General features: G+C 32.4%; 5 protein-coding genes and 2 long non-coding RNA genes across 13 annotated transcripts; 5 read left to right on the top strand and 2 right to left on the bottom strand.

Annotated features, from left to right (window-relative positions):
• Positions 1 to 4,535: 4,535 nt before the first annotated feature.
• On the top strand, positions 4,536 to 32,029 carry LOC105324798 (uncharacterized). 5 transcript variants are annotated; one of them, XM_066068099.1, is made up of 27 exons: positions 4,537 to 5,171; positions 10,222 to 10,435; positions 10,540 to 10,566; positions 10,874 to 10,977; positions 11,231 to 11,304; positions 12,451 to 14,018; positions 14,132 to 14,491; positions 14,945 to 15,283; positions 15,638 to 15,739; positions 19,892 to 20,251; positions 20,700 to 21,038; positions 21,404 to 21,553; positions 21,723 to 22,082; positions 22,284 to 22,610; positions 22,798 to 23,121; positions 23,565 to 23,984; positions 24,102 to 24,305; positions 24,509 to 24,550; positions 24,707 to 25,042; positions 25,430 to 25,753; positions 25,869 to 26,189; positions 26,302 to 26,733; positions 27,294 to 27,503; positions 27,662 to 27,709; positions 28,027 to 28,338; positions 30,642 to 30,986; positions 31,083 to 32,029. In XM_066068099.1, exons 1-27 carry the CDS (start codon positions 4,818 to 4,820, stop codon positions 31,244 to 31,246), a joined length of 8,160 nt encoding a protein of 2,719 aa, XP_065924171.1. In that variant the 5' UTR covers positions 4,537 to 4,817; the 3' UTR covers positions 31,247 to 32,029. The 5 variants fall into 5 exon arrangements, with proteins under 5 accessions (XP_065924174.1, XP_065924173.1, XP_065924175.1 ...); XM_066068100.1 differs by lacking the exon at positions 15,638 to 15,739; XM_066068102.1 differs by lacking the exons at positions 19,892 to 20,251; positions 20,700 to 21,038 and having other exon boundaries at positions 4,536 to 5,171; positions 15,638 to 15,668; positions 21,429 to 21,553.
• Positions 32,030 to 50,129: 18,100 nt separating this feature from the next.
• Positions 50,130 to 53,804, top strand: LOC136270666 (uncharacterized). The gene is made up of 6 exons (XM_066069011.1): positions 50,130 to 50,649; positions 50,939 to 51,298; positions 51,649 to 51,975; positions 52,123 to 52,446; positions 53,060 to 53,479; positions 53,590 to 53,804. Exons 1-6 carry the CDS (start codon positions 50,130 to 50,132, stop codon positions 53,802 to 53,804), a joined length of 2,166 nt encoding a protein of 721 aa, XP_065925083.1.
• A 1,283-nt stretch (positions 53,805 to 55,087) lies between these two features.
• Positions 55,088 to 129,780, top strand: LOC136270505 (uncharacterized). Of its 2 annotated transcripts, XM_066068109.1 has the most exons (11): positions 123,753 to 123,914; positions 124,102 to 124,143; positions 124,358 to 124,693; positions 125,089 to 125,412; positions 125,528 to 125,848; positions 125,973 to 126,404; positions 126,707 to 126,910; positions 127,031 to 127,078; positions 127,389 to 127,700; positions 128,290 to 128,634; positions 128,731 to 129,780. In XM_066068109.1, the coding sequence occupies exons 1-11, from the start codon at positions 123,806 to 123,808 to the stop codon at positions 128,892 to 128,894; spliced, it is 2,637 nt and encodes an 878-aa protein (XP_065924181.1). In that variant the 5' UTR covers positions 123,753 to 123,805; the 3' UTR covers positions 128,895 to 129,780. The 2 variants fall into 2 exon arrangements, with proteins under 2 accessions (XP_065924182.1, XP_065924181.1); XM_066068110.1 differs by lacking the exons at positions 123,753 to 123,914; positions 124,102 to 124,143; positions 124,358 to 124,693 and adding an exon at positions 55,088 to 55,217.
• LOC105324043 (uncharacterized) lies at positions 67,466 to 80,776 on the top strand. Of its 2 annotated transcripts, XM_066068104.1 has the most exons (15): positions 67,466 to 68,127; positions 71,179 to 71,392; positions 71,502 to 71,528; positions 72,806 to 72,909; positions 73,275 to 73,348; positions 73,515 to 74,338; positions 74,652 to 75,011; positions 75,230 to 75,556; positions 75,716 to 76,036; positions 76,154 to 76,585; positions 77,385 to 77,594; positions 77,767 to 77,814; positions 78,919 to 79,230; positions 79,565 to 79,906; positions 80,019 to 80,776. In XM_066068104.1, the coding sequence occupies exons 1-15, from the start codon at positions 67,621 to 67,623 to the stop codon at positions 80,180 to 80,182; spliced, it is 4,266 nt and encodes a 1,421-aa protein (XP_065924176.1). In that variant the 5' UTR covers positions 67,466 to 67,620; the 3' UTR covers positions 80,183 to 80,776. The 2 variants fall into 2 exon arrangements, with proteins under 2 accessions (XP_065924176.1, XP_065924177.1); XM_066068105.1 differs by lacking the exon at positions 77,767 to 77,814.
• On the bottom strand, positions 82,577 to 84,562 carry LOC136270811 (uncharacterized). The gene is made up of 2 exons (XR_010708669.1): positions 83,877 to 84,562; positions 82,577 to 83,486 (listed from the first exon to the last, which is right to left on the bottom strand). It is a non-coding gene; the product is annotated as an uncharacterized lncRNA (long non-coding RNA).
• LOC117689536 (uncharacterized) lies at positions 110,984 to 112,202 on the top strand. The gene is made up of 2 exons (XR_010708255.1): positions 110,984 to 111,410; positions 111,848 to 112,202. It is a non-coding gene; the product is annotated as an uncharacterized lncRNA (long non-coding RNA).
• LOC136270617 (uncharacterized) lies at positions 112,838 to 119,060 on the bottom strand. Its single transcript, XM_066068858.1, has 8 exons — positions 118,499 to 119,060; positions 117,816 to 117,998; positions 117,280 to 117,366; positions 115,821 to 116,602; positions 115,591 to 115,701; positions 115,251 to 115,341; positions 114,806 to 114,904; positions 112,838 to 113,229 (listed from the first exon to the last, which is right to left on the bottom strand). Exons 1-8 carry the CDS (start codon positions 118,989 to 118,991, stop codon positions 112,838 to 112,840), a joined length of 2,238 nt encoding a protein of 745 aa, XP_065924930.1. The 5' UTR covers positions 118,992 to 119,060.
• Positions 129,781 to 142,776: the final 12,996 nt, after the last annotated feature.

Below are 142,776 nucleotides of genomic sequence, written 5' to 3'. Positions count from 1 at the left end.
ATCAAACTGTAATAAGCCAGACCATAAATCTCTATTCATTAAATATTTTTGTGGTTTGTTTAAAAGAAATATTCTAATAGTATAATTATACATTTGGTTAAAATCTTTTGAATCTTTTAAAGGTCCAGGCGGGAGCGTTCACATTTTACTTCCTCTTTAGATCTGGCCATTACAAGTATTGCTTGGCGCTATATATGAAACTGTGACACGCAGCGTTGATAAACTTTTACGACCATTTCTCTACCGGGCCTTATAAATAAAACAAAACCTTAAAAAAGCCCCCAAATTATCACTGCATGGGATCTGAAAAGTCGAGCTTTTATTTTCAAGTAGCCATGAAATATGCCAAACACTAGGAAGAAAAAGAAATTGCAAATTCAAATTCAAAAGCAACTTGGATATTTGTCAACATTATGAAAGGGTGTCATTTTTTTTTTTTTTTAAGAGAACATACAGTCTAGACCACCGCCTTCAAACCCCCTTGGGATTTATTGTCGTTATCGCTTCCAATTTAGTTAGAGGGACTAGCATCACAAATTTCACAAAATTCACATTGTGTGTCTCTTCGAAAGTAGATGAATACCTTTGCGAAGAAGTTTGAGTTTTACACTGCATATGAATCTTGGTTTGGTTTAAAATATTCTATTTTGCATGTATACTTGTATTTCTAACAACTTACAAGTTCTTTTCCTTATTAGTCCCCTACCGGTTTCACCGGAGGGGACTATAGCTTTCCTCTGCGTCCGTCAGTCCGATATGAATTATAACGATGATTAAATAAAATAAAGATTCTACGTTTGTTCGTAAATTTGGAATGGAATATTAACTAAACATATTCTAAAAATAGAACCACCACTATCGATTTTTGAGGATGATCTGCCTGGAAGAACATTTAATATCATAAGGCAGAAACGGTATTAAAACTTAACTAACAAAAGAAACTGATGTCATAGCCAACGAAATGAAATGGGAACTGAACATCTATTCACACAATTTGTTTGGCACAAATGTCTTAAAGACATAACGAAGTAATTTATTCTCATATTACCTGACAGCGCTTCATTTGACAGACATTTATCTTTCATTGAACATTTATAATTATTTGTCAACTCTTTTAAGTTGGAAATTAAAAAAAAAATATAAATGTTATTGAAATAAGATGGTAGGATTAGGCGTGTAAAATGCCCATACACGGTCGGACAAGCTACTGAAAATTAAAATATCAATAAAATCTTATATTTAAAAAAAATCCTTTAAAGCAATATATATATAACATATCATTGATTTTAAACATATAAATATGTTCAATACTTGGAATATGTTGACTCAAACAGGCGTATACGTATCAAAACCTGCAAATAATGTCATTTTTTAGAACTTTAAGGCATTTTCTTTTATAGAGTTGGTCTGGGCTCCATATTTTTCTCATGGTCTAATTAAGGTCTAATGGAAAACAAACCGATTTCAATCAACAAAAACGTGGAGAGATGACCCACTATACATTAAAAATGTTATTTTGTATCCCAACAATTGAACGTTTTGAAAAAATAATGCAAGTCCGTAAATTCGTAGCCAAAGTGACACATAATCTTTAAAGATCCTACTTTGTTGTGTCTGAAATGGCTCAGTGGTTAGATTTCCTGACTTAAACTAACCTTATCTACCAAGGGTTTTTACGGTATGGGTTCGATACTACCAAAATTCCAGGCAATATTTTTTTTTCTTATTTTTTGTTAAATATATTAAAAACTGAATATAGTTAGAAATTGTGCTTTGGCAAACTCGTATTATAATATATTTGATTGGGAAATTATAAATTCAAAATTGTATTTCACGACTAAACCGAATGGGCATTTGTTAACCTAGATAGGATTCCACGTCCTTTTTTAGGTTGCCTAGAATACATATACTATAACAACAACCGTACAACTTTTTTATTCGTTTATACTCAAATGGTTTTATATAAAAAAAGCAATTTATAAGGAGCCTCAGTGCAAGCCAATGTGATATGAAAAAAACTCCAAGATTCCACATAAGCAGCTGTTTAATACACGTATTACTCTCTGGGTGTTAAAAAAGTATTCCCTTGGTTCACTTGATCGTCCTTAAGCTAATCATCTTTCAGAGTGCATATTATGATTATAATACCATTCCGTTTGACTGAACTTCAAGAGCGTTACACAAAAGATGTCTCCATACAGGGGAAAGAAATTAAGGTTGAGCTGTGTCTTTTCGGTTTTTAAAAGATTTTTTTTTTTTTTTACAGATGAACTGTTTATTTTTAATTGTCAAGGCTATGTTTTAAAAGACTTTAATTTTTGCTTTGTTTGATCTGCGTTCTAAGTGCGTGCATCCTAACTTTAAGGCGTGTGTCTTTGCAGATGTCAAAGAGGACTTGCATACACTACCATTAACGAAGGAGACATGCTGAACTAAATGCATGGATTTAAAATTCTAAGAACTGATTTAATTCAAAATGACACACAAATATATACTGCAATATAAAAAAGTAGATTTAATATAAATTTAAAAACTGCAACTTTGTGTCGTTTTCTATATTTAATAAATTATACAAATTTCTGCATACAGAATTTTGCCAATGCTTTACGATGTGTTAAAAATAATCAAGGTCACAATTTATTCATATACTCATAAACGTGCTCTAAGGTTCATGGCAGATATCATTGATTTGAAACGTTTAAACATTCTTGCTTACATCGTAATTCCAAGTATTAGTTAAGGTCAGAACAAATTAACTATACATAACTATACATACTTTCATACCTCGTTCCAATTAAATTTAGAGAAATATTGTGCTATGATGTGGGTAGTATTTTTTTATTTGCATGAAATGTAGAGGTCATGGTGACCTTAATAATTTATTTTTAAAAAAAACTTCACAGACCTTGAATGTTGCATTGTGAACAAATTGCAATGATTCAAGAAATATGAAAAGAACCCCATAATATATTGACTATGATGACATGTTTTTACTACTTCATATTGCATATTTAATCAAAAGATTAAATGGCCTTAAATGTTCGCTGCAGCGCTTTCGCTCGAACGCACACAAAACCATTACATCAATTTTAATCTTTCTACACAGATATAATTAAACAATATTTTGCGTAAATGTCTTAACAGTAAACTGCATGAAACGAACAGCGGAACGGACAATCTGGGGTAGAAAAGAGCGAATTAAATATGAATGAATAGGTTAAAATCGATTGATTGCCAACTATCTATCAACATTTCTACTTCCTTGATTTCCAACTGTATGAACTTCTAAAAATGACTTTCAAACTAAGCACAGAACTGGAATCTGGTGAAAAAATCCCCACAAAATCCAAAATCCTGTTTTATTTTCTTTCAATTTTATCGTAAAAATACGAAACTTAATGAGACCCGCCTTTTGTCATCCTATCTTCAACAGTGGGAAGAAATCACATTGTTGCAAGTATAATATAGATTGAAAAGCAGCTTTCATCGGATTACATATCATTTATTTAAAACACAAATAATTGCATGCATGTACAGCGGTGCAGTATGGACTCATGCGTGCATTCCAACCAGGTAACAAAAGCATCCCATTTTTTACATTTCTATGGGATGAATGCTAAAGAAAGTCCAGATTCCTCACGCTCTGTTTACTATGATCTGAAAAGATACACTATATAGTTTGTGAGGGATAACCAGTTTGTTAACAATTGACTGAATTATAAAAGATAGTCGTTCTTACATGAACCGTAGCTAGGAAACACTGCAATTTGATATAGATTGTTCCTGTTGTAATTGTTTACTGCTTGTGTGTGCACAATTTGAAATACGAGATGACTATCAAAATGTTAAAATGTAAGAATCTTCGACTCTGTTTGTCTCTGAGAGAGAGAGAGAGAGAGAGAGAGAGAGAGAGAGAGAGAGAGAGAGAGAGAGAGAGATGGGGTGGCTTTACAAAAATATTGTATGCATGTGTAAATTTTGAAATAATTCTCGTTCCTCTACATGATCCCACAAATACAAGGCTTTAATTGCATCTTTTTAATGTCGGTTTTATGAGTATTATAAATATTTAGCAAATACAGATATAGAAGGAAAAAATATTTTTTTCAAACAGTACGTATTGCCCCTAATATTTTACCGGGCCAAAAACTGTTGTCTAGTGTATATTAAAACTGAACAGATAAAAAAAAAACGCTGGCAAGATTAAAAATTAAAAACCAGTAAAAGTCAAATATTCATGAGAGTATGGATATTTCTTGAACATTCAATGGCTCTTCTTTTGTTAGTGAATCAAATTCTACTTTTAAAGACTCTGAAGAAATCGAAGTTCAAATAATTGTTCATGTATGTGGTTCACAAAACATCATGTTAAAGCTATTAACGATTTCAAAACAATGAAAGATGTGCATTTAAAGTTGATTTCTATTTTATGAACGCAGTGAAGTAGACCTGAATGACCATTTAAAGATTCTGCATGTGTACTGACCTTTGAACCAGGAAGAATGACGATATGAATTTAAATAGTACATGTAATACACCAACGCTGCGCTTGAGTTTTTTTTTTCTGTTTCGGATGAATGACTCCATGTTAAAACTCAATGATCTCATCGCAAAGATCCCCAAAACGTGGGTTATCGTTAAAGAGCAGACCAACATGTATTCGCAAGGCATGTCCACTCGAGACAGTTTCGGTGAATCAGAAGGGGCCTACATTTAGTGTAGTCTAAATATAGACCAACGGTTCTCAGACTTCAGTTTAAATAAATTTCGTTTGGAGTCGGGGGAAGACTGATAAAAGAACATTGCAAGAATCTCCTATGGCATCAAGAAGGAACGGATCCAACAGCTCCCGAAATTCTGAAGCGACCGTCCAAAATGGAACAAGAAATGGATATGGTCATAGTTATCTCCAAAGAACAACGGGACCAAACGGTAAAACGGTGAATGGACGTGGTCCATCCAACCAAAGCCAAAGAGAATTATATGACGGGTCTACCAATGTGTACTATGGATACGGAGGTCCGTTTCGTCCTGATAATGACACTGACAGAAGTTCGGAGATTTCGGAGAGATCTGACGATTTCCTGGGTAATTACAAGCATCAGCAATGGATGGACAAGATCACCGGTGACACTTTCAAAAGAAATTATTTAGATAAAATCTCATTTAGGGTAAGATTGTACAAGCATGTATCTAAATTACGTTCAAAAAACGAAAGCTAGTCATTTTCCCCCAACAAATTTCATAAATGATGCGAGAATGATAATTTTAAAAACGTTGATGAATTTAATTCTAATTTTTTTTAACGCAATTTTGATTATTCCAGAAAATCAAAGATAACCCAATTAAAATGAATTTGAATGTACCCAAAATACACTTATTTTGAGAAATAATTTTTTATTTATATACAGGAATTAAAATATCAAAACTTTCTCCATACAGAGCAAAATTTGATAACAAGAATATCACCGAATTACCAAGTATTTGGTCTCCGATTACAGTTTTTCTTGTATTTTACAAGATTACGTAATAAACCCCATTGTCAATGAATACTGATTCTCGGAAGAACAAGACGAGCTCATTGAGGTGTTTTATGACAAATGTACACAATGGCGACCAAAAGATATTCATCAATAGAATGACAACGCCTTCACATTTTGATCATTCATATGTTAAATAAAACCCGGTTCTCAGAAAAAAACACCCCAAAAATGTTATCTTCCGAATAACAAGGCATCGCTAGTCCTATAAGATTTATAACTATGAATTGAAGTTTTTGTGTTGCGGTTTCGCGATATAATCGTGCCTACTTTTTCTGTGCAAGTTCTTTTGCATGTTTTTATTACATTGCCATATGTAATTGCATTCATTTTCAGTTGTTCGAAAATATATCTGCAAGCAATGATTCTTTTAATTTTAGTAACTGTTTTAAAAATATGACTAATTATCGCAGTATCCTAGACTTATTTTTCTTGAAAAAAAATATTTTAATATAATGCACTGATATAGATTGACGATTTATATTGTAATATAATGATTACCTAATAGTATTAATTTTCTAGTCGAAATAATAATGAACAGGTTCACTTAGTGACAGTACAAATGTGACGCATTTTTTAACGCTATATAGTTTTCTTATAATCAAATAAAAGCCAAAACAAAACATTGCAATAAAAAAATAAAGTAAATGAAATTCACGTCACTGAGTATAAACATGTAGGTCATGCACTATGTTTAATTAATAATTACTATAATTAAACCCTACCCGGAAGTTTAAATCAACTTGATCTATTGATACGTGTATTTAAAACGGATCAATGGGATACCCACATTCAAGGAATTCTATACGCGATGGTAATGTTAAATCAAAGTGAACTTTAAATAGAAAGCTTTGGCAATGTTTTGCATGTAAAAGGATTGTTCAAGTTCAGTTTATTCGCTCAAACCAAATAATTTGGTACAAGAGGAACATATATATAATACATACAAATACAAATCGTCAGAGGTACAGACAAACAGGTACATTTTCATACAGGGAAAAATATAAATAAAAAAGAACAGACTATAGAATCACTACTTATGTTAGATTTTAGTATAAAGGATCATAATAGGAAAACAACTAAGAGGAGCAGACAGCATCAAACATTTTTGAAATAAATACACATAATTTTCTTAGCGATTTACAATTGCTATTAGTCATGAGTTCAGAAAACTTCAAAAAAAATTTGGTCTTTTCCAATATTTTGTGTTTGTGTATTTTTTCCTTACTTCTTCTAGTGCCGAACATTCTAAAATATAATGAAATTCATCACCAATGAGACCTTTATTACACAAAAGACATAACCTCTCATTCAAAGGAATGTTATACCATCTGCCTGTCTCTACAGGAAAACGATGGTTTGATGTACGAAATTTAATGAATTTTTTTCTTAGTTTTACAGGTAAAATATTAAGATACTTCTCAAAGCCAAAATATGGTTTTAAAATTTTATATACTTGACCTCTGGAAGAACAATTTATATCATTTGACCATATTTGCATAAATTGGTCTTTTAATCTTTGGTTTACAGTAGCAGATAACCATTCTATATTGACAAAATTATGGTTCTGCCAGACATATTGTAGCCCGCACATGTTCAAAATTCTTTGAATACAATCAATCCATGGGCTTTTACAATCGCTATTAAAATGTTGTGAAAATAAATATATGTACACTGTATATACAATTTTGTTCTCAGGCTTATTAGCATTTCCCCCCAATATGTAATTATTCTTGTATAAACATTACTATACAACGGGTAGCGCCCTGTTTCTCCATATATCATAAAATTCGGTGTTGTGCTTCTTAAATTAAGTACTGTTTTCAAAAATTTCAGATGTACACGTTCAATAATATCTAGTTTTTCAAAGCCCCAAATTTCGCAGCCGTACAATAAAACTGGTAAAACAACCTTATCAAACAAATCAAATTGACAATTTTCTGGTATATTAAAATTTCTAATTTTTCTTATAACACCATACATAGCCTTTTGAGCCTGTTCACACAAATGCTTTTTTGCTTTAATAAATGAACCAGTTCTTGACAGAACGATACCCAGGTATTTGAATTCTTTAACATTTTCAATAACTTCTCAGGTGTTACAGGATGAAATAGGCCAATTACGTCTAGTTTGATAATTTTAATTGCATTGCGTGATCAATTTCGATTCAAAATCTAGTGTGAAAATGAAAATGAAAATCCATTATATTTTGTTTAATATAATTGAAAATAAAACTTTTTTGAATTGAATGAGATAAAGTTTTTTTTTCAATTATATCTTTGGCTTAAAAAAGACCCAGTTATCTGGTATTTTATATTTAAAAAAACCAATCACATTTCACGCTTGGATATGATAATTGTTTTAAAAAAATGTGATATGACGCGAAGGAACTGAATGTATATTTGCATGTTAGGCAAATAAAAAGAACTATCTCAGTTGTTTTGAAAGGCTCTAATAATTAAATAAGATAACCATTTTAGTTGTGCAATTGTCGAAATAAGAGAATGAAATGAGTTTCCCATGACCAAGATACTAGAATTCGTTTTTAACAAAATAAATGGTAGTTGCAGCTCCTAAGAAACTTGCTTGTACATGTAATACTTCATGTACACACAATTAAAGGGGCATGGTCACGATTTGAGCAGAAAATCAAACATTTTTAATGTTTACGTTGCCTTACTAGATATCAAATGTCTAACCAAAATTTAAAATTCAGTTTTCGAATTTTATAAGCGATATAAAGAGCACACAATTCTTTGTCTTTGTAACGAGGCTCTTGCTATATTTTTGTTTACATTGGTAAGCTGTTCATGTTCAAGTAAAGTTTTTGTTTCAAGCATATATTAATTTGTTCTCGCTAGTTCGCTATGAATATAAATAAACAGTTTCATTTACTTTATTTTTTTTATTGCAATGTTTTGTTTTGTCACATTTAGATTTGTTTTAAACATGGTATCTGATGTTACTCGGTAAATAGCTTTGTTTGCATAACAAAGAATTATGAGCTTTAAGGTGGCTCGCTTCACCTTGAAATTGTTCCTAAAACCAGCAGGAATTTACTTGATTATGATAATAAGAATGACGGATGAAAAAAAGTATTTCAAATAGGTGAAAACTATGCAATTTTGGAAAAAAATTATGATTTTAAAAATTTAATTCAGTGTAAATGTTACATTAAAAGTTTAGACTTTATCACGTTAAACTTATCTATAACATAAGTTTAACTTGATAAAGACTAAACTTTTAATGTAACATAAATATTAACAAAAACTTCAGGCGGATCCGAACTCTCGATCGGATCTTGATCTGCGGTTCACAATCCCGATAGTTTAACCACTGAACTGTGGTGATACTCAACTAAATCGATCGGTATATACAGCAAACAAAACACGCCATCTTGTGATATAGTGTCTAAACAGTATAGGCCTTGAGCTAGTGAGGTACTTAAATATTGCTTTTAACTCGACGATGGCACTCGCGTTCTTGTTTAATACCACTGGAGGTGATAAGATAGATCATTATAAATATAAAAACGGGGAGAATGTACATTTTTAGTTCATATGTACCTGCCCTTTAACCTTTTTGTGCCAGTAACAAACAAGGTAGAACACACACGTCTGTCATAGTTAAATTTACAATCATTTCATTCAAAGTGCAGTTTAAGCAAATTAACTTGAATTTTCTTAAGCTTTTTGACAAGGGTGTTGAAAAACAGCTTCTTATTACAAATATTGATGAAAATATTAATTCTTAAAAAATCAATCTATGCGAAATTTGTCTAATAAATGATATTCATAAAAGAATAATTATTTTTCTGTATATCATTGTCATGTTATAAGTTTCGAATTTACCGAGTGGCAATAAATACAAATTTCACAACATGACAATGCATATATTTTCACCTACACTGGATGAATTTTTTCCCCTCAATATTTATTGATTTATTCACACACTGCTTTCTACAAAATTCAAAAAATAAATAAAAAAAATAAGAAAGGAAAGAGGCCAATAAAAAATGTTAAGTTTTGTTTTTAATAAATAAAGTTTTGTATATGTCCTCTTCCCTTTTCGTGTTTAGACGATATTCAATACCACTGAAGATTTCTCACGATGGAAATTAATATTTTATATTTACTTCCACTAAGTATTATTCTTCTATTTCTTATGGAAATGGATTGTAATTCATAGCTCTGTAAAAATGACATGACTGAAATCTACCCGCCCCATTTACCTAATTGTCTAAACCGTAATCAATCAACCTATAAAAAAAAATGACGGACTGCACAGAATAGTCATGATGACGTCAGACTCAAATTTTCATAGAAGACGATTCTGCTGTTTCTTTTAGTTCATTGTACTTACTTTTCACGACTTACGTTTTAAAGGAAAAATATATGTAAATATAAACAATAAAATGTTTTCCTTGATGATTAGTGCGAGTTATGATGGTAGCATCATCGCAAAAATAAATTCGCATGTATTTTTCTGCAATGTCGCTACCTTAATATCCCGCATGAATCATCAAAATCTGAATGAAAACAACACAGAATAGGTCCAAAGATGAATAATTTTACAATAAATCTGTGAATTTATATATTCTTATTTTATTGACGCATTATCGGTATTTTCTGTAAAGCTACAGTGTAATGTACCGTAACCTATTACATATTGTATATTGCAGCCCACACTTGCGCACGACCCCAGCATACCATTGCAGGATACACGTGACTTTAGGCATGATGACAACCATAACATTAGCCAACATGCGCAAGATCCTTCAGGTTACAAGAAAGAAAAAAACAGGAATACTTTAAAGAAAGTACTAATCGCTATTTTAGTTTTACTTTTACTTGGAGGAATATCAGGAGTCCTAGCTTGGTATTTTACGATAAAAGGTAATCAGGCCATTTTTTGAGCGTCTTTGTTTTCAGATGTAGATGAATGACGATTTTCACTATTTTTTTGGTTTATTTAATATTATTTTGAATTTCATTTCCAGGAGATGAGGATACATCTATCAATTACTGTAAGTTAATTGAAATCCCATTCAGGTAGTATATAAGTATATGTCTAGATAAAATATACTATAATGTATACAATTTTAAAAAGGCAAGAAATATTTTAAAAACAGTACTTAATTAATAGAATAGTGTATTTGAACAAACTGCTCATAATTCCTTTGAAATATCAAGTTTGCAAATTACAACGTTTAGATTTCTTTACGAATATCAAAATTACTAATACAATTAATAAATATGTTAAGCAAGAGTTATCATAAAGTTAAAACTGATGGAAGAAACGATAATTTGGTTGGATTTTTGTACGTTTTTCAGATGTTGTAACAAGTGAAATGGCACTTAGCAACGATTACAATCCCGAACTGTCAGATTCATCGTCACAGGAATTCAAGAATTTGAGCACGCAGTTTTGTGATGCAGTATGTATAATGTATTTTGGCGCTTCTTTTGTTTAGTATACTATTATTCCAAATAGAGTGAAGAAAATAAAAGAAATATACTCTTTCACATAAAAAAAAATAACTTTAAATATGCAAGTAATTTTTATCACTAAATGTAATTTTGATGTGAAATTATTATCAAATGCTGTTGTTTTGGTTACTAATATTTCTGTAAGATTCTAAAATAATTATAGTCACTAGTGTATGAATAGGTATCTCTTTTTTGTTTTAGATAACAGAGGCACTTCGAAAGAATAACACCGAATATGGAGATCGATACAAACACTGTGAAGTCACAGCATTCAAGTAATACTGAGACACCATCACTAATGTTATTACATCATTCAAGTAATACTGAGATAACATCATTTGTGTTGTTACATGTACATCATTCAAGTAATACTGAGATACCAACACTAGTGTTGTTACATCATTCAAATAATACTGAGATAACATCATTTGTGTTGTTACATGTACATCATTCAAGTAATACTGAGATACCATCACTAGTGTTGTTACATCATTCAAATAATACTGAGATACCATCACTAGTGTTGTTACATCATTCAAGTAATACTGAGATACCATCATTAGTGTTGTTACATCATTCAATTAATACTGAAATACCATCATTAGTGTTGTTACATCATTCAAGTAATACTGAGATACTATCATTAGTGTTGTAACATCATTCAAGTAATACTGAGATACCATCACTAGTGTTGTTACATCATTCAAGTAATACTGAGATACCATCATTAGTGTTGTTACATCATTCAAGTAATATTGAGATACCATCATTAGTGTTGTTACATCATTCAAGTAATACTGAGATACCATTATTAGTGTTGTTACATCATTCAAGTAATACTGAGATACCATCATTAGTGTTGTTACATCATTCAAGTAATACTGAGATACCATCATTAGTGTTGTTACATCATTCAAGTTATATTGAGATACCATCATTAGTGTTGTTACATCATTCAAGTAATACTGAGATACCATCATTAGTGTTGTTACATCATGCAAGTAATATTGAGATACCATCATTAGTGTTATTACATTATTCATGTAATACTTAGATAACATCATTAGTGTTGGCTTATGTTTGTGGGTTTGACTGATACCAAGAGATTATATTATTACAAACTAATTTAAGACCAAGCAATTTAATGCAGAATATGCATATTTATTAAGCCCTGGGAGCTACATATGTATATTAATTTTGATTATATAACAGCACGAGAACTCTGGTCCCCATAAAAGAAATATTCTTTTAAAGTACATTATTAAAAAGATGAAAACAAATCCTACCATATTTCATGTATATTTATCATAATTATGTCAGTAAATGTAAGATTCTATTATTAAATTATTACACATCATACTGATAAAAAGAAAAAATTGTCAAATCCAAATATTTTGTAATGTTTGTGCTTTATTTTACAGAAATGGAAGCATAATAGTTTTTTACAAGCTGTTTTACGTATTTCTTGAAGTGCAAATTACAAAAGAGAAGGTCCAAAAGGATCTTAATAAATCTTTGACAAACGTAGATCCCGAGCGTGCCAAATTATCGGACTTTGTCATAATCAGAGCAAGTGTAAAATTCACAGTAGAAGTTCAGACATTCCAAACAGATCCAATAGTACCGAGTGCACAGTTAATCACTTCAACAACAGAAATATTGCCAACAACAGAAGAAACAACAACGTCAGAAGCAGTAACAACAACAGCAGCTAAATCAACAGAAGCAATGATAACAACAGAAGTAAAAACAACAGGGGAATCAACAACAGCAACAACGGAAACAACATCATCAACAACGAAAGAAGCAACATCAACAATGGCAGTAGCTACAACCACAGTGGAAGCAACAACAACACCACCACCATCACCAACAACATCGGAAGCGACATCGACAACAGCAGAAGCAACAACAACAACAGCAGAATCAACAACTACAACAGCTCCACCACCACTAACAACAACAACAACAGCAGAAGTAACAACAACAACAGAATCAACAACTCTGACAACAACAACAACACTTACACCAACAACAACAACAGCGGAAGGGACATCGACAACAGCAGGAGCAACAACAACAATAGAATCAACAACTACGACAGCTCCACCACCACTAACAACAACAACAACATCAATAACAGCAGAATCAACAACTCCGACAACAACACCACCACTAACAACAACAACAACAACAGCGGAAGCAACAACAACAGAAGCACCATCAACAACAACATTGGCAGCAACATCAATATTAGAATCGATATCAACAACAGCAGATGCAACAACAACAACAGCAGAATCAACAACTCTGACAACAACACCACTACTAACAACAACAACAACAACAGCGGAATCTACAACTCTGACAATACCACCACCACTAACAACAACAACAACAGCGAAAGCAACAACAACAGAAGCATCATCAACAACAACATTGGCAGCAACATCAACATTAGAAGCAATATCAACAATAGCAGATGCAACAACAACAACAGCAAGAGAATCAACAACTCTGACAACAACACCACCACTTACAACAATACCATCGGAAACAACAACAACAGAAGCAACAACAACATTGTCAGCAACTTCAACATTAGAAACGATATCAACAACATCATATGCAACATCAACAACAGCTGAATCTACAACTCCTCCAACAACAACATCAACAACAGAAGCACCATCAACATTGTTTACAACAGAAAGGTCAACAAGGATAACATCAGTAGCCTCATCAGAAAGTTTGAAAACATCAACAACAATTGGCACATCAGAAAGTTCCCCAAAACAAACAACAGTAGACACAACAGAAAGTTCAACTTCAACAACCATGGGATCGTCAATATTGACAACTAAAGGCACAACAGAAACGTCCACATCATTAACAACACAGAGTTCTACAATTTCAACAATTGGTACAACAGAAGTTTCAGGATCAACAACAATGGTTACAACAACAACATCTGAACAATATACAGCAGGTGTGCCTTCACCTAATCTTTATCATATTTTCAAGTTAATGTTTGTTTCGTTTAACATTCAACTATGAACCTTTGTTCTTAGATGATTATATCGTTCTGTCGTTACTTTTTAGATGTTGTTGTTTCACCTATGATTGCCATCTATGGAGAAACCACTACGACAAAGACCTGTGTTGTCTCTCCTCGTGGAAATTGGGTTCATATAACTGTGACTGTAGAGAATCAGGGCATATCATACACCATTAGAAAATACCACAGTAACAAGACTTTTGAAGAACCAGCTTCTTTGGAGAGATTTAATGCCAGTATATCCAGTACAGACACTGAAATCGTAGTTTATCTGTCATTGGATCTACAGGCACCAACTACTGACATGTGCTCTTGGGATGGAAAATACACTTTTTCGTGTTCCATAACAATGAATGACACGATTCATACGCGTGTGTACAATGGCAGCCAGATTTTCCTAACTGGTACGTATACGCAATGCATGTTATGAACTCTTTTTTGTTTGATTTTGCAAATCTTTAGGATAACAAAGTTGAAAGAAAATAGTGTTTTTGTTTAAATGATCTTGAGTAATGCGTCAATCGTTAAAAAAACCCGACAAGAACGATTAACATTTTCAGATTCTGTCAGTTTAATTCAGTTTTATTTAGTTACAGGTATTTTGAAAATCATGTTGCCTGTCTTATAAGTCAAAAAGCCGCATACAAGTGTCATGTTATCTCTTCATTTTGAGGAAAATGAATGAAGGAAGATAACAGTGACCAAAAAGCTTAGTTGTATAAATGTTGTTGCTTTTGTTAATAATATACGTCATAGTGGTTAAATCATAAACAACTATCTGCTTGGCTATAACATGTTTATGACCAAAATAAGAAATGAATTTGATATGCATATTGATTAAAGAGATTACTTTCTAGCTCCTATATCTGATGTCACGATTGATTCCAACGTACACTACAATGAGGGTGATAAAATGACGTTCAACTGCTCAAGCAAAGGGGATCCAAATCACAGTATGGTGTACACAGAGTTGGTCAAAGGCTCCACAGTTCTTCAAACAATACCAGGACCAGATTTTTCATCGGGCTATAATTATACTTCGGACAACAACTGCCTTGCTGACCTTCAGTGGTCAGGTGATTCCCCAAATCCGCTAACAACATATCAGAATGACGTCATTGTCCGATGCACAGTGAAAAATACTTTGCTGAATGAGAGTAGAACTTCCGAAAAACGGCTGAACGTTTCCGTTGTTGGTAGGTATTTTAATAACCTTATTTCATTTTTCAATTGCGATAACTTGTATAGTCGATCAGTTGAATGGATTAGCAAATATCTGAGCGTACGCATCTTGACAGATTTACATGTATATCTTTCTTTACAAGACCAACACTTAAGATGTGATGTACTGTAGTAAATCAATCCAAATGAGGGGGGGGGGGGGGTGACAGTAACTAACTTAGTTTTTATCATTATATTTTGGAGAAAGGTAACCTGGAAAAGTTTTCAAGATGTCTACCTAAAAGCGTTCATTTTGTATTTTCTCTCTCAATAAATCATTTTCATGAAGCTTGATAACATTGCATCCTAATTTATTTCATGATCTCAAGAATATGAAAGTTCTACAATGTCAACAACAATTGGTACAACAGAAAGTTCTACAATGTCAACAACAATGGTTACAACAACGGCATCTGAACAATATACAGCAGGTGTGCCTTAAGAGCATGTCTACGAGAAAACCATGCAAATACTGAAAAAAACTGTGGTAGCAAGTCTCAAGAATGAACAAAGTTTTATCATAAATTTAAATGATACCCATCTAGAGTCAGATATATAATGTTAGTTTCTGTACTGGATGTTTCTATTTATAGTAACGACCAATATTGCATTCTAGTTAGTTAGCCTCTAAAATCCAGAAAAGTTCAGAGAAAATTGTCAAATTCAGTAATTAATTACAAAATGTATAAACAATGTTTGAAACAATAAGACTATAATCTTACAGAGGAAGATCAAACCTTTAACCGTTGCATATTTTTTTTTTCATTTTTCTATATACACCATTCTATATACACCATTCCCAAGGGTGTAAATGTTGGCATGATGCCAAGAAATGATAATTATACATTTTTGTTAATTTTTGAGAAAGACTTTCTCAGAAAGTGGCGCGTTATTTTTTTGAAATTTTGTGATAATAAGAAACTGTCGGATGTTTTGTTACAAATATATAAAATCCATCTTTGGACTCTCAAGGACTAAAAAGTAATAAATCAACAAAAACATCCCATTTTCAAATAAAATAAAAATTTGTTGGTTTTTAAAATTATATTTTACAAGCAATTTTAATCCACTGAAGTCACTATTTGTAATTGAATAAGAAAAAACCCCTTATTTTGCTTTTAATTAAAAAAAATAGTTGTTATCATTGTTTCTCAGAGACTTCTTATTCATTACATATGCATTTTATTACTACTGTTAGAATTGTCTCCCCTGTTGCTCTCTTCTGTAGATAAGGTAAACTAGTCAGAATGTTGACAAAGCTATACAAGTTCAAGTTCAGGCAAACTATTGAGAAATTCTGTGAGTGTTGTTAATATATATTATGCTATTGAATGATTTTAATTGCATAAAAATTATTCCGTCTTGTTAGGGTTATTCAGTGTATCACATATTGAAGTTTGAAGGACCTTGTATCTAGTCTAAACTGTTATTTTCTATACATTTGGACGATTTTTAATCAAAATATACAAACCTGTGATAGAAGTGCAATTGAAATAGATGAAGGGGACATTTTCCAAGATAATCTCATTCACAGATTATCATATTTTACTCGAAAAATCCACAGAAACGAGAACTGATTTCTTACAAAGATTTATAATGGGGTATGTTGATATCATTCGGAATTCCCTAGGAATGCCTCGTGCAATATCATCGTTATCATAGGAGTCTGTTGCAATAGACATCACATTGCTGTACGTGTATATTTCACTGACCATCTACAAACCACCCTGCAGGTGTTAAGGTTATAGACTCCTATAAGCATGAATTTTGACTGTTTGAATTTATTACGCAAACAAATGATTGTAAAGGTAAGTAATTGCACACCTTTTCAATACGATTCGCATTTAAATTTTAAAATCATTATTAAATCACTTTTATCAATTATAAGTTTATAACTATACCTGTACGCAGTATCATTGCAAGTTTTGATCCGCCTGATGGAAGAATTTAATGATAGCTATAGCTATAGTTCTTTTCTTTGATCCTTCTTTTTACATATTTTTTTTATGAATCAAACTTTTTTCTAAGTTATAATATTCATTGAATCTTGAAATGACGGGGAGGGGGCTGAGTTTTTTAGTTCTTGAGAATGTAACACAGTAAGTACATCTGAAATAAATGAAGAGCTCTACTCCCTACCTTTCTATTAGCAGTTTATCTCCTCTTGGAAAAAATTAAAGTTTGTACCTTTACTTAAAATTAAAATATAGTTGTAAAGTTAGGTTACCCTTTCCCCCGGGGATCTCAACTTGCGAAAACCGCATATACACAGCATAACTCGAATATAACGAACACGGATATAGCGAATTTACGGCTATAACGAATTATTATTCATGTCCCGGCAAATTTCTTATATAAACCTTAAGAAAATTAATGTATATAACGAATTTACGGCTATAACGAATTTACGGCTATAACGAAGTAATTTTAAGACCCCCGCTGGCAAAATCTTAATGTATTTTATCATTTTTATAACGAATTTTTTCCATTTCAAATTTCATTGAAGATACATGCAATGTTAAGATGCATATATAAAATTCTCAAATTCAAATAGTATACGTTTTTTTTAAAGAATTAAAATGAAATGGTTATATTGACATTTTTTGTAAATGACGGTAATACTAATTTCATAACTTACGATAGTGTGGAAAACTGTAAGCCGATTATTTTATAACGAATTCGCTATAATATTTTAGACGAATTCGTTATAAACGTATAGCGAATTACGGCTATAACGAAGTTTTTTCTACGGTTCCTTGAAATTCGTTATAAACGAGTTTTGTAAATATAAACATATACTTTAAAAAAGTTATTCCAAATATTAATATAGACATCATTACTTGTTTTTGTGGGATTGTTATTTGGGATGTTATTTAATCATATTAAACCCATCAGAAGAAGACCTGGTCCCAGAATTATGAAGCAGTCTTATAAAAAAGTCAAATTTTTTACACACTCTTAATGTCTTGTAATTAAAAAAATTTAAAAAATGAAATTCTAATAAAATATGTCTCTATACTATATCACGCTGATATTATGCTGATATTTACAAATTTTAAGCGTAATTTATGATATATTATATTTTTATTAACGATTTTTCAGGCTTGATATTGGGTCCCTCCACCCCTCAAACAATAAAAGTTCAATCCTTTATACTGTCGGACAAAAATAATTACCAAAATCTACATTATTCTATGATTATTTAAAGTGATGGACATTCATTGGCACATCACTTCCGCATTTAAAAAATCGTCTGTTAAATTCAAAAAATACATGTTTAATTATTTTTTTTCCATGGAGGTGATCTTTTTGGCTTTTTTTTTTATTTTGTTTGTTTTTATTGTGTTTGTTTTGATTTTTTTTGTTTATTTTTTTTTTTTTGGGGGGGGGGGGGGGTATGAAATTTGGTCCTACTTCATGAATCAAAAGATCACTAGTTCATGTAATAAAAAAAATGAAAAGATCAATACATGTATCACTATATCGAATTAGCAGAGAGAGAGAAAGAGAGAGAGAGAGAGATTGTAAATCTTTAGTAAATAATATGTGTAATTACACACCAAAAGAGCCCGGCTTTAAGTACTTCAGTACTTTGAATTTAAATTTGTAGTTTTGCCCCTGTAATTATTCGTGTATCTAATGGGTACTCTGCCTGTCTTTATGTATAGCATTGGCAAATAATGGGGTGTGGGTGGTATGTAAGCTTGCTTACTTTTTCTTTCATTAATAGTGAGATATATAAGATTTTTCCACTTCAGCTTATATTCAAATTCCCATTTTCCCATGATTTCTCGTGTTTTAATGGCATTGATTTAAAATAAAAACCTGAAATGTGTTGAAGCAACCCTTCAGTTCAGTAAAACATTGTCTAGCTCGCGAATATGTCGGGTTTTCCCCCATAATATACATGTGCCACTGTAAAGCTAACGCTAAACTACAGATTCTGGAGAGTTTTAAAAGTATAAAAATGTCCAACTTTAAGACAAAATATTTGCAATATTATTGAGAGTCCAAAGACAGATTTTTGATATATTGTAAAGATAAATGTCCTTTAGTGAATTTAAAGTGCCACTGTCTGACTTTTAAGCATTTTAAAAATGTATATTTTTACAATTTTACAAAAAGTTGGAAACATGCCAGATTCGTGACCTATCTGCACTTAACAGAAAGAATATTTGGAAATTATCACAAAATGATTTACACTAGTGTATCTTGTTAGTGCTAACTCTAAATGACTTTTTGAATTTATATTTAATCTTAACTCAGAATTCTCAACATTAATTTGGTGAATAATGCATAATGTTATTTTTAAAAGGGTCAAAATGCTTTTTTTAGTAACAGAGCTGCAGAACCTAGTTTAGACTGACAACATCAACATTTTTTTGTGGCAAATTAATTCATATAGATGCACACTATTACACACAAAATATGAAGTTGATCAGAGAACCTTGCTCCCACCACCTTTTGCATGGTTTTCTTAACCTAATCTTTATCTTATTTTCAAGTTAATGTTTGTTTCGTTTAACATTCAACCATGAACCTCTGTTCTTAGAAGATTATAGTTTTCTGTCGTTACTTTTTAGATGTTGTGGTTTCACCTATGATTGCCATCTATGGAGAAACCACTACGACAAAGACCTGTGTTATCTCTCCTCGTGGAAATTGGGTTCATGTAACCGTGACTGTAGAGAACCAGGGCACACCATACGCCATTAGAAAATACCATAGTAACAAGACTTTTGAAGAACCAACTTCCTTGGAGAGATTTAATGCCAGCATATCCAGTACAGACACTGAAATCGTAGTTTATCTGTCATTGGATCTACAGGCACCAACTACTGACATGTGCTCTTGGGATGGAATATTCACTTTTTCGTGTTCCATAACAATGAATGACACAATTTCAACACGTTTGTACAATGGCAGCCAGATTTTCATAACTGGTACGTATACGCATTGCGTGTTATGAACTCTTTTTGTTTGATTTAGAAAATCTTTAGGATAACAATGTTGAAAGAAAATAGTGTTTTTGTTTAAATGATCTTTGGTAATACGTCAATCGTTGAAAAAAAACCCGACAAGAACTATTACCATTTTCAGATTCTGGCAGTTAAATTCAGTTTTATTTAGTTACATGTATTTTGAAAATCACATTGCCTGTCTTATAAGTCAAAGAGCCGCATTCAAGTGTCATGTTATCACTTCATTTTGGGGAAAATAAAAGAAGGAAGATAACAGTGACCAAAAACGCTTAATTGTATAAACGTTGTTGCGTTTGTTAATGGTATACGCCATAGTGGTTAAATAATAAACAACTTGGTTGCAACATGTTTTTGACCATATTAAGACATAAATTTAATATGTTTATTGATTCAAGAGTTAATTTTCTAGCTCCTATATCTGATGTCACGATTGATTCCAACGTACACTACATTGAGGGTGATAAAATGACATTCAACTGCTCAAGCAAAGGGGACCCAAATCACAGTATGGTGTACACAGAGTTGGTCAAAGCCTCCACAGTTCTTGAAACAATACCAGGACCAGATTTTTCATCGGGCTATAATTATACCTCTGACAACAACTGCCTTGCTGACCTTCAGTGGTCAGGTGATTCCCCAAATCCGCTAACAACATATCAGAATGACGTCATTGTCCGATGCACAGTGAAAAATACTTTGCTGAATGAGAGTAGAACTTCCGAAAAACGGCTGAACGTTTCCGTTGTTGGTAGGTATTTTATTAACATTATTTCATATTTTCAATTGCAATACTACCAGTAACCTGTGTACTTGTTTTGTTTAATGGATTAGCAAATATCTGAGTGCATGCATCTTGACAGATTTACATGTATATCTTTCCTTTCAAGACCAACACTTAAGATGTGATGTGTTGTAGTAAATTTTCAGTCGAAATGAGGGGGGGGGGGGTGACAGTAACTTACTAAGTTTCTATAATCATGTTTTTGAGAAAGGTAACCTGGAAATTTTCTTCCAGATGTCTACCTAAAAGCGTTCATTTTGTATTTCCTTCTCAATAAATAATTTTCATGAATCTTGATAATATTGCATCTTAATTTATTTCATGATCTCAAGAATATGAAAGTTCCACAATTTCAATGAGTACAACAGAAAGTTCGACAACATCAACAACTATGGAGACAACAGAAAGTTCTACAACATCAACAACTATGGACACAACAGAAAGTTCTACAACAACTACACCAGTGCTAAAATATTCAGCAGGTATGCTTTGATTGAAATATTTTCAGACTTTTTAAAACAGTATTTCAACCGATTTTAAACATTAAAAAAAATAAGTTAACGTACTACAATCTATTTGACAATATTGTTTTATTACTCTTAGCATTTGAAGTCTTAGAACCCAAATTGTTAATAATGTTTAACCTTTCAGACGTTGCGGTTTATCCTGTTATTGCCATTTTTGGAGAAACAGCAACAACCGAGGTCTGTGCTTTTACTCCTCATGGAGACTGGCTCTACGCGACTTTGACTGTGGAGTATCAGAATACGCAATACGTCGTCGGAAAATTTCTTAGCAATAGCAGTTTGGAAGAGCCAGATTCTTTAGAGAGATTTAATATTAGTATGTTTAATAAAAACATGGATATTGTTGTTCATCTGACATTGAACCTACAGACACCAACCACAGACACGTGTTCGATGGATGGGAAATACACTTTTACGTGTTCCATAACAATGAACGACACAATGCAAACACTTCAGTCCAACGGCAGTCAGATTTTCATGACTGGTACGTAAATATACAATGCATGTAATGAATTCAATGTTACAAAAGAGTATATAATTCCCTTTTAGAAACATTCCCATTTCCCATTCCCATTTATTTATAGAAACTTACAAACAAGAAAAAAACCAACATAAGTTGAGTTCAACAAAAAATGTTATTTTTGCTAGATAAGCACATTGAATAATACTAGTTGTTATTTTACAGCTCCTATGTCCGAGATCAGTATTGATTCTGAAGTGAACTACAATGAAGGTGAAAAAATGACATTCAACTGTTCAATGAAAGGGGATCCAAATTACAGCACAGCTTATGTAGAGATGATCAAGAACTCCCAGATTCTCCATAAAATTCAAGGACCGTTGTTTGGATCGGATTACATTTCCAATTGCTCTGCTGTCCTTAACTGGTCAGGTGGTCCCCCAACTCCATTGACTTCACAAGAGCATGACCTAATTGTTCGATGTGTTGTAAAAAACAACTTGCTAAATGAAACTAGAAAATCCGAAAAGAAGTTGAATGTATCTGCTGCTGGTATGTAATTCATTTTCTTTCAAATTTTTAAGGTCTGTTTAGATATATCATGATATTAACTTCACGCTTGTACTTTTTGAATAATTTAAGTATATTTTTCTCTTTTTACAAAATAGAATGGATGCATAAAAATAAACATCATCAACTTATTCTAATGAGATCTGAGTCACATCTTTTATTTTTGTAGATGTTGCTTTCCAAAAATATTCATATCAGGCTTTGACGAGTTCCCGTGAAGAGATAGAATGTATAGCTCGAAGTCCTATGTCCATCCTGCAAGAACTTATAATATCAAAAGACGATGTCCAAATTGCTACCTTAAACAGTTCTGGCGTAGCTTCTTCAACCAATGGGAGGTACTCTACCAATATACAAGAATATGATGGAGAAGTGAGACTTAAATTGAGTATACTCAGTGTCGATTGTCAGGATCAAGGACGGTACAACTGCAAGTTAATCACAACGAATAATGCAACTAGAGTTTCTCCGAATATGTCATTTATAGTGGAAGGTACATATGCTTCACTTCCAATACCATTTACCAGGATATTCTATAGCATTTAATAGTAAAGATGCATACCATCGACACAATTTCTTCATCATTTTCGTAATGAAATCTTTATATATTTGTTAAATAATATACAGAAAATGGAGTAAATTAATTTAACGATTTTGTATTTAAATCTTGTTTATTATTATCAGCCTACGAACTGTTTCATTGCCTTTATTTTGGGTAACATAACAACAATACGCTTTCCTAAGTTTACTTAAAATAACCTTGGATAAGAAAGATAATTCTCACTTTAAATTGATGCTTTATATTTCATAATTTCATAAATTGATGAATTTTAAAATGGGTGAAGTTGAATGTGTCTTCTTTAAGAATTTGCATTATGTACCAATCATTAATTATGATTAACAAATAATAATTCATTTGGTAATTTTTTATTCTAGGATCTAAACCAACAATGACATTGCATCCAGATATTTATGAACCATTTGCAAGACGAACTTTAAACCATGTTTGTTCAACCGATCACATTGGAGATGAAAACAATGACAACTTTTTAGAAATTCAAATATTTCAACCAGGATCCCAAAGAGCTTTCACATACTCGAAAAAAATAGCAGAGGTCGAAAAAATGTTTGACTCAACCAACAACATTACTTATATAAACATCACAGGAACAACTGCACAGTTTCTACTTGTGTCACATACCAGCAGTTCTTCAAATCAATCTTGTAACATCAAAGAAACAATTACTTTCTTACTTGATTTGATAATGGATTTTGATAATGGTACCATTAAATGCGTTTTAAAAGATGAAATGGAAGAGTTTTCTGCTGTCGAGTCCACAATAACCGTTATTCCAGGTAGGATGTCTACATTCTTTCAGATTATGAAATGTTTTACTTACATATGATTTGTAGTCAGTTTTTTTTAATGGAAAGGTATTGTTTAATTTGAAAACTTCACTTTAAATTTTCTAGGGAATTATTGTGATGGATATGAAAACAGGGCATTCAGAAAACATCCCAACAATGACTGTAACGATTATATAGAATGTACAGAATATCAAGGAAAAATGTATGCGGCAGGAAATCAATGTGCCTTAGGGCAATGTATTCAGTTCACTACTAGGTCTTGCGTGCCTTGCGATTCAACCTTTGCATGTGATGAATTAACCACGCCAGGTACACTTTATACCACCGAATTCTAAATAACATATATTATTAATACTCTAAACATTGATTGGAAAATAGATGAAATGAAAATTGTGATTACATAGGATACAGATAACATGATGAAAATCAAACTAATATATAACTAATAAATTTCCAGAAAACATGTCTAATGTTGATTTTTAAAACAATTTTTAATTCTTTTTTATCAATAGGACCTACTACAACGACCACAACGTTGCCCCCGGGAAGAAGATGTAAGCAAAGAAACCTATTGATGTATTAAATTAAACAATAAAATAATACAATGATCAATAGTTAAATCAAAATTTTTGTAGAAGTGATTTCACCCGAATATTACAGATATAGTATATCATACATTATTACATTATTATACATTATTGATTTTACAGATGTGTCCTGCAATGACTCTGATCATTTCTTGGGTACAACAGCTGTGATCAAATGCGTTATTTTGGATACTTCTTTTAACAGCTTAAATGTAACCTTTCTTCCGGAACAAAGCCAAAATGAGGAGTATGTAGGAGAAATATTCCCAGATGGCCAAACACAATCTCCACCTCAATCTCCTGTAGTCCTTTCGACGAATTTTAATTTGTCCCCAAAGATCGCAATGTTTACTTTTCAGCTGCTGGAATGTAGGTCGAGAGGGCGATATCGAATAATCGCAGGGGGAACAAATACTTCTGTTGCGCCTTCTGTGGAGACATTCGAACTCAATGTTCTTGGTATGTTAAATTCAACGAATGCAAACAAAAAATAAATGTTAAATTGTTATTTTGAAATAACAATTTATAGGGTTTATACAACAGTTAAACCCTCCAGTAAGTGAAATTGTAACTTTTACAATGTACACTGGTGTTCTTCCTTACATAGAGCGTGATTAAAATACAAACAATAAATGCCTATCATCATCTTTCTATCTCTCTTTTTCTGCTTGTTCCGTTTCTCTTCTTATATTCTTATGGTTTGTCGCTAGGAAACTGTGTGTCGGAAATAACTTTTGTTACATGTAATACTTCAGCTTATTTCTAGGATAATACATTTTAACAAGAATATTGAGTTAGAATTTACCAATTTTAAAACTTGTTACTCTGATTTTTACTTATCCGTAGGTAATCTGACTGAATTTGAAATGCACATCGAACCTGCATATCCAGAGGGAACTTTAGTCGAATTTAACTGCACGGCTTCTCTTGATGAGTCTCATGCCAACATCAAAGGGTATTACAAAAAGGAATCAGAAAGCAGCTTTTCTGAAATAGAGGGATCCACAAGTGTAATTGAGAGAAACTTGTCACACTGTTTTATTAAAGTTTTATGGAAACCATCAACTCCGTTCACTGCAGATACAAGTTTCAATAATGCAGATTTAAAGTGTACACTAGTTGATTGGCCATTAGTTCAACGGACAAAAAAGATTTCTGTTCAAAATGCAGGTACGATATTTGACAAAGATTGTACAATTAGTAATACTTTGAAAACTATATATGTAAATAACTGTTTCCTTAACAGTTACAAACCATTTGTTGATTAAACGTGTTTCTGTAACAGATGTAGCCTTTGAAACCTACAAACTAGAGTCTTCCATCGGGAGCCAGGTTTCTGTGAAATGCTTCGCACGAAACACGAATTCCATCAAATCAGTTCTAATACAAAAAATAGAAAATCCCCTAAGTACCACTGTGGCAAATGTTACCCTACCAGATATGACATCTCATGTTGATGGAACCACAGTCAGCTACTCAAACAACTCCTTGACGTTAACGTTTACTTCACTAACCTGCTCTGATAATGGACAGTACACATGTATTGTCATTAAAGAAGATGAATCGCAGATAGAATCCCCTGCATATCTTCGTGTTCAAATTAAGAGTAAGTGCTACTTAAATTTATTTACAATCATTATGGACAAGCTTTATTTTAGCATATTTGTTATCATCATGAAGAACAATGTTTGTTATATATAAAAACCAACTCTTTCCAGACCCTCCGAAACACGAGGAAGTGGCATTCATCTTAAATCCCGACATCAAAGAGAATAAATACGACACTAACAACGTTCACACATGCAGTGGAGACGTAGGATATCCTAGCGGTCTGGGTTACTTATCATTAAAGTTTACAGACCCAACAACAAACGCTAGCTTTACATACGACAAAATGACAGTGACAGAAGACATGAAAATATCTGTAGATTCACCGCTTAAGTTTAAAGTAAGCCTTTCAAGTGGACTAAGCATCATAATTGTTGAAGACGATGAGCCAGACATTGTCAATTGCACTAGAAAGAAAGAAATTAAGTTTTTGCTACAAGCAACAAGAGACTGGAATAGAGCAAAAATTCGTTGTAGAGTCATTAGTGAAACTAATGAAGTTAATTCTACTTCTGCCGAAAAAGAATTATATGTTATTCCAGGTAAGTAATCTTTTTAGTTAAACATGGTAAAGTGTTAAAACGAAAGCAATTATTGATTAATATTCATGAAAGATTAATTATTTAATAAAACACTCATCACAAGGAAATACATTTTATTTAACTTCCAAGCATCAAGTCGATATCTTAACATGATCATATATATCATAAAAAATTGAACTGCAGTTTAACAGTTTAACTTAGAACAAATTTCTAAAGATAAGAATGAAACCAAAAAGCAATCTGAGTCTTTTCAAGATATAGTTTCAAGCGTTTTAGCTACTCATCATGTAGGCGTTTTGCATGTAGAAAATCAAGATTCTGAGGCAAAAATATAATAATCAGTGCATTGCATTTAAACTTTTTATTAATCTAATTGACTAGAAACACAAAATCTTCTATTCAAATGATGAGGACATGACACGAAGTCAGTTAATCCGGTCAGAAAGTGCAACAATATCGGAAGTGATAAAAAAAACCCAATGGTTTAACGGCATGCTTTCGTTTATTTAAAGATAAAACAATAATACACGGTACTACGTTTTTTTTCTTCTTTCTTACAGATGCTGTTTGCGACGGTTCAAATGGATCTGACATCTATGTACCACACGAGAAAATAGATCATTGTAGAACATACATACGATGCTTCAACAATATACCAACGGGTCAATTTTGTGGTGGAATAGCAGATACGTGTTTTGATTACCAGATAAATAGATGTAACTGGTGTTCAGACGTTGCCTGTGAATCTGAAATGAGTCCAACAACAGAAGGTAAATGATATTTACTATCTTATATACATGTATCTTTATATAATATTATATCTTTTTGTATAATGAATTGTAGCCAATATCATACATTGTACATATGCTCAAAATTTCATTTATTCTCCAAACTTAATTTTTTTTTTCATTTCTCTTCAATAAATTAGGACAAATAATGACTACTACTTCTCTGCCTGCGGTTCCAGAAATACAATGTAAGAAATTAATTTACTACACTGTGGATTGTAAATGGATCAATATTTTAATCATTCACAGTTAACTTTATTTAGCTTATCTGCTTGTTTGGTTTTATTCAAATAACAAGTACATATGAAAGACATACTCCTGGTCCCAGTGTTTTTAATCACTTTTATGGACTTACAATATCTTTGACAGCTATGACAATATCAAGCAAAATAGGATACTTTAGAATTTTGTTATCATGGTCAATTTTGATATAATTGATGACATGTTACTTGAGTTTAGACAGATAAACATAAACTAAAATTCATTGAAACACTTGTAAATACAGGTCCCCTTTTATCGTGCAAACCATCCTCAGTATTTGAAATGGAAACCGGCAATATTGTCTGTGAGCTGAACACATCAATGACGTATGACAATATCACTGTGGTGAAGACTGGTCAAGCAATCATGACTGTTTATCCAAATGGGACCAATCACTATTTCTCGGATGAAATTGAGAAGTACGACAGCACAGTTGGAACATCTTTCACATTTGTTATAAAAAACGTATCTTGTTCGGACGAAAATGAGTACACATTTACTGTTGAGGTTGGTGAAGGAGGAAGCTGCTATAAAACAGCCTCTTTGGAAATGAAAGGTAATTAGATCTATATTACAATATCTATATTAAAATAATAGACTCGAACTTTGGGGCTTTAATACCGATAAATCGGAAGAGTACTGTCTTTTGTTTTATATATTTTAAACATCATTGGTACTTCAGGTTACCAATTTGTTTTTATTTTTTCTCAATCAAGCTTCGTTAATTAGTAATCAACGAAAATTCCTAAAACAATTCCGGAAATCATCTGAATTTTTTTGGATTTTACAATCTTGTGCATGCGCATTACCTTCACGGGAGGCTCTTTATTTTATGTTTCCACAATATCATATTTGCATGGATAAACTTGGAAACGATAAAACAAATGAGTGTTGATTTTCATTGAATTTTTTTTTCTGTTCATCAAAGAAAATACGGGGGATAGCTCTAACACAGTGAGTTTAGTACACTGTATGAAAAATCCTGAGAGTTTCGAATGTCAACATGGTGTGTAAAAAACGTCGTTGAAATATGTTGCAATTATAGAATTAAACTTTTCGAATAAAGGTATTTACAGCTTCAAAATGGTTTGTTATGAACAATTTGACTGTTATTTTCAATGCAACTTTATTAATTTTCTCCAAAATCGTTTTGGCGCGATTATGCAATTTTCTGCAACATTACGGGTATATGGGAAGCATTTTGACTGTGGTGAAGGCCTTTCCAGAGTCACAGTTAGATTATTTCAACTGAGCAGAGTGTAGTGAAATTAATAGCATTATTGTAGGCTTGAAGTTTGGTTATGCAAATGTCAACAATATACGGTGTTTCGATATATCTATTTTGTAAATGCCAGATATCATATGCAATGTCAACCCGTGCACGCACGGGTCAAAGTCTAGTTATCTTATTTAAAAAAAGACAAAGGAAAAAGCTCATATCCTAAACTTTGAAATTGATGACATCTAGTATTTTCATCTGCCATCCTTATTCATGTCTGCTGCGTTTTCCATATACATTATAGTCAAACGAAGCAGTGAATAAGTTTACACATTTATTCTATTTCTAAAATTGAAAATATTAGGACTTGCAGAATGAATGAAGTCTGTGTCCGTCCACTTTTCAAGAAAATAGTACAACTGCATTGTCTGTTTAATTTATATGACAAGATATTATAAATATACATGCATGTATGTTGGTCAAATGGTCAATATGTATATACGCCATCATATGAACAACTCAAAAAAGTAATTATAAGATGAATCTTTTGCAAAAATGATGCAATATTCTTTTAAGGTATCCCACTCCTCAATGTTGTTGTATCAAGAATTTCTTGAGAAGCATATCATTGGAATCTGTTGACAAAACATACTTTAAAAATACAAAGACAAAGGGAGGTCATTTTTTTCCCTCTGAGTTATGACCCATTTAATTTGACCTTTTTGTACCTAAAATGCAATTTCAGCCTGATTAGGATTTTGTTGCCAGTATTTTTAATGAAGCAAACTTATTTCAGCAAGTATTGTTTTTAATTATGCACAATGGTCAGACTGAATAGAGAAATTATGAAAAAAGAAATTGTATGAAGATGTATAAATTTTTCCGTGACCCTTTTGCACTAAAAATGGACAATTTCTATAATAGTTACAATTTGATTTGAAATTAAAACTTTTTTAAATAGCAAGATTTTTAAAAGTTTAATCCAGTTTTCCTAGATAGGTATTCAGTATCATTTTGACATTATAAAACATGGGGGTCAGTGATGTCAAATTTTAGATATTGGCCTTCAAAGGTAAAAGTCTCGCAACATTTGGCAAAAAAAGTTTGACATTTCTATTTATTTGAATGATTTATATGCTAAACGTCTATCACACTCTCAAGATTTATTTTTGTACATGTCACACAGAACTTATAGAATATGTTAAAAATGGATGTAATGAATGAAGTATAAAATAGAAGAGAATATTGAAAATTCATTAAATTGCTTGTTACTGTCATTTTCGTCTAAAAATCCTTCTGCACAAAAATAGTTCCCCAAAAAAGTTGTTTGTTTATTGAATTCAAATAGATTTTCTTTATGAATGAATCTTTCTGTAACGATTAAATGAATAAAATCAAATTAATTTTAAACATATTGATCATGTCCGCAATGAAATCAAAACGAGAGGAGTGAGATACCTTAACTTGGCATCATCTATAGACTAACCTTAATATGATTACCTCACTATTTTAAAAGCTTTAGTGGTTACTGAATCAAAAGTAAATTACAATCGGAAACAAACGCAATATCTAGAAATTCATTATTTTCATTGAATGAATCGCATTGGAAATTTTCATGAATGATTTCTCTTGGTTCAAAGCAAAACCAGCAATACCAACACTTGCTATAGACTACAGGTGGACAGAGGGAACCAATTTAGGAACTCATTCATGTACTGGGAGTATTGGAAACCCTCCTGGAACAATGACATTAGAAATACGAGATGGAGAAACTGGGAATTTTACAAGTTTTTCACCATCTACCAAATCACTGAATACCATAAAGGAAAATTGTCATTATGATGCAAAATTAACCTTTTCAATTAATTTCAACACCGAAAATATTCGAAGTCACTTCATTCGTTGCGTTGCCAACAATCAACACACTCTATCAATTTCGGAGTTTCCATTCTATTCGAGAGAAGTTTTTGTCAATCCGCTCCCAGGTAAACCAATTTTGCTATTTATTTTGACATAGACAACGAAAATCATGAATTGATTTGCATGCTTAAAATCATATATGATCATATTATACTTTTCAGCAAACGCTTGCTTCGAAAATGGACTCCATCCTTACCCAGGAGATTGTACACGATTTTTAAACTGTTATGGTAATGTCACAAGTGTTACGCAGTGTCCATCAAGGTTGTGCTATGAATCAGTAAATAAAGCCTGTGACAATGATTGCACAAGGTGTAGCACATAGTTTCTTTCCTTTTCCTAATATATCAGGGGTTTTTAAAAAAAAAAAAGCAATTATGAAAATTGACCCGGCTGTCTTTCTAGAAAATACCAAATGAGTTATTTTTGTATATGAAGCACGTTTTGGATTTTGTTAAAAGAATGCTTCACATAGCAAGGCATAGAGGGCTTATGTGACAGTCCAAATTCGATATTCAAAATTTAGCATACTGAGACACAAAATGCAGCATCCAATCATCATCATGATTTTGTAAAATGGTTTTAAGCCTCATTTATGTTCAAAATGAAGACCATAAGCACAAGTTTTGACAAACGTACACATTGTGTTTAAATTGTTATTCGTTGTGTAAATAATTCAGCTAGTTAGAATATCATCTTTTCTGCAATCTGATTTGAACAAAAACAATAGGCAACAAAAAAACCTAACACACACACACACACACACACACACACACACACACACACACACACACACATATATATGCGTTGTTGTTTTTGTCATGCATTTTCTCGAAATTTAAAGAACATTTATCAGTCATCCTTTATTAGTTAAAACAACTTTTAAAACTATTTTGAGTTGCACTGAGATAACACCCATTTTCATGAAAAAATAGAGCAATAATAAACACGACACATTTATGCGCTGCGTTCATTTGTTCGGTTAAGTAAGCTGTTCACACTATTCGAATAGAAGTTGATTGAAATAGTAAGTCAATAGATCTATTTATTTGTGATGTTGTGAAAAATGTACACATAACTGAAAAGATAATATATCAATATTCACATTTTTTGTTGTTGGTTTTTTGTGTATGAAACATGAAAATAACAAACTGCCAACCATCTTGAAAACCCGTAAAGCAAAATACAAATTAGAAGCAGAGCAACACGGACATCTAAAAAGAGAGAGATGGGATTAGGTGCCTAGGAGGAGTAAGCATCCCCTGTTGACTGGTTGCACTCGAACCCCCTATCGCAATTGAACATGTCATTTTCGAGGAAAATGTCAAATTCGGGAAAATGTTATAATACGGAAAATGAAACGTTGATGATTTGGTTTTTGTGTGATTACCAAAATACAAACCTTGAGCAAACACGAACCTCCAATACATTTGGATGTGGAATCAGGTGCCTAAGAGGAGTAAGCGTCCTCCTGCCGACCGGTTCCACCCGCTGTGGTGCTCATTGTCAAGGTCATGAAAAACGGAAGAAACCATAGTCAGTCTGGTGCATAAATAATGGTCTAACAAGTATGAAAAACGTCAGTCAGCATGTCTGTTAATGAAAATATTGTATTTGCTGACAAGGTCGTTGTATCGAACTTAAACTTCTCGATATTTGTGTTCCATCAACTTGTTTAAAAATTCGTTCGTATGTAGAGCATGATCTTGCATAACGAATAAGATTAGAGATATAAATCTCATAAACAGTTGATGAGTGTATATTGCTGTATTAGTAAGGGAAGTTGACGATAGAAAAATTAAAATTATCACGTTTATCTAATAATTTTGTTGTTAGGTTACCATTAACGTCTTTTCCTAGTAAAATATCCAAATATGAAACAGATATATCGGAATCTGTGTTATCTTTTATTTCAAGCTCGCTGGGGTATATTTAGTTAACACAAGGGTGAAATTACCTGTTGTTAATAGATGAAGCATCATCAATATATATTAATGTCGAATTAAAAGCCACAGCAACTTTTTTTTTCTTGCTCAAGCTTTTTAATAAATTCTGCTTCATGTAAAAATAAAAATGTCAACCAATTTGTGCCCATCGGAATTCCTACTGTTTTTTGGAAGACATGGTATCCAAAAACTACGAAGATGTATGCTTATTTTTTAAACAATGTAACTGCATATGTCTATCACATGACGATCTCCATAATATTGAAAGCATGTTTTGCAGTCAGGACATGTATATCGCACAGTAGCGATGCTACATCCCCTTTGAGAGGGGATAACTAAAAGAACTGTTTGCACTCACATTGTAGTACTGTATGGCCGTTTGCAGGTAACACATTATATTTTTTTTAATGTTTCTTGGGAGATAACTCTACTTTCCAGAATTATAAAATCCAGAGCATTCTGAATAATATGTGTGTCTGCTGTAAGCCTTCCGTCTTACGGATCCAATTGAGGGTCAGCTCAAACTTAGTGATGACAAGTCCAGTATTTCTTTCTCAAGCGGTTTTATTAAGCGTGATCGTATAGTTACAATTACATCAGCTAATAGCAGCCCAAATCAAGAGTCTCAGTATCTATCTATAAGCGGAATCTCTCTAAATCTCTTCAACATCATTTTACATGGGTATATGTAACATTTTACTTATGATGGACAGTTCTGACTAGTTCGGCCCATTTACGACGATCATGAGTGAGCATTTAGTGTTTAAAATTAAGATTAATATTTTATTTCTAAATAAAGTAACAAAACTGTCAAAACTGCCAATCAAAGAGTCTGGATGCAGGATGTGAGTCTCCGAGTCCTGGGTCTCGGAGTCCCCCACCTAATATGAGGCATCACTTACTCACAATACGTTCATTCATACACGGCATAAAAGGTTACAAAGGTTAATATATAGAATACACAATACATGACTCAATATAGAGTACTAGAGCTATCGTTGCAGACACAGAATCGCCAAATATTTCACATGTTGTTAAACTCTCAATTTGGATATTATTATGCCCGTATTATGCACCTGGTTTCATAACATCATTTAGGAATACTACGCATTGCTACAAGAGTCACAGAGTTCATTCTGTCAATTATCATTAACACCATTCAATGCGCAGCATCTAGGTACACATAAATATCATAGTGACCATTATGTAATACTAGCAATTCAAGGTCATAGCATGGCTATCTGTTTACATACGTCCCCCAAACAAAAGAAATATCCCGAAGGGAGATTTCTCATGCCTGGCGCCCGGAATAGGAAGGCGCCCTTGATCTACCCTTGATCAGACGAACTTCCTAGTGACATACCAGTCAGAACATCTATGTTAAGAGATAGTAACAAGTGACATGTTTCCACCTCCGGCTTGGAACATCATTCATCTACAAAAACAAATCTATAACCAGGATGTATACATGTTCATAAAATCATATAGCTTGATTATATCGCATTACAATCATGAAAACAATAATGAATAAAGTATGATAATAATGACCAAGATGAAATAACCAAAGTTGAATATAATCGTAATTCATCATCAAAGTAATACTAAGTATGGTTAAGCTTGATGTCACATATATATACAAAGTCAGTGCATGCTTATAAGTTCACAAAAATATCTCTTCCTTCCTAGGGGCGAGGTTAACGTCATAAGTTCGGAGTCCATCGGTTTCTTCCTGAATTTCTCCAGAGTGAATCAACAAATACAAGATTTACATTAGCACAAGATAACGCACATTTCTACTTTAACACATTTCACATTTTTTAATTTTCGCTAAATTTCACAATCCTTTCATAAGGAATACACAACTTCTTCGCGACTGTAGCTTAATTATTCATCCATCATCGGCACCCGTGGATAGAGGGTCGGCGCGGGTGGCGAGGCGACTTCTCGCGGAGCGTCTCCTGCGTTCCTCTGTTGCGTAGACATCGCGGCCTTCTCTTCCAGGTATTTACGTGCCAGCTCTGGGTCCGGTCGATAGTATTTGGTCCATGGATAGTCTTCATTTTCCTCCTCTCCAAGAAATTGTTGTGCTAGTTTAGTCGAAATTGTCCCCGTGTTACTGGCCTATTTGCGAGTTGCGATTCTTCCGCTTCGTCGGGGTTTCTCTTGGATCCTAGTGACTTTCGGGATTGGTTCAAGTTCAATAATGTCGCTAGAGGTCCTTTTCTCTGGATTCTCACAACAAAATACAGTGTCTTTGGAAGAACCTTTCTTATCTCCGTCACTACCCCTTTTTCGACAACCTGTCCAGCAACCACTACAGCATATACCACCCCACTTTTTAATAGTTTTACGTTTCTTAATACAAAGTCCTATCGTTATTGTTACTGCCAAAGTTAAAGTTAAACACACATAAAACCAGGGGCTTCCCACCCAAGACGAGGATTTTCATGGGATGCAAATTAGTTACTGGCAATTCCGCCATAAGTGAATTCATAAGGAAAACTTTAATATCTTTGGTTTTATGATTGAACCATGAAAACCTGAGCAACATTGTCCCATACTCAAGATGTCGATCGCAAAATTTGATTGTTTTTACCAAAAATCTTAAATCATGTAGTCTTACAGTTTCTTTACTTAGTCGATGTATTTTGAGTATATGTTAAATCTCTTTAACTCCGCATATGCATACAAATAACAGAGGTGCTGAGTCCGCGTTTGCTAGTCGGTGTATCTCAATACATGTTTTTATGTCACAGGGGGTCATCCTGTCATATCTTTTTAAAAGCGTGCTATATATACAAAGCTAAGCTTATTCAAGATTATTTACATCTACAGTCTACAATAATATAACTTATTTAGTTTATTATTTTGGCTAGTTCCTTCATAATAGCCAACACATACTCTTGTTTGTTATTTTCTCTACAGGGCTTAGGGATTGATTTACGCGGTTTAGGGATTGGTTTGAAGCCTAGACCTACTTTAGAAACTATTTCATCTATTTCCATATTTTCATCTAAGGGTACATTTGGGTTATCTAAGGGTATTTCATAGTCTTGACCACTATTTTCATCACATTGTTTTGACTCATGGGTCTCATCCGATTCTGATTCTACGGTCTGATAATTCTCGTGTTTATACTGCTGATCATCCATGATCTTCTTTGAAGTTCTGCTAGGGGAATATCCTCTTCGTCTGAAGATCCTTCTCTTTCCCATTGTTTGGACTGTATAGCTCTTTCCAATGGTTCTGGTTGCATGTCTTCATTTTCTGACGACGATTCATCGTCTGATGGCACCACATAGTTAGTTTTTCTTAGAGTTCTTCCACCATCTTCAGTAGTTGATGACAGGGGCCAGTGCGAAATGTCTGCCAGTCTTAATTGTCGTGCATGACATTTGGTGGTTAATCCAGTCAATTGATCTCTCACCACGAAACTAACTGGTCCTTTCTGCTCAATGATTCGATAATATGGTAGCCACTTTTTGTCTAACTTATTTTGTCTTCTGTTGTTCTTACGGTAGACAGGGTCACCTACCTGAAAATTTTCGTCTTTGCTTTTCTTATCGGCCTGAGCTTTCTGTTTCTTCTTGGCTTCCTTCATATTACGATGTACTAGCAGGAAAGTTTTATGTTGTTCTTGAAGGGCGATCTTGTGTTGATCTTCTCCTGCATATCTCCTTCGAGGTTTCATTAACGTATCAAGAGGTAATACGACATCTCTGTTGTACATAAGGTAATATGGAGAAAACTTTGACGAATCGTTAGGATGGAAACGAATGGCTGCCAACGTCTGATTAAGATGAATATCCCATGTTTGAGCGTTGTCTGTTGTTTTCTTAGCCATCACGTCATGAAGAGTTCTATGAAATCTTTCTACTTTACCATTACCTTGAGGGCTGTAATAAGATGTTTTGATATGGTTGATATTAAATTCTTTCAAGGTTTCTTCCACTTTCTTGTTCACATTTTCTGTTCCGTTGTCTGTGAGGATTTGAAGAGGACAGCCATATCTTGGATATATTTCTTCCAATATAATATGTACGATGTTGTCAGCTGACTTATCAGGAACGGGAAAAGCTTCTGGCCAACCAGAGTAAATGTCAATAAAAGAGACTATGTACTTGTTTCCCGACAAGGATGTTGGATATGGTCCTGATAGATCAAGTCCTACTTTAGCCATTGGAAAAGGTGGTATATCTGTCTCTTGAAGTGGAGGTTGATTTTTCTTATTGCTTCTCGTTTGGCATACTACACATCCTTCTATATAAGAGTATAACCTTTTGTTCAAATTTGGTATGTAGTACTTTTGTCTGATTACGTCATATGTTTTGTCTACTCCCATATGTCCGAGTCCGTCATGATACTGCTGCACTACTAAATGTTCTAACTCACGTGGTACATACAGGCGAAGTCTTGGGCCTTCTGAGTCTCCATCTGAAAGATAGTACATTAAACAATCAATTTCCAAAAACTTCTTTTCTTCGGTTGCTGTTGTTGTTCCTTTACTTAACCGATTCTTCAGTTTCTTGATCTGCTCGTCGTGTTGTTGACTTTCTTTGATGTTGATATCTTGTGGTAGATCAATAAAGGGTTTGACCAATTCGTCGTGTTGATTAACTTCACATCTGGCCAATCTCTTAGGCGAAAAGGCATTGGAGTTAAGTACGTTCACTTCAAAGAAATTGTCCTTAACATCTGGTTCATCATGCTCTGATTGTTCTTCCTCTTCACACTCAAGGTTGACTGTCGGTAATCTGGATAAGAGATCTGCACAGCAGTTAAATCTTCCTTCTATGTACTCTACCTTACAGTTATATCCTGCAATACTTAATGCCCATAGTTGAATTTTCTTATTTTGCATTGGAGATTCTAAGATATACTTGAGCGGCTTATGGTCTGTTCTTATAGTAAACTGAGCACCGTGTAAATAATGGTCTAACTTCTGAAGGGCGTAATGGATTGCAAATGCCTCCTTTTCTATGGTTGACCACTTTTCTTGAGTTTTACTCAGCTTGTGGGATAAGTAATATATTGGCTTATCTTCTCCCTCATCTGTCTTTTGAGTAAGGCACACTCCAATACAATTGTCGCTGGCATCAGTGTACAGGATGTACGGCTTATTAGTATCTGGATATGCTAGTAAAGGCACTACCGTTAAACTTTCTTTAATAAAGTTAAACGCTTTTTGGCAACATGGTGTCCATTTGAACCTTGCATATTTTCTGGTTAAGTCAATCAATGGTTCTGCAATCTTAGAGAAGTTCGGTATAAATCTCCTGTAATAACTACACATACCTATAAAGCCACGAACTTCTCGGACTGTAGTGGGCGCTGGTAACTTTCTTATAGCTTCGACTTTCTTTGGATCAGGTGTAACGCCATGTTCATCAATGATGAAACCAAGATATTCTGTCTGTTCCTTGAAGAAACTACATTTCTTTAGCTTCATTTTAAGTCCATGCTTCCTTAGGCGGTTGAAAACGTCTTGAATATGACGAAGATGATCTTCCGGTGTCTCTGAGAATATAAGAATGTCATCCAGGTATGCGATTGCAAACTCCTCTTGTCCTTGAAGAACTATGTTCATCAGCTCCTGAAAAACTGCTGGTGCATTACTCAACCCAAATGGCATACGGTTGAATTGAAATAGTCCTTTGTGACATGCAAAGGCCGTTTTTTCTTTACTTGAATCTTCTAATTTCACTTGCCAATATCCACTCTTTAAGTCTAGTGCAGTGAAATATTTTGCCTTACCTAGTAAACAGAGGATGTCATCAATCAACGGTAGCGGGAATGATACGGGTTTCATTATCTTATTCAAGCTTCTGAAGTCAACGCACATCCGGTCTGATCCGTCCTTTTTCTTCACCACTACTAAGGGAAATGACCAATGCGATTGTGATCTCTCAATAATCTTTGCGTCCATCATTTCCAGTATGGCCTTGTCAATTATCTGTCTTTTATTTAAGGGTACACGGTGGGGTCTGTTCTTTATTGGGTGGTGATCTCCAGTTTCTATCTTCATTTTAACAGTATCAGTCACTCCAAGGTCACTGTCTTTCTTTGCAAATAAATCATTGTTTTTGCTCACAAGTCTTTTGATTGAGTGTTCAAATCTTTTAGGTACATCAATTTCTTCTTTTGTGTCTTGAGTAGTTTGTATTTCTGAGATTTCCTTCTGTTATAATGCGGTAATTCGTCCTACTATGTAGCCTCTTGGAATTTTATAATTTTTGTTAGTTTGGTTAACGAAGATCATTGGAACTTTCTTATCTTTCCGAACTATACAAACGGCGTCTTTTAAATATAGTCCTGGGTCTTCCATAATGCAGTTATTGTCTATGCTGTTCACTTCAACCAAGTCATTTTTTTCCAGAGGAAAATTGTTATTTATTTTTCCATAGAATAAAGTCACCGTGTTTGGTCTCATAATAAGTTTCTTAGGAGTTCTTACAATAGTTGAGATGTGTAAATCTTCTTTAAGTTCCGCGTATACTTTGCCATCATTACGCATGAGTCCAAGATCAAAGTATAAACGAACATTGTTTTTCTTGAGCCAATCACGACCGAGAATCATGTTTCGGTTGAGTCCCTTTGTCACATAAAGTTTGTGGTCTAAAGTTAACCCTGAAATCTTAAAGGAAATATTTACATACCCTATCGCAATTAAAGAATTGCCATTTGCTGCTTGTAAAGAGGGGATGTCATTATTAAACAACTTGGGGCGGGGAAATAGATTATCATACATTTTCTTACTAATTAGAGATACGGCTGCACCTGTATCTACCAAAGCTCTAAATTTATTTTTACCTACTTTTAATAAACAGCTACTGGGGTTGTTAGTAAAATTAATTTCATATGTAGGTCTTTGTTTAAAGTTCTTTCTTCGGGCTTCAACGAAGGAAGAACGTTTTAGTTTTCCTGTTTTTGTTTGTCAAAATAAGAGCGCGATTTGAAATTTTGAGACGATCCCCTATTTACTCGGTCGCTAGATTTATATGTTCGGCCTTGACGATTTGATGGTCTGCCCCGATTTTGCTACGCTCTTTGATACATATGCGAGCCCCAACAATCTGCACGCACATGACCTACTTTACCACAATTCCAACATTCCACAGGCGAACGGGGTTTCTGCTCTATATTATGGACGGGTTTGTTTTGACTGGGTCGTTTATTTATTTGAGGACTGGACCTGACTTGGGGTTTATTTTGAGTACAAAATCGAGCCCTATGACCCGTCTGTTTGCATTTAAAACACCTACTATTACGCGCATGGTCAATTTCCATTGGTTCTACATGCCTTGTTTCTACTGAGGTAAGATTATCTGCTCTATCCTTTAATAAGGGAAGAGTAGTATCAACATTTGAAAGAGTTCGTCTGTTGTCATTACTTTGTACAATTTCTGTCATATTTGACCCTCTGATCGCTAGCCTCTGTCTCAGATTTTGTTCTCGCATTGCTATTTGAATTGCGAATTCTAAGTCTTTAGGGTTTTCTCGCAAAATTTTCATTCTGAGGTAGTCGAATGTCAACCCGTCACAAAAGATATCTACTAACTGTTGTTGTATCAAAGGATCTTTTAGTCTGTCATTACTGTAGGCGTCTTCCGCGATTTGCAATAGTCTCTCGGCGAACAACTGAACACTTTCATTTGAATTTTGTCGAGTCTTACGCATTACTGCTAACGCGTGTTGGGGGTCTGTTATTTCTGCAAATCTATTTTTAAGGGATTCCTTAAGATCGTTCCAAGATGGGATTTCTTCAGACGCATCTGTTTCATCTAAATACCTTTTAATATAATCCCCAACTGAACCCTTACTCGTTATGTATGCAAGCATGGGGATCTCATGACCTTGTTTCCCAGACATAACACTGTACTTTTCAACTTCCTTTATCCACTGTTTAAATTTTTGAGCATCTCCCTCAAAAGGAGTTATCACAGAAGATAGGGGCACTGAGAGTGCGGCTGTTATAGCTTTAACTTGACCAATGAAAAAATCTTTATCATCATCCTGATCTGGGACTCGGTGTCGAGGTTCACGAGTTTCATACGGCCTAGCATCATGATATGTTTCAAAAGTATTTTGTTTAATCTGTTCTTTTTCTGAGGACTTTTGACCTGTTTCTTGCCCTTTATTTTCTTTGTTCTGACCCAACCCCGCGAATTGTTTTTCTAATTGCTCCATTTGATTTCTAAGTTCTTTTTTATAAAACCCATCACTGTCGCCATATTGGTTGCATAGACAAAGTTGTTTACTTCGAGATAGCTATAAGAGACATATAGAAATGGTTCTTACCTTACTCTGTATTGAACTTCGCTCAGTCCTGGTCACTGGCACCAAGAAAGTTCATGTAAGCCTTCCGTCTTACGGATCCAATTGAGGGTCAGCTCAAACTTAGTGATGACAAGTCCAGTATTTCTTTCTCAAGCGGTTTTATTAAGCGTGATCGTATAGTTACAATTACATCAGCTAATAGCAGCCCAAATCAAGAGTCTCAGTATCTATCTATAAGCGGAATCTCTCTAAATCTCTTCAACATCATTTTACATGGGTATATATAACATTTTACTTATGATGGACAGTTCTGACTAGTTCGGCCCATTTACGACGATCATGAGTGAGCATTTAGTGTTCAAAATTAAGATTAATATTTTATTTCTAAATAAAGTAACAAAACTGTCAAAACTGCCAATCAAAGAGTCTGGATGCAGGATGTGAGTCTCCGAGTCCTGGGTCTCGGAGTCCCCCACCTAGTATGAGGCATCACTTACTCACAATACGTTCATTCATACACGGCATAAAAGGTTACAAAGGTTAATATATAGAATACACAATACATGACTCAATATAGAGTACTAGAGCTATCGTTGCAGACACAGAATCGCCAAATATTTCACATGTTGTTAAACTCTCAATTTGGATATTATTATGCCCGTATTATGCACCTGGTTTCATAACATCATTTAGGAATACTACGCATTGCTACAAGAGTCACAGAGTTCATTCTGTCAATTATCATTAACACCATTCAATGCGCAGCATCTAGGTACACATAAATATCATAGTGACCATTATGTAATACTAGCAATTCAAGGTCATAGCATGGCTATCTGTTTACACTGCTAATAAATAAACGTGCCGAGCCTGACACAATCCTCTGTTCTTTTTAGGGATAACAAAATATTACCACATCCAAACCGTATCAGATGCGTATCCAAACCGTTCCTATTTTGAAAAACAAGGTCATCCAAACCTGTTCCGTTGTTCAAAATTAATCGACATAAACTGCTTATTTACATAATTTTTACATAAACTTTGTAGAACTTTGAAGATTTAATATGCTTTTAAATAGATTTGACGATTTTTTTAATGTAAAAGTAAACAATGTAAGCCTTAAATAACACAAACACTTATCAAGAAACAAACGGAGCCGCCATTTTCACTTTATCCAAACGCGTCACTACCGGCGCGGATACACGACAGTGTCTATCATAAATTCAAGCATCTTTTTAATGTCAATTCCAGAGTACTTGTGTTTGCAATTAGAATGGTTTTTAGCGAAATAATTTTGTAGATCTCCAATGACAAGGTAAGAAAGTGTACGTGTTCCATTTTTCTCGAAGAAAAATTTGTCGATGGTATCAAAAAGCCGAGATTTTAAAAAAAAATTTCATGTGGAATTGTTGTATATAGTGGTGAGAAATCCTACGTACGTTTTGATGTTATGATTTTGGTAAGATTTTGTGACCTCAAAGTTTCCAATCATTCTTTATAGTTTTAAAGTATCCACTTCCTATTCACGCCTCTTCTAGAGTATATTGTTGTTCAATAACTTGAAGTTTCTCCTTCACTACTGTAAGAATTGAACTTCAACAATTGAGAAGCAAGTTCTTAAATTAATGCCTCTTGTTGGTATAAATGTTTTACCCAATGTGGTCTTTAATAGGGTAGGATAACACAAAATTTTCGATTTTTTTCAAAACGTGCATGATATTTTCGGAAGTAAATGTAAACATGGCGGTAAAGAAGTTGATAATTTCGTTAGTGTATATACGTTTTTTTCATTTAATTGGAGATGATACATTTAATTTCAAAAATGTCAATGATGGAAGGAATGCAGTTTTTGCTCGGCATGATTTTTTTACGTGGCACCTGTCTCGAGTAGTACAGAGTGAATGACTCTTGGCGTCAAATAAAGCGTGTTAAACTAAGTTTAGTTACCGTTGATTGCTTTCAGCCCAGTACAGCTTATTTAATGAATGTCTTTGATTGGAAGAACAAACGTGCATCAGAGGATGAAAATGTTTTTCTTTTAACAAAACCTATCAAAATATATAGTTTTTTTAAGGACAGGCATTTCCTGACTGATCTTTATGCCAAAATTCGTAAATAGTCCGTTTTGCTGCATAAATAATGTTTTAACCAACTTTGAAGGCTAATAAAAGAATTACAAGCGCAATATGCTACATAATGGTTTTAAAGAAAATTCGAAAAACTTAAAAAATATGTACAGTAGTAAATATCAAATGAACTTTGGTTTTTAAAAGTAATTTTATCCGGAAATCGATCTATTTCCCCTAAAGGTCAATTCATTTGTAATATACAAAGGATCCATAATGATGAAGACTATTGGATAGTTTTGGTGTTTTTCGATGTGTGCAGCTATAATTGTAACGAAAAATTAAATCACCTTTAAAATTTGTAAAAACAGTAAATGCTCTACATGTTAATACCTGTGTAATCTGATCATTACGTTGGTAATATAAACGATGAAATTGTTTATGCTCTTACGAATTTAAATGCTTAATTGACTTGTTTTAACCAGATGCTGGTTGGAGAAATAAGCGAAAAAAATAGCACCCCCCCAAAAAAAAAACAACCCCAAAAACAAAAAAACAAATCAAACAAACAAATAAAAAACAAAACATTGAATGATTTATGATTTTAAGATAGAGCAGCCATAGAAATGCTTGAACTACACAATACACTCTATCCCCTGTGCGTCATCTAATGTATATATATAAAGAAACTCCCATGTTTTATTTGCTACACACTGTATGCAAATAAATACAGGTAATCAAATTTATATCTATTAATTACATTTTTGTTTTTGCCATAACTGATGCTGATGATGAGTTACAAAGCAGAACTAAATTAATTTATCCAAATCAAAGGTGTTAGTTCAATTCAACTATAAGCGAAAACAAATGACTTAAGCGTCAAAAGAACTGCCGCAAACAGTTTGTTTTCTTTGCAAAAAATGATTTAAATTATCGGTTTTTAGTTCATGAAAATCAACTCACAGACACATGTGTACATATGCCTATTATCAAAGATACCTGATAAATAAACGAAAGGTACCTGTTCATCTTAGATGTGACTTTAGGTTACTAATTGACTGCACCATTATCAATAGTCATATAGTGCAATGGGTAAACACGAATACACAAGCATCACAAACATAAAAAATGATGTGCAGTAGGTAAGCGCGAATGAAATGCACAGACATGCAAAACAACATATCAAACATATGAATACTCTTGTGCAAAGGGTATGCATGTAGGAACAAGGTGACATATAAACATTAAATTTTATAAAATGGATAGGCTAGCAGCCGGTCTGTAGCTTATGGTCTGAAAAGAAAATTAGATGAATGACCTGAAAGCCACAGTTCCACTCATTGAAACCAACTTTTTATTGATTGCGAACAAAAGTTTTGGACTGATTAACTTAATTTATACGCAAATTTTGTGGAAAAGATTAATACATGTACCATTAATTTTTCATGAAACTTACTACCCATTCTGTCTCTTTACTTGCCTCAGATAGTCTTTTAAACAACATTACTAGCCCTGTAAAGTGAAGTAGCGCAATTTGTTTACATGTAAAAATGGCGACTCTCAATTGTGAATGTAACATACCTCATTTGCCGAGGTCGGTATTGTGTTCCGGAGAAAGCATGAGACAAGTAAAGAAACGATACCAGTTGTAAATTGAATGGAGAATTTAATGCCTTATTGCACTATTTTTTACCACAAAATTTGCGTATAAATATATAAGTATAAATATAAGGCTAGGGCAGATCATGGTTAGGTCAGTCGATCGCGAGAAATAGACAACATAGAAAGCAGTACTTGGTCTAAAAGGGAAAAAATAAGAGGGAAAGGGGTAGAGGGGGAGGGTTTAATATTTCTTAGAGTATTATTGTTTTAATTCTAAACGTGTCTTGCATGTACAAGTCATAATAAAAATCGAGAAAGGGAGCATGAAACGCATACTAATTTAGAAATGAAATGTTTGACCGAAAACATCCAGAAAAACATAAATACCGTGAATGGGTCCTTGGATAAATTCACAAATCCTAGATACACAGGGATATGCGGTTTTCTTTATGAAAATAACGCAGATGAAAAGTTTAAAAACCATTGAATTCACTAAGGAGAATTTTGCTTTTATGATTATTTTTTCATAATTAATAATCATAATAGAAACTCTACGTTTATAATAGATCCGTAGAATTGCACAGCTTCCTTGTACTTTTATATTACATAACCGAGTTTTAAATGGACGAAAAGAATAATTAGACAATACGATACGATATAGTATATTGAGGATTTATTCATCATGTAACCGTCTTTAAAATCCTGTGCATCTGAAATAACAACCATCAATTGTACTACTTTTAAATATCGCATTCATTCCCTTCACGCTTTTATTTATTTAAAAAACAATTTGGCAGAGAAAGAAATTTATTGTTAAAATCTTACCCAATCGGCGACTTTGCTTCCTCAAATTCCTTCTTTAGAGATTTCCTGTCGAGCTCAATATTTATTAAGTCACTAAACATCTCACTTTATATATAAAGAAAATCCTATGCAATACCAAACTAATACTTAAATGATAATATCTAGATTGAAAATCTTAATGTGTTCACCTTCCAGTCTTCCTAACTCAAATTTAACAACAACCTGTGTTAATACCAGTCTTAGTTTCTATTTGATGAGAGAAAAATGTAAATAAATGAACTTTACTGAACCATGAAGAATTGTTAAATAAATTTAAGTGGTACATACAACAGCGACACACTGCGCATGCTTTTGCGTAGTAGAGACGTATAATAACTGAGTCGCAAAAGAAACCAAACAAGGATATTCTTTAAAAAAGAGCCAACATGTATTCGCAAAGTAGGTTCATTGGTATCAATCTTGGAGAATCTGAAGATGCACAGTTAAAACAGGAATGGAGGCAACAGAAAACAAAAATGTGTGTTGAAGAGCACATGCTCGTTAGTAGGACAGAAAAACATCAAAACGATGTCAAAGCTTCGCCAAAATTACAGTCATTCAATTATCCCTATAGTCCTACATCTTTAGATCGAGGAATCGAAAAAGGTACTATAACAAATGGATACGAAAATGATTGTCATTCAGGAGATAATGGGTCTACAGATTCATCAGGCGGTAACAATGGCCCGGTCAGCGATAACAATCATTATGTTTCATTAGAGTTTTCCGGTGATATTTACGAAAATGATGGTGACACGTTTCGAACACACAGTGAGTTTGACAAAAGTCCGGTGGTTTTAGAGAGATCTGACGATGTTCTAAATGATAACATACATCAACTATGGACGGATAATATCACTGGTGGTACATCTAGAAAAGAGTACTATATAGACATGAACTTGTACCGGGTAAGTTTGGTGATTTAATAAAATTATTAGAAATCGAAAGTTGATTATTGCTTCTTTTTTTTTTTAAAAATTCGTTGTTAAATGTGCAAGCGGTCAATTTGACTTGAATCTGCTTTTCTTATTTGAAATTTATCAATTCGTCTTTTTTGTCTTCTCTTATGTATCAGTGAGAATAAATTTGGATGCTTTAATTCGGAATGTACTTTCGTTTTTAAAGCGCTAAGCATAGCTCAGCGCTTTATTGTCGTTAGACTTCTATTTCCGGTGCAAGAAATAACTGCCCTCTATGAGCAGAAATATACATCATTTAAACTGGTAAGAGGTATAGGGAACCAGTTATCTGGGTGACGGAAATGGCCGAGTAGATACGATTGGTTTGCGGGGCTTACGTACATCAGCACGGGATGCTACGCAGTGATGAAAAAATATAGTGCGTATTCAGAAGCTAAAATATAGAAAAATAAAATCGATTCTTTGCAAGAAAATGTCAAAAACTGTGGTAAATTACTGTTCAAAAGGTATAATTCGTGATTTTAACATATCTTTTTTCAGGCAAGTATCCATATACAAGTCGTGTTCAGCTTTAATTCACATCATCTTAAGAAAGTAACATATATTTAAAGATATCTGGCCTTCGATACTTTAAATTGATATTCATTAAACATAAACCAAAATTTCAATAAGGCTCATTTCCGTCTACGCTTGCACACAGTAAATTTTCTTAGAACTAAGCTAGGTTAGCGCTTTTCAGTACTTTCAGTACTTTGATTGTTGAAAATAACTTTATAGCGCATGAAATGGAGTACATACATTGCATTTCATAGCCTACAAAGTATTTAATATGACAATGATTTTTAACTATTATTAAGACAATACAAATAGATAAGTATATGTGAAAACAGAAAATGCATAATCGTATTAAAAAAAGGAAATATACATCTCCCAAATGATTGGAGGTATGAAGGAAATTATGCATATTATGTATATTTTCTTTAATTGTCAGCATCAGAGTATCCTTAACCACAATCTAGACTTAATCATAAAAAGGCTGATGCAATTTAACAAATAATGAAATCGGTATCAGGTTCTATTTGTAATTGATATGTTGTTCAAAATTAAAAATAGATCTGTTCTGGTTTTCTCAATAATTGGTATCATCGGCCAGTTTCATTTAGTAAAGTTCTGTATTACTTGTTTTTTCTAAAACGACAGAAAAATAAGGTAGTAGATAAACAAACAAATGTTGGCAAAGTTACAAAAGGTTTTTATGACCTATGCGTGTTTAGGACAATTCATTGCACTGTAAACATGTCGTTGAAACAAAAAAATAACAAATTCTCAATTTAGCTGCGAGGCATCGACTTATTTCCGAAATAAAATTTGCAGTTAAAACCTCCAGTTAAAATTTTCATTGAAGTGCACAACTATAAGACATAACAATTTTCATTTTATCACTTCCCTGTTGACGTTGTTGGCAAAGTAATATCAACTACTTTCAATTACAGCCCACTTTTCAGCAGGACAGCAGCAATTCCTTACAGAGCGCACGAAAAATCGGGTTTATTGAAAATTGCAGTGTAGACACAGAGACACAGAATCTTTATCAGAATGAAAAAAGAAATGACAAAAAGACAAACAAGACTTGTCTTGTTGTTATATTGGGTATACTTTTAATTGCGTGCATAGCGGGAGTCCTAGCTTGGTTTCTGGCTAAGAAAAGTGAAGATTACTTAAAATTTGTGTTTTATAAGATGCCTTTTTAAGAATTTCAGATTTTTTTCTCCATAGCTTTTACACAATTTAATATTTCAATTACAGGAGATAAGGAAAATGAACCACGTAAATATATTTACATCAAACTTACAGTAATTGACAGAAAATTCATCATCTAGATGATGAATTTTCTGTCAATTACTGTAAGTTTGATGTAAATATATTTACGTGGTTCATTTTCCTTATATCAGAGCATTTTAAAAACATACATAAAATAACTATCATATTTAATTATGGTAATATGTTGTCTGGAATTCGCGTTTCTGTAAAATTCCATATTATTTACCTAACCCCAAGAACAACTTATTTCAAGCAAATACACACAAATCATCAATTCTGGAATGAGAACGTAAAAAAGTACAAATTGTCCTTTCCTTTTCAATAGAGAATTTTTAAAAAAGTTGTGAAGATATGACTAGTCTTGTATATTCTTATCCCTATTTTAAAAAACCCTGCTCATTCAACGATAGAATTTACAAAGAAGCTTCTATCATATAGACTATATTGAAAAAACCTTGCATCCCTGACTGTCACTGGAGAACCAAATTGGAATTCTTTAATTACACAGGAATATACAAACGCAAACATCTACAATGCCCCCATGTTAATTGTTCACCGACCAATTAACATTGAGCAACAATAGTTAAAAACATGTCTTACAAATAATCTGACTCATTAGTAAATTCATTCCACACTATTTAATATTGTAATTTCACACGGTTTTATCAAAGTCAAGTATTGAATGAATTAAAAACAAAACTTTAAAGCAATTTGGACACATTGTTTGTGTATTGGCTTTGTTTTTGAAAATGGTGTATACTGCTTAGTCTATCTACATGTTCATAATATGCATTGTAATATTTTTTGTTCTAGTATTCCATACTTACATGTAATATTGATAAAAGTTCAAGTATGTAATTATAGATCACCCTAAGAGGAAGTAAATTATTGACAAAAGTAAATCATTATACTCCTTAAAACTTGTTCAATTAAACGATCAAAGTATCACTAAGTTATTTCTTAAAAGTTGTCCTATTTAGATTGAGATTTTAACTTCAAACTGTTATAGATTAAGTAATGAAAATGATTTGATTTTTCAGATGTTGTAAATGGTGAAATGGCTCTTAAAAGCGAGTTCTATCCTGCGCTGTCAAATTCATCTTCAAAGGAATTCAAAGATCTTGCTTTACAGTTTTGTGGTGCAGTAAGTATCTTATTGTTACATTAATAATCAACGAGATAATGGTTGTTTTATCAAAATAAAAACATTTTATATAAGTATGAAATAACCAACTCAATGTTTAACTTAAAAAAATGAGATGAACACAAAATCAACCCCCCCCCCCCAAATAAAGCCCTAAAAATCACATCCACTACATGTACTATGTGTTTATGCACGTGTTTGAGATAGTCAAATCCAAAATCAGCTTACAGTTGTTTTCGGACTTCTGTAATGGATTATAATCGATTCATTTCATATAAGCTAGAGGGAATAGTTCTATGTTACTATGGAATGAAAATATTCCTGTTTTTTTTAGATAACAGACGCCCTTAGAAAAAATGACACACATTTTGGAGACCTCTACAGACATTGTGATGTAACAAAATTCAGGTACTAACAAATGTTTAGCAATTTAAAGAAACATTTCATGGAAACACAAGTGGATTTGGGGTTATTTTTTGCTTAGTAAAATAAGTATATTAATGATAGTAAAATCAATGCATATTAAATTAACAGATTTAAAAGTCTAATCATTTCAAACAAATAACGCATTTTTGTGATTGTTCCCAACATGAATGGAAGCATCATAGTTCAAAACAGGTTATATTATCAGTATTATGAAATTCAAATCACCAAAGAAAAAGTCTTTAAGGATCTCAAAAACTCTCTGACAGACATAGATTCCGGCCTCGCAAATTTTTCAGTCTTTGTAATCATGAAGGCAAGTGTGAGTTTTCTTGTAGAAGTTCAGACATTCAAAACAGATCCGTTTGCTATTGATGCACATTTAATCACTTCAACGACAATAACAGCAGCTACAGAACAAAAAACAACAGTGTCAAACCATTTTACCACGAAGAACACAACAGAATACCCAAAAGTGTCGACGACATTGACAACATCAGACTATCCCATCACATCAACAAACACGGTTGAAAGATTTGCAGAATCAACAACAATGAACGAAAGAGAAAGATCAACAACTATTTATACTTCAGAGAGTTCCCCAACACCAACAAACTTTGAGACAAGTGAAAGGATAAGATCAACAACATTTTCGGCGACGGCGACTATCATAGAATATTCAGCAGGTGAACTTCGATTTGAAATAATCCATCTTCTAAATCCAGCATATAAATGTTAAAAAACATACGTTACAAATTTTGCATCATGTTATAGCTGATAATCATATTTACATATCATTAAATTGAAATGTCGATACCCAAGCATACTATTTTTAATGTTAATGAATATGGTTGGTAATGTGTTAGTCGATACAATTTCTGCTTTAACTGATTATAAGGAGAAATCACCATGGCAGAAACGATTTGAAAAGCTGATTTTCGTTGAGGGTAATAGGATTTGATTGTGCCCTTTCAGATATTGTGGTTTCACCTATGATTGGCATCTATGGAGAAACCACTACGGCAAAGACCTGTGTTGTCTTTACTCGTAGAGATTGGGTTCATGTAACTGTGACTGTAGAGAATCAAGGTACATCATACGTCATTGGAAAATACCACAGAAACAAGACTTTCGAAGAGCCAGCTTCCTTGAAGAGATTTAATGCCAGCATATCCAGTACAGACACTGAAATTGTAGTTTATCTGTCGCTGGATCTACAGGCACCAACTACTGACATGTGCTCTTGGAATCAAAAATACAAATTTCTGTGTTCCATAACAATGGATGACTCAATTTCAACACAAGTCTACAATGGCAGTTGGATTTCTATAACTGGTACGTATACGCAATGCGTGTTGTAAACTTTTGTTTGTTTCATTTGGAAAAAATTAGATATAACAAAGCTGAAAGAAAATAGTTTTTTTGTTTAAAATATCATGGGTAATGCGACAATCATTTAGAAACAACGTCAAGAACTATTAACATTTTCTGGAGATAATGGAGTTTCTTTAATAATTCAGTTTAATTTTGTTATTTTGAAAATCATGGTAGCTTTCATATCATTCATTATACAAAAAAGCCATACATAGGTGTCATTTTATCTCGTCATTTTTTGCTCGAACATGTTATTACCATTTAAACGCATAAATTCATTATGCATATTGATTGAAGAGTTAATTTTCAAGCTCCTATATCTGATGTCACGATTGATTCCAACGTACACTACGATGAGGGTGATAAAATGACAATCAACTGCTCAGTGAAAGGGGATCCAAATTATAGTTTAGCTTACGTAGAGCTGATTAAAAACTCTCAAATTCTCTATACACTGTTAGGACCGATGTTTGGGTCCGATTACAGTTCCAATTGCTCTGTTGTCCTTAACTGGTCAGGCGGTCCCCCAAATCCATTGACTTCACAAGAGCATGACCTTATTGTTCGCTGTGTTGTAAAAAACAAATTGCTCAAAGAAACTATTTATGTCGAAAAGAAGTTGAATGTTTCTGCTGCTGGTATGTAATTTATTTGCTTTCAAGTTTTCAAGGATGTAAGGATAAATAATATTAACTTTGCGCATCTTACAAATAAAAAAATATATTCTTCTTTCTATTAAGATAAAATAACCATAACCTGCTGAGTTACGCTGTTTGTTATTGTAGATGTTGCTTTCACGAAATATTCATATAAAGCTTTGACGAGTTCCAATCAAGAGATAGAATGTATAGCTCGAAGTCCTATGTCCATATTGCAAGAACTTATAATATCAAAAGATAACATCCTAATTGCTACCTTAAACAGTTCTGGCGTAGCTTCTTCAACCGATGGGAGGTACTCTATCAATATACAAGAATATGATGGAGAAGTGAGACTTACATTGAGTATATCCAGTGTCGAATGTCAGGATCAAGGACGGTACAACTGCAAGTTAATGACAACGAATAATGCAACTAGAGTTTCTCCTGAAATGTCATTTATAGTGGAAGGTAACCCATAAAACACTTCTAATACAGAACCAGTGATATTTTATACAACTGTCAAGCACAATAAAAGGTCACAGTAAAGATGCATGCCCAGGAAATTATTCCTTTATGTTTTTCGCAAAAAAAAAAAAATATATAAATATTTCTATATTTGTTAGATACTATACAGATATTGAGTACATTATTGAACACAATTTTATTTTAAACCTGACGTATATCTGCTGATGAACTGGTTTTATTACTAATTTTGTTTGTACCAACATTGTGTTTTCTTTAGTTTACTTGAAATAAACCGTAGATAAGAAAGATAACTCTTACTAAAAAATGACGTGTTCCTCCTTTATCAAATATCAAGAAAAAAAAGGATATTTCTGTCTAGGAAAGGTTATCTGAAATTGAGTGCATTTTCTGTTAAAACATTATCACTGAGGCAAAATTTTATGTATGTGTATTTATAGAAACGACTTAGTTTTCAATGGATGAATAATTATTGTCGTCTTTATGACTTGGCATAATGTACGACATATGTAACTATTCGCCATTAACAATTAATCATTAAAGACTGACTGATGAAGGTCAAGACTGATTTAAATTTTTTGACAATTTATGATTCCAGGATCTAAACCTACAATGACATTGCATTCAGATATACATGAACCATTTGCAATACTAGGTTTTAACCATGTATGTTCTACAGAACACGTTGGAGAAAAAAGCAATGCCAACTTTTTAGAAATTCAGATATCTATACCAGGATCCCGAAGCGCATTCACATACTCGAAAAAAATTGCAGAGGTCGAAAAAATGTTCGACTCAACCTACAACATAACTTATATAAACATCACTGGAACAGCTGCACAATTTCTACTTGTGTCACATACCAGCAGTTCGTCAAATCTATCTTGTAACATCAAAGAAACAATTACTTTCTTACTGAAACTTAAAATGGAGTTTGATAATGGTACCATTAAATGCGTTTTAAAAGATGAAATGGAAGAGTTTTCTGCCGTCGAGTCAAGGATTACAGTTATTCTCGGTAAGATATATACATTCTTGAAGATTATAAAATGTTTCGCTCATATTTGATTTGTAAGATCTTTCAGATGGAAAAAAATTGTTTGAATTGAAATTTTCTTTATTTTTCAGGGAATTTTTGTGATGGATATGAGCACAGTGCATTTAGAAAACATCCCAACAATGACTGTAATGATTACATAGATTGTGAAGAAATACAAGGAAAAATGTATGCAATAGGAAATCAGTGTCCCTCAGGACAATGCATTCAGTTTGCTACCGAGTATTGCGTGCCTTGCGATTCAACCTTTACGTGTGATGAATTAACAACGCCAGGTACACTTTAAACCACCGAACTCTTATTAACATTTATTTGAAAATTGATGAAGATATATATTTTATTACATAAGTCATATGTTACATGTACATGATAAAAATCAAACGTAATTGATAAATTTCTATGAAACTACTTTAAGGTATACGTTTACTCAGAATTAAAAAAAATCCCACTGATGATAATGAAAAACCAACTATTGTGTGTTTCATGGTAGTGTTATTTTTCACTTTCAAAAAAGTAGATCAATGACCTACTTTTTGAGTTAGTAGCCATTGAATATTTTTGGAAAATTTAAGAAAAATCCCTAAAAATTTAACACTGAATAACGATAATGCCAAAACATTAACAGTTTAAGACCAAGTATATTGACCTCACGCTGATGGCATTTAATTTATATGAGGTCAATGATCAAAATTTTGAGATATGGTGTCTTTTATCGTTTTTCAGCATTTTTCAATATTTTTGTAGTATGTGCCATACGATTATCTAAATGAAAAAGTGAGATAAAACCAACAGAAAGTATGCAAAATCATGCAGATAACAGATAAAATCTCAATTTTAAATATTACAGTAGTACCAAAAATATTTCAGTGAAAAACAAAATCTGAAAAATTTAGTCCGAATTCCCTCTGTCTTGCCAAATGTCCAGCTTTGTTTAAGCCTAATTCCATAATATAGTGAGAATATCGAATGTTTTGTCAATAAGAGTTCATTTCATAAATGCTTTAGAAACTGTAGAACAAATTTTACTCTTGACATTGAACTTTATAACAATCCGAATTTGAAAACTCAAACCCTGAGTAAACAATGTCCTTAATGTCGATTTTTAATATTTTTTTTAATTTTTTTAATCAATAGGACCCACTATAACGACCACAACATTGCCACCGGGGAGAAGATGTAGGCATTTAAAGTTACTAATACATTTAAGAAAATAATAAACAATTAAATGATAAATGGTTTAAATTACATTAATTGTGGAGGTGCTTTTCATAAATGTTTCATTTAAACATATATTTGAAAATGGCAACAAAAAAAATCCCAGAAAATGTTACAGCTATATTTTGAATCATTATTGATTTTACAGATTTGTCTTGCAATGACTCGGCTCATTTCTTGGGAACAACAGCTGTGGTCAGATGCATTATTTTGGATACTTTTTTTACCAGCTTAAATATAACCTTTCTTTCGGAACATAGCCAAAATGAGGAGTATGTAGGGGAAATATTCCCAGATGGCCAAACACAATCTATACCCCAGTCTCCTATTATCCTTTCAACGAACTTTGATTTGTACCCAAAGATCTTAATGTTTACCTTTCAGCAACTGAAATGTAGTTCTAAATGGCGATATAGAATTATCGCAGGGGGAACAAATTCTTCTGTTGCGGCTTCTGTGGAGACATTCGAACTTAATGTCCTTGGTATGTTAAACCCAATGAATGCAAAAAATGAATGTATTGTTGGAGTGTAATTTTAAAATGACAGTTTGTAAATTTAAACGTTATAAGTGAAATGGTATCCATTACAATGTTAGCTGGTCATATTCCTCACATAGAGCGAACATGCTGGCTAAGATACAGTTAAATAATACATATCATTATCTTTATATCTCTTCTTCTGATTGTCTCGTTTTCTCTATTTATTTGGAATTGTTTGTCGCTGGTAATTGTATGTTGGAAATAACCTTTGTCACATGCATTACTTCAGCTTATTTCTTACTAAGATAATAACATGTCCCTATGAATATTGAGTTTAAATTTACCTATTTTTAAGGTAAATTTTCATTTTCACTTTTTGAAAGGTAATCTGACTGGATTTCAAATACACATTGAACCTGAATATCCAGAGGGTACTTTAGTTGATTTTAACTGTACGGCTTCCCTTGATGAGTCTCAGGCAAATATCAAAGGGTATTATAAAAAGGAAACAGAAAGCGGCTTTAACCACGACTGTGATTGAGAGAAATATGTCACATTGTTTTGTAAAAGTTTTATGGAAACCATCAACCCCTTTCGCTGCATATACAAGTTTCAATAATGCAGATTTAATGTGTGAACTAGTTGATTGGCCATTAGTTCAACCGACCAAACAGATTTTTGTTCAAAATGCAGGTACGATATTTGACAAAGATAGTTTTAAATCTTCTAATCAGTAATAAACCATTCCTTCATTTAACTTGTTTCTATTACAGATGTAGCCGTTGAATCCTACAAACTAGAGTCCTCCATCGGGAGCCAGGTGTCGGTGAAATGCTTAGCACGAAACACAAATTTTATCAAATCAATTCTAATACGAAAAATAGAAAATCCCTTCAATACCACCGTGGCAAATGTTACTTTCCCAAATATGACATCTCATATAGATGGAATCACAGTCAGTTACACAAACAACTCCTTGAAGTTGACGTTTTCTTCTATAAAATGCTCTGATGATGGACAATATCTTTGTATTGTCATTAAAGAGGGTGAATCGCAGCTAGAATCGCCTGCATATCTTCTTGTTCATCTGAGGAGTACGTGCTACTTTGATTTATAAACAATCTTTAGGGTCAAGTTTTATATAAGCATATTCATTTTAATCATGACGTGCAATATGTGTTTATATTTAAAAACAAACTCTTTCCAGACCCTCCGAAACACGAGGCAGTGACATTCACCTTACATCCTGACATCAAAGATGACAAATACGACACTATCAAGTTTCACACATGCAGTGGAGACGTAGGATATCCTAGCGGTCTGGGTTACTTATCATTAAAATTCACAGACCCAACAACAAACGCTAGCTTCACCTACGACAAATTGACGGTGACAGAGGAAATGAAGACGTCTTTAGAACTACCACTAAAATTTAAAGTAAGCCTTGCAAGTGGGCTAAGCATCATAATTGTCAATGACGATGAGCCAGACAGTGTTAATTGTACTAGGACGAAAGAAATTAAGTTCTTGCTTCAAGCAACAAGAGATTGGAATAAAGCCAAAATTCGCTGTAGAGTGATAAGAAGCAAAAAACCAATCAGAATCTTTTCAATATGGATTATTTTAGTTTCTAACACCGTTTAGGCTTAATAATTCCATCATGTAAGCGTTTTGTTTGTGGGAAATGAAGATTCTGAGGCAAAAATACAAGAATATGTGTATTGTATTTAAACTTTTAGTAATATAATTGAATAGAAACACTTAATTGATTATGATATGATATGAAGTCATTTAATCCGATTATAAAATGTAAAAATATCGGAAATGATATTACAGAAAAACTATGTTTTATCGTCATGCATTCGTTTACTTAAAGATAAAACAAGAATACACAGTAAATAATATGTTCTTTATTTACAGATGCTGTTTGTGACGGTTCAAATGGATCTGACATCTATGTACCACACGAGAAAATAGATGAATGTAGAACATACATAAGATGCTTCAACAACAAACCAACCAGTCGAATATGTGGAAACGCGTTGTGTTTCGATCATAAGAAAAATTATTGTAATTGGTGTAAAGACGTTGCCTGTGAATCTGAAATGGGTTCAACGACAGAAAGTAAATAACGGAAAATTTTATCCTTTTCCATAATAAATTGAGAGTCAGTATTATACATATCATCCAAATTAGAAACATGTTTCAACCCTAATTTTCATTTCTCTTTAATAAATTAGGTCAAATAACGACTACATCTTCTCTGCCTACGGTTCCAGAAATACAGTGTAAGAATTTTATTTACTACACGGTGGATTGTAAATTGATTAATATCTTAATTATTCACAGTTAATGTAACATAACTTATCTGCTACTTGGGTTTTATTCATATTACAAGTACTTACGTCTGGGCCCATTTTTATTCAATTTTTATGGTCATATTTTCTTTGACAGCTATGATAATAAAAAGCAAAGGATACTTTAGAATTTTGTTATCGTGATCAATGTTAATATAATCAATGAAATGCCACTTGATTTTAGGCTAATAAACATGACGCAAAAATTATTGAAATACATGTAACTACAGGTCCCCTGTTATCATGCAAACCATCCTCAGTATTTGAAATGGAATCCGGCAATATTGTCTGTGAGCTGAACACATCAATGAAATATGACAATATAACGGTGATGAAAAATGGTCAAGCAATCATGACGGTATATGCAAATGGGACTAATTACTGCTTCTCGGATGACTTTGATAAGTATTACAGCACAGTAGGAACGTCTTTCACATTTGAAATAAAAAATGTTTCATGTTTGGACGAAAATGAGTACACATTTACTGTTGAAGTAAGTGTAAAAGGAAGCTGTTATAAAACTGCCTCTTTGGAAATGAAAGGTAATTATACTATCTTAAACGTCGAACAAAGCAGTGACCGTAATTAGTTTAGACATTTATCTGATTTCTAGAATTGAAAATATTAGGACTGGTAAAAGTAAAAAAAAGTAAAAGGTCCAAATGCCCTGTCTGTCTTATTTATATGATAAGATGTTATAAATTTATATGCATGTATGTTAGTCAAATGGTCAATAAGCATGTACACAATTTTAAAGACAACTCACAAAAGTTTGCCCTTAAGATGAATCTTTTGCAAACATTTTGCAATATTCGTCTAACTTGGCATCATCTATAGGCTTACCTTAATATGATTACCTCACTATTTTAAAAGCACTAGTAGTTACTGAATCAACAGTAAATCACAATCAGAGATAAACACGATATCTAGAATTTCCTTCTTTTTATTGAATCGCATTGAAATATTTCATCAATAAAAACCAGGAACACCAACACTTGTTATAGACTACACGTGGACAGAGGGAACCAATTTAGGAACCCATTCATGTACTGGGAGTATTGGAAACCCTCCTGAAACAATAACATTAGAAATACGAGATGGAGAAACTGGGAATTTTACAAGTTTTTCACCATCTACCAAATCACTGACTACCATGAAAGAGAATTGTCATTATGATGCAACATTAACATTTTCAATTGATTTCAACACCGAAAATATTCAAAGTCACTACATTCGGTGCGTTGCCAACAACCAACACACTCTATTGATTTCTGAGTTTCCATTTTATTCGAGAGAAGTTTTTGTTAATCCCCTCCCAGGTGAGCCAATTTTGTTAATTATTTTAACATAGACCAAAACATATGAATTGATTTGAATGCTTAGAATTAAATATCATCATATTTTACTTTTCAGCAAACGCTTGCTTTGAAAATGGACTTCATCCTTACCCAGGAGATTGTACACGATTTTTAAACTGTTATAATAATATCACATTTGCTATACAGCGCCCGTCAGGGCTTTGCTTTGAGAATTATCACTGTGGTAACAGTTGCACAGGTTGTAACACGTAGTGTTTCAAACCCTAAACGTATCTTAAAAACAAACACTTATCAATGGCGTCTATCAAGAAATTAATATTATTAAAAGGGGATACTTTTGTAGAAAACACCACTTATGTAGAATTTACGTAAACAAAACGTTACATTAGAAGGCATTCAGGCCGTGCTTGGCATTTAAGATTGGATATTTGAAAAACGGAATTTGATTTGTAAAATTCAGCTTCTTAATTAATCGATCAAATCAATAATACATAAAGACTTTTAAAGCTACACCAAATTGTTCTAGATCAAGATTATACGTTTATGTTTCCCAAACTTAATCATAATGTGTGTGTTGTGTGTGTTTCGCAAATGTTAGTGTTTGATTGGTTGTAATTATCTATAATATACAATGAGCGTCAGCTTTATAATGTTCTGTGATAAATTCTACAAGAAAGCACGGTTTGAATTCAACAATGTTTATCTGAAATATCATGAAATTACAATTTTGCAATATAAAGTCTGTCGATACATACATGTATGCATTAAAAGACGTTCATTCGATTTAAATCAAAATAAGTATATGTAAGCCATCATTCAAATATACATATGTAGATCATATATGTAAGCTCATTGTATTGTCATATCATGATTTATTTACATGAAGTATTCGAAAAATATTACACAATGTTTACTGCGCTCATTTTTTCGCGGTTTGATTATTGTAAACACTAGATACGAAATACTTCAAATATAAAGGATGATGAAATGTGATTTAAATATTTAAGATAAAAACATAAACAGATCATAAAAATGCATACTTATAAATGTGAAAAGATATTTAATTTTTTTCCGTTCAGTATTTTGTAATCATTTCAGCTAATCTTTTCTCATTGACAGTAATAACTAACAGTTGTTCATTTTAAAATTATTTTGTATGCAAAGTTATAATAAATGACTTTACCATAAAATACGCTTGTACAGATTATAAATTGTATCACATGACAAACTTCTGCCATTCAGTAAACTTAATGTTAACTGAAAGGTATAGAAATATGACTTAATGACAGGGCTATTAACTTCCATTGATTGTAAGGCAGAGATTCATACTGTGTATAATCAAATCAACTTTGAACAATCCGATGTTGCAAACACAAAAATTAAAAGTATATTCTTGCATTTTGTTTTCCTACCTAGTTAACGTTGTACGTTTGCCTGTTTCTCTATTTGTCTGTACGTTAAAACCTAGAACCCACTCTATCTCATGTGGTTTTTTTATACCTATATCAGAAATTGTAATTACTTTGGAATCATCATAAATAGTGGACTACCAATGTTCTTTGCTTTCGTGGGTACTAGTAACCCTTCCCCACGAATTTACATCTCCACGAACGTACATACAAGTAATTGTTACATATCTATTATATCACATCCCGATTACATTAGTGATGTGTGTTGTAAAATGACCGACACATTCGGTTCCATATGTTCACGTATGGAAAAGACAGTCGATGTGTTTATTCAAACAAAAATAATAATGTTATTAAGAATGAAAGGACAATTATAACCATATGAAGAATAAAGTGATGAAAATTTGACTATAAGCCGATATGGCTAGAGGGTCATTAGCATCTGCAGTGATGTGTTGGTCCTCTATTTATACCGAAATTGTGACCTGATAATCAATTATATTTATATCAATATAACTGTTACTGGAAGTAATTCCAATGCTTTTGGATTTTAGTGGTGCTATTATTGATATTTATATCAATATAACTGTTACTGGAAGTAATTCCAATGCTTTTGGATTTTATTCCAGATAATGTGGTTTTTATACAGTTATTAGTGATTATTGTAAATAATAACTTTTATGTGACGTGCTGCGTTTATTTGTTTGTTTATCTCACTTTACACTGTTCCATACTTTGTTTATGTAATCTCCTGAGGTCTATGTTTACCCTAACCCTTAATTTGTGCTTCTAGTCCAATCAGATGTGTTCAATTTGTCACGTGACTCTTATTGATCTGTTTATTTTGAACAAGAAGCCACGCTATTGCTGTCAGTGAAATTTGTACCCACCATCCACCCCTTCTACCTCCATAGATAGTTATTTATATTTGTAATTTGCCTAGTTTTTTAGTTTCTGCCTAGTTTTTTGGTTTCTACCCACCTTTTTTGTGGGCAGGCAGTTTTTTGGATGCTTGTTTTTACTTATGTGTCTACAGTAGGGGGTCTGTCATGTATTCTTTGTACATGTGTTACATATTATTTCTAGTCCTTCTGCCCCTATCTTGTGTTTTGTGTAGATATTTATTTTACATATGTGTGTATAATAGGGGGTCATGGTTGCATTCAGCACCACATGTTTTATTACTATGTAACATGTTTTTGAATGCCCCCTATTTTGTATATATCTTTTCGTCATTTACTAAATAAATGACAATTTTCATTCTTACACATGTGTTCTGTCTTATGCCTGCTTAAGCAAAAAACAAGCTCAGTCTCCATGGCTAGAAAATAAAAGCTAAGGAACATACATGTCTGTAAATATAAACCAAGGATGTCTATAAAGCATTTTAGTTGAGAAAGAAACTTTATAATATAGGAACAAAACCCAGGAAAAACGTTCATTAATGTAGCAGTATATGTTCCTCGTGTTATCTTTATGATCAGCTGAGTGGTATAGCAATAAAACAAATCAAAGTACTGAAGTACTGACGGGAGTTGATTTTATCGATTATCATTTATTTTAAAATCAATTTATCTTGCATGGCAATTTTGCAAATTTTCTAGTTTGTATTTGAATTACGCACTTTTTAAATATGAATTTTTAGACTTTACATGTTGTGTAATATTTAAAGAAAGATTTCAACTACTAGTATGTATTTATTTAGTTATCGAAACCATTCTAAAACTTGTATGGATCTAAGCACTATTGACATCAAACTCTTGTCTCGTTTAACTAGACGCTCGGCTGTCTCCGTTAATATCTGACAAGCACGAGAGCCCCCTCTCTGCTTGTCGCAGATTTACGGAGACAGCCGAGCGTATGGTTGAACAAAACTATATTAACTCTGGCGTACGAATACCTGAGACTACAAAAATATCTAAATTGTTCGTAGTATATAAAATTTGACCATTTTGAAAGTGTTTATAGATAGGTTTCCTTGAAAAATAATGCTTCAACATAAATTACATTGATTCTTTTCTATTATTTTCAAGAACTTAGTCTTGTCAGCGGTGATGAATTGTGCTAAGGTCCAAACACTGTTTCACTTTCAGTTTTCAGAGTAACTGCATAAGAGAGTTGATTTAAATAAACCCCCCAAAACGGTTTTTTTGTATTACATTTTGTACTTTTGTAGCAAATTGTTTTCATTTTTGTTTGTTGATTACGTTTAAATTCAGAAATGGGAAATTTTCTCCATTTTTGTGATTTGCTGCTATTTATACCACAAGTCCAGTCTTTAAGCAAAAATTGTTTTCGATTGTTCTGCAAAATCTGCATACCACGGTCGAACACGATGAAATAATCCTTTTATTATGTCTTTTTCTGGGCGATTTTTGTGTGTGTTAATTAGCCAATTAATAATAATCATAAGTACCCCGTTTTCTTTATCTTCGTTTTAAACACCGAGAAATATAAGGATTATATTTTTACAAAAGTATCCAATGCAGTATTTGTACATTCTAAAAGAATGGTTTCTTTGTTAGTTTTGCATTTTGCAGGATCCGATCATACTATTGTTGATGGCCAGGAAGTTTTTAAATTTACAGTTTTTAGCCACTTTGTGATAGACATGTTTAACACGATACGAGTGAAAAAAAGTCCAATTAAACATAAACCAACCGATAGCAACTAGTCACTAATCTGTGTCAATTATATTTCAAAAATGGCTCTTTTTCGTTGTAAGGAAATTTATTGGAGTTATCCTTCTTTGTTATAACTTATAAAAACTGAAATAGAATTATTTGTGTGGACCCTGGATGATAAAGCGGACGTTGGTAATAAAAACAATTAAAGTGCATTGTGTATCATAACTTTGAGTGCCAGTACTTGCGAAGGGTTGTTTTCAAGTGATATATTAATTGGCTTAATAACGAATAAGACAAGTAATATTAGAACATTGAATTTTACCTTTGAGTTTCAAAAAGTTACTGGTAACACAAAAGGGTTACGCATGAGGTACTGACAGAGCAGTTACATGTATTATGTTCACACTGAGAAATTGTCCAAATGACAATTAACATACATATGTAGCAGACCGGTCATCATCAGGACGAGAAGGCACTTTCTATGAAAGCGACTACAGACATCAAAATTATTTTCTCGGTGCTTCATTTCCGCTGTTTCTATTTTTAGATTTAAAAACATGACACTTAAATCAATGTTCAAAATAATTTTGCGTCAACATATGTGATTTCTGATAAGTTTAATGACGTGTTAAATTGATGGGTGATAACTTGCGTGAAACCTTCCGTATGATCAGATTTCTTATACTATAATTTTTTCTTATATCCTTTATCTGAACTGTTCTAAATATATTTTGAGTCACAATGTTTCTTTACGACCGTACGTCGGATAGAGCATATCTTATCTAAAGGATGTTCCTTTTTACTCAATGATAAAAATACAGCATGCACACGGATTTTGAATTTTGACGTCCGTTGAATATTCGCTATCTTTATCTTTTGACCCTTGGTTTATGTTTTATTTAAATTCTATATAAATTTTGTCATAAATCTAGAGCTTAACAAATTTAAATACCGGTAATAAAACACAATGCTGATTACAATCCAAGAGATGTTAAATCTAAAAGATCTCATCCTTCATAAATTCAATATTAGTAATGAATATATCTAGTCAAGCGGTTGTACGGGACTTTAAAAAAAATCAAATGCATGTTTATTGATTCAATATGACTGTGACTATGCAAACACATTAACAGAAGTTATTTGTAGATATACCAGGAAGTGTTTGTTCAGTGTTGGTTTTTTAAGAGACCTTTCTTTATACACTATTAAGTCCAATGATTTCGAAAGACACCTTTTAAAAAACAGTGATGTACTGAAGATATCATTAGGTATCGATCCCTTATAAATTTTTGCTCTTGTATGAAATATAAAATAATATAGAACTTTGTTCGTAAACTGAAACAGATCATCGAATAATGTTAAGTGAATCTCCTGATATAACTAATATTTAATTTGTGTTTTTGGCTCCTGTTGATAAACATTTCATATTAAAGTTTTATTCGGATTTAAAATACCATTATCTTTACTTTAAATATCTTGTCTTGATTACATATTAATGTACTTGTACTTGACATTTAATGAAAGTGGAAAAATTATCTGTGTGGTGTTTAAAAATTATCTTTGTCTCTTGTTGGCCCTTTAATCGACTTGGTGAAATGATGAAAAATTGTCATATTGTATTTTTTTAAACATTTCATGCATCTGAACTAAAATTGATAGAGTTCATTTCTTTTCATTTATGTTCTCTTTTATTCTTATGACGCTTTTATTTATTAAAGAAAGATCTGCTAAAGAAAGAAATCTATAGTAAAAAGCTTATCCAATTGGCATCAATTAAAATAGCTTCCTTTTAAACGTTCCTTTAAAGTTTTCCTGTCGACATCAATATTTATTTTATATTTTTACTACTCATGTTAGCAATAAAGGAAAAGCCGAACACATTATCAAACCAATATTAAACCAAAAATATCAAAATTGAAAATTTAAGGTAGCTCCATACTCGTAAAATTCTCTGAGGAAAGTTGCAAAACCGAACTGATTTCGACTTAATATACTTAAATGTTATCAATTGTTAGAAAAAATATACATGTCATCACACTTTTTGAGATGCCAGATAAACATAAACTAAAGCATATTTTAGCATTAGAAAAATGTATTTTTTTCTGTTAAAAGTAAAATCTTGAAGGCAGAAATGTGTTTTTCTTGTTTAATTTTAATGTCAACTTAATCAGAAAACTAAAATTACAAAAATATTTAAAAATTAATCGTTGGAATAAGAAAAACTATAGCATTTAGACATACAACTGAGAGAAAAGTCAGAAATAGAGTTATTTCCCCTTTGCATAGATAAAATATATAAAAATTTGGAAATTTAGTATAAAATTAAGTGCGAAAATATCTTTAACATACCAATAATTCTAATTACATCCATGTGATTATATTCACATAAAATAAATAAAACTATCTTGCACAATTTTTAAAGAATTCAAAGTTTTACAAAAAAGTGTGACGTCACAGAACACTGGATCTACTTTAAATGTAGATCTGATGAATAATTTATTGACCATCCGGTCTTTTTCACTTCAATTTTAAAATAGGTATGTTAATCACAGTATTATTCTTCATTTCATGAAATAGAAATGTAAATGAACGGTCTTATTTTTATCGGCATTTATCGAAACCATCACTTGGGTTGTAACTTCATAATAAAGACCACTTATTTCTGAATAGACTTATTTTTTTTCTGAATAAAAAGCTGATACAAATATTGAATAAATATAGGATCTCTCATGATTTGCAATGGTATAAGATATTCATTCAACGAGTTGTATGTTCCCTATTCCCTAGCCTTGGCAAGGAAACAGAAAGTACATGAGTTGATTACAAATCATACACCATCAAAAATCATGAGAGAGTCATTTCATCCTATGTTTTACTACGTCTTTTGTTAAATATCAATCTTTACTATTAAAAAAACATAATTGGTAGCAGCACAACACATTTACTGCAAAACGTCAACAATTTTACGCATGAAAAAAAGTTCTTTGAAGATTAAGAAACCATTCTTTTTTCAGACATATATTTACGAAGTCATGAACAAAATAAAAAGCAGAAAAACAAAAAATGCTTTACTTTTTATGACTCCAAACTTCAACTCAGTATTTATTTTTACTTTTCATTCTACGTCAATCAACAGCATAAACCTACATAATGTAAGAATACACAGAGTAATATCAATTCATTACATGAGTGATATCCACAGTATTTCGAGCTAAATATGTGTATAAAATAGAGAATTAATAATACATAGCAAATTCTGTATCATATCCCTTATTAACCCGAGGGCCGATATTATATATTTGAATTTAGAAAGCTTGTTTTCATTTTTCAAATCGAAATGAACTTACAAGCATATTATCACTATCTTTAAACCTCGTATTTTCGACATTCAAATGTATTGTGACGTCATCCACACTAAAATGTTTAGATCATAATCTTATAGTTTCGACTTCAGATATGCACAATAAAAAGGAATAAGATCCGACCTAATTCGAATAAAAAGTACAAAGGTGTTCCGGAAAGGTGTAATAAAGGGTGTGATAAAGGGTGATAATACGGAGTGTGTGAATAAGGCGCGTGCCTCTGTTCATACCAGGGGTGCAAAAACCCTGTATTTTATACCAACTATATTAAAAACAAATAAGTGTTTTTACCAATGTACCCCCCCCCCCAAAAAAAAAAATCAATTGATACTAATTGTTTCTATAGCTTGTATAAGAAGTGACCTTGAGTAAACATTTATGTACATTTATAGATATATGAAGGTAGAAGTATTTCAAAAAGCACAATATCAAATGCTCTAAAAGTCCCAACAATACGCACACACCGCGGTGGATTGAACAGAATAATTATTATTATACTGGCTACTTCTCCTTATTATAAAAAAATAAAGTTTAACTCCCAAAATAATAAAAATAAACAAGCAATGTTTTCATAATGAAAATATCCCATGTGCAAGAGTTATTTTATTGTGTATAAATGACTAATATCATATTGCCGAATAATGATGGATAAAAACATTAAAACATAAATCAGAATTCCTTTCAATATCTTAGAAATCAAATTATGCGACGTTCAACAATAAGACCATTTGTTCGTCGTTGTTCGTCATGTTTTTCTAAATATGAAACTCTAGTTAATCTTAAAAGAAGGACGTTCGTCCTGGACAATATTACGTTACAAATAAAAAAGTTTGAAACGACCGGGACGCTGATTTTTTTTTTTTTTTTTATAATAAAATACGTTATATATAAATATGTTACATTTTTAAAATATATACACTTACTATTAAACATTACTAAACATACCATATGCAGAATTTCTTTTATCGAAACATTTTTAAAGATCAACACATATCATTGCAAATGTTTGTGTACCATACAAAGCCTTACCTAATGACAATGGAAGATATCGGCAGACTTAACAATTAAGAATTTTAATCGATTAAAAATCAATCATCAAATATTTAAAAGACTGAACTTTAAACCAGGAAGAACCGTTGCATGCATTTAAATACAACATATAACAGCGACACACTGCTCGTGCTACGCAATTCTGACAAAGAACCATATACTGAGTCGCAGAATGGTTTTTCTTTAAGAGTAGAGTATTCGCAAAATAGGTCCTATCGTAATACTCTTGGAGAATCAGAACATACACAGTTTAACAAGAGCTAGAGGCAACTTAAACCAAAAATGTTTGATGAAGAACCAATGTTCGATAATACGACAGAAAAACATCAGAAGGATGTCAAAGCTCCGTCTAGATTACAGTCATCCGTTTATCCTGGAAAGTCTAGAGAAAGGGATTATAGGACATCACAACGACCCCCTTTTAAGGCACCATTGCAAAAATCAGGTAGAAACGGGCACCATGGTACCACGTCTTTAAATGAAACCATCGACAAATGTACAAGGAATGGATACGGAAATATTTATAAATCAGAAGAAAATTGGTCAACAGGATCATCAAGCAATGGAAATGGCCTGGTCAATGATAACAATCATTATATTTTTGGCGCGTTTTCCAGTGTTATTTATGGAAATGGTGACAGGTTTCAAACACACAGTGAGTTTGACAGAGGTTCGGTGATTTCACAGACTTCGGACGGTTTTCTGAATGATTTCAAGCTCCAGCCGTGGATGGATAAAATTACTGGTGGTACATTTAGAAAGGAGTATTTAGACAAAAATTTGTTTCGGGTAAGATGAATAATTTAATGAAATTGTCAGAAATCAAAAGTTGATTATTAGAATTTACTTACCGGTTATTAGATGTGCAAACGGTAGATATGACCTATATATCTGTCCTTTTTTTGCATTTATATATCTCCATCTATTATGTATCTTTTATGTATTGGGATAATTTATGGATGCCTTAACTAAGTTCGGCATTCACTTTCGTCTTCATTAAAAATAATTTCACAGTAGATGAAATTAAGTATATACATGTACATTGTATTTCATTGTCTTCAAAATACTTAAATGGAAAATAGTTTCTTTAACTAACACCTAGTACAAAATCAAGATAATACAAATAGATCAAGATTAATGAAAACAGAAATACTAAGTTTAATTCACCAAGAGATGTACCTTTTAAAAATAAATTAAAGGATGAATAAAATATATAGAATATGTATCTACTTGAATTGTTAAAGCTGCTTGGTCCGATTTTTTGTAATTACAGTATCAACATTTTTTCCATACAAATTATTTATCTTAGAAAGTTATGGACTTTCTCCTATTTACACCAGCAGAATCAGTCTCCTTTCAAGGTTAGAAATATTCAAAGTAAATAAAAATAATTTCTCTTTGGGCAAACGAAAAAACAAACCAAAATGCATCACGGGAATGTTTAGAAAAGGAAACCACTTGGTTTCGTCCCCCAAATAATAGGGGTTATTCAACTCGCATGCTATGCATCAATTGTAAAGAAAGCAGACTTTGGAAATATTAGCGAACAAAACGTTCACATGTTTATTTTTAATTTGTCTGATCATTTCAACCTTTTTTAAAGCGATGTCAAAGTCGTAATACAACCATACCCGTCTCGTCGTCAGGGGTGAAATTTAACATGAGGCGAAATAACGCAGTACCTTTTAATGTCGTTTGTTTTGTTAGCAAATTTTGTACGTATTTTGCTTCATTGAAATTTGGCATAATTGACGGGTAAAACTACTGCAATGTCTATTATTATACATATATTAAGGTATCTCACTCCTCATGTTTTGATTTCATTTCGCAGATGATCATTATATTTAAAATGAATATGATTTTATTTATTTAATCATCACAGATAGATTATTATTTCATAATTACACAACATTCATAAAGAAAATCCATTTGAATTCAAGAAACAAACAAGTTTTTTGGGGAACTATTTTTTCGTGCGGAAGGTTTTTTAGACGAAAATGACAGAAACAAGCAATTTTATGAATTTTCAATATACTTTTCTTTTTATTATACATTAATCATTATTCACATTTTTAACATTTGATAGGTTTGTAACATATTTTATAGGTTCTGTGTGACATGTACAAAATCAAATCTTGAGAATGTGATAGCCGTTTAGCATAAAATCATGTATATATATAGAACATGTCTGAATTTTTTTAAGCCAAATTTTGCGAGAATTTTACCTTTGAAGCCCTATATCTAAAATTTGACATCACTGACCCCCATGTTATATTATGTCAAAATGATACTGAATACATATTTAGGCAAACTGGATTAATCTTATAAAATTCTTGATATTCAAAAAGTTTTTATTTCAAATCCAATTGTAACTATTACAGAAATTGTCTATTTTCAGTGCAAAAAGGTCACACAAAAATTTATGCAGCTTTGTACAATTTTTTTCGTAATCCCTCTATTCAGTGTGACCATTGTGCATAATTAAAAACAATATTTGAAGAAATAAGTTTGCTTAATCAAAAATACTGACAACAAATCCTAATCAGGATAAAATTGCATTTTAGGTGCAAAAAGGTCAAATTAAATGGGTCATAACTCAGAGGGATGGATACTGATCCCCCATTATCTTTGTATTTTTTAAGTTTGATTTGTCTACAGATTTCAATGATATACTTCTCAAGAAAATCTTGATACAACAACATTGAGGAGTGGGATACCTGAAGCATAGCCATCGTTTAAAAGCGTGCATAAAATTTGATATAAAATCGGACCAAGCAGCTTTAACATCAGAGTATCATAAACATCAATCTAGAATATATCATGACTTATACCATTAAACAAATATCAAAATTGTATCACGTTCTATTAATACTTAATATGTTGGTAAAAATTGAAGAAGAAAAAACAAACCCGTTCTGAATCTCTAGATTTATGCTACAATTTGTTAACTTTATTTGGTATAGTTCTGTTTACTTGTTTTCGTCTGAAACGAAGTAAAAGATAAACTAGCAAGTGTGCTGTTAAGTTCTAAAAAAGTCACTAAAATGAACGTCGCATAGCCATACATCACCTGACACCCACATAGTAATTTCATGAAATCTGTCAACTACGCCTCTTCCATTCATTTATTAGTTTCTTTACTACCTTTTATTTGTAAATCATTTTTTTCTTAATTTTATTTATTTATTTTCATTTAATTTTATCTCTTTTTAATCAAAATTCGAGTCTATATCATAAGTGCCGTACGAGTTAACAACGGGGGTTCAAATTTCATTAATTAACTCGGACGCCAATTTTAATTAGCTAATTAACTTAATCAGGCGTGAAATTGGCAGTCGATTGATTACTTTAGAGCGATCGGCGACAGTAGCAACATCTTTAAGAATGTGAACAAATGTTTAAAATGTAGCTGTTCTTTTTTATAGTTTCTTAAGTAGTTTAGTAGTAGCTTTAGATTTTGTTTTCTTTGTTTTGTACTCATGTAATTTATTTTTTGGTCCTGAAGAAGGGACTGGTTGTCCCGAAAATTTGACAATTTCTATTGATCGTGTCGTTAGCCATTTTTAGTGTTTTATATATATATATATATATATATATATATATATATATATATATATATATATATATATATATATATATATATATATATATATATATATATATATATATATATATATATATATAAAACACTTATTTGCAATACTAAAATTTGCCGATGTCCATTTATACCACTTTGAAGTGTACAAACTAAAAGCCAATGCTACTTGTAATTGCTTCGATTTATTCAACTTCCCTTTTGACCGTTCTTTGTAAGGGTATTTAAACTCCTTTCATTTGCAGCCCACTCTTCAGCATGATAGCAGCATTCCCTTACAGAATGTACGCAGAATCGGGTTTATTGAAAATCGCAGTGTAGAAACACAGACACAGGATCCTTATATTAACGAAGAAAGAAATGACAAAAGGACAATCAAGACAGGCCTTGTTGTTATATTTGGTATTCTGTTAATTGCATGCATAGCGGGAGTCTTAACTTGGTTTCTGACCAAAAAAGGTGATTATTTTTTTGTGTTTTTAAAATATTTATTTATATTTTTGTGACTAATTTAGAAGATGTTTTTCCCCTTCCTTTTCTTTTAACAAATTGTATGTTTTATTTACAGGAGATGATGAATTTTCTGTCAAATATTGTAAGTTTTATTTTTTATATATTTATATAGTTCATCTTTCTAGATAAAGTATATACCGGTATACTTTCTTTATAAAAACATCTACTCAGTTTATATTAAATCAAAATTATACAATGTCAAGCAAACACGATAGGAAAAATAATTTGATAACTAGATAAATGAAGTATAAATGAAGTCAAAATCTTTTCAAAAGAGAATAAACTAAAACGAAAAAAAAACCCCGTTGAAATCGGTTTAATCTCATATCTTTCTTTGATATCTTTCTATCTTTGTCTATTTTTAATAAAAAAAAAACAAAACACTGCTCCAATAATGTCAGTATGTACAAAGAAGTTTTTATAAATAGGCTATATTCTGTATTTTTAAAACCTTAAATAGCTTAACCAGAAGGCGGATCTTTAAAAACACAGGGATATACTCACGCAAAAACAACATTCCTCCTTTATTTTTTTCACCGACCAATTACTGATAAAAATTTGATCTACAAAATAAATTTGCCTGTCTAACAAATAGTGTAAACTTGTATGCAAGTTCAATAGACGCCATGAGATATTGTAATTTTATGCAAATGTTACAGATGTTACAATCAGGTATTGTGTTAATTGAAAAAAACCTTAAATGCATCCGCACGCTTGGCGCCCCATTTTATGTGTATTGACATTGTAGGCTGTATATGACCTGTTCAGTCTATTTACATGTATATTTATTATGTTTTTCATATTAGTATTTCATATTTTTTATAGATGAAAGATTTTGTACATTGAATGTAGTAAAACAACCGCTAAAAAGCTGTACATTATTATTAAGGGTGACTCATTAGACCTTCAATTACTTTCTCATATTAGCAGAAATTTACTTGGTAAGGAGAGATAGCATGATGGATAAGAAGAACATAAGTGTTAGAGGCGAAGATATGGGCAATTTTGGATTAAAAATTATCTTTTCAAAAATTTATTTAGCAAAATAAACAAGAACAAAAGCCTCAAGTGTATTCGCTCATTATCTGCGATTTGTAAGCTCGATACTTTATCCACTGAGCTATGGTGATATACAAACAAATTGATTGATACAAACATTTTAACAAAACATTTAAATCGCCATCTTGTGACGTAGCATTAAAAGGTATAAGCGTAGGTGTAGTTGGATACTTTAAATAAATCATAATGCTCAAATTTTGATTTTATTGAATTGTCGAAGTAGCACTTGATAAATACTAAAGGTTATTCTGTGTTAATTAAGATGTTTAACTTAAGTTCTTTCATGATGCAATTTTCAAGATATTATATCTGGTGAAATGGCTCTGGTAAACGAGTTCTATCCTGAACTATCTAATTCATCGTCAAAGGAATTCAAAGATCTGGTCATACAGTTTTGTGGCGCCGTGAGTATGATAATATTAATAAATAACGAGATACGGTAGAATTTAACCAAAAACAATTTCTCAAATATCACTAATATATAGGAAACTCGTTGTTTTTTTACTTACAAAAATATATTTTAAGATCAAAACAAAACATATATAAACACGTTCAAAAACCCATCCTCAACATGTACATGTATATGTTAATTTATTTAATGATTATAAATGGCAACCTTAGTTTTTCCTTTTTATTGGAAATTGTTTTGTTATCTTTTGTTGTAAACTATTCTTATCTGGCTATTTGATACTTTTACAATAAACTATAAGTAATATTTCTACATGTATGTTACATGAATATAAATGAATTTCCGATATTTTTGTTTCAGTTAACAGACGCCCTTGGGAAAAATAACACAGAGTATGGTCATCTCTACAGACATTGTGATGTTACAAAGTTCATGTAATAAACAATATTTAGCAATATATTTTGAAACATGAGTTGTTTTATGTTTGTTGCTGGATTAGATAAATGTATACATTGCACTATTCTATCATCAAATCAACATGTTAGGTAGTTTAAAACATCTAAATATATTCAAATAAATTACGATGATTGTTTTCAACAGGAATGGAAGCATCGTAGCTCAGTACAAGTTATATTACCAGTATGATGAAATTCCAATTACCAATGAGAAAGTCTATCAGGATCTTAAAGACTCTCTGACGGACATTGATTTCAGCCTCGCAAATTTGTCAGACTTTGTAATCATAAAGGCAAGTGTGAATTTTCTTGTAGAAGTTCAGACATTCCAAACAGATCCGTTCGTAACCGGTGTGCCATTATTTTCACAAGCAACAGCAACAACAGTTACAGAACGAAAAACAACAGCAATGTCTAGCAACTTTACAACATTGCTTACAGAGAGTACCACAGCAGCAATAACAACAGAATACACAACTGAAAGTATCCCAACAACACTAGCATCAGAAATTACAACTGAGAGTGACATTTCAACCTTTACAACAGAGGACACGACTAAAAATACCAAATCATCACTGATAACAGGAGTTCAGACAGAGATTAATCCGGCAACATTTACAGCAGAGGACATAACTTATACCCATTCAACAGAGGCCAGGATCGAAACATCTCAAAGTTTCACTGAAACAGTTACGGATCAGACTTCCACAGCACTGAACACACATGAAGATTCCACCCCGATAGACACAACAGAATACCAAACAGAGTCAAAAACAATGGTTACATCAGAATATCCCACGACATCAGCACCAACATACACCACAGAAAGATTTGCACAAACAACAACTATGAACAAAACAGAAATATCAATACCAATAACAACATTAACAAACTTTGAGACAAGTGAAAGTTTAGAAACGACATCGACAACTTTCTTAGTAACGAGTACTTCTGCAGAATATTCAGCAGGTGAAATTTGATTTGAACTGATCAAACTTTAACGTTTTATAAATAAATATTATGTAACTTATATTTAAAAAAACACACGCACATTACATTTTTGCATTATAAAATAGTTAAAATTTTTATTATCCATCTATAAGTTTTAATTTTGAGACCCAAAGCTACTTTTCTTTTTGAATATTAATGAATTCGGTTGTTAATATTTCATTTGTTGTAATTTCTCCTTTGAATAATATACTCTGTATACACTGAAAAAACCCACCATGGCGCATTAAGTGGTAAACTATGTTGTTCTTAGAATTTAGTTGTGATTTTTCAGATGTTGTGGTTTCACCTATTATTGCCATATATGGAGAAATCACTACGACAAAGACGTGTGTCGTGTCTCCTCATGGAGATTGGGTCCATGTCACCGTATCGGTGGAGAATCGGGACACATCATATGTCATTGGGAAGTACCACAGTAACAGGACCTTTGAAGAACCAGCTTTCTTGGAGAGATTTAATGCCAGTATATCCAGTACAGACTCTGAAATCGTAGTGTATCTGTCATTGGATCTACAGGCACCAACTACTGACATGTGCTCTTGGGACGGAACATTCACCTTTTCCTGTTCCATAACAATGAATGACACAATTTCAACACGTGTGTACAACGGCAGTCAGGTTTTCATAACTGGCAAGTATACTACGAATTGTTTAGGTCTTATGTAGTCAAATAAATGTTTAGTTAGGTGTATAAAAATTATCTTTTGATTGATTCTGATTTCAGTGGAAATAATTGTCTTAATAAAGATTACTTAAATGAAGCAACGAAAAAGTCCAACACTGAATTATTAAAAGTTTTTATAGTATTATCTTATGTGAAAATTCAGACGATGCCATTTTTTTTAATAGCTCCCATGTCGGAGACAAGAATAGATTCTGAAGTTCACTTCAACGAAGGTGATATACTGACGTTCAACTGTTCAAGTAACGGAGACCCAAACTACAGCTCGGCCTCCGTAGAGTTAATCAAAGATTTTCAAACTCTTTTAAATATTCCGGGGCCATATTTTGGATTAGAATATAAATCAAATTGCTCTGTTGATTTTAATTGGATTGCTTATGTCCCAAATCCATTGACAATTAATCAACATGACGTCATTGTCCGATGTGTTGTGAAAAATTCTTTGCTCAATGAAATTAGAACTTCTGAAAAAAAGCTGAACGTTTCCGCTGTTGGTAAGTTTTAATGCAAGGCGATGACAAATAATTACACAATGTACTTTTTTCTAATTTAGATGGCCTTCACTTAAATGTAATTTCATTTCACATACACTTACATTCGTAGTTTTCAAAACATTTATTCATTATAGTATTCATTATGTTTTGTCGTTTCAGATGTAGCTTTTGAAACTTACAAACTAGAGTCTTCCATCGGGAGCCAGGTTTCAGTTAAATGTATAGCTCGGAACACGAATTCTATTAAAGCAATCCTTATACGAAAAATAGAAAATTCTTTGAATCACACCGTAGCAAATATTACTCTACCAAACATGACTTCTCATGTTGACGGAACCACAGTCAGCTACACAAACAACTCCTTGATGTTGACATTTTCTTCACTAACCTGTCATGATGATGGACAATACACGTGTATTGTCATTAAAGAGGATGACTCGCAGATAGAATCCCATGTATATCTTCAGGTTAAAATCAAAAGTGCGTACTTTAAAAAAAAATTGATAATGGTAAATTTCACTTAAGCAGAAAATATTGTAATGATGTACCGCATGATATTGTTTTATGATGATTATATAATTTAAATACTCTTTTCAGACCCTCCGAAACACGATTCCGTGATATTCACCTTACATCCAAACATCAGGGAGAATACATACGTCATTGGCAACGTCCACACATGCAACGGCGACGTAGGATATCCTAGCGGTTTAAGTTACCTTTCATTAAAGTTCACACACCCGATTACAAACGCTAGCTTTACATACGATGAAATGTCAATCTCAGAGGACATGAAGACATCTTTAGGTTCACCGCTGAAGTTTCAAGTAAGCCTTGCAAGTGGGTTAAATATCATAGTTGTTGAAGATGATGAGCCAGACAGTGTTAATTGCACTAGAAAGAAAGAAATTAAGTTTTTACTTGAAGCAACAAGAGATTGGAACAAAGCCAAAATTCGATGTAGTGTCGTTAGCGAAGGCGGCGAAGTTAACGCCACTGCTGTAGAAGAGGAAATATATGTCATTCCAGGCAAGTAACTCTTTTGCAGTCAAAACATGGTAAAGTGCCGATGCAATAAACATAAATTAATTATGATGAAATACTCCTTCCTAACATTTTGAATTTAGTCGTTCAAAAGTTACATTTTGTAACAGTATATATCGTTTTTCTTTAATTTTAAACCCCTCAAAGAATAGATTTGCATAGATATCAGTAGATATGTACGTGTCTCCTAAATTAAATTTTATGCAACTACCACATTAACTTAAAAGGTTTAGAGTTAGCTCGGTATGATAATTCTTGTGTTATAGGATCGACTACATCCAAAATTAAGGATTTAATGCTTATATTTATAGTCGTATTGATATTTGATTGTATGAAAAGTGTATCGTCGTTTTAAAGACAGTCTATATACAGTTTTATAGTTTTATATACAGTCTACACCCATACTTACAGGTTTTTAGTTCGCTTCCGCGACAAAAAAGGAACCAAAATTTTGTCGAGAAAAAACTTTTTCTTAACGATTTGATATGATTTAAAGATTAATTTCATAACTACATATCGAATTCGTTATGTAAACATGGAATGATTTATTTTATATTACAATACTAGATATAGTCAAACGTCGTGACGCCGTTTGTACTTGTCTTCATGTGCTTTGACAAGGCTAAGTGCATTTACAGTGAATAGAACGTCACTGATTTCCAATAAAAACATTAGGGGGAATATACACTGAATGTAAATATATAAATCTTAACACACCAAATATTAGTTTATACGGATGTAAAACAAGAATACAAGGTATGTGTGCTTTTAAATGTACTTACAGATGCTATTTGCAACGGTTCCAATGGATCTGATGTGTATGTACCACATGAAAAAATAGATGGGTGTAAATCATACGTGAGATGTTATAACAACATACCTACGGGTCATTTATGTGGACCACAATTGTGTTTTGATCATCAACAAACTGTAACAAGATGTAATTGGTGCATAGATGTTTCTTGTGAATCTGAAATGGGTCCAACAACAGAAGGTATATTTTGTTTAATGAATGCAGAGTTAGTATCATATTTGTGCTCCAACTTCAAAGAAATTAAATGGTTCACAACCACGCTACCCGTATATGATCACATATATAGTATCAAACCTATTCCTTGCATTCGAATGATGTAATTTTTATGTCTCTTTATTTCATAATGATCTAGCACAAATACCAACTTTATCTTCTACGCAAGGGACTCCAGAAATACAATGTAAGAATGATTTAAACTTAATTACAAACACAACACCCCTGCGAATGTTATTGTCATTTAAATTTTTGACCACGTGGTTTAATTTGACCCTTTCGGTTTTGCAGTAAAAATCGTGCCTCGTGTTTATAGAGAATCTAGGTACTTGTAGTCAAATATAAATTCTAGAGGTTTATTGATTTTAAACTTTATCTTCATTCATTGGGTGATAAAAAGTGTTCTAGAAATAAATGTGACAATACAAAAAATAGTTTTTTTTCTGCTGTTGCGACAATTAACATGCGTAGTAGAGATCCCCCCCTAAGAATTAATTTTCGATCTGCGCCAGACCTAGTAATAACATAAACAGTGAAACAGACTGTACTATTTTATGCAGAATGTTCCTTGAAAATGGCTCGATACACTAAGTTTTTCTGAAAAAATTCACCCATTATTTTTTTTAAAAAACATTGTATTGCACACCACAAGCATCAAACATGGCTATGATTTTATTAAGCAACCCAATTTTTATATTATCAACTACTCTACACGTGCTTGAACGATAACTCTGCTCTGAATATCATCGTTTAATTTCGAAAAACCGCTAGATGGTGAAATAAGACATACATCTTAAAAGATGTTGATGTTTTAACATAATTCAAAGTAGAATATGATATGAAAATCGACCAGTACTTACGTATTTTGAGAATATTATCCGAACACTTATACTTCCGCTCGAAATTTCACAGGAACTGAATAAATCTCGGTGAAGTCTCGTGAACTTTCATTCGAGCACCTCTGGATTAATTACATACTTAGGAACGATAAAGAAAAGATTCCGAACACATTTGCAGGGGTGCACAAGGTATAAATATACGCAACTAAATAAATCGCTATTGTTTATGTCATTGGTAATTTCGTAATAGTCACTACATTGGTAAATGCATATTTCTTGACCATTGTTGTATTTTATTACCCTTTAACAATGTATACTCTTAAATATCTTGTAATATTTTGACATGGCAAGCAAATTAGGATATTTTAAAATTTTATATCGTGATCAACATTGATTAGATGGAAAGTCATTTGTAAACATGAACCAAAATTCATTTATAAAATGACATGCAGGTCCCCTCTTATCCTGCAACTCATCTTTGGTATTTGAAATGGAAACTGGCAATATTGTCTGTGAGATGAACACATCAATTACGATTGACAATATCACTGTGATGACAACTGGTCAAACACTCATGACAGTATATCCAAATGGAACCAATAACTATTTCTCGGATGAGTTTGACAAGTATCAGAGCACAATCGGAACGATTTTCACATTTGGAATCAAAAACGTATCATGCCGGGACAAAGATGAATACACATTTACAGTAAATGTTGGTGACGGTGGAAGATGTTCTAAAACTGCGTCCTTGGATATCAAAGGTAGTAGACATTTGATTACATGTGTATGTTGACGATCTGAATTGGAATTGTCTTTCGAGACCCTAAACAATCATATTATTTCAAGAGGACTGAACATTTTTTTTCTTTCTTTTCTTTTTTCCTGTTCTATACACTTTAGAAGAAAATGTTTTTGATGCAATACATTCCCTGAAAAGATTTACTGCACAGTCTGAAATGATCAAAAATGAATTGAAAACTCGTAATCAAAACAAAGACGAGTAGTTTAAAAAAAAAATGTTATACGCGGCACTTACATGTATACTTGTTTACAAAACAATGATTGGATCTATAAAACATTTTTCTACTCTTGAAGCGGAATCAGGGAAACCGACTTTGGTTATAGACTACAGCTGGACAGAGGGCACTAACAATGGAAACCATTATTGTATTGGCGATGTTGGAAATCCTCCAGGGACAATGACGTTAGAAATAAAAGATGGAGAGACAGGGAATTTTACAAGTTTTTCACCATCTACCCAAACATTTTCACATAGAATGGAAAATTGTACTAATGATGCAACGTTATCTTTTTCAATTGATTTCAAAACCAATAGCATTACTGGGTATTATATTCGCTGTGTTGTAGCAACAAATCAACTTCAGAGTCCGGCGTCTCTATCTTTTTCGGATGAAATTCGTATAAGCCCTCTCCCAGGTACTCTAATATTTTTTCCCACCCGGAAGAAAGATACTTGATTAATTTAAGACAGTTACAATATTGCACTTAATATTTGCTGATATAATAAGAACATATATTTCATTTTCAGAAAACGCTTGCTATGAGGATGGAGTTAGGCCTTATCCAGGAGATTGTACAAGATTTTTAAATTGTGCTAATAACAGAACATATGTTACACCGTGTAGTGCAGGTTTTTGTTTTTCAGCATTAACTTGCATTGATACAAATTGTGATAGTATATGCAATACATAATCTGAATTTATGGTTATCGTTCCAAATTGATCGATAGAGGGAAATATGTATTTCTTAAAAACAAAACGAAGACGCTTTAACACATATTTAATTAATGTTTGATAAACAATTCATTTTTAAAAATAAAAATTGATTGTTAAGCACCATGCATAAAACTATAGAATATTCTTCTATCATGCACACGGTTTTTTTATTGTTCAAATGTTTTGTCAATTAAATGTTTTGCTGTTTTTTAACGTATCGACACAAAAGCTTTTACCAAAAAAATAATTATTCTATTTTTCACGCATACGATGATCAATATAAAATGAATGTAATGCAATGGCTACTGTTGAAAATATAAAGGTGCATAATTTTAAAAAGATTGTTTAAAGCGACTTTTTAAAATTATGCATGCAATGTTTTTCAAACACGGTTTGCTTTAGATTATATTTAATACTGACGGTGAAATATCTTTATGTCTTAAGGTGACGACATACACATAAAATATTTCAATATTTTTGTTTGATATTTTTTTATGATAATTTTACTTATGTTTTACGGTCTTGTAAAAGGTTTACGAGGAACAGTATTATTAAATGAAGTTTACAGTCATGTACTCTTTGTTTTGTCTTTGGTAAATAAACTTAGTTGACCTATGTTAACAGGAAACCGAAACGACTTTCAAAAAATCAGACTGAATTTTAAGACAAATTTGTTCTATACACGTATGGTATAAAATATGTTTTGTATGCGCAGGTATTACATGTACTTGGTTTAAAAAAAAAAGATTTTTGCCGACAAGATGTAAATCGCTCATTCGTTCATGTAATGAATGACCATAATGTTTGTAGTTTATTTCCCTATCTGTATTTCAATAAATTTAATTAAATGTAAGATCAACGAACTTTTTCAAGTAACTGAAAAACTGTTATAATAAAAATAGAACTTTACATAAATATTTATTGAGCTGACTTCAACCCCCCCCCCCACCCCCCACCCCCCAAAAAAACAACAACAACAACAAAACAATAAAAAAAAAAAACCAGACAGTTGTTCAAAAGAAATATGCTTCTTACTGGTCTGATTCCTATTTGATTATATTAACAAACATTTTTGTCATATCACGTTTTGATAATTGGTTAAAAATTTCCAATAAAAATGAACATTTTCTTTAAACGGTTGAAATTTCGTATAACCATTTACTTGTTTTTTTTCTAAATTTGGGAAACAAAAAATCAATTTTGTTGATTTCTCGTTTTTTCGTTTAAATTTTTAAATAAAACAGTCATATATTCATGATATCATTTTACAGAAAAAGTTTTATGGTATATTTACGATTACAAGTTTATGGAAATACAACCGAAATAGGAAATTATGAAATCGGTAGGCTCTGCGTGGCAAAAAAAAAATATCTATAACAAAAGGACTATTAAACAGTTTTATATTTAAATACGTTTGCCAATATTTGGTAAAGGATTTGACAAGGCAAAATTTATTTAAATGCTATTTCATAATCAATTTTCTAAGAACCAATGGTTTTGGAAGGAAAACAGGACAAGAGCAACACATTTTCTTATAAATTGTCAATAATAAAATAATTGAAATCAATTCACTAATCTCGGCAATCGTTTTCTGGGTATGTAAGTAAGTCTTTTAATAAATACTTGTAAGAAACCCTTCTCGACATCTTTGTTCCAGGTACCAGTACAAACAATATTTCCTACAAACCCTGTATATAGCGAGATCGATATTACATATCAACCAGTAATTTGTTTCTTAAAATTGTTTTCAGTGATTCAAATGTTTATTTTATCTTCAGAAAGTTATATTTTGTGCATAAACTATTTATGATTTACCGTTTTGATTACTACCAACATTAACACGTTTTCACACGGCTTCGAAAGAAAATGTTAAATATAGAATGCAGAATAATGATTAGGATCAAAATAACCTTTTCTTTGTTTATATTTTAGCTACACACAACAACCAACAACTATTAAATTTAGTTATAATGTTCATTTTCCATACACAATAGTTACATGTAATAATTAATGACAAAATGCAGTAAAAATTAAAAATGGTCATTCAAAACAAACCGTAAGATGATGTAACTATCACTAATTTTTTTTATATCAAAATCAGAGATGCATGTTTATTTTTTTTCCATTTTTAAACTAGAGTACCCTTTGCTTTATTAAGAAAGAATTGCAAGATTGGAAAGAATTCATCAGAGAATGTAGTATGATTGATGTAAATAATAGTACGGGTAATTGCAAGTTATACGTAAGTTGTAAACTAAATGGTGGCTTTTTAAAACTATGAAGACAATTTATCAATATTACTCATAAAAGTAACTTTTTTTGCAGGTTCACTTTTGTTGGGTAAAAAAATGTCTGAAGAAGAAAAAAAGCAATCTGGCAAATCACATTTTATTTGTATTTCATTTTGATTGCATAAAGAAGAAAAATCATGTTTTAAACAACTGCGTAGCCAATTGTTTAGTTATGATAATCATTTTCCTCAGTTGTAAATGGTTCTAGAAAAGTTGATGTTGCAGGATGAATCGTTTCAGTGTTTGATTTATTTCTTAAATGCGGAATTACTTGTTTTTCTGGTGAAGGTATTTGGATTGTGACTGTGGAAGGAAATCGTGTTTCGCTCGTAGAGGTTCTTTGAATGGGAACCATGGATATTGTTTCTGCAGATGTAGAAGTAGATTTTTCTTTGCTTTTGTCTGAGATTGTGTTAGTTGATGTATCTGTAATCACTGCGAAAGAATTTGTATCATTTGATTGTATTAATTGATCTGATGTTCCGGTTGTTGTAGTAGTTTCTGTGTGTGATGATTTCTCTGTAGCACTTTGAGAAACTGTGTTAGTATTTGTGTTGTCAGTGGATGCTGTACTATCAATGGTTGTCAACGTATTTGCTTGGAATGATGTAAAAAAAGAAGATATTTTGTTCGAAAGATTTACTTGGTAGGTTGTAGTCACTTGTAAACCAGCAAATGATACTGTGTCACTATTTGATACAGCCGTTGTTATCGACTCATACGAAGAATACGGTGATAGTGTTGTCATTGTCATGGATTTAGATGTTTCAGAGGAAACCTCTGCTAAAGAACTGTCTTCTTTACTTGCTGTTGTTAAGAGTACTTCTGTTTTAGTTCTCGAGGGAGTCAAAGTACTGGGATTGCCCGATGATGTCCAGCCAGGTAATGTTGAACTTTTGATGATGTTCAATGTAGTTGATGAATTTTTATTTGAATTCAAAGTCGAGTTGTCTTCCTTTGGTTCTAAATTACGAGTAGATGCTGAAAAATCTGAAGTGCAAATTCTGAACTTAAGGGAAATATCTGTTGGTGACTTTTAAGTTGTTTGAATGAACTATCTATACGATTTAAAAAAATTCTGTGATACATAAATGAAAATTAAATTCAAATTATTGCTTCTACTTTGTACAGTATTGTATAGCTAAACATTTTGAAAATTTACATATTGCTTCATTTTTCATAATTTTCTTTGTGAATTTAATATATCAAAAAGAACTTAAAAAGCAGAATCCAAACCTCTGAAATAAATATATTCTCTTTTTATTTACATGTATACTTTAATGAATTCTACGATGATAAAGCTTCATTATAAAGACACAATAAAAATGGCATTTCTGAAAGACACTCCGACGGATCGTGCAGTTTTTGAGAAAAACATACTTTTATTAATTTGGCTTGAATGACGAAAGATAAAAACAATGGCTCCCGATATAGCTAAAGCCATCAGACAGCTGATTAAAAGAACTGCAATGACGATTGCTTTGTATTTGGTTTGTTTATTTCCATTAGAGGAGAGGCTGTACTCCGAGGGAATATACTCCTCGTCTTTACATGTATGATTTATGTTAAAGAACAAACACTAATCTGAAAGACAAAATTAATATGAAACCTTAAGATATTCTAGATAAGGTCAAGTGTGAAATAATAGTGGAATAAACCTATACAATCACAATCTTGGCTCGACGTGTACAATGATATCTTGACACAGCACCTATTTAAACAATTTACATGTGCATTCTGCAATGATATACAAGTCTAAAAATGCCTAACATTATCTTTCTCCATCACTCACTAGCTCATGACGTTACATGGTCATTTTCTTTTAGAACTTTATTAAATCTGGTTTTATACATTTAAATGCATAAAATTGAATTAAGATAAAATGGCATTATCATGAAGTGAAACATCTTTATATTGATCAGAAAGCATGCGTTTGATTTTATATAAGCACGAATTCATTTAGATTTATTCATATATAAAGCACATGGAAATTCATTATATTGGAGCTCCACCTCTAACCCGGCCAATTTTATTATAATTATGTATATATCTATGCAAAGTGTATTATTCCGATCATCTCAAATTGTCCTTTAACGAGGGATCAGGGCTCTAGGTTCCGTTCGGTATCGAAAGCAAGATTTTTGTCTTGGCTAGATGGCCGAATGGTTAGCGCTGTGGTCGTTTATTGTTAGTAAAAAAAGTTTCAGAGATCGTGAGTGAGTTCAAGTTCCGGCCATGGCGGAGGTCTAGCTTCAAAAAAGTGAATTTCCCTGTGCTTTATGTATATTTCTCTATATCTTATGGACGGATATTTGTGATTTTGAGAGTTATTGCAAAGTATGTACTTATATATATTAGAGATACTTTACTAGAGTGAGAGAGAAAGAAGGAAACTGTAACTACTTTTCCAAACAGTCTATACCTTAAAATACTCAGACCGCAAGAATTGAAAATAAAATAGGGTTTGTTTTAAATAATTAGCTCGAATTCATTTTACTGAAGATAATTTGAATAACACAATACATTCAACTAAGATCACTCCCCACAACACTAATATTAGTAAACAGAGTGATTCCGTTAGACAGTTAACATATTTTGTCAGTGATATTGACAATATTCATTTAACCTTGGTTTTATTAATACTCTTTGACTTAAACAGGTCGGGTACACTACCTTATATGGATAGCATTATTTAACACGTGACAGTATTTTCGTCAAACAGATTCTCCAATCCAATGAATGAGTTGCAATGAATGACGGTGTACAACGTGTTTATGATTCAACACACGCACGTGGTTTTTGTCTGTTTTATTCACACTATTCAATTGCTTTCCGAAATGTTTGTACATCTTGATTTTTATTTTTGAAGGTAAAAAAGGAAAGATTACGTACCATTAACTTGGTTCCATGCTCACATTGAAAAATACTGTTGTTTAAGTTGATCAATTGTTGCTTCAAAAATGATCAGTATCAAACGACTGAAAAACATACGCATACAAGTACAAACAAGTTTTGATAAAAAAAAACTGCACAGTTGTGCATTGGTGACTTTATCATTGTGCACTAGAAATAAATACAGGTAACTGTACATTTTTAACATACGCGAATAGCCACGGTAGTAGAAATGCACAAATATACAGACGAACTCGGAAGCGCAAGCTGTGCAGCATATAGTATTTTGTCCGTTAGGCATTCTGATGAATGTCCCTGAAGAAAATATCAACACGCATTATAATCATGTTGTCTTAAATATGGGATATCACGTGGAAAAAAAGGTACTCACTGCTTTTAATTCTATAGGACGTGCCTCCCTTTTGAACATCGACAATGGGGTATTTAAAAGGGTTGATATAAGTCTTCATTTGCAATATTTTTTAAATGTGAGCAGAGAAATTGAAGTTCAGACATAATTGTCCATATTAATTTCATAAATTCTGAAAAATCATTCAAAATGAGTTTCCAAAGGACAATTCAAAATGGTATATATTTTCAATACGCTTTGTATACACTGAAACTTGTAGTAGCCCACAATGCTTTGCAACTCATTCACCTGATTGGTTTGTCGATAAGGTAAACAGATGTCTAATTTAGTATGCAAATTTATGCCGACGTCACAAAATATAATAGTCTCGACCTGTTAAACCTTCGTGAAATGAGTATAAATCAGTTCCAAGGATAAGTAAATTTATGGTCAAAGATCCTGTCAATAAAACATTTTATAAAAATTTATATTCATTGAATATTAAATTTCGTTGATCATATGAACAACCAAAAAAAAGGAAAAAAGAAAAGAAAATGTTTGATCAACAAATATTCATGAAACCAATCTCATTCATATCACCTTCTCAAAATGTATTGAATCTTTTCTTGCTGATAGACGTAAGATGAACGACAACAATATAACAGAATGCATAACATTTAGCTATAAAAATATGAATGGTAATGATAAGTTTTACAAAGTTTGATTTCTAGAAAATCAGAAAGAGTGAATTTCCAATGTTTTAACATACGTCTCTTTTGTTATGTAAGGTGGTTTCAACCTTATATAAAGGTTTAAGGCAGGTCGCGTTAAAATAAAGAAAAAATGTATTTATTTTTGTTCAGTTTAATTGTCTAGAGTTGTCCGTCGATCTTTTCTTATCAGTCAGTGTGTAAATATTTATTATACCATAGTTTTATTCCCGTAGCTATACATGTAACCAGAAAGCTTTTTTCAATCAAATTCAGCACAAAACGTTTAAAGATAATAATCATAGATTAAACTTGTTCAATTGAAAGTAAAATCTCTCTGAATAGGATCGATAATTAGACCCAAATAAGGATGCACATAGTGACGTACTAATATATATATATATATATATATATATATATATATATATATATATATATATATATATATATAGATATATAGATATATAGATATATAAATATATAGATAGATAGGTAGATAGATAGATAGATATAAATATATAAATATATATTTTTGGTTTCTAAAAAAATATTTTTAATTGTATATAGGGTACTTTTCTGTTCTTTATCAAATCCATGATTTCTGTACAAAATGCAGCTTGAATTGTACATAGAAAAATTTCTTTCATTATATTTCATTTAATTCAAAAGATATCTCATAAGAGTAATTGGTTCACTTTCCATTGGTAATAAGTATCATAAAAGGGACCAAACAAGAAATTAAATTCCCTATTTACATGTGTAAAAACATCAAATCTTTAAAAAAGACAAAATATTGACTTTCCTAAAAATGTTATGTAGAATAAAACTTTTATTGTCAAACAAATTGAGATAACAATTTGTAACAATGATAACAACCTAGTTTAAAAAGTGTTATACCAATAATCTTGTGATAAGCAAAATGCTAATTTAAGGAAGGGCAATTTCTTCTCGATAGTTTTATTTCTTGAAACGTCTAAGTTATTGATATAACAAAAATCCCTCTCCCTAATTATTACCGTTTAAAGATTGACATTAAAAACTGTTAAAGTGTAACATACGTGTATAAGAAAATTTTATACTCACAGAAATCACATGTTATTTACAATTCAAAACTATCTATGCCGATATACATTAATTTCTAAAAAAGGTAATATAACGCTTAATAAACCACTTCGTTCATGATATTTATGAAGCATAACAACGATGTTAATTAAATGTAAATAATTAAATACCCTGGCTGAATGGTTAAAAAACTCCCGTTTTATTCTTCGCTGGTAACGTTATTACTCCATTCTTTCTTTGAAACTTGATCTTGATCCATCGGTTTTGTCTTTTTATTTGAAGAGAGATTGATCCTTATAGATATGTTGGAACTCTTTGGTCATATTTTAGGCCCTCTCTTTGAAAATTCCTTAAATTTATGAAGAATCGAAACGAAATCCATTTTATTTCTTAAAACTCTTAATACGTAGAATTTTTTTTTTTAATAGCAATCCTTACAATTTTAAATAAAAGTGGTAGATTTTAAACTCTTTGACTTACGGAATCTTGTCTTTATTCAGAAAATATAAATCCATTTTGATCTATCTAGAATAACATCTACAAAGTACTTTACGTATGTGTATTATCCGCGAAGATAAATGAAATTTAAGCTTAGAGCTGCGCATTGGAAACCCTTCTGGAGCAATGACATTGGAAATACGAAATGGAGAAACTGGAAATTTTACACATTCTACCAAATCACTGAATACCATAAAGGAAAATTGTCATTATGACGCAACATTAATCTTTTCAATTAATTTTATCACCGAAAATAAACGAAGTCACTATATTCGTTGCGTTGCCAACAACCAACACTATTGATTTCTGAGCCCCCATTCTATTCGAGAGAAGTTTTTCTCAATCCGCTCCCAGGTAAAATAATTTTGTTGATTTTTTTGACATAGACAACGAAAATCATGAATTGGTTTGTATGCTAAAAATCATATTTGATCATATTTTACTTTTCAGCAAACACTTCCTTTGAAAATGGACTTATCCTCACTCAGGAGATTGCACACGATTTTTAAACTGACATGGTAATATCACAAGTGTTACGCAGTGTCCATCAGGGTTGTGCTATGAATTAGTATCAAGAGCCTGTGACAGTAATTGCACAAGGTGTAGCACATACATGTAGTTTTTTTCCACTTCTAAATATATGTTTTTTTTAATAAAACGTAGTTATTATGAAAATTGACCCCGCTGTCTTTCTAGAAAATACCAAATGAGTTACTTTTGTAAATGAAACATGTTTTGAATTTGACAAAAGAATATGCTCCACATAGCAAGGCATAGAGGGCTTATTTGACATATCAAACTCGATATTCGTAATTTAGAAAACGAGACACAAAATCCAGCATCCAGTCATGATTTTGTAAGAATGATTCTTAGCCGCATCAAATTGTTTCAAAACGAAGATCATACGCACATACATGTACATACACTCTGAACATTATTTCTGATTAAATAGTGTTAGAATTGTTATTCGTTGTGTAAATAATTCAGCTTGTTAGAATATCATCTTTTCTGATATCATAAATCTGACGCTTTTAACCGACTCTCAACCCACTAACTTACCCTTTTAGCAAATCAAAGGTGTAATTTCAATTAAAGTATCAGCAAAAAAGAATTGACTCAAAAGAACTGCTGCAAACAATTTGTTTTCTTAGAAAACAAAATGCTTAAAATTTTCAAGTTTTTTTTCCAGTTCATGAAAATTAAGTCACAGACACATGTGTACATCAGCCTATTATCCAAGATACCTGATAAATAAATGATAGAGAGCTGTGAATCTGAGATGGTTTATTCTAGTTTGGCGTTACTGGCCACAGTGACTTGAGGTTACTAATGGACTGTCTTATAACAAATTAACATTATCAATAGTGTAATTGTGCAATGGGTAAGCACAAATGCACAAGCATCACAAACATAAAAATTATGTGCAGTAGGTAAGCGCAAATGCACAGCCATGCAAAACAACATATCAATTATATGAATACTCTTGTGCAAAGGATATGCATGTACGAACAAGGTGACAAATGAACATTAAATTTTGTGAAATGGGTAGGCTAGCTGCAGGTCTGTAGCTCCCGGTCTGAAAAAAAAATAGATAAATGACATAGAAGCTGTAGTACCACTCATTGACAAAATTATATATTTATTGCGTAGAAAAACTTGCGCTAGTTTTGGACTGATTAACACACAAATTTTGTGGAAAAAAAATTAATACCACTAAATTTTTCATTCAACTTACTACTCATTTCGTCTCTTACCTTGGCTCAGATAGTCTTTAAAAAATCGTCATCAGCCCCGTTAAGTGAAGTGGCGCAGTTTGTTTACATGTAAAAATTGCGACTCTCAATGTATGTCGATATGAATGTAACATAACTCATTTGGCGTGGTCGATATCGTGTTCTGGAGAAAGCTTGAGGCAAGTAAAGAGACGATACTAGTTGTAAATTGTATGAAGAATTTAATGCCGTATGATACTAATTTAATTTATCCACATAGTTTGCGCATATGCATATATATATATATATATATATATATATATATATATATATATATATATATATATATATATATATATATATATATATATATATATATATATATATATATATAAGGCAGGGGCAGATCATGGTTAGGTCAGTCGAGAAATAGACAACAAAGAGAACAATACTTGGTCAAAAGAAAAAAAAGAAGAAGAGGGTTGAATATTATTAAGAGTAATATTTTTTGAAAAAGAAGAAGTACATTTCTTTCAATATTTGCCCTAAAATTCAAAAGTTGTTTAAATCTCATGAAAATACAAAAATACCATCTTGAACATGTGTGTTTAAATCTCATAAAAATACAAAAATACTATCTTGAACATATGTGTATATAAAGCACCAGGTTTAAAACTTTAACCTTGTTTCAAAAAATAATTATGACTTTGACATTTCATGATTTTGGCATATTTCTAAGATTTAGTAAAACATGATGAAGAATGGCACATTTTCTCATAGTTTTTTAAAGAGGAAAATGTGCCTGCAGCCGTCGCCCACAACGAAATTGATATATCTTATGTGATATCACATGATAAAGTTATAATGAGTTTCAGCGATGGGTGCGGACATAGTTTTCTGTTCAAAAAACACTAATGTCTTCTGCTCAGTTTTAAAAAAAATACGGGAAAATACACTGTTTATGACGTCACAATTAACCTTGTGAAAGTCTAATCACGTAACTCTTTATAGATACTTAATTTATGGGTATTTTTGTGTAAATAAACGTTACATTTCAATTTTTTGTGATATTTTTAAAATTCATTATAAAACAGGGCAAAATATGTTTGATATTGTACCTAGTTATTTGAAACGTGTCTTACATGTACAAGTCATAATAAAAATTGAGAAAGGTAACATGAGACGCATACTAATTTAGAAATTAAAATGTTTGACAGAAAAAGCATCCAGAAACACATAAATACCGTAAATGGGTCCTTGGATAAATTCATAAATCCTAGACACGCAAGAATATGCGGTATTGTTTATGAAAATGACGAAGATAAAAAGATTAAATACCATATAATTCACTAATAAATTTTACTTTTTTGTATATTTTTTCATAATTATAAATCATAATAGAAACTATACGTTTATATTAGATCCGTAGTATTGCACAGCTTCCTTCTACTTTCATATCACATAACCAAGTTTTAAATGGATGAAAAGAATAATTAAACAATACGATACGATATAGAATATTGCGGAAATATTCATAATTTAACCGTCTTTAAAAATCATGTACATCTGAAATAACAACCATCAATTGTACTACTTTTAAATATCTCATTCATTCCCTTCACGCTTTTTAAAAAAAAAGAATTTGGCAGAGAATGAAATCTATTGTTAAAATCTTTCCTTATCGGCGACTTTAAAAATGCTTCCTCATATTACTTCTTTAAAGTTTTCCTGTCGAGCTCAATATTTATAAAGTCACTTAACATCTAAATTTATAAAAAAAAAAGAAAAACCCCATACAAAACCAAACCAATACTAATATCAGCGACACACTGCGCATGCTTTTGCATGTCTGGTCTAGAGACATATATTGAGTCGCAAAACTAAACAAGCAAGGATATTCTTTAAAAAAGAGCCAACATGTATTCGCAAAGTAGGTCCAGTGGTATCAATCTTGGAGAATCTGAAGATGCACAGTTTAAACAGGAATGGGAGCAACAGAAAACAAAAATGTGTGCTGAAGAGCACATGCTCGTTAGTAGTACAGAAAAACATCAAAACAATGTCAACGCTTCGCCAAAATTACAGTCATTCAATTATCCCTATAGTCCTACATTTTTAGATCGAAGAATTGGAAAAGGTTTTATAAATGGATACGAAAATATTTGTCATTCAGGAGATAACGGATTTGCAGATTCATCAGGCGATAACAAAGGCCCGGTCAGCGATAACAATCCATATGTTTCATGTGAGTTTTCCAGTGATATTTATGAAAATGATGGTGACTCGTTTCGAACACAGAGTGAGTTTGACAGAAGTTCGGTGATTTTAGAGAGATATGACGATTTTCTAAGTGATAACAAACACCAGCTATGGACGGAAAATATTACTGGGGATACATCTAGAAAGGAGTATATAGACATGAACTTATACCGGGTAAGATTGGTGATTTAATAAAATTATTAGAAATCGAAAATTGATTATTGCTTCTTCTTTTTTTTAAATTGGTTGTTATATGTGCAAACGGTCAATATGACCTCAAATATGTTCTTCTTTTTTTTTGAAAATTATCAATTCGTCTTTTTTTTCTTCTCTTTTAATGTATCGGGATAAATGTTGGATACTTTAACTTCGGAATTCACTTTCGTTTGGGTTAAAAATAACTTTATAGCGCATGAAACGGATTACATACAGTGCATTTCATTGCCTACAAAGTACTTAAAATGACAATGATTTTTAACTAACACCCCGTACAAAATTGAGACATTACACATGGATAAATGCATATGGTAAAAATAAATCGTATAAAGGTGGAATAACACCTCATTACAAAATGGCTGACCGCTGATCGAAACGACATTTCGTTTTATTAAAAGGATTTTATGGACTGAAACATGTAGCTTACTTCATAGCCGAGTGGATAAAGTGTCGGACTTGGGATCCATACATCCCGAGTTCGAATCCTGCAGGTACTTTTGTTGGTTTTTACTGGAATAATTATTTTAGATATCCATTTTTTATCCCAAAACTGCAAATTTTTGGCTTATTTGACATTTGTACAGTTTATTTATAATTATATCGTTTATGATCAAAACATTTCCTGGTAATTTGAGTGACTCTTTCCAAGTGTGTTATTCCACCTTAAAAACGAAATGTACATCTCAAATGATAAGAGGTATGGAGGAAGTTATGTATATTATATATATCTTCTTTAATTGTCAGCATCAGAGTATCCTTAACCACAGCCTAAACTTAATCATAAAAAAGATCATAATGCAGATCAACAAATAATGAGATTGGTATCATGATCTATAAGTAATAAATATATTGTTGTTAAAATTAAAAAAAAAAGTTCTGTTCTGGTTTCCTCAATGATTGGTGTCATCGGGCAATTTCATTAAGTAAAGTTATGTATTACTTGTTTTCTTCTAAAACGACAGAAAGTTTAAGCAGTAAATAGACAAACAAATGTGCGTACAGTTATAAAATGTTTTAGTTTTTATCATCTATGAGTATTGCGGACGAAACGTTTCACTGCATACATGTCGTTGAAAAAAGAAAACAACAAATCTCAAATATAAAATTTAGCTGCGGGACATCGACTTATTTACGAAATAAAACTTGCTGATCTCCATGTAACATTTTGATTAACGTACACAAACTATAAACCATAACAACATTAAATTAATTCACTTCCCTGTTGACCGTTGTTGGCAAGGTAATAGCAACTACTTTCAATTGCAGCCCTCTTTTCAGCATGACAGCAACAATTCCCCACAGAGCGCACGAAGAATCGGGTTTGTTGAAAACCACAGTGCAAAAACAGAGACGCAGAATCTTTATCAGAATGAAAAAAGAAATGACAAAAGGACAAACAAGACTGGTCTTGTTGTTATATTGGGTATACTTTTAATTGCGTGCACAGCAGGAGTCTTAGCTTGGTTTCTGGCTAAGAAAGGTGAAGATTACTTAATATTGTGTTTTATAAGATGCCTTTTTTGACAATTTCAGAATGTGTTTTCATTGCTTTTATACAATTTAATATTTCATTTATAGGAGATGATGAATTTCCTGTCAAATACTGTAAGTTTTTATGTAAAAATATTTATGTGTTGGTACATTTTTCTTGTAAATCAGACAATTTAAAAAACATATATATGAGATAACTAATATATTTTAAATTACAGCTTAAAATATAATTTAAAAAAAATTTATGGTCATCTGTTGTCCGGAAATCGCGTGTCTTTAAAATTTCATATAATTTACCTATCTCCAAGAACAACCAATTTCAAGCAAATACACTCAAAGCATTAATGCGGGAATGATAACTTAAAAAGTACAAATGGCCCTATCCTTTCCAAAGGAGAATGAATAAACAAGTTGTAAAGAATTGACTAGTCTTGTAAATTCTCAACCCTATTTGAAAAAACCGCTACTCAATGTTAAAATTTATAAGGAAGCTTTTATATATGCTAGATACTATATTTTATACTGATATAACCTTGAATCCTGACTGTCACTGGAGAACCGAATTGGAAATCTCTAAATACACTGGGATATACATACGTAGTCTACAATCCTATTTATTGTTTACCGACCAATTTACATTGAGCGACAACATTTAAAAACAAGTCTTACAAATAATATGACTCATATGTAAATTCATTGCACACCATTTCATTTTGTACTTTTACACGGTTTTATCAAATTCATGTATTGAATGAGTTGACCCCCCCCCCCATTAATGTTGTATATGACTTAGTCTATCCACACGTACATAATATGCATTGTAATATTTTTTGTTCTAGTATTGCATACTTAATATTGATAAACCTTGTTACCATCTTCGCTAGCCGAGGGTTTACAATCTACTCTGCTTCTCTACAACGTTCATTGAAAAAAGCATAGTTCAGAGTTACTGCTTTTGTGTAAAAATGAGCACCATTGTCAAGATTCGTAAAGCTCTTAATTCATACAATGCAGAAAGACCATACAGAACTACTGTGTCGTCAGCTAGAACTTACAGGACTGGATGATTCCGTCTGACCGTCTATTGTCGTCTGCATGCTATCCAAAGCAGCTTTGGCCTATATCAAAGTTAAAGAAAAATACATCCTAGTCAAAGTTAAAGTAAAACATGTTATAAACACTTTTTTCCTTTAAATGATTTAGCTTTTATTATCATTTAAATTAGATTTTACTTAACTGAATATTGCAATTAACACAGGATTTTTGGCAACAATTTTTAGTTGATTTATAGGTGATGAATTTTAAATTGGACATTCTGTAAACAGGAAACTAGTACTTTTTAAGGCAAGTACAACGATTTGTCAAACGGAGAATGGGTCAAAAACAAAACTACACTATAACCATGTCCAGTATCGTAAAATAGTACAACCCCCTAGCGCTTCTTTAGTAAAGTTTTGGCAACGGCATCCTTAATTGCAGTCTGTGTAGATGTCAAATATGGTAGTCTTATTAGATAATTGCTTCAATCAGTATAAACATAAAGTTCGTTATCACCATACAGCAGTATACTATATGAGGACGACGTATGGAGTTATATATCTTTATAAATCTCATGTAATGTAAGTTGATTGATTTTAAGTACCAACCATTATGATAAATAAACAGTTGGATTAAAGCATTAAGTGCAATAGCTATGGATTGGCCGATTTAGCCGACAAAATCGAAACTCGCAACGGAATCTGATTGGTTGTGAATCCAGGCAATCGCAGGAAATCTACCAAGTGGCGGTGAAGTTTGTTGTGTTTTCATACAAAATTCAAATACATTCATTTTTACAATTTTTACGTGATTAATGAAAGACATACGATATATAAATACTTAGATATGTTTTTAAAAAATTAATCTTACTTTTTATTAATTTCCCCGTCCATTTCTTCCAATACCGTTAGATGAAAAGTACGTATTTAGCTGCTTCAATTTACACCAATCAGAATCATCTTCTCTAATACACTTGAGGTTGCACAACAGCTTTATGAAGTGTTGGGATATGTGCCGGTTGAGAACGACGTTTTGTCAAAGTATGTGTGCAGCCACTGTTATTCCAAATTGAAGAAATTATCAAAAACAGATTTTGATTTGATTAAGAAGTTAAAGGAGTTGAGGAAGGAGAAGAACAAACTTGTAAAGTCTATGCGTTAAAATATACTCATTCCCAAGATATCATCGATTCACATTTTGCCTAATTACTCAATATTCATTAATACCTCATGGTTCAAACCAAATGGCCTCGTTCGGTTGTCGGATAGACAAGGACAATATTGTTCCTTGTTCCCAAGGACAATATGCTTAAGTGTATTTCTGCCTATTGCATTGAAAAATATCACTATATCACTAAAAACCCCCGTTTTAGTCATGTCAAAAAGTGCATTCAATGTACATTAAAAAGTAAAGGGACGACACTCGCCATCTTGGATTTATAGGGAGTCCTCGGTTCACGCTATATTTTAAGGAAGTTGGATGCTGCGATCAAAAGTCTTAAAGTTTTTTTTTTCTAAAGTATTTTTTTAAAATGTACACACACAGATTTACCAAAATTGAAAATAAAATTTTGGGGTCTATATACCTCTTTCAGTGCTATGGTTTATTTCATATTGTGTTTCTGCACTGAAAGTGCAAATTGCATATGAATTGTTTTTCCCTCTGGAATTTTTTTAACGGAATAAACCATGCCATTAAATACAATTGTATACTATTTAAAATAAATATTATTAAAATTAACATAAAGAAAAAGTTTTTCCCACATTTTATTAATAATTGAACAGAGCATGAAGAGACAAAGACAAACATATACACACTCATTCGCTCACAAACACACAAAATGTACAAAGTCTAGAAGTTATAATTTTGAAAATATTTCCATGATAAAATGAGGAGAAAAATTGAACAACAAAAAAAGTAACTAATTAAAGGCCAATACATTATTAAAGTGATGAAATAAAGTTTTCAAGCATACTCCATCTTATAGTGAATTTATCTATCATCATTTGAGTAGCATATACTTTTTCTCTATCAAAAAATATGAATATATTGAATTTTTGAGTTCACTGATATAAAGGCTTGAGCTTTTTCTTGATTTGTAAAATATATATCTCTTTGTTAACAAAATCAATTAATTAAGGTCTTCCGTTTCGAACGGAAGACCTTATAGTTTTCGTACTGTTTCTTATTATTAAGGTCTTCCGTTGGAAACGGAAGACCTTATTGTTTTTGCTTTGTTTCTTTTCCTCTATTATTAAGGTCTTCCGTTACCAACGGAAGACCTTATTGTTCTTGCTTTGATTTTTTTCCTCTATTATTATTTTTTTTTTTCTCCCACGTTTTCTCAAAAATGCTTCAGCCGATTTTCATGAAATTTTCAAAGCTTATTTATGACAAAATTTGTAAGAAAATTACACGAGATTTTTTTGGTCGTCACTTCCGGTATTGAGATATAAAAGATTTTACGTTTTTGCTTGTTAACGATTTTTCTCAAAAAGGATTTAAGATAGAACCTTTAAATTTTCAGAGATGGTAGAGAGTGAACGGCCGCAGTGCCCTTTGCATATCCGAACGTCCGCCGTCACTTCCGGTCGTCACCGGAAGGAAATGAAAAACCTTAATTTTTCAATTTTTTGAACTTGAATTTTTTTTATGTTACTATTCGATAGAGACACTTAAAACACTTCAGAATAGGAAATTCGTTTTTAAATCGATCCACGCATTCCCGAGATTTTGAGCTCAAAAGTTCTGAAGCGAGAGTCCGCGTAGCTCAGTCGTTAGAGTGGTGGACTTGTGCCCAGGCGACCCGGGTTCCGTCCCCAAGTGCCGAATATATTTCTTCCCTAATTTTGTTTTGGTTAATGATTTTATCTTTAAAATGATGGTTTTTATTGTTTTCCGTTTTATTTTTATAATAAATAAAGATAATGACAGCTTTTTTAGTACAAATATAGAGCTCGTTTCTGTCAGCAGTTGGCTTAATTCAGACGCTCGTCGCATCTCCAGCATCAAAGACATGCCGCCGAAGCTCCCTTGCAGTACGACTACATTAGAGTTCACTGAGTCGCTTTGCCGGCATCAAAGAAATGCCGCCATCTCCTTGACTGTATGCACACAACATTTTCTTAGCAATGCACAAACGTTATTCTACATGGCTTTAAAATGAGGTCTGATTAGTATTTATTTACATAATTATATAGATAAACGCATGCATGAATACATGCGTTTATTGACATAGGTTGCTTATATATTGATTTCCTGAACACTATAAAACACTATGAAATCTCTCTCTCTCTCTCTCTCTCTCTCTCTCTCTCTCTCTCTCTCTCACCCTGACAACCGGGTGACTGCGATACGGTGTGAAAACTGACCACCCTTGTATCTGTGTTTGGGCCTATGTATTAACAGATGTAAACACTGATCGTTGATATACACTGTTGAAACAAAGAGTCTGATTATTCACTTTTGATTTATAAAAATCATTACGGCAGGGTGGATTGGGATTATAATCATTTACAATCAGTCTTTTAAAGTTTAGATTTATTTACAAAAGTCTATAAACATGTACATGTTCGCCCAAAAGCGGGATTAGTGATTAAGCAGCGGGGTCAATAATTCTCTCTCTCTCTCTCTCTCTCTCTCTCTCTCTCTCTCTCATTATAGCTAGATAAACAATGAATGTGCATATCCGTATAAATTAGCTTACCGAACATTTTTATATGGGTATAATATATATATTAATTTATTAAATCGGAATTTGAATTAATTATTCTCCCCTGGGAATAAACCCCGTTTCAAAATCGCCCTCACTTGGTTTCAGACTTTTGACGAGTCATGGGACAATATGCTTTGCCCTGCGTATAATCTCTCTCGGATGGGGATCCGATTACTATTGATGAAATAAAATCACTATTATTGATGAAATAAAATGTTTTTCTATTAACTTATATAGCAAATTAAAAATGCTGAGGTGGATTGAAAATACGCTTCATATATCAGACGTCCGCGTCAATTTGTTCCCGCCCATTTCAAACGTTTTGACCTGTTGCATTCATCTCCATGTACCTAATGTTAATGCTATACATATATTAGAATAAAAGTAAATATCAAAGAAAAAATCATAATTAAGATTTTGAGATTTTTAAATTTCAAATCAATGGTACAGTGGCTTATACAGCGCTTATACATTGTTCTAACATATGTATTTTGTTTAGAAATTGTGTAATATGTGATATTTAGAATTTAATATTCTATTTTAATATAGAAGTCACCGACCAACCCGCCCCCCCCCCATTCATAAAATCATTTAGTTTTTCTGGTCCGATTTTACTTGATCTTTGATATTGGGCCTTTAATTTCAACTAAGTACCATTCTAGATTACTGTACTAATTACAATTAATTATAGTACAAATTATACTAAACTATACTTCTATAGTACAAGTTGAGTACAAGTTGAAAAACACTCTTCAATTAAGATTTAGACAAACAGTCTTTTATTATTAGGGTCTTCCGTCTTCAGCGGAAGACCCTTCTATTCTTATTGTTATTAGGAACTTCCGTTTACAAAGGTAGACCCTCTTTTTTTTCTTCGGTTTCTTTTTATTACAGGTTATTAGACGTGTTATTAAGTCAAAAGACCTCTTAATAAATATGAAATAAAATGGGACTGGTCCTTAAAATTAAGGATCCTACAGGGTAGATAATCCTTCATCCATCGCTCTTTTAGATCACATCTGCATTTCCTGATATGTTTCGCTGATGAAGATAAAAGGCAAGGTCATTTCCTTTCTAAAAATCGGACGGAAGACCTCCTCGTTGCTCGCAACGAGATCGTGTCTAGTTAAGGTTTCCAACGGAAGACCTTATTGTTATTGCTTTGTTTCTTTTCCTCTATTATTATTATTATTCTTTTTTTCTCCCACGTTTTCTCAAAAACGCTTCAGCCGATTTTGATAAAACTTTCAGATCTTGTTTATGACAAAATTTGTAAGAAAAGTACGTGGGATTTTTTTGGTCGTCACTTCCGGTCCCGAGATATGAAAGATTTTATGTTTTTGCTTGTTCACAAGTTTTCTCTAAAAGTATTTAAGATAGAACTTTTAAATTTTCAGGGATGATAGAAAATGTCCAGCCGCAGTGTACTTTGCATATCCGAACGTCCGCCGTCACTTCCGGTCGTCACCGGAAGGAAATGAAAAACCTGAATTTTTCAATTTTTGGGATTTGAATTTTTTTATTATTTTATTCGATAGAGACGCACTCAAAACTTCTAAATATGAAATCCGTTTTAAAATCGATCCACGCATTCTTGAGATTTTGGACCCCAAAATCCTGAAGCGAAGGTCCGCGTAGCTCAGTCGTTAGAGTGTTGGAAGGTTCAGTCCTTGAGTGCCGAATGTTTTTTCTCTCTTATTTGTGTTTTGATTAATGATTTCTTTAAAATGATGGATTTGAATGTTTTTCGTTTTTTTTGTCATAATTAAAAATAATAGCGGCTTTTTTCAGTATAAATATTGAAAATATTGAACTCTTTTCTGTCAGCAGCTCTCTAAATTTAGACGCTCGTCGCATTGCCGGTATCAAAGACATGCCGAATGTTGTTTTTTTCATAATTTTGTTTTGTTTAATGATTTTATCTTTAAAATGATGGATTTTAATGTTTTCCGTTTTATATTTATTATATATACAAACTAATAGCGGCTTTTTCCATTACAAATAGATAGCTAGTTTCTGTCAGCAGTTCGCTAAATTCAAATGCTCGTACCCGCGTCGCATCGCAGGCATCAAAGACATGCCGCCAAAGTACCCCTGCAGTACGCTGGGTCGCTTTGCCGGCATCAAAGAAATGCCGCCATCTCAATGACACACACAATATTAAGCAATGCACCCACGTTTAAGTAAGTATTCAACATGGCCTAAAAAGGAGTACTGATTAGTATTTATTCACATATACATGTATAGATACACACATGCATGTATATAAATGTGTTTATTGACATACGTTGCTAATATACTGATTCCCTAAACACTATAAAATCTCTCTCTCTCTCTCTCTCTCTCTCTCTCTCTCTCTCTCTCTCTCTCTCTCTCTCTCTCAAAGTACAAATGTTTTAGCATTTAAATAAGAACTAGTACAGGTAACATGCAGTACATTGGATAGAGGCTAAATGTACATTGGCGTCCAAAAATTATACATGTATTTATTTCAAGTTACGGGATAATGTATATGGATTCAAATAATTTGAAATTTATTGTTTAATGATTGTCTTCATACTGATTGGAAGTCAACGCTAAAAAGTCATTTTTATTAAAGATGGTGGACTTTTTCCTTTTTTTGTGCATGTCTATATACTGATACAAATCTGTTGCCTGTCTGGGATTAAGAAAAACCTCCAAAGTTTATACACGTAACTATACAAACGAACGGGTGACTGCGACAAGGTTTGAAAACTGACCAGCAGTTTATGAGTGTTTGAGCCTAAGATAAACAGATGTTAAAAAATCAATAGTTACATCTTTCAAACAACGCTTATACATTGTTCTAACATATGTATTTTGTTTAGAAATTGTGTAATTTGTGATATTTAGAATTTAATATTCTACGTTTAATATAGAAGTCACCGACCGACCTCCCCCCCCCCCCCCCCATTTCATAAAATCATTAAGTTTTTCTGGCCCGATTTTCCTTGATCTTTGATCTTGGGCCTTTAATTTCAACTAAGTACCATTCTAGATTACTGTACTAATTACCAGACCAATTCGTTCATTATTAACAGAGTTATGAAGTTTTTGGCATTTGAGTTTCAATTGTCGTGATTGACATGTACTGCAAAAATATCATAACTCCCAAGCCCTTCATTCAATCCTAATGAAAATTCGTGAAAATGAACCTCGGACACCATTCTCATTTTCTGCCAAATATGCAGCAAATTGAACAATCAAGACGAAATTCCTGAGATTAAACGGCGCTTATTGCCTATACTGGGAAATTAATATTACACAGTACACGCACCGACCCCCCCCCCCCCCTCCTCCTATTCACAAAATAATTTAGTTTTTCTGGCCTGATTTTTCCTGGATCTGTCATCTTGAACCTTTATTTTCAACCTAGTTCAATTCTAGATTACTGTACTACATGTAATGACTGAATCCGAGATCCACACCTCAAAATTCTATTTTCGATTTATTTACGACGAAAATCAAGCTCAGGTCTTTTCACCCCCCTCCAGACACAAACACGCATCAATATTTCAAATGACCTCGCACTGTTACCAAACCTGAATAGTCAGACATCTCACACGTTGTTTTTCATCTCATACAAAAACTCAGCTCTTCTCCCGGGCGGAAACGCCCCAAATTCAAAGACAAATTCGGGAATTATTTTGCGTCAGCCATGTTTTGAGACATCTGCAAAGGCTGTGTGTTCTAATCTCGCCGGAGCCAAGATTTCTTCTTTCTCTCTATTTCTTTCTCTCCTTTTTATTTAACTTTCTAACTAAAATATTCAACATAAAAGGGTTGTTGGACTAAAATTCAAGTTGAAAAACACTCTTCAATTAAGATTTAGACAAAAACAGTCTTTTATAATTAGGGTCTTCCGTCTTCAGCGGAAGACCCTTCTATTCTTATTGTTATTAGGGTCTTCCGTTTACAAAGGGTGACCCTCTTTTTTTTCTTCGGTTTCTTTTTATTACAGGTTATTAGACGTGTTATTAGGTCAAAAGACCTCTTATTTAAAATGAAATAAAATGGGGCTGGTCCTTCAAATTAGGGATCCAACGGGGTGTATGATTCTTCATCTATTGCTCTTTAATATCACATCTGCATTACCTGATATGTTTCGTTGATGAAGATAAAAGGAAAGGTCATATCCTCTTCTAAAAATCAGACGGAAGACCTCCTCGTTGCTCGCAACGAGATCGTGTCTAGTTATTATTATTTTTTTTTCTCCCACGTTTTCTCAAAAACGCTTCAGCCGATTTTAATAAAACTTTCAGATCTTGTTTATGACAAAATTTGTAAGAAAAGTACGTGGGATTTTTTTGGTCGTCACTTCCGGTCCCGAGATATTAGAGATTTTATGTTTTTGCTTGTTCACGAGTTTTCTCCAAAAGTATTTAAGATAGAACTTTAAAATTTTCAGGGATGGTAGAAAGTGTCTAGCCGCAATGTACTACGCATATCCAAACGTCCGCCGTCACTTCCGGTCGTCACCGGAAGGAAACAAAAATGGTCATTTTTTAATTTTTTTGTTTTGAAATTTTTTTATGTTGCTATTCGATAGAGACATATAAATAACTTCAGAATATGAAATCCGTTTTAAAATCGATCCACGCATTCTCGAGATTTTAGGCTTCAAAGTCTTGAAGCAAGAGTCCGCGTAGCTCAGTCGCTAAAGTGGTGGACTTGTGCCCAGGCGACTTGGGTTCAGTCCCCGAGTGTCGAACGTTTTTTTCTTTCTTAATTGAGGTTTGTTTAACGATTTTATCTTTAAAATGATGGATTTTAATGTTTTCCGTTTTATTGCGTGGACCCTGAGGTCCACGCAGAAAATATATAAGCGAGGTTAAACCGGATGCTATGGGGAAAATTTAGCCTGCGCATGAGCTAGTCTGGTTCCTGTGCGTAATGGGTTGCTCAGGGAACCAGGCTACTACATGAATCGGGATCAGGATTCTATGCTATATGCACACATAAGTTCAAAGGCGCTGTAATTGTAAAGTTGTCGGTAAACAGTAAAGAAACAAAGAATTCCTTTTAAAGAAATGATCGGCATATATGAACTGTCAGTATTATGAAATAAGTTAATGTTATGCCGAAACTACAACAGGCATCAAATAGCATAATTTGCAGTGTTTTGTTGTTTTCCGAAAACTTGCCGATTAAAAATTTTTAAGCATTTAAGTATGATTGAATAATTATGTGACTGTATATAATAGATGACTGAATAATTCTGTCACTGTATAAAAGTTAAAATCTCAAGAAAATTACATCAAAATATGAAATTAATTTACACATAGCTGTCACTGCATAGTTAACAAAGTAGTGCAAAGCGTAATGTTTGCGCAAATAGTAGAATTCGCCGAATGCCTATACATGCATTCTTCATTAATAAAGATCATAATTATTTAAGAGGTATGAACCTAAACTCTGAGATAAAAAGTCAGGGCTATACTTATATAATACAACATACATACAAATTTAGTGGTTAAAAGTAGGCGGCTAGAGTCGGAGGAATCTCAGATAATCTTATGACTTTCACGTTTTCGTTGGAAACACATGCATATGGTCCACGTATTGCAGTCCTTTTTTAAAGGACAGCAACTTGTATTTATTTATTAGCGGCTTTTTTCCCATTACAAATAGATAGCTTGTTTCTGTCAGCAGTTCGTTAAATTAAAACGCTCGTCGCATCGCAGGCATCAAAGACATGCCGCCGACGTACCCCTGCAGTACGCTGGGTTATTTGTCGGCATCAAAGAAATGCCGCCATCTCAATGACACACAATATTTAGCAATGCACCTACGTTTAAGTAAGTATTCTACATGACCTTAAAAAGAGGACTGATTAGTATTTATTCACATAAATAGATACACGCATGCATGTATATGAATTTGTTTAGGTTTGAAAACTGACCATCTGTTTATGAGTGTTTGAGCATAAGAATAAACAGATGTAAAAAAAAAAATCAATAGTTACATCTTTCAAACAACGCTTATACATTGTTCTAACATATGTATTTTATTTAAAATTGTGTAATATGTGATATTTAGAATTTAATATTCTACGTTTAACATAGAAGTCACCGATCCCCCCCCCCCCCCATTCATAAAATAATTTAATTTTTATGGCCCGATTTTACTTGATCTTTGATCTTGGACATTTAATATCAACTTAGTACCATTCTAGATTACTGTTCTAATTACCAGACCAACACGTTCATTATTAACAGAGTTATGAAGTTTTTGGCATTTGAGTTTCAATTGTCGTGTTTGACATGAACTATAAAAAAATTCTAACTCCCAAGCCCTTTACCCAATCCTAATGAAAATTCGTGAAAATGAACCTGGGACCCCATTCTTATTGTTTGTGAAATATGCAGCGGATTGAACAATTAAGACGAAATTCCTGAGATTAAACGGCGCTTATTGCCTATTCGTGGAAATTAAATTTACACAGTACACCCACCGACTCCCCCCCTTCCTATTCACAAAATCATTAAGTTTTTCTGGCCTGCTTTTACTGGATCTTTCATCTTGAACCTTTTTTTTCAACCTAGTTCAAGTCTAGATTACTGTACTAATGACCCGACCTATTCGTTCATTTTTAAGAGGGATATGAATTTTTGGGCATTCTAGTTTCGATTGGCGTGCTTGACATGTACTGTAGAAAAAAATTCTGTAGATAGTCTGTATCTACGATAGCGTGTGAACTACTTATGAATGTGAGAACTGTGGAAATTACTGTCATCAAATTTTTACCGTATAAATTTACGTTTTGCTGATTTCGTTATTTCTACATTTATAAAGATTTTATCAATCCTGCTGAAATAAAATAGTCAAACATAATAGTAAAAGACACGAAAAAATATTCTCAACAGGGTAAAATGCATCAGTCATTGTTTTAAGACTTCCCCTAGTTGTTGTTAACCGAATCCGAGATCCACACCTCAAAATTCTATTTTCGATTTATTTAAGACGAAAATCAAGCTCGGGTCTTTTCACCCCCCCCCCCCCCTCCAGACACAAACACAGCATCAATATTTCAAATGACCTCCCACTGTTACCAAACCTGAATAGGCAGACATCTTACAGGTTGTTTATCATCTCATACAAAAACTCAGCTCCTCTCCCGGGCGGAAACGCCCCAAATTCAAAGACAAATTCGGGAATTATTTGAGTCAGCCATGTTTTGAGACACCTGCAAAGGCTGTGTGTTCTAATCTCGCCGGAGCCAAGATTTGTTCTTTCTCTCCTTTTTATTTAATTTTGTAACTAAAATATTCAACATAAAAGGGTCGTTGGACTGTAGTACAAGTTGAAAAACATTCTTCAATTAAGATTTAGACAAAAACAGTCTTTTATTATTAGGGTCTTCCGTCCTCAGCGGACGACCCTTCTATTCTTATTGTTATTAGGGTCTTCCGTTTACAAAGGCAGACCCTCCTTTTTTTCTTCGGTTTCTTTTTATTACAGGTCATTAGACCTGTTATTAGGTCAAAAGACCTCTTATTTAATATGAAATAAAATGGAGCTTGTCCTTTAAATTAGGGATCCAACGGGGTGTATTATCACAGATATAAGACACAAAGTAAAAATTTGGGTGGGATTTATTTTAATGTAATTGGCTTATTTGGTCGCGGTGACTTAGGAACAAAATTTGGGAGCGGCCGCAGGGTCGTCTCCCCAACAACAAACAATCAAGTGTGGCGACCCCAAAATGGGCTGAATTGTGCACTGGGTAGGTCACAAATGCACAACGCCACTCAAAATGCAATATGGTCAAAGTTCAATCAGAGTTAAAAGTTCAATCAGAGTTCAAAGTTCAATCAAAGCTGCATTAAAGTGCAATAAGGTTAAATGGGTCAATATCCCATTTAATACACAATTGTATAATTAAACATAATAATTTGCATGTATCAAAGTTGCAATGATGAAAAGCGCTATTTGCGCCACAAAAATGATACACGGTTTAGAAAACACTGTTCCATTTGAGGTGGGGTTTGACGAAAGCGCCACATGCATGAACATGCATCCGCCACCAAAGGTCCTACATATTGGTGACGGCGTCACGTCCCCACCTCAAATAGATACCGCCGACCAATGCCAATGAGGATGGGATTGCTTTTACTTGGTTTTGACCCCCATTATGTGTTCGATAGCCCCTTGTAAATTGTTGAGAAAAAGGTCGTTCCCCAACTTGGATAGGTGGGTACCGTCACTATGAAAAAGTTGGGTATGACTGATTTTAATTTGAGGATGCTTGATGTAGGCCCCTCCCAGGCTCACCATGATTTTAATTGCTTGGCGGTCAACTCGGGTTCGGGTTTGGTTCATGGCTTTTGTGTTTGTTGAATAGCGCCATGTTATCCTGGGGAGGGTAGAGGACCACTCAAATTTGGTTTTTGGGAATAATGTTTTACATTGAGACAGAATGTCATGTACCATGGTTAACAGACGGTCAAGACGAGTTTTGCCAACATTATTGGCTCCGCAATGAACGACAATAATGTGAGGAGGACTTTGCAATTTGAGGCCTTTGAGGTACTTGAGTTTAGCGACAAGGTCCAAAAGTTTCATGCCACTGTACCCCTGCCACCATATGTTGGCATTTGGAATGGATAGGTTGGTTCCTCCGATTCTTTGTGAGGCTGCTACTGTAGCATGTTTGATAATGGAAGATCCCAAAATCCACACATTAACTGGATCTGCAACCACTTGGATTAAATTGGTTTAGGAATGCAAATATTTTGTTAAAATAATGACAGATACAAATAGGGAATTAAAATGAAGATCTTAAGGTAGGGAACATGATAATTAATCGCCAACTGCCGGTGGTTAGTTGAGTGAAGGCCCATTCTAGTTGAATAATTAAAATACTGTAGGGTGGAATTTGCTGATTTCTATGGTAGATACTTTAAATCACACTTTCAATTAAGTGATGTAAAAAAATTACCATGTTTCCCTTATTGTAGTGAAAAGGGGGAATCTCAAAATATGTATTCATTTTGTTGGAAAATTGTATGCATTATATAGGAAAAATGGAAATTTGGTATCTTTCTTTTGATGTAGAAAAAATTCTAGAGGGTAGAAAATCGAACAATTGATACAATATGAACACTTTTACTTCCGTCTTTGAAAATAAATATAAAATGCGGGGTGTTTCCCTTGAAAATGTTAAGTGGGAACGTCTCAAAACCCAATATATAGGTGAAAATGGTCATCTTTTGTAAGACTTTTTACGCTATGCTAAACTTTAGAGGGTGGAATATTCAATGCTACATATATAACACACATCAATTCTTCCTCTTTCAAAATTGATGAAGATAATGTGGTGTTTCCCTAAAAAAATGAAGAGGGGGCGTCTCAAAAACCCAATATATAGGTGAAAATAGTCATCTTTTGCAGAACGTTTTATGCTAGGCTAAACTTTAGAAGATGGAAGATTCAATGCTGCATATATAACACACATCATTTTTTCTTTTTTCAAAATTGATGAAGGCAATGAGGTGTTTCCCTAAAAAAAATGAAGAGGGAGCATCTCAAAACCCAATATATAGGTGAAAATGGTCATCTTTTGAAAGACTTTTTACGCTATGCTAAACTTTAGAAGATGGAAAATTCAATGCTGCATATATAACACATATCAATTCTTCCTCTTTCAAAATTGATGAAGATAATGTGGTGTTTCCCTAAAAAAAAAATAAAGAGGGGGCGTCTTAAAACCCAATATATAGGTGAAAATAGTCATCTTTTGCAGAACTTACGTTTTATGCTAAGCTAAATATTATAAAATGGAAGATTCAATGCTTCATATGAACATAGAACATTTCTCCCTCTTTCAAAACTGATGAAGAAAATGTGTTTCCCTTGAAAATACAAAGAAGGAGCATCTCAAAATCCAATTAATATAAAGGTAAAAATGAATGGTCATCTTTAGCCATTCTTGTGATATTTTTCAAACTTTGGAGGATGGAAATTCAATGATATGTATATTACATTCAAATCATTTTCCTCTATCAAAAATTAAAAAAAGAAAAAAAGGTGTTTCCCTCTTGAAATATGAAGAGGGGTGTCTCAAAACCCAATTCATAGTTAAAGAGGCCATTTTTTCCAAATATTGTGTATGGATTTTTTTCCCATGCAGAGAGCTAATATTGCTTATAATGGATAAAATTTACAATCAGTAGGAGAATAATGATCGAATCATTTAAAAAATTTTATTTATAGTGTGGTTGGATTGCATTGAAACACAACATGTTAGTAAGGCAGAATTGAGATGATATAACAGTGACAACAGTTTAATTAATGTAATACACATGCATATATATTACAAGATTGATATCCATAAAATGTAATAACACAAAATGTTTTAACAAATACAACATGATGATATATATTTATTGCAAACTTGAAAAAAATTCAGCAACCTTCTTTGCAACTTTATAATTGCTGCTTACTCTAGCTTTACCATCACTTGTCTTTTCACTAAACAAGAAAAACACACCATCAAAACCTTTTCTTTCAAATGCAAGTTTCAAATGGTTGTATGATAGTGACGAACATTTGATCTTTTTCAAAGTTGCTTTTGAAATGACATTTTGCTTCTGTAAATACTCTATGGATTCTACAGATGGTTGAACACCATGACTAGTCACTTGAACTGTACTATAAAAAAAATCAGCGAGTAAAACATCAACTTTCCCACTACTTTTCACAAGGGTCTGAAGCATTTCAGAATCAGCTAATGAATTATGAGCTGAATAAGACTCATTCAACACTTTCTGAGCAAGATATTCTTGCTTATAACAATCAAACCCAGGATTCACAACTTTAAAAAAAGGCAAGGTATCACAAAACCCCACTACATATTTACAAAAGTGGTTCCATGTTTTATAATATTTCAGCTGATTATACAGTACAACCCTTACCAAAATGAATTGTTTGCGGCAAAGTTGCAGCAAACTTGCCGCAAATTTTCGGTAAACTGATCAGTTTACCAGAAAACTTTAGAACTTGTTTGCCGATCTTTGCCAGTAGTAGCAAACTTCTGGTAAACCTCTTTTATTTTGCCAAAAGTTTATCAGACACCCAATTATGTTTGCAGCTTCTTCGCCAGAAGTGGCAAACTTTTGGCAAACACCTAAAAATTTGCCAGAAGTTTATCACAAACATTTCTTCTTGTTTCTCTGTTTTTTTTACTTCATGAGCTTGCCAAAGCTTTACCAGAAATAAGACTTATCGCATAGCCCCCTAACTCCGTCACTACCCTAACTCCGTCACTTTCGGGAAACTCCTCGCCGTTTGAGATCAAGTACGATTATGACGTCATTTTTTACATGTCAAATATCTTCAATCAAATGTCAACAATTTGCAACGGTTAAATTTAAGAATGTGTCAAAAAATAACAGAATTAAACCTTGTTCATTTTATGCACCATTAATTGTGTGAAATCAGCTAAAACTTTTTCACGGGTGCACTAAAACATCGATATTTCTGACATGCGGGCCCATTCGATCATTTACGGTAGTCAGCCATCTTTAGAGAGGTCAAGATGAAACATTTCACATGTAATAGATTTTTGATTAAGGTAATTAATACATTTTTTTCAGTCCGCAATAGCCTTTATGCACTACTCTTGATAATAACGTCAAATCGCTCATGCCGTAATTTTTGCCTTATACAGGGTATAGATATATCCGCTATATCGCTATTTGGAATAAGCTACATTTCTAAAAATTTAATAAATAAATAATATAATAAGTAATATATTTATTAATGATATTAAATATTTGAAATATGTAAGGACATAAATCAAACGGCATCCATACATTCTGAAAAGGCCATTGTGATTGTTGTTACATGGACCCATTTTTTATTCTGGCGAGCATTTCATTTCGATGAAATTAAATACAATTTAAATTGTATGCACCACTTTTACTTATTATAACTTGGCCTAGATACGAATTGAGTTTAAACTAAATTGTTAATGTGTCTTCATTCCCTGCCATATCGTAGAGCATGTGGGTGACGGAGTTAGGTTCATAAGATATAACAGGCACGCGTGATAAACGTCGTATTCAGAGGGCTTATTTGAATAAAAATAAAAAAAATTTTGTTAATAATTTTATAAATTATATTGTTTCAGAATATATTTAGTGATTGCAAATGATAAAAACCACAAAAAATAAATTGCAGAGAAACGCGGAATGTTTTCTGCTTATGGTGACGGAGTTTGGGTACTCGGGGATATACAATTTCATATTCACATTCAGCACAAATTTAAGACTGTCAATTATAATGAATTGCTTTTATAATTTGTGTATAGAGAAAAAATAAATCTAATTAATATTTTTGGATTTAAGTTTTATTCTAAGATAGTCTCGATAAAAATGTTTATTATTACGAAAATAAGATCAACTTTAATCGCATGATGCTTCATAATGAACAACCCCCCCCCCCCCCCCCCCCCCCACAGACCCCACGTATTACGTGAACACCAACCTGTCTGTTCTTTTGTTATGCTAGATTCTTTTTTCCTACGTTCAAATATCAGTCAACTTGGATTTGAGTATATAAACCGCTTGATGTTGAATCATGTAGATTGAAGAGTTTTCCGTAACGTTATGCTGTTCAGTGTTTGTTTCTACTTTTACTTTTGTTTCAATGTTAAGCTACGCGCGCGCTGATTGGTCGATCAATAGCTAGCCGCCAATTTTCACATTCGATGCTGCCATGTTGTCTGCCATCACCGAGATGGTAAAGTGAATGAAAATAAGGGAATAAGGCTGTGCACAAGGTAAAAGAAACATTGTCAATGGAGTGTTTACTTTAGGAAAATCCACGGCTAAACAGAGGACGAATCCACGGCTAAACAGAGGACGAATATAAGTGACTGAATCGAGTCTCGACACCCAAGGCCACTGCATGCACCATCTGCATGATCATGAGCACGTTTTTGAAAAAGTAAGTGAAGTAATAAAAACATATTCGTTGAATGGCAGTTTAAACAGTTATTGGAATATAAAACGAAAGACTGTGATCTTTTATAATGAGTTTAACAGTATAAGGCCGTCCCTATGACAATGCGGGGTGTCGAATCGAGCAAAACGCTCGTTATTGACATCGTTGTGATGCATGAACAAATGATTAAAATTTATTTAAACAACGCCAAATTTAGGAAATTATCATTACATAGTGTAAAAGTACATTTTATATGATTTACATTTTTATTACTTAAATAAAAGAATTCATGTTCTACTCGCATAGTCAGACTTAGAGTAGGCCTAGTGCAAATTTGTAGCTTTATATAGATTTATAGATTGAGTAAGTATATGATAGGCTAACTTGTTTTAATCTGAAAACAATTGTGCTTATATGAAATCCATTTATCTTCCCAATAGGTGTCTGCCCTGGTGACTGGGTTACACAGACCTAAAGAAAACCATGCAAAAAAAAACCCCACTGATTTTATGATCAAATGATGCAACCAAAAAAGAGTGAGGAAAGAATTTGTGTAAGACTTACGTAGAAAAGCATATAAACAACAGTGCTGAAGTCTGACCATTCCATTGTGGGTATTATTGTGATATTCGGCTATTTGTGTGATATTGTTTATGTGTGAAATTAAATCAGAGAGCACGTACAGGAGACCGTCATAAAAAAGACATCGAGAATGCCTTAAAGAATCTGTGATTAATTGTAACATGACCAGTGACCGTGCAGGGCTTAATTGTGAACTACCGGTAAAAGTATCGACCTAATTTCCGAAAAATATGGTATATGGTTTGAACTTCGCTCATTGTGAACTTTTGACAAGTCCTTCTGTGCATGCATGTTGTGATCAAACTGCATTCAAGTTTATCGATCTGCAGCAACAAATCATCACCTATCGGTTGAGTACTATTTGTCAAATTTCAATATGGTTTGTTCATCAGTTTATTTTTGAAATTTATAAAATGTGTAAAATTTTAATTTAATTACTTGTGTCCTTTATCTCTAATTTTGCTGCAACTGTTTAAGTTAAACAACATCTTTGTCAATCACCAGTAGAAGTTATTTGTTAATTGATTGAAAAGCATAGTACATGTATTAGTAACTCATTATTAAATAATTATTAGTGTTTATTAATTGTTTTTCTTATGTTGTAGTATCTAAAAGTTGCTATGTCTATCTGTAAGCTTGCGGCAAATTTGCCGCAAACAGTTTGCCGGAAGCTAATTTGCATACGAATTCTGAGCTTGCTGCAAATTTGCCGCAAACAGTTTGCCAGAAGCTAATTTGCATACGAATTCTGAACTTGCCGCAACTTTGCCGCAAACAGTTTCCCAGAAGCTAATTTGCATACGAATTCTGAACTTGCCGCAACTTTGCAGCAAACAGTTTGCCAGAAGCTAATTTGCATACGAATTCTGAACTTGCCGCAAATTTGCTGCAACTGTTTGTCGCAAATTTGCAGCAACCTCTCTGCAAATTTGCGGCAACTGTTTGCCAGAGGCCTTATATTTTGGTAAGGGAATAGAATCAAAACATTTGTTATTGTGTGCCACTAATACACAGCTTTTCCCTAGTAACATAACAAATTGAATAAGGTCCAAAAGAACTTGTAGTGGATGATTGTGTGACACAGCTACATTGTTATGGAGCAGCTCATTAGTTGAGGCATCAAACTTCATTCCAGTCACTCTACTGGCCTCTTCTGAAATTTCCTGGCTTGGTGTGACATATTTGTTGAATTTTTGGTCTTCACAGACTGCCGAAATTTGAATAATAGAGCTTTCTCTACCTATAAGAGAAGAAAAGGAATGAGAAATGGTTACCCATACATCCAAAAACATAAAAACAGGATCCCATTATGTTTATAATTCAGAATGATTTTACTTTCTCAAAAGTAAATTAATATAAGTAATAATTAGCAACATTAAAAAGTTCACTGGGATATGAACTTGGTTGCAATGGTACATAATCAGATCTTCTGAGAAGTCCTTCCTTTGGTCACGTGACCAACCAAGTTCACATTCCAGTGAACTTTTCGACATTGCTATTTATTTCTTTTCTTGTGTTTCTATCCCTTAGTATTGGCAAGGGATAGAAAACACAGCGAGTTGGATAAAATTCATATGCCATCGCAAATCATGAGAGATCTTTTTATCATGTTTTCCACATCTTTTGTTTAACTTTGATCTGTTCAACAAATATCATTGTTGTAAGCCACATAACACATTTACTACAATACTGGTATGTCAACAACTTTATGCATGAAAAAAAAAATTTAAGTTTCAAGCTTACCAAACAAACATTTCATTTTCAAATGTATTCTATTAATTTATGAGAGAAAATTATGAAATGGCATTAAATGCTTCAAGATTATTTTTTCAATGGTATTATTTGTTACTTTTTTATAGCGTATGTCTATCATCGGACTATCTAATGTTTGTTTCTGACATCAAGTGGCATAAGAATTTATACACATTGTAATATCAAAAATTTATTGCATGAGTGATATCCATTGATTTTGAGCTAAAAATGTGATAAATTTCTTATATATTATGCTTGAGGTCTGATTATTGGATGTTTAATCGAGCTATAAAACATTTCTATGATTGATCAGAAATATACCAGCAAATAAATGATGAACTACAAAGAAAAGAACTGTCGGCTGTGTGATGTGATTGTAGAAATCCTAGAATTCCTGATGTTGACCTGCTATTGGTAAAAATAAAAACAAGATAATATTGTATCAAAAAGGAAACATCATGCAAACTAACATTTAACAGCAAAACTCTAAATCAAACAAAATAACAAATGAACATAATTTGTAAATTGACAGATTGATTGATTGAATGGTTCACATTTATCATTTTGGATTTTTCTATAGCTTCTATATTATCTTTAAGAGTAACAGAAGTATACGTAAAACATTTGTTCAATATAGTTAAGAAACATAAAATCATGGTAAATATAACAAGAGGCCCATGGGCCACATCGCTCACCTAAGAATGGAGTCATAATACAAACTATCTGGACAATGTACAATAATACATAATACATACTTTGAATTTACACTACCTGAGGATGCTTCCACACAAGTGTCAGCTTTCCTAGCTGATTAGTTTCTGAGAAGAAGATTTTTAAAGATTTACTCTATATATTCCTATGTAAAACTTCGATCCCCCATTGTGGCCCCACCCTACCCCCGGGGCCATGATTTTCACAACTTCGAATCTACACTACCTGAGGATGCTTCCACACAAGTGTCAAACAGACGGACGACAGACAAAATGTGATCATAATAGCTCACTTGAGCTTTCAGCTCAGATGAGCTAATAACTATATAAATTAATGTACAAATGTAGACATACTCAATCCTGTTGTCTCCAGATCATAGTATACAATTGTTTTGGCGTTACAAACATCTGATGGTCCAGGAATTACTTCCATATCTGGGTCAGGTGTGTCTCCTACAATAAATGTATTATAATTGTATCACTGATATAATTATATAGTAGATAAGGAACTTACACATAAGACTACTATCACCATCACATTTGAACTAGAAACTTTGTTCAAATTATACTGCCCACCAAATACACATTGTGTATAAAGTATGAGTCAGATTGGAATCTGCACCCAAAATTTGAAAGTCACAGGACAAACTTGGCAACTCTAATGTTTTCCTCACCTTCCCTTAAACCTTGATTACATAGTGGTATATACCGGTAATAAAATCATACTTTTGGCTAAATATCTAAATGATCAATCAAAAATATATAGATATACTCTTATAGAATTACTAAGTAAAATCACCTAAAAGATTTGATGAGTAGCTGTCACCCTCTCTGACTTCTTTGCTCCTAGTTTCTCCACTCCTTTCACTCTTTAGTTTTTGACGTTGCAACTGTGCAAAAAGAAACCAATCTAATTGTCATCTTGTAAAGTAACAAATGAATAGATTTTAATTACATGTATAAACAATTTCTATATATCTTTACTAATGAAAAGGTTTGATCATGCATGCATACGTACATATACATCTATGCCTATATGAAGTTTAATACTATAATTATGGTATATTTTGAGGGTTTTTTTGCTGTGTAAGCTTAAAGAAAATTTGTATGAAATTCATCTATATTATTTTTATATATACCTTGAATTCTTTTGTTTTTGAAACTTCTCTTTTGCGATGAACATCTCTGTCTCTGATGGAGGCTAGCGAGGTTGTTGCTGTCCCAGGACTAAGTCCAAGCTTCTCATGAACCTAAAAGATAGCACTCAATTATTAAAACAAGAAAATGAAAATTATTTCATAATTACATGTATATCATCATTGATTTTTGTCCAAAAAAAAAGAGAATGCTCCACTCAAAGTTTTAATACCTTTGCTACATAGCTATAGCCTTCATTCTTTTGGCAAACAGCTGCAGAAAGTCTATATGCCAAGCTTCCACTCTCACTGTAGTGCTTGTCTTTTGGAGCCTTAGATCTTAACGTATTGTTAAAGCTTTCATTGCAGTTGCTAGAGTCTAGTCTGCTGAGCTTGCTGGGATCAAGATCTCTGAACAATGTCAATAAATCAGTTTTCAGTTTTTCATTCTGTAGATCTGCTCCCCACGGAAGATTCTTGTGTCTAGCAGTTGGGTTTTCCTTCATGTTACACCATTCGCCACATTTTACATGGTCACCAAACTGGTGAAGAACAACAGAGTCTATAGATTTTTCTATTTTGTCCGTGTCTTCCTTGCACTGTGCTAGCATGTAGCTGAAACTCTTCATTATGGCCGTAATCGTTTTAACAGAAAGCTCTTTGTGTTTTGATTTTAATTTATAGAGTTTGTTGGAAATATTCTTTTTCACATGATTTTTGTCACTTAACTTTTCAATGCAAGAACTAACTTCACATCTTGCTCTGTTGAAAGCTGTGCAATCGTCATCTCCAATCAGTGTAACAACAGGATTATTCTTGTCTTTGACTTCCTTAAGTATTTCTACAATCATGTCAGGTTCCATAGATTTCGCGGTGCCAGTCCAATTTTTCTTACATGCATGCTTGTTGGGGGTTCTGTGCTTCGCCTTCGCCACATCACATTTTCTGCATCTTTTGTATCGAGCAGAGAAACCCACAATTTTGCCAGTCCTTTTACCAATTAGAGTTGCAGTGCCTGTAATATTCAAACAGCATTAATAAGTCTGCATGTATAATCATTATTAATATATCGTATACTTATAGAAAATATACCCTTTTCCGCCCTGTGCGATATAAACAGTAAATTCGCCTAGGGGTGTGATATAAACCCTAGGGGTGTGATATAAGATTTATATCACACCCCTCTCCGGCAATCTTCGGATGTTATATCACAACCCTTTCCGTTAATTATCGGCTATTATGATGTAGAGTTCGGTATGCGTCCTTCAACTTCGATCTCCGAGTATGACGTCAAATAGTACGTCAATTAATGTCAACTTGGTATACAAACAGCTGGCGCAAAAAATTCCATAGAAGTTTATCAGAGATGATATACAGCGACCTCGGGCTAATATAGGATGCGATATAAAAATTGCCATGTAATAATCTATTTATATTGATCTGCCAAAAAATTACTTTCTGAATCATAAACAAGATAAAAAAAATATGTTTGGCCTTTATGGAAAAGCAAGATTTGTTCCGCCCCAAACAAAGATTCATAAATGGACAGATTGACAGACCAACTGATCACTGTAGGGTACAGTACATTATGTACATGCAGAGCAGTCAGTTCTAATAAAATGTTGTGTCTTATTACAAAGGAATTAAAAATAACACTAAACTTTATGTAATACATCGACATTTGTTATTTACCTGACAGACTATTGTAACATCTTCCTGATCCTCTTCTCTGGTAAGCACCATCTGCAGAAGCTGTTATTCCAGTGGACTCAATATTGTCTAAAAATATTGATAAATATTGTTAAACATTAATGTACAACAGAGGGAAGCTGGAAAGAGAGAGAGAGAGAGAGAGAGAGAGAGAGAGAGAGAGAGAGAGAGTTCCCTTGTTTAATTAGGTTTTACTTTAGTTGTATCATTTAGCTTTTCATTTTTGTTTCCATTTAGAATGCATTGAATCTTTTATTAGGCCACTTATTTATTTTGGGTGAGCGATAGGATTGGGTGGCGGTATTATACCATTACATTAATAGATTTGTTCAAAAATGTGTTTTCATTGATAAAAAACTAAAATATATCACTATAATAATTTTTTTTTGGCCTTAATGTGTAATTTGTGATGTAATATTTACCTAAGTTAACTTTAATTGATTTAAAAATCTTACTTTCAACAGTGTCAAAGCTAAATGTACATGCATGTTCATTAGAAAAAGTTCAAATATGCTTACTTGTGGCTGATAAATGCCCCTCTTCACATAGAGCTTTACTGGTAGATTCCTCGGCCAAGTCTTCCAGCACAGGCCCTACTTCATCACATCTTCTTCTTATCAGGCTCTCACTGATGTTTGGCAAGTTCATTGATGTGAAAAGGTTGTTAAGTTGGACTGGACCAATTTCACTATGGTACATGCCTGTAAATTTAGAATGTGTATAGCAAAACTGTAAAAGCAGAAAATTTAAAGGCATCAAAATTTAATGGTGAATATCCCTAATACATGTACGCCAGTACCATTTCTCGCCAGTACATTGTGACGTCATTTTTCTTTTATAATTTTATGTGTTCATAAAAGGACATCACAATGTACGGGCGAGAAATGAAACTCGGCGAGAACTGGTTGCACGCCAGTATAGCTTTCAAATTTACAAAAAATAGGCACAATCACATTTTGCATACTTTACAATAAATATCTACTGCTCATACAGATATCTCTCTCTCTCTCTCTCTCATACATAAAAAACTAAATTATTTTGATTTTTAGAAAATAAGTTAATTGTGTGTTTAATTGATGATAATAATTGAATAGTTTTTTTTTAATTTTCAGTATGATTCAATTTTTTTTTCACTTTTTATTTTGTGGAAATTATATGTGGTATTTAAAAAAAAGGATAAATACATGTATATTATACATACCAGTTGCCAATTTGGTGTTTACATCAAATATCTGTTGACCATGTGGTGATGAATGTGTTTTTCCCATGGCAACTTGCACAAACCGAAGACAGTTGTAGCACCTTATCACCAAGTGCCCACAAATACCAGCTGGTAAAACTCCCACAGCATCCTTGAACTTCAATGACACATTTGCGCAATCCACGCATTTCATGTTGTTGAACAATGCTTGCAGATCTACCACATGTCTTGTAAAGTCTAAAGCTCTTAATTTTCCACTAAAAAATGCTTCATTAATTTCATCAAACGAACCTGTTGACTGTATATACGAATGATCATCTAAAGTGCTGCCCGCAGCAGGAGTAGATTGAGTATCAAATAAAGGCACAAAAGTATCAAGATTTACGAGCTGGTCACATTTTTCACTTGATATGTGTAAATTTTTCAATTGCTGATTATAACGTGCAACCTGTGTCGGTTTTAAAAACCTTCCTTTCTTCGTTCTGTTAACCATCTTCGACGGCCTGTCTGACAGTCGTCTGGTGTCAACGTAAACAATGCCGTAAAGTGACAAGAACTTGAAGAAGTCGTAAATTAATTCGTTGTGTCAAACTAGGTTAAACTGCTAAAAATATGCAATATTAATTTATTTTAGGTTTAAAGGAAAGTAATTCTTTACGTTTAGATTAAACTCCATCTATTCTACATATTACGAAAGCGAGAGCAAAACGCCAACCGAAAACCATTCGAGCTGCGCAATGAGATCGAAAACGCGAACTAGCTCGGGCCTCGTTAACTCAGAATTCTCAACATTAATTTGGTGAATAATGCATAATGATATTCATAAAAGGGTCAAAATGCTTTTTTTAGTAACAGAGCTGCAGAACCTAGTTTAGACTGACAACATCAACATTTTTTTGTGGCAAATTAATTCATATAGATGCACACTATTACACACAAAATATGAAGTTGATCAGAGAACCTTGCTCCCACCACCTTTTGCATGGTTTTCTTAACCTAATCTTTATCTTATTTTCAAGTTAATGTTTGTTTCGTTTAACATTCAACCATGAACCTCTGTTCTTAGAAAATTATAGTTTTCTGTCGTTACTTTTTAGATGTTGTGGTTTCACCTATGATTGCCATCTATGGAGAAACCACTACGACAAAGACCTGTGTTATCTCTCCTCGTGGAAATTGGGTTCATGTAACCGTGACTGTAGAGAACCAGGGCACACCATACGCCATTAGAAAATACCATAGTAACAAGACTTTTGAAGAACCAGCTTCTTTGGAGAGATTTAATGCCAGTATATCCAGTACAGACACTGAAATCGTAGTTTATCTGTCATTGGATCTACAGGCACCAACTACTGACATGTGCTCTTGGGATGGAATATTCACTTTTTCGTGTTCCATAACAATGAATGACACAATTTCAACACGTTTGTACAATGGCAGCCAGATTTTCATAACTGGTACGTATACGCATTGCGTGTTATGAACTCTTTTTGTTTGATTTAGAAAATCTTTAGGATAACAAAGTTGAAAGAAAATAGTGTTTTTGTTTATATGATCTTTGGTAATGCGTCAATCGTTGAAAAAACCCCGACAGGAACTATTAACATTTTCAGATTCTGGCAGTTAAATTCAGTTTTATTTAGTTACATATATTTTGAAAATCACATTGCCTGTCTTTTAAGTAAAAGAGCCGCATTCAAGTGTCATGTTATCACTTCATTTTGGGGAAAATAAAAGAAGGAAGATAACAGTGACCAAAAACACTTAATTGTATAAACGTTGTTACGTTTGTTAATGATATACGCCATAGTGGTTAAATAATAAACAACTATCTGCTTGGATACAACATGTTTTTGACCATATTAAGACATAAATTTAATATGTTTATTGATTCAAGAGTTAATTTTCTAGCTCCTATATCTGATGTCACGATTGATTCCAACGTACACTACAATGAGGGTGATAAAATGACATTCAACTGCTCAAGCAAAGGGGACCCAAATCACAGTATGGTGTACACAGAGTTGGTCAAAGCCTCCACAGTTCTAGAAACAATACCAGGACCAAATTTTTCATCGGGCTATAATTATACTTCGGACAACAACTGCCTTGCTGACCTTCAGTGGTCAGGTGATTCCCCAAATCCACTAACAACAGATCAGAATGACGTCATTGTCCGATGCACAGTGAAAAATACTTTGCTGAATGAGAGTAGAACTTCCGAAAAACGGCTGAACGTTTCCGTTGTTGGTAGGTATTTTATTAACATTATTTCATATTTTTAATTGCAATACTACCAGTAACCTGTGTACTTGTTTTGTTTAATGGATTAGCAAATATCTGAGTGCATGCATATTGACAGATTAACATGTATATCTTTCCTTTCAAGACCAACACTTAAGATGTGATGTGTTGTAGTAAATTTTCAGTCGAAATGAGGGGAGGGGGGGGGGGGCTGACAGTAACTTACTAAGTTTTTATAATCATGTTTTTGAGAAAGGTAACCTGGAATTTTTTTTCCATATGTCTACCTAAAAGCGTCATTTTGTATTTCCTTCTCAATAAATAACTTTCATGAATCTTGATAATATTGCATCTTAATTTATTTCATGATCTCAAGAATATGAAAGTTCCACAATTTCAACTACACCAGTGCTAAAATATTCAGCAGGTATGATTTGATTGAAATATTTTCAGACTTTTTAAAACAGTATTTCAACCGATTTTAAGTAAGTTAACGTTTTATTACTCTTAGCATTTGAAATCTTAGAACCCAAATTGTTAATAATGTTTAACTTTCAGACGTTGCGGTTTATCCTGTTATTGCCATTTTTGGAGAAACAGCAACAACCGAGGTCTGTGCTTTTACTCCTCATGGAGACTGGCTCTTCGCGACTTTGACTGTGGAGTATCAGAATACGCAATACGTCATCGGAAAATTTCATAGCAATAGCAGTTTGGAAGAGCCAGATTCTTTAGAGAGATTTAATATTAGTATCTCTAAAAAAAACATGGATATTGTTGTTCATCTGACATTGAACCTACAGACACCAACCACAGACACGTGTTCGATGGATGGGAAATACACTTTTACGTGTTCAATAACTATGAACGACACAATGCAAACACTTGAGTCTAACGGTAGTCAGATTTTCATGACTGGTACGTAAATATACAATGCACGTAATGAATTCAATGTAACAAAAATTGTATATAATTCCTTTTAGAAACATTCCCATTTATCAATATAAACTTACAAACAAGTCAAAAACAACAAAATTTGCATTCAACAAAAATGTTATTTTTGCTAAATAAGCACATTGATGACCACCAGTTGTTATTTTACAGCTCCTATGTCCGAGATAAGTATTGATTCTGAAGTGAACTACAATGAAGGTGAAAAAATGACATTCAACTGTTCAATGACAGGGGATCCAAATTACAGCACAGTTTATGTAGATATGATCAAGAACTCCCAGATTCTTTATACAATTCCAGGACCAGTGTTTGGAGCCGATTACATTTCCAATTGCTCTGCCGTCCTTAACTGGTCAGGCGGTCCCCCAACTCCATTGACTTCACAAGAGCATGACCTAATTGTTCGATGTGTTGTAAAAAACAACTTGCTAAATGAAACTAGAAATTCCGAAAAGAAGTTGAATGTATCCGCTGCTGGTATGTAATTCATTTTCTTTCAAATATTTTTAGGTCTGTGTAGATATATCATGATATTAACCCTACGCTTGTAATTTTTGAATAATTTAAGTATATTCTTCCCTTTTTACAAAATAGAATGGATGCATAAAAATAAATATCATCAACTTATTCTAATGAGATTTGCGTCACACCTTTTATTTTTGTAGATGTTGCTTTCCAAAAATATTCATATCAGGCTTTGACGAGTTCCCGTCAAGAGATAGAATGTATAGCTCGAAGTCCTATGTCCATCCTGCAAGAACTTATAATATTAAAAGACGACGTCCAAATTGCTACCTTAAACAGTTCTGGCGTAGCTTCTTCAACCGATGGGAGGTATTCTACCAATATACAAGAGTATGATGGAGAAGTGAGGCTTACACTTAGTATACTCAGTGTCGAATGTCAGGATCAAGGACGGTACAGCTGCAAGTTAAACACAACGAATAATGCAACAAGAGTTTCTCCGAAGATGTCATTTATAGTGGAAGGTACATATGCTTCACTTCTAATACCATTTACCAGGATATTCTATAAAATGTATTAGTAAAAATGCATATAATCGACACAATTTTTTCATAATTTTCGTAATGAAATCTTTATATATTTGTTGAATAATATACAGAAAATAGAGTAAATTAATTAAAACGATTTTGTATTTAAATCTTGTTTATTATTATCATTATTATATTTTGGGCAATGTACAAACATTAAGTTTTCCTAAGTTTACTTCAAATAACCTTGGGTAAGAAAGATAACTCTCACTTTAAATTGATGCTTTATTCATTTAATAAAAATCAAGAGAAAAGAAGATTTATGTCTAAAAAATGTTTGCATTAATTGACTGCCCTTTTCTGATAATTGATTGAAAAAAAATTCATTGAAGCAACATTTTAATAAATGCACATAATTATATATATTGATGAATCTGAAAATGGATGAAGTTGAATGTGTCTTCTTTAAGAATTTGCATTATGTACCAACCATTAACCATGATAGACACATAAAAATAATAATTTATTTAACAATTTTTTATTCCAGGATCTAAACCAGCAATGAAATTGCATCCAGATATATATGAACCATTTGCAAGATTAGGTTTAAACCATGTATGTTCTACAGAACACATTGGAGATGAAAACAATGACAACTTTTTAGAAATTCAGATATTTCAACCAGGATCTCAAAGAGCTTTCACGTACTCGAATAAAATAGCAGATGTGGAAAAAATGTTTGACTCAACCAACAACATTACTTATATAAACATCACGGGAACAACTGCACAATTTCTACTTGTGTCACATACTAGCAGTTCTTCAAATCTATCTTGTAACAATAAAGAAACAATTACTTTCTTACTGGATTTGAAAATGGGTTTTGATAATGGTACCATCAAATGCGTTTTAAAAGATGAAATGGAAGAGTTTTCTGCCGTCGAGTCAACAATAACGGTTATTCCAGGTAGGATATTTATATTCTTGAAGATTATAAAACATTTGGCTCATATTTGATTTGTAGTCAGTTCTATTCAGATGGAAAGGTATTGTGATTTGAAAACATCCCAACAATGACTGTAATGATTATGTAAATTGTAATAAAATACAAGGAAAAATGTATGCAACAGGAAATCGATGTCCCTTAGGACAATGCATTCAGTTCACAACAAGGTATTGCGTGCCTTGCGATTCAACCTTTACATGTGATGAATTGACAACGCCAGGTACACTTTATACTACCAAATGCGTAATAACATTTATTATTAATAGTAAAACATTTATTTAAAAGTAGATGGAGTTAAATATGTGACACATGTTACATGATAAAAATCAAACGCAACTGATTAATTTCAAGAAAACAAGTTTAATGTTGATTTTTAATAATATTTTAAATTTCTTTCATATCAATAGGACCTACAACAACGACCACAACACTGCCCCCAGGGAGAAGATGTAAGAGATGAAACCTATTGATATACTGATATTAATAAATTAACCAATAAAATAATACAATGATCAATAATAGTTCAATTAAAATTATTGTAAAAGTGCTTTCATAAATGTTTCATTTAAAAGTACATTTAAAGAGGGCAAAAAATAAAAATAAAAAACCCAAAAATATCCCAGAAATTTAAAGATATAGTTTGAATAATTATTGATTTTACAGATGTGTCCTGCAATGACTCTGCTCATTTCTTGGGAACAACGGCTGTGATCAGATGCGTTATTTTGGATACTTCGTTTAACAGCTTAAATATAACCTTTCTTCCGGAGCAAAGCCAAAATGAGGAATATGTTGGAGAAATATTCCCAGATGGTCAAACACAATCTCTACCTCAGTCTCCTGTAGTCCTTTCGACGAATTTTAATTTGTCCCCAAAGATCTTAATGTTCACCTTTCAGCTGCTGGAATGTAGTTCTAGAGGACGATATAGAATAATTGCAGGGGAAACAAATTATTCTGTTGCACCTTCTGTGGAGACATTCGAACTCAATGTTCTTGGTATGTTTAATTCAACGAATGCAAAAAAAAAAAAATAAATAAGTGTGTAAAATTGTAATTTTGATATAACAATTAATAGGGTTTAAACAACAGTTAAACCCGCCAGTAAGTTAAATTGTAACCTTTACAATGTACGCTGGTCTTCTTCCTCACATAGAGCCTGATTAAAATACAAACAATAAATGCACATCATCTTTTTATCTCTCTTTTTCTGCATGTTTCGTTTTCTCTTCTTATATTCTTATGGTTTGTCGCTAGGAAGCTGTGTGTCGGAAATAACTTTTGTTACATGTAATACTTCAGCTTATTTCTAGGATAATACATTTTAACAAGAATATTGAGTTACAATTTACCAATTTTAAAACTTGTTACTCTGATTGTTTACTTATTTGTAGGTAATCTGACTGAATTTGAAATGCACATCGAACCTGCATATCCAGAGGGAACTTTAGTCGAATTTAACTGCACGGCTTCTCTTGATGAGTCTCATGCCAACATCAAAGGGTATTACAAAAAGGAATCAGAAAGCAGCTTTTCTGAAATAGAGGGATCCACAAGTATAATTGAGAGAAACTTGTCACACTGTTTTGTTAAAGTTTTATGGAAACCATCAACTCCGTTCACTGCAGATACAAGTTTCAATAATGCAGATTTAAAGTGTGAAGTAGTTGATTGGCCATTAGTTCAATCGACTAAAAAGATTTCTGTTCAAAATGCAGGTACGATATTTGACAAAGATTGTACAATTAGTAATACTTTGAAAACTATATATGTAAATAACTGTTTCCTTAACAGTTACAAACCATTTGTTGATTAAACGTGTTTCTGTTACAGATGTAGCCTTTGAAACCTACAAACTAGAGTCTTCCATTGGGAGCCAGGTTTCTGTGAAATGCTTCGCACGAAACACGAATTCTATCAAATCAGTTCTAATACAAAAAATAGAAAATCCCCTAAGTACCACTGTGGTAAATGTTACTCTACCAGATATGACATCTCATGTTGATGGAACCACAGTCAGCTACTCAAACAACTCCTTGACGTTAACGTTTTCTTCTCTAACCTGCTCTGATGATGGACAGTACACGTGCATTGTCATTAAAGAAGATGAATCGCAGATAGAATCCCCTGCATATCTTCGTGTTCAAATTAAGAGTACGTACTACTTATGCTACTTACATTTATTTACAATCATTATGGTCAAGTTTTATTTTAGCATATTTATTATAATCATGAAGAACAATGTTTGTTATATTTAAAAAAAAACAACTCTTTCCAGACCCTCCGAAACACGAGAAAGTGGCATTCATCTTAAATCCCGACATCAAAGATGATAAATACGACACAAGCAACGTTCACACATGCAGTGGAGACGTAGGATATCCTAGTGGTCTGGGTTACTTATCATTAAAATTCACAGACCCAACAACAAACGCTAGCTTCACCTACGACAAAATGACAGTGACAGAGGACATGAAGATAGCTTTAGATTCACCGCTGAAATTTAAAGTAAGCCTGGCAACTGGACTAACCATCATAATTGTTGAAGACAATGAACCAAACATTGTTAATTGTACTAGGAAGAAAGAAATTAAGTTTTTACTTAAAGCAACAAGAGACTGGAATAAAGCAAAAATTCGCTGTAGAGTCATTAGTGAAACTAATGAAGTTAATTCTACCTCTCTTGAAAAAGAAATATATGTTATACCAGGTAAGTAACCTTTCCAGTTAAACATGGTAAAGTGTAAAAACGAAAACAAATATTGATTGAGGCAAAAATATATTAATCATTGCATTGTATTTAAACTTTTTATTAACACAATTGATTAGACACACAATCTTCTTTTTAAATGATGAGGACATGACACGAAGTCAATTACTCTGGTCACAAAGTGTAAGAATATGGGGAATGATAATAAATGATAATAAAAACAATGTTTTAACGCCTTGCTTTCGTTTATTTAAAGAGAATAAAACAAGAATACACGATATACATGTTTGTTCTTTACTTAGATTCTGTTTGTGACGGTTCAAATGGATCTGACATCTATGTACCACACGAGAAGATTGATGAATGTAGAACATACATAAGATGCTTCAACAACAAACCAACCGGTCAAATATGTGGAACGAATTTGTGTTTTGATCACCAGAAAAATTATTGTGATTGGTGTAGAGACGTTGCCTGTGAATCTGAAATGAGTTCAACGACAGAAAGTAAATGACGGAAAATGTTATCCTTTTCCATAATGAACCGAACGTCAATATTAAACATATGCTACAAGTTAAAATCATGTTCCAACCTTAATTTTTTTTTATTTTTCTTCAATAAATTAGGTCAAATGACAACCACATCTTCCCTGCCTGCGGTTCCAGAAATACAATGTAAGAATTTTTTTTACTACACTGTGGATTATTATTTTAATAATTTACAGTTAAAGTTGTTTTTGCTTATCTGCTTCTTTGGTTTTATTTATGTAGCAAGTCTATAGGATAAACATACTACTGGTCCCAGTTTTTTTATCACTTTTATGGTTTTATAATTTCTTTGACAACTATGACAATATCAAGCAAAATAGGAGACATTAGAATTTTGTTATCGTTATGTTATCAATGTTGATATAATTGATGACATGTTACTTGATTCAGACTGATAAACATGAACTAAAATTCGTTGAAATACATGTAACTACAGGTCCCCTTTTATCCTGCAAACCATCCTCAGTATTTGAAATGGAAACCGGCGATATGGTCTGTGAGCTGAACACATCAATGACGTATGAAAATATTACTGTAATGAAAAATGGTCAAGCAATCATGACGGTTTATCCAAATGGGACCAATCACTATTTCTCGGATGAAACTGAGAAGTACGACAGCACAGTTGGATCATCATTTACATTTTTTATAAAAAATGTATCTTGTTCGGACGAAAATGAGTACACATTTACTGTGGAGGTTGGTGAAGGAGGAAGCTGCTATAAAACTGCCTCTTTGGAAATGAAAGGTAATTATATTATCTTATATAAAGAGAAAAAGAAATAAAGCTCATACCCTTAATTTTGAAATTGATGACATCTGGAAGTAGTTTATTAATCTGCCATCCTTATTTATGTTCGCTTCGTTATCCATGTTCATTTTAGTCAAACGAAGCATTGTTATTAGTCTAGACATTTATCCGATTTCTAAAATTGAAAATATCATGACTTGCAGAATGGATAAAGGCTGTGTCTGTTCACTTTTCAAGAAAATAGTCCAACTGTCCTGGCGGTCTAATTTATATGATAAGATTTTATGAATATACTTGCATGTATGTTGGTCATATGGTCAATATGCATATACGCCCTTATAAAGACAACTCACAAAAGTGTGGCCTCAATTATAAGATGAATCTTTTGCAAACATGATGTAATATTCTTCTAAATTGGCATCATCTATAGACGTACCTTAAAATGAGTCCCTCGCTATTTTAAAAGCACTAGTAGTTACTAAATTAGCAGTAAATCACAGAGACAAACACAATATCTAGAATTTCCTTATTTTCATAGAATCAATCGTATTGGAAATTTTCGTCAATAATTTCTCTTTGTTTAAAGCAAAACCAGGAATACCAACACTTGCTATAGACTACAGGTGGACAGAGGGAACCAATTTAGGAATCCATTCATGTACTGGGAGTATTGGTAACCCTCCTGGGACAATGACATTAGAAATACGAGATGGAGAAACTGGGAACTTTACAAGTTTTTCACCATCTACCAAATCACTGAATACCATAAAGGAAAATTGTCATTATGATGCAACATTAACCTTTTCAATTAATTTCAACACCGAAAAAAACCGAAGTCACTACATCCGTTGCGTTGCCAACAACCAACAGACTCTATTGATTTCTGAGCCTCCATTCTATTCAAAGGAAGTTTTTGTCAATCCGCTTCCAGGTAAACCAATTTTGTTAATTTTTTTGACATAGACAACGAAACTCATTAATTAATTTGCATGCCTAAAATGATATATGATCATATTTTACTTTTTAGCAAACGCTTGCTTTGAAAATGGACTTCATCCTTATCCAGGAGATTGTACACGATTTTTAAACTGTCATGGTAATATCACAAGTGTTACGCTGTGTCCATCAGGGTTGTGCTATAAATTAGCAACAGAAGCCTGTGACAATGATTGCACAAGGTGTAGCACATAGTATTTTTTCACTTCTAAATATATCAGTTTTTTTTATAAAACGCAGCAATAATGAAAATTGACCCAGCTGTCTTTCTAGAAAATACCAAATGAGTTACTTTTGTACATTAAACATGTTTTGAATTTGACAAAAGAATGCTCCACATATCATGGCAAAGAGGGCGTATTTGACATTCCAGATTCGATATTCAAAACTCAGCATCCCGAGAAACGAAATGCAGAATCCAATCATGACCATGATTTTGTAGGAATAATTCTAAGCCGCATCAAATTGTTTCAAAATAAAGATCATACGCACATGTTTTGACATACATGCAGTTTTAAAATTAACTCTGATTAAATGGTGTTTGAATTGTTATTCGTTGTGTAAATAATTCGGCTAGTTAGAATATCATCTTTTCATCTTTTCTGCAATCTGGTTTGAACAAAAACAATAAGCACAAAAAACCCAAACAAACAAACAAACAAACAAAAAACAAAACACCACCGCATTTATATATGGGTTGTTGTTTTTGTCATGCAATTGCTTGAAATTTAATATATATATATACACCAATATATATATATATATATATATATATATATATATATATATATATATATATATATATATATATATAACATCTTTTATTTCTTAGAACAACTTTTAAAACTATTTTGAATTGCATTGAAATATCACCCACTGTCATGAATAAAAATAAACTAATAATAACCCCGACATAATTATGCACTGCATGTTTTGTTCGTTAAGTAAGATGTTCAAACTGTTTGAACAGAAGTTGATTAAAAGAATGAGTCATTAGGTCTATATACATGTATTTTGGATGTTGTAAAAATATTCACATAACTGAAAGGCTAATTAAATTAGCAATGTATCAATGAACAAATTGGTTTTTTTTGGTTGTTTTTTGTGTATGAAAAATGAAAATAACAAACCAGCAAACATCTTGAAAATCCATAAAGCAAAATACTAATTAAAAGCAAAGCAACACGGACCTCTAAAATGAGAAAGATGGCATCAGGTGCCTAGGAATAGAAACCCTCCCTTGTTGACCGGTCGCACCCGCCGTGTGCTCCTTGTCACAATTGGACAAGTCATGTTTGAGGTAAATGTTAAATTCGAGAAAATATCATAATAGGGAAAAACGAAACGTTAATAATTTGATTTATGTGTGATTACCAAAATACAAACCTTGAGCAAACACGAACCTTCATTGCAATGGATGTGGGATCAGGTGCCTATGAGGAGTAAGCGTCCCCTGCCCAGCGGTTGTACCCGCCGTGTGCTCATTTTCAAGGTCATGAAAAGGGGAAGAAACCGTGGTCAATCTGGCGTTTAAATAATGGTCTAACAAGTATGGAAACGTCATGCCCACAAGGACATTGTATCGACCATAGAACTTGCGTAAAGATGATTTTAGTCCATGCTCTTGATATTGTTCGTTCAACTTGTTTAAAAATTTGTTCGTATACTTGTACATTATGATATCGCATTACGAATAAGCTGAGAGATTAAAACTTCATTAGCAGGTGGTGATGGTTTATTACTACATAAGTAAGGAAAGTTAACGATGGAAAAATTAAAATTATTACGTTTGTCTATAGTTTTGTTGTTAGGTTACCTTTAACGTATTTTTCTAGTAAAATATTCAAAAATGAAACGGATGTCTCAGAATCTTTAGTATCTTTTATATCATGCTCACCGGGATACATTTAGTTAACATAAGAGTGAAAGTAATTGTTGTTAAAAGATGGAACATCATCAATATATGAAAAAAGACAATAACAAACCGAGAACCATCTAAAAAATCCATAAAACCAAATACAAATTTAAAACAGAGCAACACGGATCTTCAAATGGATAGAGGTAGGATCAGGTGCTTAGGAGGAGTGAGCATCCTCTGCATTACGGTCACACTCGCCGTGTGCTCTTTGTCGTAATCGGGGAAAAAATTAACGGAAAAGTCCGGAGACAATTAGGTGATAATTTATGGTCTAACAATTAGTATGAAAAACGTCAGTCAGCATGCGACCCAATGGAAAATTGTATTTGCTGACAAGGTCGTTGTATTGACCATAAAACTTACGAAAAGATGACTTTAAACGAGACTGTTGATAGTATTGTTTTATCAACTTGTTTGTCAGTAGCTTGCTTTGCCTTAGAAACTGTTCATACGAAGAGCATGCCCTTGCGTATCGAATTAACTGAGAGACAAAAGCACCATATGCAGGTGATAGAGGTATATTGCTACATAAAAATTGAAATTATCGCGTTTATCATTAAGTTTTGTTGTTAGGTTACCATCAATATCCATTTCCAGTACAATATCCAAATATTAAACATTTGACGAAGACTCTGTGTTATCTCTTATTTCAAGTTCATTGCGATATATCGAGTCGACGTTAGTATGGAAATAATAATTGTTAATTGAAAATACGTCGTCGATATACCTTAATGTTGAGTAGAAAGCCACAGCGAGTGAATTATTTTTTTCACGTACAAGTTTTTGAATAAATTCTGCTTTATAAGAATACAAAGATAGATCTGCAAACAATGGGGCACAATTGGAATTCCAACAGATTGTTGGAAGTCTTGAATTCCAAAAACTACATAGATGTTGTCCATTAGAAACTCAAGCATCTTTTTCATGTCAACCTCAGAGTATTTAGGCATGGTTTTTTACAAAATAATTTTTAGATTTCCAAGGACAGGGTCAGCATTTTTACGACTTCCATTTTTATTGAAGAAACAACTGTCGATGATATAAAAAGCTTAGATTTTAATTTGTCATGGGAAATGGTTGTATAAAGCGATGAAAATTCGTACGTTTTGATCCTATTGATTTTGGTAAGATTTTGTGCCCGCAAAGTTTATAATACTTCTTTATAGCTTTTAAGTATCCACATCTGATCCACACCTCTTCTAGTGTATTTTGTTGTACAATAACTTGAAGTTTCTCCTTCGGTACAATAAGAATTTTAGCAACGAATAAAGAAAGAGGATTGGTTTATCATGTACGGGAACCTACTACATATTTTTGTTTGTAAGGATTTTTGTGAAGCTTTGCAATCCAGTTTAAATAGGGCAAATCAAATTCAAATTGTTGTTTATTTGTATATTAAAGATATCCAAACCGATTTATGATGTTAAATAGTTTCCTGCCTGGAAAGGCTGCTATGGTTTAAGTAAGAATACCACATGTAGAATTAAAACCCAGTCATTTTGAAATATAATTCATATAATGTGCCTCACAGACAATGTCATTACCTGCCTTGTCAGCAGGGACCACTACATATTGATCGTGTAATCTATCCAGTTCTATTATCGCTTCTGCTTTTTTAGAAACAGAAGGATAAATAGTTTTCATTTGTCCTCTCAGTCATTTAATACGAGATTTTAATATGCATCCGACGCTTTTAATCCACTCTGACAAGGTGTCAGGGTCTTCCTTTTCAAATTAGGCCAATCGCTTGGCGTTATCATCGACAAAATGCATAATATGTATAAAATCACGACGCCATGGGAAAGATCTAGGCTCCCTTATGTTTTTTCCTTTCACAATAAGCGATCTTAGGTCTTCGTTGTTTAAATTTCTATATCAACATCGCCAGTAGTGACATGTCTGGATGGATGATAGCTGTGGGATGAAGAAGAATATGAACACGTTGGAGGATTTTCTTTCAGATGTTTGGTATTGAGGTCAGACGAAACTTTCCTCGCCCAGCATCTTTTTGTATCTCCTCGTAATTAAGAGATTCAATAATATAATTATATTTATTTTCATATTTAAAATGACTAAGACTATTAAATCTATGTATATTAACTTGGTGTGATGCAAATAATACACCAAGAAAAACTATTGATTTTGTATTTATGAGTGAAAACCTAACTTTAAAAACTTATATTTAGCATTTCAAAAAATTCCCGGCACCCATTCTAACTGCACTAGAATGTCTGATCACAAATCGATACAATTTGATCTAAATATTTTTGATAATAAAAAAGGGGTGGTAATTGGAAGCTTAATAGTCTCTTCTAGAAAAAAGAATACAAAGAGCAAATTTTTGAAAGCATAAAAAACATATTCAATACGCATGAAACATTTATACAACAATGGGAGTTTTTGAAGAAGGAGGTTAAAATATTCGTAATAATTTTTCCGTTAAACAATCAAACAGATTTAAGGAGGCCGACTTTAGTTTCCATTGCGCATGTTTTTGCGCATTCTAGTATATTTACAGTGGATTTAATCTTCTTAGGAAATTTTTACGATATCATTTATAAAATTGAACACAATGAACAAAATACAGATAAAAATACATGTGTTTAGATTTGTTAATTTTTTTTAAAACGATTTTTCCGTTGTGCGGAAGGGGACCGTTGCCATTGCACTTTTATGACGTAATGATAAAATGAAGCTTGTAGGAGTACATTATAAGGAATAACGTAAAAGAAAAAGTAAAAATTGTACGCTGTTGTAATTTTATACACAGAATAATGCTCTCATTATGGATATTTTTCTAATTTTTTGAATGAATCCAAATTACCAATCTTCATTCGTATTGCTCAATATATATCATTGGCAATTTTTTGTGTGCATTTTAATATTTTGAGATGGCTCCCACTAAATACTAGACGGTAGAATTAGTATTTTTTACATATAAGGTAGGAAATAATATGACTTATCATATATAACAATTTAAATAGATTTAGATTTAGATAGACAGCTATTGTAGTATTTTTTAATCTGCTTCGAAATCCGGAAAATGACATTTTTATATATATTTATATAGTAAATGTACCTCTATTTTGAGATGGTCCCTAAAAAGAACCAGACGTCGATTTACTTGAAACTTCGCAAATAAACTAGAATTGGTTAAAATGGGATATGGCTAAAAAATAAAAAAAAGTTTTTCTAATGCAGTTTTTCCGCACCCCCCCCCCCCAAATCGGCCTCCTTAAAAAGAAATTATTTAATATAAAAAAGGAAAATGAATATATATAGAATCTTTACCTTACAATGAAATTGATATGATTAGAAAAAGAAACTTAGAGACTCAGCTAAACGAACTTTTTGTTAGAAAATCGAAAGGTGCTCAAATAAGATCACATGCAAAACTGATTAATGAAGGTGAAAAGAAAACAACATATTTTTAGGTCTAGGAAAAAACCTATCAAACACAAAATGTATTTTACGAACTACAGATTCAAAAACATGAAAACTTAACAACAGATGACTAAATTTTAGGTGAAAATGTTATTTCTATGAGGAATTATACGATACAAAAAATAAAAACGAGTCAGACAATAAAAAGTATCTAGAATCCAGTAATATTAAAACTCTTTTTCCTACAGCTTAAGACAACTGTGATGAATGTCCAACCTTACATGGATGTAAAGATACAGTAAAGAGTATGAAGAGTAATAAGGCTTCCCGACTTGATGGATTGCCAGTAGAATTTTATCAATGTTTTTGGGATCAACTATCTTCACTTTTTTTTATATGTTGAAAGAAATTTTCCAGTCAAATGAAATGTCGTTATCTCAACGCCTAGCAGTTATCTCTCTTATCCACAAAAATGTTGTAAAATATATATTAATAAATTACAGACCTATCAGCTTGACAAACACGGATTATAAAATCATCATTTTATATTTGACGCATATTGCGAAAAGTGGTAGATGAATATATAAGTAATGAGCAAATAGCGTACATAAAGGGAAGATTTATAGGTGCAAATTCTAGACCAATTCTAGACATTTTTGAATATTGCGAAAACAATAATCAAGAAGGGATACTCCTTTTTTGGATTTTGAAAAGACTTTTGATTCTGTTGAAAGGAATTTTTTTATTCAAAACGTTAGAGACTTTTAATTTCGGAGCTAGTTTTATTCACTGGATTGAAATTTGATATAAAACCCCAATATTTCGACTGAAAAGTAATGGATGGATTTCAAAAACATGTCAAATGCATAGAGGAGTTAGACAAGGCTGTCTTATTTCAGCATTATTATATCTTCTCGTCTCTGAAATCTTATCCGATAAAATAAAAAACAATGTTTAATAGACGGATTTGCTGCAAAAAACCTAGAAAAAGAAATAAAAACCACCAACATGCAGATGATATGACATTATCACTGAAGAATATAGATTCTCTTTAATAAGCCATTTAAACCATTGGTATCGTTTGCAAAAATAAATTTATCTAAAACAGAATGCGTTCTTCTGATCACGCTTTTAACCAATACAACAATATCGAAGGAATACATGTAACGAACAAATCAGTTAATTAAATGCCTAGATATACACATTGGTCATGTTAAATCGAGTGTTACAACTGAATGAAAATCTCCCATGAATTGGAAACGTTTTTTGAATCTTGAAAAAAAAAGAAAATTAACAATATTTGGAAAATGTACAATGATAAACACATTGGCAATTTCCTAACTTATATATGTAGCTAGCGTTTTTGAAAAACCCGACAATGATTATATAAAAATATTAAAAGGCTTATATTTAATTTTATGTGGAATAAGGCAGATAGGATCAAAACTTAAAGAAATACAATCATAAGAGAAGTACATGAGGGGAAAATATGCCCGGCCTTGTCGATATAGAATCTAAAGAGCAAGGGACGTTACTGGCCGAAATTTGCCGCGTTTCAAATATGCACAACACATATTAAACATTTTCAGAAGCCTATCGTCGTTTTACCCAAGTATGCACATGACTTTATGATGGCGCGCTGTTTCTTGCGGTCAGCGGACGTCGTTTTTTTGCGTTTTTAAAACATGTTTTTGCCGCAATTTGTTTTAAAAACCATATGCTTATTTAAAAAAGGTTTCAAATGACGTATGAAAATGACGTACACAATACTAACTACTTAACAATTGACGATTATGATTTTTTGACATGTTTAAGAAAAATTGTTTAGATTCATATCTTTAACCTCTGTAACGAAGTTTGGGTAATTTTTACACTGGGTCGTGTTTAGTTTCCGCGACTCTTTAATGCAGTAAAAGTGTAGTTAATAGTGAAAACATTGAAAATCACACTGGTTTGATTCCGAAATTTATGACAAACATTTCGGTTTACACTATGTATGTATAAACCCATTTAAAATGACAAGAACGCGATTGGTCAAATAAAAATTTATTTTTTAAAGGTAAGACAATCTGACTTGAAAATTCTATATGTTAGGGATAGTTTTGAAGAGAGTGGGACTTTAAAAAGTTCGTCTGATATATATGATACATTGCGCAAAAGAACAAACTGGCGATGTGAATACAAAATGATAAAACAAATATATACCAAATTTGAACTCAAATATGATCTTTCAAAAATCCCATATATACAAACAAAACAAATACCAAAAACTTCCCATCAACACAACACCAAAACATTTTATTAATGATTGATAAAACGTAAGTTTCAAGAACCTTGTACATAATTTCAATTAGAAAAAGAATTTCAAGTTGAAAAGCAAAAATCAATATACACACAGAAAATTAAAAATACCAAAGACAAAGCCTTAGCGGATTTTAATTACAAACTACTGAAAAATCTGTTATTTAATAATCTTTTAGCGAGCAAATGGAATAAACATATCACTGCTAAATGCAAACATTGTAACGAAATTGATAATTCGAAACACCTTATTTTTTAATGCGTTAATGTAGAACAAATTTGGAAAGCAGTGAGCGAGTGCTTATTTTGATAATAAGTGGAAATATTGTTTTGGGGTTCTACCTGGAAGAAACACAGGTCTCCAAATTTTATATTATTTTTTTTGTCATTTATTGCTTATATAATAAATAAATGTAAAATATATTGTAGACTTAAAAATTAACTCGAATCATTTTTAATGATAAACAACTCATTCAAAAAAATATTTTACGACACACTGTGCAGTTCTGACAATGCTTAAAATTACAAAAGAAAATCGGCTTTTTCAACTTTTGATATCTAAACTTCGACATTTGTAATTCTTTTCTAAACAATAGTATACCCGATGCACATAGGGACTGTCTATGTGTACTGGTGCTTTACCCGGGGACGTAGTGATGGACTGTACAATAATGTAGTACCACCGGGTAATCCAAGGGTGCAGCTTATTTTACTACGTACATGTACATGTAAACCGATGTAACATTTTCCTATACTAGCTTGTATTTTTATGTTTTCAAATACGATGCATTATGTGTAATTATGTATATGTAATTTGATATGTATCATTGCGTGCGTAATAATGTTTCATGTACGTATATATTTAAAAATGAAAAAAAAGAAGAAAACTTACTTTTTTGGAAAAATTTGTATAGTAAATTCTCTAGCTATTTCAAAACTGATTTACGTAGGATCGATTTTACCCCTCCCTAATCAAGATTTTTTGAAAAAGATCAAATGTAGCATTTTTAATTTTATTTGGGATAAAAGAGAGAGAATAAAACGAGATACAATAATTGGCAAAATTGAGGACGGAGGTGTTGGTCTAGTAGATATAGAACTGAAACTTAAGGCTATAAAAGCATCATGGGTAAAAAGACTTGTAGATGAATCTTGCATGCTTAATAAAATATTTCAAGGATATATAAAAAACACGGGATTAAATATGGATTATATACTATCAATGTCTGAAAGAAAATTAAAGTTGAAAATTTTGTATGTTTTTTAATTATACCTACTGTGTATAAAGAAATGCTGTGTTGTTTTAATGAATGTAAAAGGTTAATTCATATATCTGAACTTTCAAGTGTAACACTTGCACAACAATCACTGTGGAATAATACTCTGTTCGAACATAAGGGAAAATCATTATTTTTTAAAAACTGGGTAATGAGTAAAATTTTGTTTGTTAAAGATGTTTTCAACAAAAATGAACTTTCCAATGATCTAAAAAAGAAAAGTAATTGGTTGTGTGAATACAATATTTTAAAGAAAGTAATTAAGAAAAAAAGTGAGCGTTTTGATATGAAGTGTTGTATTTATACAAAAATAGTGAAAAGAAATGTTTATAATTTTCATAAGGGAACTTTTGATATATTCGATAAGAGATGTAAATTCTACTATGTACACTTGCTTCATAATAAATTCAAACCACCTTGCTACCAATCTGCATTTAACAATTTATTTAATATTGGTAGAGAAAATTGGAGAGATATTTATGAAAGAAAGGCTAAGAACCCGTATGACAAGAGACTTAGTGAATTTAATTATAAGTTGTTAAATAATATTTTGAATTGTAATTCCTTTCAATACAAATGTAAATCAAGGTCTCATGCAAAATGTGAATTCTGTCCGTGTTAAAAGGAGGACATTAAGCACCTTTTATTTGATTGTCTATCCGTACAAAGATTGTGGCAAAAATTGAATAGTATTCTGAATTTTGATGTATGCTGGAAACACATCATTATAGGATTCTATTAAAAAAAAATTCCAAAAACTGTATTTTTAAATACAATTATATCATATGTGATTTATAAATATAAAATGACATGTGGAATGAAAGAAAATTTTCAATAATGTAACACGCTTTTGAATTTTTTTCAAAAGGTCTCTCTCTAAAGAAAAGGACTTGATGTTGAATTTAAAAAAAAAAAAATATATAGAAGTAAAATATTAGAACTTATTCGATTGTTATAATCTGTTTATTAGTTAAGATTTAACTGCTTGTCCTGACCCTGGGCAATCAGATATTGTAAAGGGTTGCATATTTCTGAATAAAATAATGAAAATGAATTATGATCTAAATTTAAATTCATATTTATGATGACCACAATTTTGTACATTGATTTTTGTAAAAAATAAATAAAATAACTCTCTATATGCCAAAATTTTTTTATAGTAGAAATTCAAGTGCACTTTCAATTAGATTATATAGGAAATTGCATACTCTAGTGTCTTGATCAGATGCCTGTTAAGGTACCCTAATTTTTTGCAAGAAAGCTTGTCAAAGAAGTAGTAAATCGATAACAAATTCATGAAAAAGGTTATATAAAATTGAAGGACGTGTTGTCTGACCTTAAGGTCTTCTAGAGTTTGTTTGTAATTGAGGAGTTTTGAAGAATGGTTAAAGTTTTGTTGTAAGAATTACAATGAGTTTGAATTTATCTTAAAATATGGCAGAATGCAGGACTAAATCTTTTTTTATTAAGAATATTAGTTATATTAACTGCATCAATTTCTTTGTTGGGGTGTATGAGCAGTTTGTTCTGTTTGTGTAGGTTTAAAAAGCAGATGATAATCAATATTTTAAAATCATGGATCCGAGTCTGTATTCTGGTGTGGATAAATCGAAAAGCGGACTTTCCTTGACTTTTTCAAGAAGATTATTTAACTCCTTCAAAAGGACAGAGTAAAGTTTGGTGCGAATAAAATTGAGGCCCAATTCTTTATTTACATAAGATAATAATGAATGAAATGAAACATCATATATAACTGGTTTGTTTTAATACATATGTTTATGACTACGCCTACGTCTCTTGGTTTTGTCAAAAAGTGCCATTACATTAACATGGTTACACTGAGGACTTGAAAGATTCCTCACACTTTCAATATTATCGTTGCATCCATACGGAAAGGCTGTGCCTAGTTTTCTTATCCATAGTTCGTCTTGTTGTCTACATATCTTAAAACTCCTAGGGACAATCCAAGGGACACCGATTGAACTCTACTGAGTATGTGTTTTTATAGAGGCTAAAGAGTGGCGCCATATTATACTTGGCGACGCGTCTGCCAGTATGGTAGTGTTGTATGACTCATGACCTCGAAAACATACTGTCCACTAGCAGAGATTCATGTTTGGTGGTTGAAATGAAAAATGCAATAAAAAGTATTCAACCATCTCAAAACCAATTATGCAAAATACAAATTAAAAGAAGGGCAACACGGACCTACAAAAAGATAGAGGTGCCTAGAAGCTACGGAAGAAATATATCGAGGCAAATTTTTCAAATTTTGATAAGGGATAGCGAGAATTTTATTAAAGCACACATGTATGACATTTTCTGTTTAGATTTTGTAAAGCCCTTAAAGGACCACTTGTATATAACAACAGAATTGACCTATAGGGCACTATTGGTTTCTGTCTTTACAAAAAGCATATCGATTTCCGTTCCACTTCTTTTAATGAATGTCTCTGATTGGAAGAGCAAACGTGCATTAAAAGAAGAAAATGTTTTTCTTTGATCAAAACCTATAAAAATTTCTTAGGTTTTTTAAGGGGGGGCCTTCCCTGACAGATTTCTAGGCCAAAATTCAGCAATAGACCGTTTTACTGCAAAAATGTTTTAGCCAACATAGATGGTTAATGTAAGAATTACGATTGCAATATGCTACATGTTGGTTTTAAATGAAAATTCGTAAAAAAATTAAAAATATGTACAGTAGAAAATATTAAAAGAACTTTAATTTTTAAAAGTGAATTTTTTGGAAAAGCGATTTTCCCTATATGTCAATTCATTTGTTATATACAATTGATCCTTAATTTTGATGACTATTGGATAGTTTTGATATATTTTGATATATGCAGCTATGATTGAAAAAAAAACACCTTTAAAAATTGTGACAAAAATATTATTGTATGCTTTACTACCACTTTTTACAAACTGTGTAATCAAATCATTAGGTTTTTAATATGAAAGATGAAATTGCCTATGCCCTTATGAATTTATATTTTTTATTGACTTGTTTTGACAAGATGTTGGTGGTAGAAATAAGCGAAAAAATAAAAAATAGCAATAAAAGTAAAATACAAAACAAAACAACCAACAACATGACAAATCATACAAACAATTTAAAAAAAAAACATTGACTGATTAAATATTTTTGTAATGCCATAAAAATTCTTGAACTCTATCCGCTGTGTGCTATCTAATGCATATATAAACAAACCCCCTTGTTTTATTTGTTACGTACTGTATATAAATAAGTAATCAAATTCATATCTTTTAATTAAATTTTTGTTTGTGACATAAAATCAATAATAATTGTTCATGTAACGACAAGTTTATTTGACGTAGACGATGCAGTGCATAACAACTTAAAGAAATCGAAATGAATGTCCTGTGTGCTGAAGATGAGTTACAATGCAGGACTAAATTAATTTATGCAAATTAAAGGTGTTAGTTCAATTCAACTATAAGCAAAAAAAAAATTGACTCAAGCGTCAAAAGAACTGCCGCTAACAATTTGTTTTCTTTGCAAAAAATGCTTAAGATTATTGGTAATCGATTAAAATCAACTCACAAACACACGTGTACATATGCCTATTATCAAAGATAACAGATAAATAAATTAAAGATACCTGTTCATCTGAGATGGTTTATTCTAGTTTGGCGTCACTGGCCACAGTAACTTAGGGCTACTAATGGGCTGCCTTATAACATTAACATTATCAATAGTCTTATTGTGCAATGGGTAAGCGCGAATGCACAAGCATTACAAAGATAAAAATTATGTGCAGTAGGTAAGCGCGAATGGAAGGTACAGACATGCAGACGACATTTAAAATACATGAATACTCGTGTGCAAAGAGTATGAATGTAGGAACAAGGTAACAAATGAACATTAAATTTTGTGAAATGGGTAGGCTAGCAGCAGGTCTGTAGCTCCTGGTCTGAAAAAATTTGGATGAATGACCTGTAAGCTACGGTTCCATTTATTTAAAAAAACCTGTTTATTTATTGCGCTCAAAAGTTTTGGACTGATTTACTTAATTTACACGCAAATTTTGTTGAAAATAATTAATACCACTAAGTTTTTATTCAGTTTACTACTCATTTCGTCTCTTTACTTGGCTCAGATAGTCTTTTAAACAACATCACCAGCCTCGTTAAGTGTAGTGGCGCAGTTTGTTTACATGTAAAAATGACGACTCTCGATGTCGATGTGAATGTAACATACCTCATTTGCCGAGGTCGGTACCGTGTTCCGGAGAAAACCTGAGGCAAGTAAATAGACGATACAAGTTGTGAATTGTATGAAGAATTTAGTGCCTTATGATACTAATTTAATTCTTCCGCAGAATTTTTGGACTGATTTACTTAATTTACACGCAAATTTTGTTGAAAATAATTAATACCACTAAGTTTTTATTCAGTTTACTACTCATTTCGTCTCTTTACTTGGCTCAGATAGTCTTTTAAACAACATCACCAGCCTCGTTAAGTGTAGTGGCGCAGTTTGTTTACATGTAAAAATGGCGACTCTCGATGTCGATGTGAATGTAACATACCTCATTTGCCGAGGTCGGTACCGTGTTCCGGAGAAAACCTGAGGCAAGTAAATAGACGATACAAGTTGTGAATTGTTTGAAGAATTTAGTGCCTTATGATACTAATTTAATTCTTCCGCAGAATTTGCGCATAAAAATATAAGTTTAAATATTAGGCAAGGACAGATCATGGTTAGGTCAGTCGAGAAATAGACAACAAAGAAAACAACACTTGGTCTTAAGGAAAAAAAGAAGGAGAGGGGGAGGGTTGAATACTATTAAGAGTAATTTTTTTGAGAAATTTAAAACGTGTCTTACATGTATTAGTCATAATAAAAATCGAGAAAGAAAGCATGAAACGCATATTAATTTAGAAATAAAAAAACGTTTGACCGGAAAACATCTGGAAAAACATAAATACCGTGAATGAGTCCTTGTATAAATTTGCAAGTTCTAGACACGCAAGGATAGGCGGTACTGTTTATGAAAATGACAAAGATGAACAGATTAAATATCATTTAATTCACTAATAAATTTTACCTTTTTGAATATTTTTTTTCATAATTATTCATGATAAAAGAAACTACACGATTATAATAACTCCGTAGTACAGCTTCAACCAAGTTTTAAATGGACGAAACGAATAATTAAACAATACGATACGATAC

The sequence above is a fragment of the Magallana gigas genome, chromosome 8 (genome assembly GCF_963853765.1).
Source record: "Magallana gigas chromosome 8, xbMagGiga1.1, whole genome shotgun sequence".
In the NCBI taxonomy this organism is placed as follows: Eukaryota; Metazoa; Mollusca; class Bivalvia; order Ostreida; family Ostreidae; genus Magallana; species Magallana gigas.
The sequence above is the reverse complement of the archived record's forward strand: the minus strand, read 5'-3'. Positions and strand labels throughout refer to the sequence as shown.

Coding starts and splice junctions, on each gene's coding strand:
- LOC105324798 (XM_066068099.1), top strand. CDS start 4,818: ATGGCATCAAGAAGGAACGGATCCAACAGCTCCCGAAATTCTGAAGCG. Junction 21,554..21,722: donor AGTGCTAAAATATTCAGCAG/GTATGCTTTGAT, acceptor TTAACCTTTCAG/ACGTTGCGGTTTATCCTGTT. Junction 24,551..24,706: donor GTTGCCCCCGGGAAGAAGAT/GTAAGCAAAGAA, acceptor TTGATTTTACAG/ATGTGTCCTGCAATGACTCT.
- LOC136270666 (XM_066069011.1), top strand. CDS start 50,130: ATGAATGGAAGCATCATAGTTCAAAACAGGTTATATTATCAGTATTAT. Junction 50,650..50,938: donor TATCATAGAATATTCAGCAG/GTGAACTTCGAT, acceptor GTGCCCTTTCAG/ATATTGTGGTTTCACCTATG. Junction 52,447..53,059: donor AATGTCATTTATAGTGGAAG/GTAACCCATAAA, acceptor TTATGATTCCAG/GATCTAAACCTACAATGACA.
- LOC105324043 (XM_066068104.1), top strand. CDS start 67,621: ATGTTTGATGAAGAACCAATGTTCGATAATACGACAGAAAAACATCAG. Junction 73,349..73,514: donor TGTGATGTTACAAAGTTCAT/GTAATAAACAAT, acceptor TGTTTTCAACAG/GAATGGAAGCATCGTAGCTC. Junction 75,012..75,229: donor CAGTCAGGTTTTCATAACTG/GCAAGTATACTA, acceptor TTTTTTTAATAG/CTCCCATGTCGGAGACAAGA.
- LOC136270617 (XM_066068858.1), bottom strand. CDS start 118,991: ATGGTTAACAGAACGAAGAAAGGAAGGTTTTTAAAACCGACACAGGTT. Junction 117,999..118,498: donor AAACACCAAATTGGCAACTG/GTATGTATAATA, acceptor CTAAATTTACAG/GCATGTACCATAGTGAAATT. Junction 117,367..117,815: donor GGGGCATTTATCAGCCACAA/GTAAGCATATTT, acceptor CAATATTTTTAG/ACAATATTGAGTCCACTGGA.
- LOC136270505 (XM_066068109.1), top strand. CDS start 123,806: ATGTATGCAACAGGAAATCGATGTCCCTTAGGACAATGCATTCAGTTC. Junction 126,405..126,706: donor AGAAATATATGTTATACCAG/GTAAGTAACCTT, acceptor TTCTTTACTTAG/ATTCTGTTTGTGACGGTTCA. Junction 126,911..127,030: donor AATGAGTTCAACGACAGAAA/GTAAATGACGGA, acceptor TCAATAAATTAG/GTCAAATGACAACCACATCT.